At 43.9% G+C, this 101890-nt stretch overlaps 2 protein-coding genes and 1 long non-coding RNA gene across 14 annotated transcripts in view; 1 reads left to right on the top strand and 2 right to left on the bottom strand.

Annotated features, from left to right (window-relative positions):
- Positions 1 to 9431: 9431 nt before the first annotated feature.
- Positions 9432 to 74627, bottom strand: LOC101064407 (beta-1,3-galactosyltransferase 1-like). Of its 9 annotated transcripts, XM_029840896.1 has the most exons (5): positions 74517 to 74627; positions 41681 to 41736; positions 15003 to 15107; positions 14540 to 14646; positions 9432 to 11512 (listed from the first exon to the last, which is right to left on the bottom strand). In XM_029840896.1, the coding sequence occupies exon 5, from the start codon at positions 11261 to 11263 to the stop codon at positions 10277 to 10279; it is 987 nt and encodes a 328-aa protein (XP_029696756.1). In that variant the 5' UTR covers positions 11264 to 11512; positions 14540 to 14646; positions 15003 to 15107; positions 41681 to 41736; positions 74517 to 74627; the 3' UTR covers positions 9432 to 10276. The 9 variants fall into 9 exon arrangements, 7 of the variants coding, with proteins under 7 accessions (XP_029696756.1, XP_029696755.1, XP_029696759.1 ...); XM_029840895.1 differs by lacking the exon at positions 15003 to 15107; XM_029840899.1 differs by lacking the exons at positions 15003 to 15107; positions 74517 to 74627 and adding an exon at positions 61164 to 61949.
- LOC115250791 (uncharacterized) lies at positions 46942 to 49304 on the top strand. Its single transcript, XR_003889377.1, has 3 exons — positions 46942 to 47196; positions 48548 to 48581; positions 49110 to 49304. It is a non-coding gene; the product is annotated as an uncharacterized lncRNA (long non-coding RNA).
- A 5655-nt stretch (positions 74628 to 80282) lies between the features above and the next one.
- The window catches only part of xirp2a (xin actin binding repeat containing 2a), a 35232-nt gene continuing 13624 nt past the window's right edge, over positions 80283 to 101890 (bottom strand). For 3 of the 4 annotated variants that reach the window (XM_011606266.2, XM_029840494.1, XM_029840493.1), the window contains 9 exons: positions 101718 to 101820; positions 94989 to 95134; positions 92334 to 92471; positions 91573 to 91662; positions 91291 to 91360; positions 90837 to 90940; positions 81440 to 90500; positions 80518 to 80651; positions 80283 to 80424 (listed from right to left, as the gene is read on the bottom strand). In XM_011606266.2, the coding sequence (XP_011604568.2) occupies positions 80557 to 80651; positions 81440 to 90500; positions 90837 to 90940; positions 91291 to 91360; positions 91573 to 91662; positions 92334 to 92471; positions 94989 to 95134; positions 101718 to 101820 (9807 nt within the window). In that variant the 3' untranslated portion in view covers positions 80283 to 80424; positions 80518 to 80556. Of the gene's footprint in view, positions 80425 to 80517; positions 80652 to 81439; positions 90501 to 90836; positions 90941 to 91290; positions 91361 to 91572; positions 91663 to 92333; positions 92472 to 94988; positions 95135 to 97872; positions 98041 to 101717; positions 101821 to 101890 lie in introns of those variants that run through there. The other variant, XM_029840495.1, reaches the window with a different exon arrangement.

Raw genomic sequence — 101890 nt, 5'->3', positions numbered from 1 at the left:
GACCAGCCCAACCACCAGGCGACCTTCAAAGTCATTAAATCATCTTTTCTTCCCCATTCTCACGCTCAGTTTGAAGTTCAGCAACTTGTTTTGACCACGTCTACATGCCTAAAAGCGTTGGGTTACAGCTGTGATAAAGTGGCCAGTGAGTGTAGGTATTAATGTAGAATGAGGTATGGCCTCCTGATTTACCCCCCACCCAATGAAAAACCAAATCCTATTACCCAGATCTCAGATCAGTGGCCTGATCACCTCGTGTGTTTTATGATCGTGGAGAATCCAGCAAACCAAACAAACAAAAGAACGTTTTGATCTCCCAGTGTTCCTCCTGCAGGGTGCACTTGCACACTGTTATATTTGTCACTGTTCCGGAAAATAAAACATCTTCCAGAGCAAAGTCAGAACAGCAAGTGAGCCGAGACAGTTTGTTTCCTCTGCTGCACACCCGCAGCTCCCCTGCTGATCGGCAGCGTAAAATTCCAGCAAATTTGTTTCGCCAAGGTTTTCAACACCGAACACCTGGGAAAGAAGATGAGGCACTTCTTTAGGAGGACTAAAGTGAATAAAAATCCCTGAGTGGAACCTCACCGTCTCCTGCTGAGCATCACTGAGAGCGTCCCGACAGGCCGCATCATATTCCACTCTCCATGACAGTAAGGTCGTCGGCTGCTCGCTGTCATCCAACTGCAGACGTTTTCTCAAGAAACAGATGGAGGAACAAAGCCCTCCGACTCCTCATGGACACCATCTTGCAGGCGGTACCTCCACATAAAACCAACAACCACCAGGATGTGAAAAACCTTTACACGACCAGTGAAATCCATAAACATATAACTCACACAAGAGAAACCACACTTAAGACGTGTATCCATGTATTCTCTTTAAATGCCCTGAGTACATAAAGACCCTTTTGCTTGTAGATTTATCAAATTGCGTTTGTAATGCGTGTTCATTTAACATGTTTAACTTATTATTAATCTTTCTTTACATAAGGAGTGTGTTAATTCACTAAATTAACTAAGTTTAAAAAAAAAAAAAATTATATCAGTGGTCTTGATTAATATGACAGGCTGGGTTTGGGCAACTTGCCTTGGTGGGGACCCTGGTGTTAGCTTCAGGCTAGCAGGGTTGTTGCTCCAGGGCTTGTGTTTGCATCTACATGGAGGCATTCTGTCAGCTTTTGGGTGGATGGCTTCGGTGGCGGTCTCCTAATCCTATGAATTTTATTTAATTGTCTAAATGAAATGTTTTGCTAGTTGTTCAAATGTTAGCTAAACAGCTAGCGTCCGAGATGGAAACCTGCATCGACATCATAAGCCAAGTGGCGGCCTGAAACAATCTAAATTATAGAGACAATATCCTTTATTTATAACAAACATTTGATTGCTCACTGTTTTTCAAGATACACAACTGCACATAAGAAAAGAGATCCAGGAACTTTTGGTGTCGTTGATACACTACCATTATGATACCCTAGAGGCACTATACATATCATTCAGCACAGACGCACCACAGTCATCAGAGTCAATTTAAAGGAAATATATGATGTAAAACTCAACGTTTAACAAGCTGCTGGAGTACGAAAATGTGTCTCAAACTGCTCTGTTTGAATTTCCACCGGACTGTTACGTAACAACCAAAGCATTTCATTTAGACATCAAGGCAAGGTGTTAACTTGGGTTAAAGAGGCATAATGTGTCTCCTTTAACTTCTGACCCTGAACTCAACTACATTGGAACAGGTGAATAAACGCTACATCGCTCTTCAATACAAGTGATTCTGTTTGGTTACAGTTTTCCTCCCAGCAAATACTGGGTAATTTTTATATTACAGCAGGCAGATCCAAAAAAAATCACAAGCCTTAAAGGAGGGTAGATGCTAAGGCTGAAGGCTGACCTTGTGTAAATATATATATTATCAAAGCATGATGATTAAGGCTTTTACTTCATAAAAGTGGAGGCTTTAAGTAAAACCGTGTTTACAGTGTGGGCTGCATTAGGTAGAGACCTTTGCCACCATCAGTACTACCATTATAACAGGGATGTGTGTTAGAATCAAAGTCTCTGCTTTGCATGATGAGCCTGCTGTTTTATTCTTTTATTTCAGGTCAAAGAAGTGGACCTCTGAAGGTGCCATTCAGAATTTATGAATATAATTTGCAGAGCGTGCCTGAACCATTCGCAGCTGTTTGCTCAAATCAAATGTAGCTCTGCTTTCTGGCGACGGATGCAAGCCTGCTCTTCCATAAACATGCAGATGAGTCTGGATCCACGGCCGGACTGATGCCGGGCCACCCATGTACTGCAGTTTTATAACCCTGGAGTGGAGCAACTGCTGTGGAGCCTGCAATTAATCTGGGAATTAATCAGTAAAGCAGGGCGATACGGAGCAGAATCTATATACCAGGGTACAAGCACTTCAGGGGGTCTTTGCTCTCCTGACCACATGTGATAACAAAATGTCCCCACAGGGATGTATAAAGCTGTCTGGCATAAGCGATGTCACCACTTGGTGCTCATTGTGAATGCAATTCCTAAGAGCAAACATCTTCCAAACGCCCTCACGTGATTCCTTATTTGAGCCTCCTGAACGAGCCCCGTGTTCAATCCCCTTGGAATAACCTGAGATAACATTAGCATTCCTCTGTCTCAGAGCAAATTCTCAACCCAATTCAAACCCATTAGCAGGATTAGCAAATGGCCTTTCAGCAGACGAGGCGATGATTGACCTTGCGGTGATTGTTAGCTGAAAAAGCTGCATGGAACAAATTTGAAATCCTGCTAAGCTAAAAACAGATTTAAGTCTTTAAATGAGCTGAGACGGTAGCCACTAATACTCCAGCATACAGGAATATCTGTGGCCTTTTATTCCATAAACAGGACATAAAAATAAAGTAAAACCAAGAAGACCAAAGAGATTTTTAAAGTGATTTCTCCCAAACAGAAAAGCAAACACGGGTCCTCTTGTGAGATCTTCTCTTTAGATGCATCATTTTGCTCCAACGACCAACAGCCCCACAGAGAGGAATCCATCAGCAGAGGCAATATTTCATCTGACAGGGGTCCCCCAGCAGCCCACAATCCAATGCAGCAACGCAACCTAGCCTCTCTGACTAATGGGTGATTTGTTTTCCACAGTTTAAACAACACAGCTCCCTGCCCTGTTCCCAGCTGTTTTAAAAGAAATCCAATTTTCGGGGGGGGGGGGGGGGGGGTGGTTCTTTTTGTTTGCTACAGTCTTTAATCCTTTAAATTCTACATCATAGCACATCAATCTCCAGATAAAGACACTACTGAGCTTCCTTGGAGACCTGATGGAGCAACATTATAGCAACAAAGCAGGGGGACCTGGGGGGATATTTATAATACGTCCCTCCTAAATGTGTAGAAACAGTAGTAATATACACTGTAAAAGATATGGAAGGCTTTTCTTTTGACAAATTAGCTTCAAAATAGGTTATAAATATATTCACATTGTAATCATTATATTCATGACCTGCTGATGAAGTACTGTGAGACTGCCTGCATAGTAGTGACAGTATGCACCTTTGTGTGTGTGTGTGTGTGTGCGTGCGTGTGTGTGTGTGTGCATGTGTGTGTGGGTGTGGGGGGTGCCTCAACCCTGCTGGCTGCATTGACTTGCACGTGTGATTAGACCTCAGCGTGTGCAAGGACACTTGCAATATGCTGAACGTGAATACAGCAACAACAAAGCATCAAAGCTCTGAGCTGAGCTGCCACACATAAAGAATTGTGAGAAAGGTGCTTTCTGGCTCGACCTGAATCAAATAAATGCCAAATAAATCATCTCAGCGGTATGAGAGGCCCGTCACCTGGCTGTGTGTTGTCGAGTCCCCTCCTCTCTCATCTGAGCTGTAACCGGTGGTAAGAGGGATTTGTCATGATTGGGTAACTGTGTGCTCCTTACATGTGCTGGAGCCAAGACTGCACCCCGGAGCACACCTATGAGGTGACAGTGACAAAATTCACACACTTTAAGGACGTTACTGTCATTGTGTGTGCGTGTTTGTTCACACGGACCCAAATAACGAATTGTTTGTGATCCCGTTTGACTTGGCTCCCTTTTCCAGACCAGGTTACGGTTATTGTAACAGTAAAGGGAAGCTCCTGGGGACTGTGATTGTGTCCTGCGATTATCTCCCATCAGCCCCGCAGCAGCAGCATCCTCCACAGTTCCCCACTGATGACAGGGTCGCCTTCACTTAATTTCACCGGCGATTATCCTTCAGAGAGCAGAGGAGAGCACCTGAAAGTAAAATGCTCCTTTTGTTTCCAAACCTGCCGCCACATTGGAGCTGTCGCTTCATTTAAAAACATGCAAGCCTGGAAAAATATCAAGATTGTTAAGTGACGCTCTGTCTCCCAAATGAAACTAATAAATAAGATGTAGCAACGCCTCGATTCTACCAGCGTTCCAGCTGGTAACAAACCCTTTCAATTATAACATTCTGCAAAATCCAGATCAGCAGGAACCCTTTTTTCTGATGTCGATCCATCAACAGTGCATATATGCACCTCTGGATGGAAGCGCTCACCAACGACAGGCATCAAATCTCTGCATTTGCCTCCATGCTGTTCTCACAAAGCGCTGCCTGTTGACAAGTTTGGTGAAAAATGTCAAACAAGCGAATGTCTGCAAAGTTTTCTTCCTCGAGCGAACCGTGCCTAGAAATTTGCGCGTTCCAGCTCTGCAGAGCTCGCTCGAAATAGAGCCGTTTTCATGTTTAGAGTCACGTTGTCTGTCAACAGCGTGGAGGCAGCCAAGCGAGCTGGCGGACATCTGCTGAGGATTTCTCGGGCATCACGGAAATCAGCCAGGATTGAAGCAGCAGAGGATTAGACGGAGGTTCAACTTTGGTTTGTATTGTCTGGAAGAAGAGAATAAGAGATGGCTGTATTGGTGTGTCTGTGCTCGGACATTTGCAGGTCGGCTAAAGATAGAGGAGCTTGTGGCTCTAAATGAGATTGATTACAACTGAGGCGAGGGAACAAAGTCTCCACGGGCCCTCGGCGAAAACACCGGCGCTTAATCAACGACTGTGGAGGTAAAAAGAATAGTCGTAATAAAAGGATTTACCTCTACTTTCAGCTGCTTGTCAGCCATGGGAAATTAGCTTAGCAGGAAAACATGGTGATTTTAAAATCAATATTTGTACTTTAACTGGTACATTGAGCTTAGAGCGGGGCCCAGAGGTTCAATGGGCACGTAAAGGTTAAATGGACTGGTTATGGCTTAACAGTGTGGTTGAAGGGACTGGCTATACTGGGATATTTAACACACACTACTAACAGCAACAACAACAACAGGACCTTTAAAACAGAACGTTTATATTTTAAAATCTATCACTAGAATGAGACAAATACTGTCCATTATAATTGAGATAAAAATGTGTAAAATAGTGCAACTGAATGCAAAATTCAACCAGGCTATAATGCAAAGCACATGTCTGTAGTGTTGAAAGAACAGAGAGGAAATCTTGATTTGTCACGAGACCATTTGAAAAAGGACCTCACACTGGAGAAAGAGAAAGAAATTTGGCCTTAATGAAATTTTTAAAAAGGCTTTTGTATTCTGTGGTGCGCTTCAGCACACCAACAGTAAGCAATTAACTGGGAATTAACGTAGCTCCAGGTCTCAGAAGGTCTAATTAAGACAACAAGAGGCGCGTTTCCACTGCGGGAGTCCCTGGTAAATACAGGGGGCAGGAACATTACAGGAATCGCTCGATTCATTTTGTGGTTGTAGTTATGATCTCCTACAGCTCCGAGAAGTGTGCACTTACAAGAACTGAAGAAGCCTTCTGGATAGAAGTATCTGTGTACACATCAGGGTGTTACTAAATATTAAACAGCAAATGTTGAGATACTTATACCTAAATCTGAAACAAGACAGGCGGTCGCTGTGTTTCTGGATTGTGCATTCGTGTCCATGGTTGTGGATGCTGTGAACCTGAGGAGAAGCTGTGTCTGCTAGGCTAACATTCTTCTGCTGGGTCCTGCATCACATCCTGCTCTAAGTTTAGCCAATTGGCGCCGAGTAAACCTCAAGCACCACTCAAGAGTATTTCGAAAGCCAATCTAAGTGCCTACCCTGGAGCGGGCACTTGGTTAGGCCCCATAAAGTTCCCATAAATGGTTGTCCCAGGGAGGTTCTTGCAGAACAGACATGTACCAACGGCCTCAGCCCCGTAAAATTACCCTGAAGTTCCTGCAGTGAAAATGTGTAAATTGATTTGATATCACAATAAGAGCAGAATAAACAGCCACAACCACAGCTAATCATGCCCCTTCTTCTGTCAGAGATAAACGCCTCATTGACCAGTTCCTATACAACAAGAAATACAAATAACTTGTTGAAAATAAGTAGTTAGAATCATGAAAGGATGAGAGGTGGCATTATTGTTTACCTGATCACTCTTGATTGTTACTGCTGCTTCAGTATTGCTGCTCCTTGCTGTCCTGTGATGTCTAAGCAGATCACTATCAGGCAATGAATATAGTGAGACAGATGCTAAACCTTCTTCGGCGATGCTAAGTTATTGATGCTCTGCCGGGTTTGCAAACAATAGTGCTCAGTAAATACTTTAGGTCTGATCCAGAGTTGTCTGAAATGCTCACATTTGGTAAATGATGAAAAGTGATATTCAGCTAAAAATAGCCCAAAAAGTTGCCTTTCTCCTTCACCTGATCTTCTTTTTCCACAAGTCCATCAGGTATTTATGAGAGTCTTCCTGGAAATGTGCAAATATCCCTCCTCATCCTGCGGCCCGTCATAGATTCAAGCCTGCTGCTCTCCGAAGGTGAGGGTGAGCAGCACACCTCCATCAGTTCTGGAAGATCGGCTTCCGTCACCAGCATTAACAGTTAATTCATCTCTCATTCTGTTGGAATTGAGAGTGGCCGCCACACTTCTCTCTGTCAGGCTTCTGCCTGGTATCCTGATGGATTTACCACATTTCTGCCCAATCCATCTGCTGAGGATGACACAGAATGAGTCATCCGCAAGGACGGATATCAAAATCTGTATAATACGAAGTTTGTCTTGCGTATCAGCAGTGCGTGTGCATGTGTGTGAGCGATCGGGAGACGTGGCGATAAATCAAAAGACACGAGTTTATACAAAAGTGACGGGTCTGCAGCAGCCATTGATTTCTGCTGTTCTTGAATTTTAAAACCAATCCGAGGAGCGTTCGTCTTCTCCTGACTGAAACTGACTTTCACTGGAAGCCGAATTTTCAGGGCTTTGTCCTTTTTGAAACTGTTGAATGGCATCACGTTTTGACCTTTGATCGCTAATAAACCAAGTAAATATCAGGGAGATCTGCTGAGGATAAAAAAAAAATCACCTGATATCATAAAAATCACCTGAAAACGAAACCGCAATAAACAGAGAAATAAAAACACCAACCTCCAACTAGTTTTCCAACAGACTTTTTTTTCCCTCAAAAGTTCTCCAATGCTACGCCACAACTTTATATATTTTTTAGACCCCCCCCCCGCCCCTTTGAAGGAGAACACGTGATAGATAGTCCGCTTAAGAACAGGTTGCCCTTTTCAAACATCCCATAAAGCAATCAAGTGACAAAAGAACATCTGGCACCACTTGAGAGCCAAGTCACTCGTTTGTGAAATGGTTGTTATTGTCTGTGGGGAGGGGGGCGTTTTTCGGGTGTCATTTTTGCCCCCAGAACGAACAGGACAAAGACTACAGCAGTGACTCCCCCCTTCCCTCTCACCTCGGTGTAAACTGCAGTTGCACAGATGGCTGACTGCACACCACCAATTTATTCCTCTGCGGTTTCCTCGTAAACATCCTTTCTGCCTCAAAGGACAGGTCAGAGGGAGGTCGTGCTAACTGTAGGGCCAGGAAGGACGACTTTAAAAAACAATGCAGGAGAATCTGTGCATGCAGATGCTCTGTGGAGGAGCACGATGCAGCAATAAAGCCGCCTAGAGCCGTGACAGTCTTCCCTGTCCATCAAGTGCTTCCACACGCATGTCTCCTCCATGAACTGATTGATTTCTTTTATTTCATGCATGTAAAATGCGAGGGTCTGACACTCCTCCTCTCTCTTTATGGGGTTCATTTACCACCGGCCTCGGAACAATCACTCACGTTTCATTTTCCCTGAGCTTCACTCTTTTAAACGTCTCACTGCTGGGTCGTTTGGCCAATTACAGAGTGGAGTTTCTGTTACTCAGCATATTGCATCAAACTGCAGGTGCCATAGGGAGCCATCAGTGGAATTCAAAAGCAGCTCCGTGAGTAACAAAAGCTGGCCGTGTTTAGCGTTGGGTAGATGGTGCCTTCACTGTTCAGGGGGGAACAACAGTCATTAGCAGATAACACTGTGCCGATCGGGCTGGAATATTTTCCTCTTTTCAACAATCCATCAGGTCCAATGCTTCAATTATAATTCAGCAGAAGAAGTCTGGAGAAAGAACTCATGAGTATTTGATGTAAAGCTGCCAACTGGGAACATTTTTTTATGATTAAGGAATCTCAAAAAGCTATGCCATGTTTTCGCCCAACAAACTCCCACAAGATTTTTAGTTTTATTTTTTCTTGAAGAGGAAGAAAAGAGAAGGAAAGGAGAGCAGAAAGAGGCAGACTCACCACGAGCGCTAAACGCATTTTTATGTTTATCTTTGCAAGTGAAGAACAGAGGACATTTTTTTCTTTCTCCGGCACCGAATCCCACAGGAGCGCTGCAGCTCCTCTCGATGACCATGATGATGACGCAGATGATGATCTCTGGAACACAGAGTCCGCACAAATCCTCAGCACGTGCAGGTTTGCGCAGGAGCTGGGTTAACAGATGCAGCGAGGTAAATCATATGTCTTTGGATACGAAATGGAAAAGTAAATCTCTATAATGACTCTTCACATATCCCTTAATCACTGCAGAAGCCATCTTGACACTTTATACTCCTGCGAGACTGGCAAAGAAGGTTAGCATCCGTGACATCAAAACAGTTTCTGTCTTCTCAACTGTAAAAAACTAAAAGGGTTTGGATCTCTCTCTTTCTGTCAATGGATATAAACGTAGAAAACTGTTTGTCATTTGTAGATGAGACAGTAAAAGCAACTAATCTGCTGATTAAACATCCGCTGTCAACCTGTGGAGCACACAAGCAAGCAAATTATTCTTAATTCTGTAGAAGGTGTTGCTAACAGTCTTCCAGAGATGCTACATGCGGTCTAACCATGGTGGTGCTCATCTGCCACGTACACACAAATGCTTTTGCTGAAAAGAATCAAATGTGGAGCCCACTTCAAGCCGAGCACAGCTGCTGCTCGCCGAACATGGTGCTTTCATTTATACGACCAATGCTTACAAAAAAAAGCTCCTCAGAGGGGAATGTCTCAGAATTGCATTAACGCAGCATTTTTCTGTTAGAACAACAGTATCAACTCATAAAAGCAGTTTATTTGATCTCGAGTAAATGAAAAGATAACAGCACTCCAAAATGTACCCCCCCGATACAGCACATCTGTTCTTTTTCATCTTCTCCTAATAGAAAATATAATAGTCTGCAGCACACTCGCAGCACTGTCTGAGACAAGTAAATGCACGTTACACATTAACAGAAGCAACATTCATGGGGGAAAGCAGCATCAGCCTGCATCTCCACGCTGTCCAGATGATAGTGTGAAGTAATCTTTATCAAAGCACAACATAAAGACCTTACGCAAGCCGGTACATATAAGAAAATACGTCTGGTTCTGAAGCAAAAATACCACGTCCACTCATGGACATGTTTTCCTTTCTGAGAAGGACACACGTCTGTGAAATGTCTTCATGCTCCTCTCAGTGACGTCACGGGGGCCACACAGTCCATCCGGTCCATCCAACACTAACAGTGTGTTCAGAGAGTTAAACTGAAAACGCATGACAACGTTATTTTCGATTGCATCAATCAAAGAGGCGAATGTCTGCGATGAGAGTAGTGAACTAGCAGTTATGGGAAATGCATTTGAACTGAGTGATGAACATCGTTATCCTTTATAGTTTCCTATAAAAAAGTCTGCTGGCATTGGCTGAACATTTGGCTCTCATTCGGACCCGTGAGTCTCAGCTGTACACAGGCGCGTTTTCTCTGAGCTTGCTTTGATAATACTGGTGGCGCATCCATTCGTGGCTGAGCACTTTCAGGTGCTGCATCCTGTCCACAATTTGCCATGGATGCACAAGCTGGGGATAAGAGGCCGATCCTCAGTAACTCTCTCACTGGCGCTGGTGCTCACAGGTCAGCTAACATTTAAGGTGTTTCTTGCTGGTCATGTCGTTCCAGATGCGGTGCATCTCCTCGGGGGAGATCTGGTGGACGGTGACCACACGCCGGTAGCGACAAAGGCTGTAGGCCATCTTCCAGTGGTTGAATCCGCTGTTCTGGAATGGGTGGATGCCCAGCTTGCGAAGGCACACGCCCATATACACGTCCTCCAGGTGCAGCAGCCTGGTGTGTAAGGATGTATTAAATATAAGCTCCGCCACGTCTGCAGAGAAGACATAACCAGTGCCGGAACAAAAGGGCGGGTACTTGCTCTCTGGGTACAGATCTCTGGGCATGTACCACTTGCTGCGCATGTCTCTGATTGGCCCACCATTGATGACATAACCGGTGAAGTACCTCCTCCTGGGCTTGGTGGTGGGCTTCAAAAGGTTAAAGATGAGGTTTTCCATGTTGACGTAGATGTCGCTGTCCGTCTTTAGCACATACTGAGCCTTAGAGCAAAACGTAGCCACCCAGCGCATGCCCATCAGAGTCTTGAGCGTCAGGTTGTGGTACGAGTCAATAAAATCCTCCACTACGATGTCATGAAAGATCTGACTCTCCTGCTCCAGCATCTGGTTGAGGACATTGTCTGTGCTGCGGCCCAGCAAGAACAGCGTGACCACGCGGACGTCCTGAAACGTGCTCTCGTCCCCCCACGTCTCGCGAATCGCCTGGCGGGCATCGAATTCCTTGTGTGTGGTGCTGATTAGGATGACGAGAAAGGGCGGCTCCGCCTCGCACTTTTTGGCCTCGTTGATGAGGTATCCAAAGTCATGTGGGTTCAGGCAGCGCGTGCGGATATTACTGAAGGTGGCGTTCTTGTTCGGTTTGGGCAGTTTGCGTATCGGGATACTCAGCTGGCTCGTGTATGCAGTGGAGGAGCGGGACACACTCAGGTACCACAGAGCGCTGGCCCAGCAAACCACTGTCAGCAAGTATAAGTACGAGACCTTAGAAGGCATTGCTGTTCACTTGGCTGTCATCACCAGCGGCAGTAGCGTTGGAAACATTGAGGCCACGCCTCCATCTGTTGCTTCACACTTGGCGGTGCAGCGTGCGGCTGCCTCCGCAACACCATTTACATGAATTTCACCACGATGGACGTCTTGGTTTTCTACTAACGCTGTTGTCATTAAAAAGGAGGCCTGCGGAGATTCCTCCTCTCGCCCGTCCTGTGTTCCATCGCAGCGCGGAGGATGGCGTTCAGCTCTCTGCAAAAGAAGACAACAATGCGACGGTTACTGACAGCGCAAATCACAAATGAAACAAGTAGGAACTGCTGTCATTATTGAGAAAGTATGTGGATTTTTTTTTTTTTTTTTTTACAGTAGGAAGGCTCTTCAGTAGAGGTCGTAGCTTTACTTCACTGGCGGGGCAGAGGGGGCCCCACCGCGACCCCAGCGACTCCATCTTTGTTTTGCTCAGTGCTTCAATAATGGAACAAAGTGAACATCCCTGGAAAGTGCTGCTGCCTCTACCACTAACTCTACCCGTTGCAGGATCTTTATCTCCTTATTTTCAGGCAGCCTCAGTAGTGGAGGAAGATGAGGAGGAGGAGGAGGAGAAAGGTGAAAGTGTAACACTCTCACTCTGCTTTCCCCATCCTTTCCATACCTCCATGTCAAACTGGAAAAGTGGATTTTCTATATCTGACTATCTGATTAGCATCATTAGCGGGTAGGCAAGGCTGTGGACGTTTCAGAGCTCTAATTAGATGCACTCACGGATCTTCAGACTCCGAATAAGCTGGGAACCATCCCTGCATCCTCCCTTTGTTTTAAGCATGGCTCTGCATTTCACAGCACTGATGGATAGCAGAGTCGCAGCATGTTTGAACTAATCCTTCTTTACAGACGTCTCTGACATAATCCTTAGTTGTAGCTGCGGCCCTCCTCTTAATCTCATTTATAACTGACGATGAAGAGGAAAGTGCAACAGATCCTATTAGCGATACTGGAATGTGCAAAGATGCTTTAAATGAAACAGAAGAGTGGAGATAAGGCCAGTTTTTCAGCAGACCCCAGAGGTTTCTTTTTTTCCTCTTTGACTGCAACTTCTGTTTGCTCGTCCTCTGGTTTCTACCATCTCCCCTCTTGTCTTTTTTTCCCTCTAGAAAGAAGACAGTCAGACAGTCATCAGACTCAGGGTCGTGTAAAATCCATCTAATCACGGCTGCTTTTCCAAACCTCCTCCTCATCAATCACTCTCCCTTTCTCTACTTCATGGTGTTCTTGATCCATCTTTATACATCTCGCTACCTCCCTCATCATCATCCTTTGTCTCACTCCTTGTCCTTCTGACCTTTTTTGTTGTTGGTTTGTTGTCCTGCGCAACTACACACTTCAGGTTTCTGCTACCCCCTCTTTACCTGTTCCACCACCCTGACCTCCCATCACTGTCAGTAACTCAATCTTATCCAGTTCTCCGACTCTGCTCTGACGAAACCATTAAATCGCCATTTTCTACCCTTTTTTCTTGACCTCAATTGCTCCTTGCTCCTCTCTTCCTGTTTGCAGATTGGCTTGTGTTCACCTCCAGAGGAGATTGTGCCACGACCGTGAGCTTCTGTAACCGCTGTAGGGTTATTTTGTGGGAGCCAGCAATCACCTGCATCCTCATTTCTTGATGGACCTCATGGAATCCCGAGACCTGAGTTTCCCCCGGAGTAAATTGAAAGATGGCTGTATCATTTCCTGCCATCTTGTGAATTACATGAACTCTTCCCAGATGTCCACTTCTAAATACACCTCCTACAGAACATCAGGGCATCACATCGGGATTTTGAATTGCTGTGGTGCGGCTGAATGTGTGCCTGGCCTGCTAATTACAGCCGGTGAAACAGACCATCTGGTGTCGTGATCACTGCAGCCTGAATGCAAGATGCAGGATAGTAACAGACATGCAAGTGTGCAAGTTAGTCAGTGATCTACTTTAGTGCTGCCTGTTACCCTAAGACAGGCTCCACACTCCAGTATTTAGTGCTGACTTCCTTAAATTTTTTTCCCTAGAAAGAGACAGGAAGATAGCTTCCTTCCAAGACCTTAAAACCTTATCTTGTGCTCAAATTGTGTAGAAGCATAAGCTGGATTCAACAAGAGCATGTCTTTCTATAAAACCACACACAAAACCCCTACAGATGAGTAAAATACATGGAGACATTCTTCTTGCATTCGGTGCCTCCTGTTGTCAAGTCAGCAAGGTGCACCAACAGATGATGAGTAAAAATAGAACATCTGTCAAGGTTAATCCTGCACCAACCAACCGATGTGGTTACTGTGGTAACTGAATCCTACTGAACATCTGCATACTCAATGTAAAGCTGTCTGAACCTGTATATGTTTACACGGCGTTTTGGCTCCGGGTGGTTCACATTTACCAAACCACACAGTCTATTTGTTTGTCTCAAAGTGGCATTTGTATTAGTAGCAGGTCAAAGGTGCATCAATGCACTGTTAGCACTAACAATCAGCAAACCTGGGGCTGGTTGTCTTGACAGGCTGTGAAAACCTGTTGCTGTACGGCAGCTGTGAGCTTTAAAGTCATTTCAATGTTGCTCCCCTGGGAAGTCAATTTAGTACCTCACACGGAGCTCTGCTGCCTTTGTTGCTGCTCCATTAGGCCTCACGCCGACCGAAGACATTAAGATTACCAGTGTGTACGGGGGGAGATGACCCTGAAACATGTCTGCGCTGTAATCAAACATTTATTTAGCCAGCTGCAGATAGGAGTTGCAGGATTTGATCAAATCCACTGCCTCAACAGCTTCACTGGAATAGAACTGCAAGACATTGACGTGATTTGTTGCATTTTTATGTCTGACAGTGATGCTGAAGACAGCCAACGTGGGATTTCTGAGGTTTTGATGATGCCAAAGAGGTGAGCAATTACTTAATCCAGCTAATACCTCAGTTACCAGCCAAGCAGATAACTGAGTGGATATATTGACAGTGTATTGCTAGATTTCATCATCAAAACTGTATGTTTGGTAATAATGTTAACAGTGCACACAAGGAAGACAAAAGAAGAAAGGAAAAGAAGAGGAGATTTTTGAGAAGAGATGCTGATGTGTCAAATACCACTCTATATCAATATTGACTAAATCTTACTGGAAGCATTTTCTCATTAAGAATGATTAGTTGCATCTCTTGTACTGTTCGTATTCTGCCATTTTGATCGATGACACAGGGAGCAATAAATAAATAAATTGCAGCAATCAAAGAACATTAAGTGTGAATCACCTTCTGTGAAACGCCACAGAGTTACGCAGATGTGTGACTTCCTGGTTTGTCGATCGTTGCATGACCTAATTGATGGCCGCCGTGAAAGCAGTGCCAAGTGGGGTGACCTGTGGAGGAAAGGGGCAAGTTTATGACGTTGTGTCTGTGACTCAACGTGTGTTGGAGGCGGTGGGTAACGACCTATGAAGCAGCTTTTATGCACAGTTGTCTGCCGTAGCTGGACAAGGATGCGTTTGAAGCACAAACTTTGACAGACGCACACCTGTAGGTTAATAAATCACATCCTGCTGCCTGCTTCGATATTACAGAGTTTCGACAGAAAAGATGCCACCTGCGTCAAGATTTTTCTCACACTAGCATGATGATGTGCTAACCGCCCCCAAAGGTGAAGCACAATCTGTGAATAAGATCAATCAAGAGGTTCCTAAAAGCTTTTTGATGTTTGAATAAATGATTAAAATACCCCAGAGGAAATGATGTCCCTGAAACTCAACTGCCACTTGCAGGTGTGAGCCACTGCACTGTGGTCTTTCTGAGTGCCGGCACTGCGCTTCAGCTGCGCATGAAGCTGTAAAGTTGGAGATAAGATGGTGTAAATATGCTGCTGAAAGTTTTTAGCCAGAGGTTCATCTGTGTCTTGACTGTTTCTGGTTGGACACATCAAAGCCGACACCTTATCTCGAGGTCCTGCTGTTAAGGCGCGATAAACACAGCAGGAGGTTTCTGATTGTCTGCCACACATTAAATAAATAAAATCTTTGAAAAAAAATAGTTTGATCCTCTTTTTTTCACCAATGTTCTGCCAAGTCTAAAACCCATGATGTTGGTCTCTGAAGATTAAGAAGTAATTAATTAATTAATTAATTAATTAATTGGGATTTATGTGCAAAGGAAAATCTGGTTTAGGCTCGATCTGATATGACAGAGGCACAATTAAAATATCAGGAATGGAATGCTCCCAGTGCAACACAAGTTATGCTTTTGTTTCCTGGATAATAAAGGACTCGATGATGGTTCTGGAACAGGACAGCCGGCCTTGTATTCAGCCTTACGGGCCACAGAGTGGACACTCTGGGCTTAGAGCAAAGCCTCTGAATGCAAAGCAGCTTAGGAGTGACAGAGGAAATGGAATATCAGTAGCAGCCAACACATTTGGCTCCCAGACAGAGGCCTGATGCTTCCATTGCTTCACCTCAGACCAAACTCCACAGCCCCTACAGGAAATCCCTTCAATGTTCTGTGTTTCAACTCGCTTGGGCAGCTCGACTCAGAGGAGGGCATAATGATCGTCCAAAGTTTAAAGTCAATTTAGTCTCCGTAACTTCAGAAACAAAGCAACACCTGTTTGCGCTGAGCCTGGGCCCTCGGCGATGAAGCGAGGAAAATAAAAAACAAAGACATGGTGTTTGATGCCGAAACCCAGCTGCATTCCATAATGAAGGAGTTTTCTTTTGAAAATGACTACCTGCATGAAAGCAAGTGCATTTGGGCTGTAATGCAGTGCTAAGCCCATTAATGAGAAACAACACTGGCCCACTCTTGAGAGGTTTCAAAGACCCGGCTTTCTGATGCCAACCAGCCCTGTGCTCTGAATATCAAACTGCCCCATAAATTGAAAATGACAACTGGATTCATGCATGTAATACTTTTCACTGTCCTACAGGGTGACTGCTGCGAATCAACATTCAAGCGTGGGTAAAGTGGGGAAACTGAGGTGTACCTGCACCAAAACTTAACTATTTTGCCATAATGGCAGCTGGGAAGACGTGCACAAGCTAATGGGAAGCAAACGTAGCAGCGGCTGACAATTCTTACGGGCCGGGACAGTGGTAAAAACCCTCACATATCTGACTGAATAGAGCTCAGTTGTTCGGGGCACAGGGCTCAGGGCTTTCTTTAACGTTTGCATTATCCAGAACAGACACTCCCGTCTTCATCACACTCACACACCCACACACGAGAAACTCTTGGTGCAAAAATATAAGCACTGCTTTCCCATTGTTGAGTAAGAAAAGTCTGAAAGAATGCTAAGAGCCTCATCACAATCCTTGTTGCTTTCCAGACTGCTGAAACGATGCCTTCACATGCAGCTTACCGGCAAATGTCACACAGTAAGTGGACCCCATACCTGGGAGTTTTCTAAAGACCGTAAAAACACTTACGTGGTCTCCCTCACGCACAAACCTTCCAGGACTCTGTGAGGAAAAGGAGAGCATGTGCGCTTCCGGGACTGATTTGACATGACATTTGAGTCCTGATGCTATTCTCTCCTGCTCAACACAGCATTTACAACAATAAAAATGTACATTCATCCCTTTAAGACAGCTGGTCATGAACAAAAGTGTCTGATTGCAGACTGTCAATCTTGGCGTCTGACAAATACCGAAAGCAGGGAAAATAATATCCACGTTTTGAAGTATTAAACCATTTACGCACTCACTGAAGCATATCCATCAACCCGCTGGACTTAATCAATATCACCAACACAGCCGCTTACACCAGAACTCAGCATTCTCCTGCTGAGAGATCTATAGTGTTTAACAACCCTGCTCAATTAAAGTGCTTCAGTTTTAGTTATATTTTCAAGATTTGGCTCTATTTTCTATCCTTTAATATTCAACATCACTGAATTATTCATTTTTTAAAAATCATCTTAACCTCAAACATTTGACAATTTAGAACCTAATTTAGGAAGGTATTTTATTTAATAAAACGTGCAATCTTGAGATCACCCTCGCCCCCCAAATATGTGCAAGCTGACCTGCTAACGGCGTGCACTAGTTGTGTCTTTAAAGTGAGCAAAACAACATGCACTGTCCATTTAGCACCTCGGCCTTAATAAGGAAAAAGAGGCGTTTCTGCCCAGATGAGCCAAATACTGGGTGGAGAAAATTAGATTAGAACTAGTAGCACATGCAGTAGCATTTACTAACCCTGGTGGTATTTGTGGAGGCTGTGATTGCGTCTAAATGCAGTAGGTTGGGAGCTGCTGTCAGCTTCATCAGGAGGAGACACAGGAACAATGAACCGCAGAAAGCAGATTTTTGGAAGATCAGAGATCAGAATATTTGGAATGACAGAAGAAAACCTTATTTCCTAACCAGCCATGCCATCCTGGACCTGCTTGGAGGGTCTCAGATGTATTAAATGTTGTGATAGGCAGAACAGGCGGGTACAGAAAAGTTCCACCCACCCGGGGAGCACTGAAGGAACCAAACACAGGTTCTGTGCTGCTGCTGTCTTCCAAGACTAATGGGCACAGTTGACGAGGCCAGACATGGTGCTGATCAGCTGTGTGGTGGGTGCAGCAGTGTCCTCTGCACGAGCCAGATTTTTTTTGTTCAGCCAGCACCTTGGTGTCAGGGGAGGTTTTCTTTTGTTCTTTGCCTCACAGTCCTTCTTTTTACTTCCTGGACTTTTGTCTTTCTTTTCCTGATGCCCTTTAGCTTGGCAGAGATGTGGCTGTATATCAGATTTCTTCATGTGATATTTAGATTTCCTTGTTGGCAATCATTTTGGTGTTTATTAGCAGAAAGCATCACCAAAACTACTTTTTTTATCTCCTCATAGGGACAGACGGTAAGTACTGGGAGAAAATGTGCTCTCTATGAGGGACTAGCCTTGGCATCAAGTTAAAAATGTGCCACCCTCTCCTTTTTCAGGATAATCAGCCAGCCTTTGGGGCAAGAGACTGAGAAACACCTTCAAACTCGGAAGCTCTTTTGTGGCTTGGAATGAAAGAAAAAGACATTGCCAATAAATACTAGATTGTTTACATTCTGAACCAAATCCACGTATGTCAGTGATGAGTAATGCTCATTTAACCTTGAAAACCCACTTCTTTAAAAGCATCTCATGTTGCAGAAATGCACAACTCTCCGGCGGACAGTATGGATAGACGCTGGAACCAAACTATAGGCGCACATATGCGCAGCAGGAATCTCTCAGGACCTGTTTGTCATGACGGATCACGGCATGGCGGCGTTACAACAGCCATCTGCTCAGCAAAGGGACCTTTGAGCTGCAGGCATCAATTAGTAACAACACACAGCTCAACACACACACACACACACACGCACATTTTGAGTAGAAAAACTCCCAAGTTGAGCTCTAATACAATCTGACTAATTAAAGCACGGACTTTCACACAGCCACATTTCCACACATGCTCATTATTCACCGAGAATTAATTTAGCTGGGAAAACACCTGGAGGGATCTGATGGAGGAGAAGAAGCAGCAGCTAGTTTAAACATATGTGCTGTGCCGTTGCCCAGTGGTGGTGCTCCACTCCACTTAGCCCCCCCTGCAGAGCTCCAGCCTCTATCAGGAGTTATCAGAAACACCATCTCAGAGCTGGTGGACGGCGAGAACAGGCAGAAAACATCCCATTACACCACGGGGCGTGCACACAACTGCATCTGTCTTGGTTGCTGCACACCAGAGCATACACAGTTGTTTTAATCTCACACGTGGAGACGACATAAAATGGCCTATACACACACACACACACACACACACACACACACACACGCTGCTGTGCAGAGATGATGCCAGATGAAGGGTCCTGTGGCAAGTACCTTGTTGTCCAGCTACACACGCACACACACACACACACACACACACACACACACACACACGGACACACACACACACGCACACTCGTGCATGCGTGTGCGCTATCCCTGTTGCATTATCTTCCATTTATGTATCCCACAATAGTGTCTGAAATTATGTCATCATGCATTTTGGGAGTTCTGGTGCAGACAGGGTCAGTGTATCTGCCAGAACGTGGAACAAAAATGCAAACACACAAACACACTGGGGCAGCTGCACACACACAGCCCTGCCACTGTTGCTTGGAGCACGAGTTCACAAAGACATGCCACTTCAGCACTCTTTTCACAACACTAAAACACAGACTAACGCAAAAATGTGATTTAGCTGAGATTCCAGCGAAAAATGAGATCAGCCACATCATGAAGCAATCAGTTAAATATGTATAAAAAAATATTTTTACGGTATTTTGATACAGGCAATTAACATGTAACTTGTGTTAGTAAGGACATTAGCAGGGTCCCAGGACGTGCGCACTGGTGTGAGTGCGTATCCTGGCGCTGAAGCTTTTTATGTGACGGCGACACCCCCTCGTTCCAATGAATTTGATGATTTGAGATTAACCACCAGGCTGCTAGAGCAGATGAAAACTACCTGTGGAACAGTAATGTGGCCATTAACTGCAGCTGTTCTTTTATTCATAGCATAATAATGACTGCCTCATGAATCAATACATTCCCGTCACTGGCTTTCTTCAAAAGGCTCAACTATCTAAGCTTTTCCAAGGAATGAGACTGTTATAAGAAGTAATACATTTCAGATCCGTGGCCGTCAGAGCTCCTGCACTGTTACTGACGGCTATATTAGAGAAATGACACCTGTAGCATTTATAAAGCCTGGCTGTTATTATTCAGAGACTTTTTACTTCTCAGCCGCTCACTCAAATGCATCTTGTGGCATTTATATCAAATCTAACTCTTCCTCAAATCCCTTGTGGTTTGGACGTAAGTGAGCTACATCGAGGTGAAAACACCACCGAGGGTAAAAGCCTCACTGGAGAGCTGCCGTCAGCCTTTGTCTCGTCAGAGAAGTTTTAGAGGCAGCCTAATTAATGTTGACATCGAGGACAACTCGCTGTCACATCCTGTTTTTTTTATACTGAACTTGTTTATTCTGAATTTTTAAGTTGACAGCCATAAAATATTTAGATTACACCAGAAGCTAAACTTTAAAAGCCACTCCAAATCCCAAAAAGAAATAAAAAAACATACATGTTTTCATCTGTGAATTACAGAGGAGATATTTAGAGTTTTGCCTGTTTTCATCAGCTAAAACAAAAGAATCCAAAGTTTTAGCACCGTGAGTTATCTACATTATCCACACTCTAAATATGCCAGTCAGGGGGCCACACCATATTTGGATCAGACCCTTCCACGCTATTAGATGTGTGTTTCTAAGCAGATTTAAGATTTTCATAGCTGTGCACCGCAGCCAAAGGTTGGACAGTTACATTTTCATTTCAATTTTAAATAAAACACGCAACTCAATTCCTTTCCTCTTATTTGAGTCATTGATTCATCATTACTTGTAGCTACAAGTAAATGCACTCAGCTGTTCAGAGATGTTAGTAAGGAGTTATACTAGAAAAGTCAGGATGGGCAGCCAGGTGATGTCATGGGAGGTAGAGGTACGCCAGAATATTAATAGGTGCTCTCCTCTCACCACACACGCATGCACATATGCAGACGGCACACTAAACTCCCCATCCTGCATAAATCACATCCAGCACCTAAGTGTGCGTGCGTACGTGTGGATATGCATGATAACCTGTGGTCTGAATGCGCGCAGCTGCCTGTGGGCCCTCTGAGGTGAGGCTGCCATCTCCAGCCAGCATGAGGTGCAGTCAAAGGCCACGCTACCCAGCGTGCCCTCAGTAAATAAATGATTCCACCCGTCAGGCCCGCTGCACTCCAGCTTCACGTGGGTGACACACGATTGCAGCGTGTCTATGAGACCATTTGCAGTTTATAAGTCATGTCTGTCATTGTGTGTGCACTCAAATGAAAGGAAAGTATGAATACAGTCTTATTTAAACAGAAATACACCAGTGACAACCTGTAATATATGATTTACTTTACAGCAGAGAGAGAGAAGAAGAGTGAGAGCTGCAATACAGTGAAGCTTTCACCTCAATAAAACACAACCGTATTGGCTGGAGGACTCTGAGATGGTAATAACCTTAAACTATGTGTTTGTGTGTGTGTGTGTGTGTGTGTGTGTGTGAGCAGCCTCGAGAAAGGCTCTAAGATCACAGACTATGTGCATATGTAGATTCATCCTCCATAACCCAACAATCTATGCAATAATACAGTCCAGCTGACCACGTTACCATGACAACTGTATCACAGATGGAACTTCGAGTCATTTAAAGAACCCAAACACCACAATAAATTATAAAGTACATTTCCTGCAGCAGCAGGAGAAGGAAGGATTGAAGTCTTTGGAGAAGAACTGGTCAAGGTCAACTGGTGCAGCTGCTGGCTCCGTGCCTGGGTCTCGCATTAATGAGCCCTTTTCACGTGTTTTTACCTCAGGCACAGCTTTTTACCAAGGACCTAATGTCCATTGAGGAGGACACAAAGAAGAAGGTGTGGAGAAAAGCTCTAGGATGGGAAAATAAAAAGAAATACAGTAACTGCCATGACCTTATCCTTAGAAAATGGCTGTCATAAATCCACCATTAGATTAAAGGGCTTGATCAGAAACAATGACAGCAAGAAAATTATCTCTCCATGTCTGAGGCTTCAAGTTTTATACCTCGCATATAAAAAAACCCATCAGTTGACTTTACATTCCTTTAAAGTGTTTCTCTAATTAGGATTAAAGAGTCAGGCAGCAGAGAGGGTTGGAGTGATGCTCTGGGGAAGTGAATCTAGCCAGAGTCCTCACCCGCATGTTAAACAACTGCACAGTGTTGGGGGAGGAGGGCTCCCTCTCCTTCTTTAATTGATTTAAAAGAAACAGGAGCTGTCAATTTGATAATAGTCAAGATTAGCTGCTCCAAAGTATGCATCATGAGCCAAGCAGGAAGGGGACTTGTTTTGTTTTAGATTCCAGACTGAGACTTTATTCCGACTGGAAAGAAATTATTTTACTTGTGCAAAAATCCTTTGAAAATCTTGCTTTAGGTTTTGAATGGAAAAGGGGGAAACCGTCGGTGAGGGATGAGGCAAGATAAATGTGGGATGAGAAAAGGCTCACCCTCCCCTCTAAAACAACAGTAATATTCAGAGACTGTGAGAGAAGAGTGTGTGTGTGCTTTGCACGGTGTGATGTAATGCCAGCCTCACTGCTCCTGACGGCTTTGAGATGGGAGATCCATCTGTGTGATTAGCTGCTGGATGGCCTTACTTTCTTCTGGGAAGGATCGATCAGAGGCTGAACTCAGATGACAACCCCCCCGTGTCACTGTGTCACTGTACTCTAGACCCGCACGTCTGCAGGGGGGTGGGGTGGGGGGGTTGCATTGCACTAGCGTCCTGTAATTGACAGCCAGAGAAGGATGATGGAGTGATACAAGGAAAACATGTCAAAAGAGAGCACTTACTCAGAGTCTTCTAAAGCATTTCTTGAACGCATGAAAAGCACAATTGTGGTAACAAGGACAGCGACTATAGGCCACCATTTCTCGGTGTACACTCAAACAAGGTTTTTAAACAACTAACCATGGAAAGAGGGACAGACTCAAAACAGACCAACTCCAACTGTTACTGCTCGAGGAATCCTTTGTTCAGTTTTCTCTCTTCCTAGCTCAGTGTGGCTAATAAGGAAGTGTCTTTAGATCTCAGAATGGGATCGACCCGAAACTAATTTCTCAGTTTTCCTTATCTGCAATGACTCAGCCCAATTTCCCAAAACCTTTATCATCCAGGCAGCATCCCATCCTGACCCCATCTCAAAGTCAACCGGCACTTCTGATAATGTGCTTCGTACAGGAAGCACACGTATAATGTTGTACGCCATCTAACGGATCCTTCCTAGTAAGATGCTGAAAAATTAAAAAGCAACATGATAGTCTTTTATTTTTTGCCTCTTCAGAGAAGTAAGCGTGTAAATACAACAGTTAAAACTGACAACAAATGGCACACTGTTCTGACTTCTGCTCAAGGGGAGCTCACCTTGGAAAAGGAGTTAAGTGAGATGTTTAATTGAATACTCGAAAAAACCCAACTGACTCCATGATGAATTCAGGAGACAGGGCTGTCTGAAAAAACACTTTTCTCTCCAAATTCTTGACGAAGCGCTGTCAGCATGCCAGCCTGGAGACTAAGCGACCATGTGAAAGCACGGCCGGTCCAGCCTTGATCAGGTACTTTGTCTGACTGAGGTGTCTGCCAGGGTTTTAATAGCATAAACACAGAAAAGGCAAAGCAAGAGCAAAGAAAACAAGTGGACAAAACTCTGCCTCTTCCACCATGCAGACACTGGCTCACCAAAAAAACAAGACAAAGGCGGCATAATCGATAACTCCTAAATAAACACCAGTTTCACTCAGCGTAAGTGCTTTGTCAAGCGCCCGGTTTTAACAACCAACATGACTGGCATCACTTTTCTGTTTCATGCAAGTGTTTTGATCATGTGGTTCTGCCTGCAACTAATCACAGATGCAACAAAAAGCCAAAGCACAAATAAAAGAAGGGGTCTGCGTGCAGCAAAATGATGAAAACAGATGCTTTTCCTCCACAGAACACGCCTGGAGTGCAGCCGAAACACGTAAACAGTCGGGAAAAATTAGTGACGCCTCATTGTCTCCACATGATACGAGTGCATTAAATACCGAAGGCGCTAAAGAACCAAGGGTCCGTAATATGATCTGCAAGTTACCTTTGATTAAACAGGTACAAGTTGTTCTTCAAGGTGGTGGTAACTCAGTCTGATTGGAGGCGACTGGGCTGAAAAGCGAAGGGTTCTCTGTCGAGCCCTGGCACGCACAAACTCGGTAGCAGGGGGGAGGTGCCAGGACACCTTCATGGTACTGGCTGAGGTATCCTTGAACCAGGTGCTGAACCCCTAAATGCTCACATCCATATTCAGCTGGGACAGACTCCACCCCCATCACCCCAAAAGGGATAAGACGGTCAAGAAAAGACAAAAGAGAATCATTTAATTTAGTACTCTGGTTTGGTAGAAATGAATTAGAAACTCAAATCACATTTCACTGGTGTCACAGAGGAGACACGTCAACCACCCTGTTCTTACTGAACATCCCACAGGCCAGTTCTGACAAAAAAAACCCATACTTTTCAGGATGTAATTATTAGATTTTAGCTTCAAAATAGCTAACTGACGGTTGTTCTTGGCACTATACAGCCTAGAAGATGTGGATACTTGCATTAGTGAATTCATTTGAATCTGCAGCCAGGCTTTAAATATAGTCAAAGGTGGATTTACTGTATATCCGAGTGCAATGAAGAGGGGAGCTAAATGTGACTGCTATTTTATTAAATAAAAATGACACCTCTAGTGATAATGAAAATCTAATGAAATCCAGCTGAATGTCCCTGAGCTTAAAGAGGGCTACTTCACACAGAGCTAAGAGCAGTCCACGCTGTCAAGAAATGTCTTCAATGGATTCTTGGTTTAAAAAAATAAAAAAATAAAATAACATTCATAATTACACGAGTAATTAATCTAAACAGTTGCACCTCTCATGTAGGCACTTTCACCTTTGCAATAGCATTTATGCTAAGTTAAGACAGGCAGCTATAATTACATGTATATGTGCATTAAAATGAAAATGAGAGTGTCCACATCGTTGAACATCAGCCACTCCATGTTTCCATTTCTTATTTTAATGGATTTTTTTTAAAGGGTTCCTATTTTGAGGAAAAGTTCCGAGACACAGCGAGAACATTGCGTTTCACTTTATACTGCAGTAAAAGAAAAAGATATTTATACTGACCTGGTTGAGTGTACAATAAAAACCGAAGCTACATTTTTAGTATAAATTTAACATGGATAAGGAAGGAATTCCTTCTTTGGGAAGTTTATATGGAAAATGGTCTAAAACATTGGTTGAAAAGCTTTATTTCTTTCCAGTGTGAGTGAGCTGTAGCTGCGAGTGCAGACTGAAACCTGGGACTTCTGGCAGTTAATGTGATTCACGAGCGAATCCGCGTTGGAGGAGGAGGCAGATGGTACAAGTGCGCGTGTGTTGACTGCCGGCTTTTACTGCCGGGAGTTAAGGACCCGCTCTTTGTTTAAAGGTGACGGTTCTGGAGTGTCTATCTTGTTTTTTTTAGCGCCATCGGCCCGTGTCAAATGTTGCACCTGAGAGAGCTACCTGCATCCATCCATCTTCCCACTGTTGGGCAGAAAGGTTAGAAAAGTAACTGCTGTTATGTAAGGCAGTGGAAAAGATGTAGGATGACAACAGAAAGTGCTGTATTCTTAATTATTCAGAGAGTGTCTGGATTCTGATGTATTACATTCGACTCTACAGAGAGAAATAAAAGATCCCATCCCTCAAATCTGATGAGTAAGTGAGCAACAGCAGCAGACACTCAATATCTCCCAGCACAACATGTAATCCAATAAGATCTCTCACGAGGGAGGGAGCAGCTGCTGGCCTGAATCTACCCATCTGAAACATGCACATGTCCTTATCTTAAATTTAAGGTAAGTATGAGAAACCCAGCAGTGAGGTCACGCCCCCCATTTTGTGTCACCACGATGCATTTTCAGCTTCAGCTTGTTGCAAAGCAATGGATTCATTTTCATGTGAGTGTGTTGGGAGTTAAGGACCATAAATAACACCCTTTGTCCACCTTGATTACCAACAGCATTTATAGAATTGTATTCCTGTTTCTGCACACTCTGTGGCTCGTGCACGTGCACATGCACACACACACACACACCCTGGATTTACTAGGATACAGCAAACACCAATTGTGTTCCAACATTGCACCAAAAGAGAAACAGAGACAAATAGAGTGGTGAAGTCCAAGATTTTATATTAAACATTAAATTTACATGTTAAAAAAAGGGCTGAATTTACAGAAGCAGAGGTCATGTTGTTGGAGGGGTTGATTTTAACAGCCAAACAGCTTGTTTGTGGCGTCTGATGATGCATGCAGCCACAACAAGCAGAGTGTGATTAACACTTCTGACATCCACCACCGGCTCTCATTTCTGCTGTTTGGCCTCCTTGTCTTCCCTTCTTTGCTTTCTGATTTAAGATAAGATGAAAGTTTAATGATCCCCCTGTGGAAATTGGGTCGGTGGAGGCGTGAATGCTTGTAAGACAGTGAAAGAATGGAGAAGACAGACAGGCCATAAACAAATGGTGAGCATGTTATACAGCAGAAAATGAAAGATTTAGGTTTTGCTGAAAACTATGCTTGATGCACATTTCTGCTGAGTATTATAAATAATAATGTCTATATTAAGACACTAGAATTAGACATATTAATTCTGTGACAGTTTGCTCAAGGTACCACAAAGCAGAAAGCACCTGTTTGTTGTTGTGATCCTTATTTTTATAACCTCCCCTCAGGAAAGTGAACAATTCTGTCTCAGGTAATCAGACACACTTTTATACAGCAGATGAGATAAAGAACTTCTCTCCCACAGCAGGAGCAAAAATCGGGTCACATTGGACACCATAAAATACAGCATTAGCTCAACAATGTGTTAATGACAGAATTTGCCAGTTACAAACAACCTCTGCTTGAAGGAATTAACACTTTGGAAGCAGTAGAAACCTTAAATTGAGCCGTGCGGTGTGTTTAAATCTGTGGGCCGAGAGCAGTATCGATTGTCAGTAATTGTCATTTCCCCAAAGCAACAGCAAATCATCAGGACCAAATTGCCAAGCGTTTCAGTCACGCAATATGGAAAAAAAAAACATTCGAAGGAAGCTGTGAGCTTTATCTGAAAGCCAACTTGGTCTTGCTTTAAAATGCAACATATGAAGGAGCGATCGATCGTCTCAGTGACGTAAAGATGGACTTTTTGGAGCCAAGAACAATTAGACACAGTCAGACCTCACCTAGCTAACAAGGCGTTAGCACCGCCAGGAATTAACGTGGCAGAGAAAGAGCCTATCAGCAGAGGAAGCATTGGTGCATAGCTGAAGAGACACAGAGAATCTGTGTGAAGTGTGAATAAATCTAAAACAGTGACTGAAATTTGTAGATATAGCTGCTGTGTAGTGAATTCCACCTACAACCATTTATCATCAGCCGCAGCTCACAGTGTGTAGTCACAAGCTTTGCCTTATCACAGACCCCAGGCAGACGAGTCTGAGCACTGCAGCCCACTGCAGGCCGCCTCTATCTTCCTGCTGTTTCTCCCCAACACTTTCAGCAGTGCAGAAGTCCTTTTACACGTGGAGACAGTGGGATCAATGTGTGCTGAGGTATGAAATGAATGTGCAGATTTAAAAACAAACCGAATGCCTGTTTGCGTCTTAATCTGCAGGCCTCAATGTTAGCGCTGACTAAACTTGCAATCAAACAACTCAGCTGTAAAGGTATGAAGATGTCATGCAGCACATTAGCAGAACCACACAACCATAAAAACGAGCATCCAGGCACGTGTGCACACGTGTGAGGAAGAACAGTGTGCTGGACATTCACCATGAATACTCTGGTAGCCCAGAATGAGTGACAATGTAGATGCACAACACATTATCCTGTGGCTGGAGTGGTAATTATGGTCTCTAATGTGGGTCCAATTACCTACACTCATCAAGCTGCACAGTTGCAAATGTGCAATTAGGTTTAATTACATGATAGAAATATTGTTAATAGTATGAGAGGATGAGAAAAGAGTGCTGTGTTTTTCTCTCTAACAGCTTCCTTTTGGGTAAATATTTCATTTATTTAAAAATGACAAGTACAACAACAAGGAAACAAAATCAGACCGATACACTGCTGAGTTGTACTTATCCAGTACAGTAATTCTTTTTGAATGTAATTTTTTCCAGATACAAAATGCCCAAAGGGGGCCAGTTTGTGACCAAATGTAGCCTGTGTAGGCTGGCCAGATGGACTTCTGCACTTATAATTGTTTTTAACTCCACTTCCTCTACTTTTTCCCTCCATCCAAGCTTTTCAGACCTTTCCTGACTGTCATTACCAGCCATGGTTAGTGTTAGCTTAATGCAAGTTCTGCCATTTATCCAAACCTTTATATGGAACAATGTTGTCAAATGTACGCATTTTTTGTGCATCTCTCCATTATAGCAGCCCAAACCTAGACTGCAAAACATTTTTCAAGAAATGCCAGATACCCAGCTCGAATCTGTAGCAGATTCATGTGAGCCACACCGCCTGAGGTCAGAGTTCACTTCTGGTTTGACAGAGTAGTTAGCGAGGGATGTCGGCTCTGTTTTATTACTGCTACAGTAGCAGAGATACAGAGGGAAATAAAAACAGGTTTGCTGCCTCTATTCAATCAATATCACTCTTTATTTTCAAGAATACTGGTTCTTGTCCCAAGGTATCTAAAACTTTTTATTAATTGCCTCTGTCTTTTCAAATAACAGTACTTGAAGTCCTATAAAAGCTGTGCACGAACCCAAAAATGCTTGACTATCACTAAGTTGTGCACTTGGTGTTGCTCATTTGATTTCTATCTAGAATAACAATGAAGCTTTGATGGCCAGTTCATGCAAGCTGGCTAAACATATCCCTATATTAATAACTATTCTGTTAATGGTTGCTTTCACGCCTCTTTTCCTCATGAGAGGTCTCCCTCCAGCACGACTCGCTACAGCGTGTGAACGCGCATCGTTTTCCGTGCAGACACAGCGTTTGAAAAAAAAACAAACCCAAAAAACACTTTGCTGTTTCTGGTGACAACATTGTCGTGTAAATGTGGCTTCATTTGCGAGAGATGTCAACACAACCCGGCACAAAAAGGTTGTAGTGTTGCACTGCTTCGGAGACGCGTCACATCCTCATGGCTCGGCAAGCGATTTCCATTATGTAATTGCAGATAATTAATTGAACGACCTGGACTAGTTCTTTAACACCATTTACACGAGTGTTCTCACTAATGTTCATTAAAATTGTCAGGGTAAATAAAGATACTGCAGACGAGTGTGGTCGGACTGCAGTCTTCATCACTGACGTCTTAAAGGACGGAGGACGAACAGACCATCTAAACATGCCTCTATGCATGGCTGTTTGATCCCAATTCATTAGTATATTTAAGTTAATGACATCTTCTGCTGACTCCTGGTCTGACGCACTCGATAAAACCCAGGAGCCAAGAGCAGCAGTACCGGGCCAGCGTCTCATGAGAGACACCATAATGAGCAGCTTGCTGGCACCGCAGCAGGACAGCGTGAGGCCGTGACAGTAACCTGCTGTGTAATAATGACCTTGAACCCGCACGTGGAAATAAAGAGCTGCATACACATGTGCGGGGAAACTGATATTATTTTCGTTTACCTTAAACTCACTAATGGCCAATTAGTATTGATCTTTCGAAGGCACAAAACACAGCAAGTGTTTTAGCCGCGGCACGTGTTCTTTGAACCAAGTGTTGCTTTAAAATGGCCTCGTGTTGTGTTGTGTTGTGTGGACATCAGCGAGATGATAGCATTTCAGCCTCTGTAGAGCATGTGTTTGCCCTGGAGATTTACAAATGCACTGAAAAGATACCTGAAGCTCCAGTGAGACCACAAAGCAATAACTGAAATCTAATAGAAGGGAAACTGTTATAGCTAGTGCAAGTCAACTCTTTTAATCTTTCCAAAGAACTTATGTAAAAACAGACAGCAGCTGCAGAGCTGGAGCAACAACAGCTAAAATGGTTTCAGTTTGAAACTATATCCACCAAATGCTTCCCAGAATTACCGTAGAAACGCTGCTTGTGTGTGTTAGTGTCTTTTTTGGGATGTATTTCAGGAGCAGTTTCTCATCGCCCGACTAAAACCCGCCAGACAACTTTTTGCCAACTCACGCCGACCTCCACCTGCCCAAAATAGCAGATGAAAAAATATCACCTATATAAGGTGGTATTATTGAAGAATTGCTGCTGCTTTTGCGGCGTGTGGGGATCATTAGCTTCTGAGACGTTACACTAGGTGTTCCACGGCTCTTTGAACGTGTTGCTTCGTATCCGGGTTTGTACCTGCGTCAACATGTCGGTGACATCAAAGGGAATAGAAGAGAGGCTGTTGGTACCACATTCAGCTGCCACACTCACTGTCAGCACAACACGTGTGTTAAGAAAACCAAGTAGGAGAAAGGGCATTTTATGCATGAAAAATAGAGGTCATGCAAAAAAAAATTTCAACATCAAAACATTTTTTTTTAATATCTCTACCTAAATGCCCACAGTGGTCTTTTCTGAGGTTTAAAGAAAGGCGAGAAATTGCTTTTCGCTTTCATGCCACAAAAAAACAACAAATGACAGAAAATTGCATCTGTTCCTCTGTAATTTGTTCCCACTAGCTGCTGCTGCCACAACCTACATGTGTGTGTGTGTGTGTGTGTGTGTGTGTGTGTGTGTGTGTGTGTGTGTGTGTGTGTGTGTGCGTAACACAGGAGAACATCAAATGACCTTGCAGCTGAAGCGACCGCTGCCAGAGGAAGGCTGCTGATTCACAGGTGATGTTGCGTTAGGCCTAATGGAAGTTGCCCAGTACGTTACGCAAGGCAGAAACAGGAAATGTGCATTTTTCCTATAAATCTCACATTACCAGACCAGACCATCAGCCAATGATGTCCATAATAATCCTAAATGTTCCCTGTGACACAGTTCATGGGTCTAATTGTCTCCTCTTACAGCCTCCTGTCTCCGACAGTGATGTAGAAAAATTAAAATGAATCTTCCTACTGAGATGCAGTACTTGTCTGGAGTGACAGCTGCACTCTTAAACTCCATTGTTAGACTAAAATCAGTGTTCCTCCTTTGCTCTCGTGTGCACGCACCACGTGTGCACGCACCACGTGGGCACGCATGCCGTCTGGGAGTAGCGTATGCGTACAAGCAAACGTGCAGCATAAATGGTGCTGCTAATGGATGCAAACGGAGCCTGCGGGATATAGTGTGTAGGTGTGCCGACTCTGCTCTGAATAAAACAAGAAGCATAGAGTTTGGCAGACAACTGGTTACTTGTCTTCAGCTGTGAAATGCATCACAGAGAAATTGTTGCTTAGCAGAGAAATGAGTGAAGGAGCCAGTGTGTCCTTCTGTACCTTGTTACAACACATGAATGACAACGCTGACCCTAAACTGGAGGCGAAAAGAAACGGAAAATCAACCAAGCACTTGCAGAAAATGCCTTAGTAGATCTTACTGAGCCACAGTGAATAGTGACCAGTGTTCTACAACAAAGGACATTCTAATCCCCATTTTTATCCAAAGTACCTACAATAAGTACAATCTTCTTTTTTTGAGCAAGGTCTTTTAGTCTTGTTTTTACAATTTATGGTTTACCTTGGTCCCCAGTCCACCCACTCCCCACCCCCTTTCCCCCAAGTGCTTCTCTAATGCATCAGCTATGCTTGGGTCTGCAGATGGAACATGTAGAGTTAATTTTGAGGCTGTAGTCTTCAAACCCTCTTCATCATTGATTGCGGGCATGGTCTGATTAGCAGTTCTTTGTTGCAACGGATGAGCAAGAGTCCGGCCAATTTTCTCCACCATGTTCGTAGCATCCATGTTGAGAATTGGAGAAAGAGATTCAGCCTGTCACGTTGGCAGGATATCATATTCCATCTGCAAGGGAACATTGTCAGTATGCCAGCAGATGGTTGATGGCTGTATATGTAATAATAAGTAATAACTTTAACCACAACAGCTGCTGAAGCTAATAAGTGCTTCATAAACAGTGCTTCAATATATTTTTTGGAGTCTCGTTTTCTTCACCATTTTTTCCCTTTCAGGGTCACAGGGAGGGTACACAATGGGAGAAGGCAGCATCCTCCCCTGGATGAGTGGCCAGTTAATCACAGAGCCCTATATGAGCATTTGTGGGTTCGGTACCTTGCTCAAGGGTACCTCGGCAGTGCTCTGAAGGTGTTCTGGCACCTCTCCCACTACCAGAACACCTTCCAAGGTTTGTCTGTACTGGGGCTCAAACTGAGAACCCTCCGCTTCTCAGCCCAGCTCCCAACAGACTGAGAAACCACCGCCCATTTGTTGTGAAATTAATAAAAAGATTGTGTGTTGTGTTTAATTCTTTAATATTGGAGAAACCATTTCACCACTCCAGACAGATTTCTTTTCTTAGCCTCACAACAACTTTAATTGCATCTGTTATAACGCCAGCAATCATGAGCATCAATCACGAGTAGCAGGACCACCTCTAACTTCTATCCCTTTGTGCATGAATATTTGTGATTTGCGCCACTGGCGCGAACCTGTTTCTACAGTGACATTTTGTAATTCCTCACAAAAGTCAGGCTTTAATCAAAATGCAACTAGTCAAACACAACAGAGCCCCTGAACAAATCACATAATCTGCTGCTGAAGGCGCCTTATTTAATACACATGAAGGCATCGTGTTGAATACGCTATAAAAACATTCAACAGCGACACATGCAGTGGATATCTTATGGCTTCCAAGCTGATGAAACACAGTCTGGTTAGTGGGCTCTTGTGTGTGTGTGGGTGTGTGTGTCTGCTTCAGGTGACCCGCTGAGATGCAGCACACCACACCGTCACGTTGGAGTTAAAGTGGGTGCTATTAGTAACTCCTGTGATCCCACAAGTCCAAACACCTCTGCAAAGGATAATCTGACAAACATCATGTAGCACATTATAGGAGGAATTTACATGCACGTCATGGTGCATGGAGCTAAAAGAGGTGAAACCAAAGTCATGCTCATTAACACAAGAGGCTGAGGCTTCTTTCTCCCAGGAAAACATTTGAAACATCCTATCAAAGCAGATTTTGTCACCCCCTGTGTAAAGCGCTATACGTCAAATGTGGCGAGTCCTCTGGTGCCGCTGTTAAATTACTTCGGTGCAGGAAGGGAGGTCCTTACGCTGTGGGGCAGTTAATATTCTCTTCTCACCCTTGTTTTACTCCCTCCTCTCATTTCATGCACAATAACTCTTGGAGATGAAGGGCTCATATTTGGAGAAATGCAGCACATCAACAGAGTGGCATTCATGCGAAATATTTAATTACATTTGAAACAGAAGATGCAGAAAATCCTTTTCACTTTAAAAGGCACTAATATGATCACGCGTGTATTTACATCCAAATATCTTTCAGCAGGTTTGTTCAGACCTGCAGTCTCCTAAAGACATTCTAGTGGGTTTTTGGTGCTCTGTCACATTATAATTGAGTGGTTGTTACATCTAAATAGCTGGACATGTCTAAAGAGAAAGCTTTAAAAAGTATTGTGTTTGCCTGCCTGCTCTATGTAGTGCCAAGTTAGACATTGGTTACTATGGCTACACTTGCACCATGCATGAGCTTTCTGTCTCTGATGTGTGTTTTATGTTTAAATTAAGGTTCAATGGTGTGATGTGATCCTGCAGAAATAATAATAAAGCATTTCTTTTCTCATGAAACAGGGTGTCGTTACCGTCATCTAATTAAGATAATGAGTGAGTAATTTTTTTTTAATTATTTGGTATTGCCTTGTCAAGAAATAAAATAAATCATGTCCAAGTGGCCTGACACATATGAAATATGCAAACGTGGACACAACGGTAACTACCACATGTCAGCATAGTTATTTATGGGTGCGGGACATCGTCAATGGTGTCTCTTATGATTTCTAGATCGAACTTCTATTTCAGAGCGCCGCACAATCTGAACAAGCCCGAGTATAAACACTACTGTTTGACCAGGGAAACTGCAAGACCACTTCACACTGTCAGCAATCAGTTAGTGGAACATTTTTCAAACAAATACGAGATAACGCACAATTTTCTGAACTACCGTGATGACAGACTGTAGGCACCACACACAGAGGTAACATTGCATGTGATAATTTGCATGTCTGGAATGTTGAATCTCTTGAGGTTACAGAGGGGTCCTCCCATTGAGGAGACACGAACATCAGGTGGGGAAAGTGAGAGGAGTATACCAGGAACTCTGGCGGTGGGAATGTGCCTAATGTTGGAGTTCTAGCTGTTTGGTCTGCTATTCACTGTATCTGAAGGTCACCCACACCTCTATAGAGTTTGCACAAAAAAATCTGCCACCATCAGCAGCGTTATTTGCATTAAAAAGTAAGTGAAAGTGACAAAAAATGGTGAGAACAGTAAAAATCATGAACAGTAAAAAGGATGCCGAGCTGCTCCTCCTGTGTGCTGTGACATCAAAATATGTCCTTGAGCGTTCTTCCAGCAGAGGGTCCCTGGGTAACCTAAATCAGGAGGCAGCACAGAACCATCCACCAGCCATAGAACAGAAGAGCAATCCAGTGTAATATTTAGCAGTATGAAAAAGTCCTTGATATGATCTGTTACTCTACTGCTAACACCCACCTGCTGCAAAGAACACTGCTGTCACACTGCAGTCGCACACGCAAACACACAGACACACACATACAGACACAAACACACAAATTCTCTGTCTCACTACCTTTAGCAATTCGGAGTCTATCTGATCTGTTTCAACTGGGAATGTTCAACATCCCACGTAGAACCTTGCCGTTTCAAACCAAAGCAGGAAATCAAAAGGGGTGTAAATAACAGACGGACAAAGTTTGTAAGGCAAAATTAACGTGTTGTTAAAGTTTGGCTGGTGATTTTTGTTCCAGAGACCACTGTGAACCAATGTGCTGTGGACCAGCATCAGGGCATTGTTAGAGCTGACCTGGGGCTGTCAGAATTATTCACGTCAGGCCCATGGTTTCAAAATTGATGGGAGATTCTAAGTTCATGCACATAAAACATGTTTGCAATCATAAACATGAACTGCAGCTCATCTGCATTACAACAGCAACAGCCTACATTATGGTAATGAGTGCTGCTGATTTTGTCAGTGTTTGAGTTCACGTGTGTGCTTGTGTGTGTGTAAGGTGAAAATCAGCCACCCCGCTGTGCTCGGCTGTGCTCCTTGTCAGGTGGAGAACCTGTATTTCTAAAATGTCACCTTTTCACAGAGGGTAAGGTAAAATTGCAGCCTGAATCGCAAACTTTGATCACTTGTTTGATGCTATTTAAGCCCCTCTAATCCAAATAACCCATTTTTTAGTCATCTGTTTGTGAGCCAAGTTGGTGTTCCCTCAGGGGACACAGAAGAGAGAAATAGGAGATTAAAAATTAGACTTAAAAATCAGACTCTGACATTTTCTAAAAATGAAACCAAACTTAGAAAAAATGATGTTGCAAAACTGACATACATACAAAACTGACCAATTGACTATTACCTTGTGTGCTCCCTACGCCTCACTCGTCCCTGAACTCCAACCCCCTTCCTGGTACTGCAAACTCCAGAGTCCCTATTGTCAATTCCACTTCAATTACAGGAGCAGAAGCCACCCCCACCTCCCCCAGCACAGCACATTTCAGGTGTCCCTTGAAACACGAACATCTTTGACTGCAAGAGCATACCGAATTGGTTTCTCGGATGATCAAACAGTCCAAAAAGCTCTCTCTCCATGTCAGCGTCTTCCAAATCTTGCTGGACAAGCCACGAGTAATGACAATGGGGTCTGAGTCAACCCGTTTGGCTTTGTAATCTCGTCCATAATTCCCTTCGTCGAAGGGCCAGGGGTCATAAATAAACAAAACAGCGAATGGTGGTCAAACTAGACCACGGGGAGGGATGGAAGGTTACAGCACTGATGATTGAGAGGGACGCAGTGGCTGCCATGCAGCGATGCCTGCAATTACTTATTATGCTGAAGGTGTGATGGGTGAGGAGGCGGGAGGAGGGGTAAAGGGAGCACTCAATAGTGAGGCTGTCTAGAGGTTGGGTTGCTGCTGGACCCTGTGATCATGGGAGGTGGGGGAGGAAGGGAGCCAAACTGTGTGTGTGTGTGTGTGTGTGTGTGAGCAGCAGAGCTGGTCCATCAGCTGTGGGCACTCATCCTTGAGCCATGAGCACAGCAACTAGGTGCACATTTGCAAGCCTCAGCAAGGTCAGAGAGGCTTTGTTTGCAGTGTCAAAATGGAGGACAGGAAGCAGACAGTTTGTCGGGGTGGAGAGGTGGCGGGGAGTCGTCACTGTCCCGTGGGGGTGGGGACTGGGACTTTGATTGGACCTTGAACTCCTCTTTAATCTGCCTGCTCACAAAAACAAAATAAGCGCCCGCTGTTCTGAAACAGAGCTGCAGGTGCTCAGAGGAAAGGATGCCAGTAAATCGGGTTGTGATTTTATAAGCCACACCATGCCATCTCGACTGAAAGCTACCGCATCCCACAGATGTGCCAGAACAAAGTCCTTTTTAACATAAACACATTTTCATAACATACCACTAACTCAAGTATTTAGCATACGATGCGATACACACGGAGCCACCAGGGACGGACAGCAGCAGCAGTGTGGCGGAGTTCGTTAGTAAATCTTTGGTTTGTTCAAGATCAGTCAAAGCAGCAAAATAATGAAAACCTGAACATGAATGCAAAAATGTCTTTGTGAGACTGTAGCTTTGAATTTGTAGAGTTACAATCCCACTGGGTTAAAAGGTTAGGATGAAATGATTAAAAAAGATTATCCTGTCACTTTTCTCTCATTCCCTCCCTCCTCATCGTCTCCCCCTCACCTACTTGCTTTTAAAATTCTCAGTGGTGCTCCGTCTAAAAAAGGTGAAAAATAACCTAGTTGATCAAGTCAGACTTGATTAATGGCCTCACAAAGTTAGGCCTTTTGAAAGTAGTGTTAATTGTATGCAGCGGCAAAACACTATTGTGAAATTCCCTAGGTTAGAGCAAAAGCATTGCAGGCTATAAATGTCCCCTTTATGAAGTGTGCTGTGAGTGTGCAGAGGGAGGGCCTATTCATCTGCGCCGAGTTTAGCTTTATCAAAGTCACACGCGGCTGAAAATATGCAATCACACGCTGAATATACAAAAGGCTGGAAATGAATAAAGGATTTGGGCAGGAGGAAAGTCCACAAGCCCTGGCTCACCATCAAACAGCACCGTTCAAAGAGACAGACAAAACACCTCCAAGTGTAGCCAGTATTAAGGAGAAGCAGACATGGAAAGGTTAAAATAGAGGTGGGAGAAGGTGGGATTTAGCCTGCATCAGGTTTCGAGAGTGAAAGCATCTCCTTGCTCATTATAAAAGCACCAAACTTAAGAAAAACTGTACAGAAACTACCAAATCAGCATGCAAACACATGCTCCTCTCTGCCCTCTGCAGCTGCTGCTATTGGCACCGAAGATTGAACAAAACTGCAGTGGACTGAAAGTTATTTCCCAATAGAAGCAAAAATATACTTTAATTACAGCTCCAGCACATATCTTTGTTTTTAAAAAAAACCCTCATTGGACAGTTTTTGCCTGCTTGCTACTGCTCATTTAGAGCCCCCCCACATACAACGGCGGGGAGGGTCCAAACGGGCGCTGCACACGGGATGCAACAGATACAAACTGCGGGAAAGGATTACCCACACTAAAAACCACCATTGCAACGATCCCCCCGCAGGTGTGACCGCGGCCGTTTTCTTTGCAGAAAGACTTTTAGGGAAATTCAAAGAAATCCTTTCAAGAATTACAAAGTGAAATCTCTGACATCTCGGAAAGAGATGATACAATTAAAATGCAAATTACTGAGGCACAGAAGAAGAACTTCAAATTTTCCCTCTGCATCATCTAAACATGCCCAGACAATTGGTGCGAGAACTGCCTGTCCATGAACACATCGCTGTCTTCAGGCCAACAGAAGGACAAAAAACCCCTGAGAAACAACAAAAGCTTTGCTCTGTTCTATTGATCATAAACTGCGTACAAGCTGGAGAGGAGCAGTGAAGCAAATGCCGTTCAAAAAATGGTGCTGCTGATGGACAACTCGCCAACCCCGTGCCAGCCCAGAACTGTAAATTAGCAGTAAAGCAAACCCCCGCTGTAGTGGGTTCCAAGCGAGATCCAATCCAGCCATTTCCAAACAAAGGCAGCTTGAAAAGCTGACAACATCAAATGTGTGGTTGGCTCGAATGGTCAGGACCACCACGGGGTGGTTGCAATGTCTTTTTCCAATTTTAGTTTATGTAGATTCAATCCTGCGTGTTTTCACTTTCATACAAGTTGTGGGGCTTTTGGGTTTTGACAGCATTAATGTGCAAATATGTGTGTTTGTGTTATTCTCTATTCAAGCTGTAAATTTAAATTCTATCCAATGCTTTTCTTCCTCCAAGAGGCAAACACCATCAGACAGACATTAAGTGCAAAACCGAGCATTTTTACAAGTGCCTCAATTTGTTGATTAAAGATTGATATTTGCCCAAAGTAGAACGTTATAACCTAGTATGAGGACATTGTTCTGAAAGATGTATTTCATTATCTTGATGAGTTATTCTCACGCTGAAGTCAGAACACTGCATATTCTAACGCTCTCATCGCGCCATTATATTTCCTGGCTGAAGGAGCTCTGAAATAAAGCTGTTTTATTTTTTTAAACAAACGTTCAGACAAGTTACACGGGGCTACCAGCAGTTTACCTGATGCTAGCACAGCGGCCTCCACGCGCCAGTGCCCTCCATCCTCAACAACATGAAAGGCATCATTTGCTTTCACTCTTCACCCATGTCGAGGCTTGACACGACCAGAAGTCCGGTACGGCGTGGAGTGGGGAGCATGAACGTGGCAGGTTCTGGATAACCTTCAGCCTTTGGAACACTTCAACACTTTGGAACACTTTGGAACACTTCAACACTGAGACGCCATGAAAAATCAGTGGTATAAACCCTGGTTCATCTAGTTTTCTGGCTTCGCAATCATGAGAGAGTTTTACATGAAATCAGAGATTCTTGCTGCTCAACGGTTGAAACCCTCGCATAGTCTAATTTAAACTACCGTAATCTTCTGAGATGAGATTTCCCTTTCAAACTGTGATGGCTGGAAAGCCTGCTAAAGACTCACTTCTTTGATTGCTTACAAAAGACCTGTTGAATTGGAATAATGTCCAAAAATGCCAGGCACCGAGGGAGATAACCACCAAGTAAGCTTTAATAGTTTGATCATGACGTGGAGATTGTGCAGCTTGGCTGTGCCGATCTCTGCTGCTGTCTCTAAATCTGCCAGCAGGTCAAGTAGACCTAATTTCACATAAGCACAGCAGCTGCCATTCTGGAGCTAATATGCATTCAAATATGGGATGTTTCACGGGGGAAAACGATCCGCTCTTCTCTCCTTCGGGGATAAATTACCTTTTTCACTGACAACCAGAGTCATTAAGGGGAGTTCATACAGACTGAAGGATGCATGCACATTTCCTCTCCTGCTCATCACCTTCTCTACCGCCTGCTGTGCCAACCTAAATTCTCCCCTGAGGCTGGTGTTTAAGGTTTACAGTCCTAATGACCCACAATAATTCAGCTGTGATTGATCGGTAACGTCTACTAATGAGATAGAACCAGTGTTGGCAGGTCGGGCGCTTTAATCGTCTTTCCAGCCAGATCAAGGATCAAGCGGTGTTTCCTGATATCTTGCTGTGTGGTCAAATAGCTCAGCGCTGCTGGCTGGGGCCCAGCCTGCTGTTCACTCACTGCCTTTTCCCCCACACACCTGAGAAGCTGCACCCAGGTCGCACCTCTTCCAATGATCTTTCTGGGGGTGAAAGGAGATAAAGGAAGATGTACGAGTCGTTGGTGTAATGTATTCATTGGGAAGAAAATGGCAAAATCGGGCTTGAGAAGCAATGAAGGCTTTGGGGATTTTGATAAATTATTCAATTAGCTCCTCACAGACCAACACTCCGACTGCCTGAGAGATGAATCTGTCTGCAGAATTACTAGAATTTAAACTGGCTCCATAATCAGCATGATAATGAAATTATGGAGGAGAATTTTATGAATGTGACAAAGTGCAGTAGAATCCTTATAACCGCCAATGTGGATTTCTAAACTGATCTGATCGACTATATTGGATCAGCTGATATTCCGCATTCAATGATATTTGTGTGATTTGATGTCTTTGATGTCTTAATTCACAAATCTGATCAATGACTTCATTGTTGTTTCTACACTTTTTGCAGATCCTCCAGTTGCGTAGATTGTGGTTGGTCAACATGTTGGCGACAAGCTCAGAAAATGAACATTGCTAAGATGTAGCCCCCACTCCACATTTAAATCAATGAGACAGGATTGCGTTTGTCTCAAACAAAACAGACGTGACGGCCCAACCACAGCACATCGAGCACTTTTTTTCTAAATATTTTGCCCAAACCACACAGGCCTGAGTCGATACAGGGTCACTTGTGCAGCTGAATCAGCCAGTTTGTGATCAGATGCCGTTTTTAAGCCAGAGGTAACAAACATCAGTGACTGAAAACTGAAACAAGATGGGGGTCGGTCTTCACTGAGAATCCCATCTATTTCTATTATAGCAAGTGTATTCATACATCTCTGTCCTCATTGAAAAATACAAAACCTATTTTTTTTTTTCTCTTTATGCCCCAGAACATAGCTGGTGATTAACATGATTCATGTAATAATTTGGCATGTAGAGCAGTGATTAGGAGAGTGGGAGTTAGGAAGCACTCGCCAACGCGCAGTAATTGCTAAAAACATTATAGTGAGAGGAGGTGAACCCATGTCCTTTTCTCCATTTACTCAGCACGAGAGATGATCTTTTCACATGCTTCCTGCTCTTGGTGCAGAGGAAACGTGCACGCGTGGCTTGTATGGAGCACCTGCCATACACATCCATATCTCTGCAGGCTGTCAAAGATGCTGACAAGATGGGGAGAAGGAAAGACCCCAAATCATGCCACCTCTAATGGAGGAAAATGTCAGAGGAATCACAGCGTGCCTTCAATTATTCAGACTACCTTCAAAGGACTGCTTACTCTACATCTAAATCTGGCCCGCAGGAATCAAGATGATGTCATAGTGATGCCATCACAGGCAAGGGGCAGTTAAATAAGAGGTCATTTACCTGGCAAAGGACAAAATATGCAACGGTAAACTATTGGATTTTTACTCAAACTGGGGATTTTTTCATATATCGAACCTTGCCCAAGGTTTGGTATCGACGACGAATAAAGCCGAGACCCACAGCAGTACACGTGTTATCGTTATCGTTAGGAACTAAAATATAAAGTAGCTTTAATTGACGCCATATCCGAAATGTCCCTACGCTTGTGAAGGAGCTGTAATGAAACAGCAGGATGCACCACATTTTCTCTTCAATTATTAACTTAGCAATTCCCTTTGATGACAAAGGCAACCCAGAAGACACATGCAAGGGTGATAAGACCTCGGCTTCATTAAACAGCAGCAGTGAAGAAGGAACCTCAGAGGCAGGAACATTAACATATTCAAGGATACTGTGTCAGTTCCTGTTTTATTAAGCAGAGGAAGCTGTGTGCAATGCACGGCCAGCACGATGGCCTATCATGAAGCCCATTTGAAACCCAGTAATAAACTACATCCATGACTGAACAGCTATTTGAGAAACAGACATGAAGCTGAGGTAAGTGTAGCATAATATACCTGATACAGCTGGCTCCCCTCTAAGGCGATGTGAGCTCCTTTACTTCATCTTATCTCTGGGAAAAAAAAGAAAAAAAAAGGTTATTAGAGAAGGAAGAGGCACCTTATGGGATTTTACATTTCAAATGCAATAAACATCTTTCCAGAGGCTCTAAGCTGTATCTAATTTAGCAGAAAGTTGAACCTATTCCGTCAGAAATGTAAATAATAAATCAGAATCACAAAAAGGACCAGATGCCTGTACAGGATATTACACACAGATAGGCACAGATTGTTTGGTTGAAATTGCTCCTGATGCAGACTACTAGGGGACTTTAGGAGTTATCAGCCAATGGCTGATCAGTATGCTGCGGCACACAACCGCAACAAATAGGTGGGGGGTGGGTGGGGGGGGGGGTGTATTGATGTGCGCTCTTTTATGAGAACTTATCATTCAAGACCTACTTACAGCCCGAAAAAGGTCAAATGAAATTGTCAGTCATCAAATTGAGTTTTTTGGTTGAGTAATATGACAGCCGCTGCACCCACGTGCATCCAGTTCCTGAAGCTTTTCAGGTTTTCATTCACCTCGGGAGGTTGTCATTAAACACACACCTACAGAAATCATGTCAAAAGAAAGTGTTTCATTTCAGCATCCGAGGCTTGGCACCATTAACAACTGTGGGGAATAGTCGAGTGCGGTGGGAGTACTGAGACGGCTGCCACGTGGTCTCAATGTGGCGGGACTTCCTTTAGTTTAGTTCCCTGAGAAAACAAAGCCAAATGCGTTGATTCGAGTTAATGGTGTTGCTGATCCTTTAAAGCCGTCCAAAATGCCCTCTGAGGATTAAGGCGACGACGGTGATGTCCAAAATGTGTGTGGGCTGTGGTGAGTATCACATGAGAAATTAATGTGTTTTTGAATCTATATTATTCCTCAGTGGATTCAAAATTTTAGCAGACAGTCAGCAAAGCACCAAAACACTGGGCTAATGCTGCGTTATGAGTTTGATTACTTTTAAATCCTGTTGGAGCCCATTTATTTTAATATCATTTCATATCATGTATTTTACAAATCACTTTGAAAGCTCACTTGGGTTGTTTCCCCAGTTATTGAAGTTATCTTCAGACCATAATATAAATGCCCAATAGCTAAGGTCTCCTGGGTGACCAATAAAGCCTGAAAAAATACTGGTGAGCCTTAAAATCCAGCTGGAATGAGAAAAGCAAATAAACATACAGACCATTACGATGTGACTATCAAACTGCTGCGCAGGTGAAGACAGACAGCAGCAGCATCACATCAGGTCAGGATTGAGCCCTGTCACCTCTCGCTTTCAGGCAGAGAGCAGCGGGCGCCAGGTAATTGGGAAGAACTTCCCAGCCCCCGTTTTGAGTGGCATGCCTCAGCCGTGGCAGGGAGTCAGTTACCTGACCGACGGGGAGACGCGTCAGGTTGACAGCTCAGCGGAGTAATCACAGCCCTCCATTAACAAGCTGCCCACATGCCAAAAAGGTTTCTGAAGGATTCAGTATCAGGCAGCACCTTTTCAGTCAGAGGAAGGAGGCAGCTGTGGACCAATCAGCTCGTAGGAATACAGAGAATTACTCATTAGCGCAAACGTGTTTTAATGGCCTTGGCACAATTCTTTCTCGGTGCTATTTCAGACAATTCCTCACATATTTACATGATAACATGAGTCTTTTCACCAGTAAATAAAAACCCATTGCTTTTGGAATGCATTAGGCCACCCACCGCTGTCACCGTGCTAATTAGCATAATATGAATTATTGCCATCATTACAGCGTGTGGCCAAAAAATTACAATGGATCTTAATTATTCAACAATGGGCTATAACACAGGGAGAGAAAATCCAACTTCGGTTTGTGCTGCCAACAATCATTAGAGTTTGTATCTCTCTTCCCTTTGGGAAGAGAACCTGACTCAATTTCTCTGTTGTGGAAACCATCTCTGAGATTGTGATGAGCTGTGATCTTCCTTCCTGCCACCGGAGCACTCCTCGTATCATTCATCCATGAGTGCACATCTCAGAAATTACCCTAAGAGCCCACGAAAGCAGTTTATAAATACGAATTTAAGAGGTGATAATAATTAAAGTAAGACATCTACTGAATTACTTAATTGTTTTGGTTCCAGGATATATGCTAGCGGAGAATACAAAACCAGTCATAAATGGATATATTATCATTATGATTTCCACACCTTCATATGATGCCCCGTTGTGGGAACTATGGAAATGTGACCTTGAATGTTTCCTTTCTAAACTAATTGGATTACTAAGGAATTCATAAATTCTAGATTAGCATCACAAGTAAATTGCAAAAATAAGCCATCTAAAAAGAGACACTAATTTCTGCACCTAAATATCTATTCTTTTTCCATCCACCTGCTGTAAATCATTGTCATCATTGTAAAATGTGCACTCCACATTTATTTTTGTTCGCTTCAAACCTAAATTGTATCGGAGCATAATCCCAGGTCAGCGTGTACTGGCCTCATTAGAGTAGAATTTTGATGAAAGATATAGGCTTTAGCTGAGTCCCCAGCTCTGCTGGTACCGCAGGCTTTCTCTGACCTTTCTGAATAAGTTGCCTCTCAAATTTCAGTCCATCTAAAATGGAGACAGGGTGATTACAGCAAACATCAATTTCAGCTATAAACTGCTGCTGTTCAATGGTGAAATGAAGCAAGAGACCGAAATGGAGTTTCGTGGAAATGCCTTCCCCAAAATGGAGAAAATGGACCTCTTTACACTATAGTCATAATTGTCACATCTGTTGAAACTTTAATTCATCTCAGCATCCAACTGACTGATGTGGAGTGATATCTAGAATTCTGGAAACATTTTTCGGAGGATAAGATAATAACTCTTAGTATGAAGGAGCAGTTTCAAATGACAGCAGGTTGATAGTTGTGAGGTTTCCCTTATTTTGGTCAGTTTAGGAGACCTATCCAAAGAGCTAAATCATGCAAGATTACTTTTCCTGGCTTCTTCGTATAATATGTCTGACATGATGTCACAGGTGTCATCATGTCTTTTTTTGCTCTGCTGTTTGCTGAAATAGAGGTACATGGTTTTAATTATTTTTCGTTATTCCAAGAATAAGGAAACAGAGTAATTTTCCCCATATAAATTACATTTCATCACCTTAACAAGACACTTCAAGATAATCCCCTCACAAATTATACGTTTGTTAATGCTTCTGACATTTCATTTCAACTACCCAGATCTGATTCAAAATGACCTGGAACTTGATTAGTCTAATTACACACGGAGCAGACAACACACGGTGCACTTGTTTCCGTGCATTTCTGATATGACTGTAGCTTAAAGTGTTTGACCTTTTCAGTGCACAATTCCTCATGAAAGCTCTAATTAGGGGCCCATTACCATCCGAGTTTCCATCAATTAAGTCCTCAAAGATTTCGTTTTCCGTGCAGTTAAGGCAAATGTCAGCTTAGGTTGGTAAAAAAACCTAACCTGTCATTGTGGTGATGAATAAAAGGGAGTTGAACAAAGAGAGGCTGGTTTAGGGGAGGGAAGGCATCGACTAAACCAACTGATGTTCCATCAAGTGTCGTTTAAATGTGCACAACTGTGAACATTTTGATTAAGAGTTTTTTTAAATTCCTGTTACAGCCAAGGACAGAAAGAGTGTTTTTCTCTTCTTATCGAGTCCCTGCTGGTTCACATTATAGAGAAATGAATTTAACCAAAACGCATATCTACTCAACCTTCCTCGATGGCACTAATAGAACATCTTATTATTACAGGGACACAAAACACGACCATCATTCAGTTAGAATACAGGCTAACAGCTCCAAGGTTTTTGACGAAAGCCTCAATTACACGACAATGTTTTTGTTTAAAAATGCAAAACTTCACTTCCATTTTGGCTGTTGTTGCTGATGTTTTGAAGATGTGCACTCTTATGATCCCTCTCTTCTTTATAAGAGCATGTTTATCCGTCTCATTCCTGCCAACTACTGGCCTGGTATGTGTGATACATTGTATCGGTGGCCTGGGTGCATGGCCGTCTGCACAGGAAGTGTCTTACAACGAATTCTGAAAATGTTATTGTGTAAATGGAGCCTGCAACACGCCCTCTTTTTGTTTCCCTTCCTCCCCCTGAGCTCAGAGCTGAGAGGCCAGCTGCTCTCATCAGAGAGAAATGGGTCATATCTTCCTCATTTGTCTGGAGCCACTTGGTTCATCACCATCATATGAAATGAGTAAGACACTCTCAGGGCCTTTTTTTTAGCATTGCATTCTTCTCTACATGCGCTGGCCTTCAGCAGGATGAGGTCTGGCCGACTCTCCTTCTCTAGGAAACTAAAGAAATGATCTGATCACACGGGGCCAATCAAGGAATATGTGATGGCTGTGTGTCGCTGCAAGAGAGGTTCTTTCCTTTAGTTCAGACAAAGGGGGACCAACAGAGCCTGACCTGTTGTGACAGGGGAATGCACAAATGCGGTACTCGAGCTGCTCAAGTTAATTACACAAATGCTAGCAGTAAAATGTGAAAAAAATAACCTTCTATTGCTGTAGAAATGATTTTGCCACATATGCATAGGCCCTCTTTTATCCCATAGTCATGAGTAATTTCAGGTAGAAAACTATGCCCACATTAGCTGTTGTACTTCTTTAAAGCAGCAAAATATAAGATGCAGAATTAGCAGTCCGAAAAAGGAGGATTAAAGTTAAGCTTCCTAAGATTTGTGGGGATTTACCAAGCTAACATTGATTTGTGTTAAATAAAATCATTTGATATTTATGTTGTTGTGTTGTTGTGCACTCTCAGAATTTTCCACCACTTACATTCTAAAACATTTACATATGCAGCCATGCCCAAAATCGTACGCTGCTCTAGACCAGCTATTCTTTAATTTACATTGTGAGTTAATGTGCTGTAACTCTAAAACATCATTACTGAACAATTAACTGGAATACATGAATAAATCATGTTGTGCTAAATCTGCACTCTGCATGTAACATCATGATGCATGAGTGTCAAACATAAGTGATGCTACGACAGCGTGCTGCTGGACAAAGATGTCCTCCACAGGCTCACCATGCAGATGTCACTGCCATTGAGTATTCACTCAAGCCCCCTCCGTCCAGCACCTCTCTGCCCTGTCAAAGGGAAAGAAAAAAAAAGAGGAGACAAGCCCTTGATGCGTGCGCCTTTGATCTCACTTGGGCACCTCTGCTCCACCTCCTTTCTTCCTGCCATCATCCTCCTTCTGCTGAGGAGCTGTCAAAGGTTCAGAGGACTCCGTCTGTCTGCTCTGGTCCCTCATAGCACCCGACTGTGTCTCCTGGCCCTTTCATCCCTGCACCTAACGCTTTGTGATGGACGCCGCCACCACCCAAAGTCTAGCCTCAGCCAAGCAGCCACCATCCCTTCTCTCTGTGGCCGCCAGTGAATCAGAAATGGCTTTCTCTGCTCAAAGTGGAGCCATTTGTGGGCACTGAAGTTTCATTCCTCACCATGAACAGCTAATTCAGGAGGTAAAGTGTGATGGGGGGCATCAACAAGGCTGCCCTACATCGACATGCCTTCCCCATTAAATGCTCTTATCTGCTGCACTTTTATTTATTAAGCCATCGGCACCGACATGGACAACCCATTGACACCCTGTGGGAGGTGTGTGACCCTTTGATATAACAGTCATGCACTATGACCTTCCTGTCTATCATCACTCTTGGATCATGCAGCAATGTGTCAGCGTAGGAGAACAGTTGGTCTCGCAGTTCTCCGTGGGCTTTGTGTGCTCTCTACAGCCGAGTTTTTGTTATCTTCCCGTGAAGAGATCCAGCGGCCGACCCATGCTTCAGCAACGCAATGAGCCGCGCCTGACTTAAATCCCTCGTGCTATTACATATTCAATTAAATTTGTAGTCTCCTTGCTAGTAATTGTGATGAATGCACAGGGCGATAATTTCTTTGTGTCACAGTCTCACACGAAAGGAGATGGCGGGCGCTGACAAAGCGCACAAGTTGATTGGATCCCTTGTTGCCGCAGGGTGAAACGGTGGAGGTTAATGATGCAAGCAAGGACAAAAGTGTTCTGAATGAGACTAGAAACTAGCACACAATGCGTCACTGACAGGGGTCACAAAAATAGTGTGCAGCAGGACACTTTCCAAGAAAGGTGCCTTGAAAATGTAGTTTGGATGGGAACAATGGCCCATTGCACTTTTTCCTTTTCTTATAACAAGAACGGCCTCTTCCAAGTTTGAAGGCTGATTATGTCTAGAAAAATATCACGCAAGAAAAGAAAAAGAACCTTTTACTCTCCGCTCAGCCAGCAGATGAAGCCATGAAAGTAGTCCCAGTAGTAGAACCTGCAAATTCTTCTCGATGTTTTGTGTGTAAAGAGAAAGCATTTGGTTAGAAACAGCCATTGGAGCATAATTTTGGAGTGTGACTCTTGCATATTAACAGCATAAATTTAGCAGTATTTATATTTGGCTTTAGCCACCCCTCGATGTGGAAGCGCCCGTGTACCTCCAACTGTAGTGAACATACTGTCATAAACAATATAATCTCATAATAGTCTCAAACATGTTGGTTTGCACTGTTTGAAAATAACATTCAAGATGGGTTGAGTTCATTCAATTGAACCGAGGTGCCCATGTCTAATCTGCTCACTGTTTTCTGGAAGTTAACCGAAAGTGAACCTTCCCGAACAATGGTTGCCGTAGGAACCCTCTGAGCAGCAACACTTTTGGCACAAAAGAGATTTGTTCACACCTTTTCCAACGTCATCACACCTACTTCAGCAAAGCAATGGAGGGGTTTGAATTTGTGTTGCGCCTCTATCAAACACTGAGTGTGTATTGCTGCTTCTCTCGACAGGTGAATGATGTAGCAGCAATGGACTCAGATGGCAGTAAGTTGTATATTCAGTTAGCTTGTTCATGTGATGTACAGACACTGAATAAATGCACTCTCTTTCTAGGGTAAAAAAGTCTTAAGACATTTCCAGTAAAGCAAGTAACAAAGCAGTAAATGAGATCGATTATAATAGATTAAACTTGTTGCGGGATCAAGCTGAAGTCCTTCACTGAGCTAGGAGCTTACAATAAATAAGCTAGTGCTTATGTTAGAAAATAACACTTCTTTTAAACAAAGGAATAATAATGAAGCAAACAGCAGGCTTGAAAATAGACTAATAAATGTGTTGTTAGCATCTTGCTTTGCCTCAGAACATTGCACGAAAGCAACAAACTCAACCATATTCTATTTTGTCAGGTAAGACTGTCCCTAATTTGCCCCAAAATGTGTGGTCAATTAATAATTAGAAAAATAAAATTGTTTTACAACACATAATGGCATGAAACACACCTATAAGATGAAGTTTTAAGACTTATTTTTATCTCTCATGTCCTTCTGTCTCTGCAAATGTGATGTTGTGTAGGAGGCAGAAGCTGCCAGTCTGGTGTCATCTCAAACTTGCTGATGTTGCCTCCAGTGCACCCTGAACCAGGGAGGCTGCCAGAGTCCCTCCTGGACATAACTGCTGACTGAGACTGGCAGCCACGCCATTGCATCAAGTATCATCAACTGACAAGGACGAGCGCGGGCCATGACAGGGCACTGCCCCCCCCCCCGGTTAAGCCGATCCACAGAAAACAGATTGTGGATAATAAAGCTCGGCGAAAAATTTCATGTCAAAACTCTTTTGCAACTGTAATATTGGCTCCTTGAATGTTTTTTTTGACAGTGTGGTTTTCACTTTGCGTCTTCAAGAGAAGAGAAACTACACTGCATTTGAGTACAGTAACTGAGAACCTGTTAGATCCCCTAATGGGGTGTTGGCTTGAGCCAGGTGAGTTCTCAAGGAAGAGCGAGGGCATCCCAGGAGCAGAACTTCAGAGAGCCAAAGTGTAAAAACTCACAACGCAAAGGTGAGAAACTGAGCGGGAAGCAGACAGGGAGGAGAATGAGGGCAGCCTGACTCATTCCCCGAGGCCCAACTGAAAATGCTCTTTGGTCTTGTGTTCTCCGCGTCGACAACAACACTGCAATAAAGAGATGCACCAACATCCGCAGGAAGCGAATCACAGATTCACAAAGAAGAGTCTTTTGTGTGCCGTCCAGGACTTTCTCTGACTCTGAAGTATAGCTTTGAGGTGGAACGCCATCTGAAGCCTCGCCGTGTTGGCTACAAATTTTAAAGCCGCAGCTGCCGGCCATGCTGAACATCATCATTTGCCAACTTTAACAGTATGGGATTAACAGGGATCGGTTTTCCGGATCAATGGGATTACAGCTGTCGTTAACCCCTCTGTGATGAGGAATTCAGAGAGGAAACAAGTATCTCATAGATGTAGAAGCTGTCTTTGAGGGGTTGAAGGAGGACAGATCTGCAAACAAAGTTACTGCGAGAAGGAATAATCCAAACTTGGAAGCCGACAGAAACAAAACTGCCCACACCACCACACTATCAAAAGCACCCTGGAAAAGAAAGGAAAAGAAAGCTGTGATTGCTCCCCGGGTCCAAATAGAAAAATCGCTCAGGGTAATTGGCCTGCCTTTTCTTCCTGTTTCACTTGAGGAAGAGGAGCACGCTGGAATGTGCGCACAGACAGCCATGTCTTCTAGACCCATCCAATAATTGGCTGTGTGCTGGTGAACTCAAGTTAATACGTACGATCAGATCCACTGTGAGCTGCTTTCAGCCCATTACATCCATCCAGACTGAGGTTGTTTAAAATGTACACACTGCTTGTGGCTAAGTTACACAGAAGGACCCACAGTGCGACAGCCGCATGCACCGAAACAGAGGGGGCTAAGTTGCCACCCAAAAGTGGTTAAATTGGTGTGGCAAGGTGGTCGGAGGTGGATGTACAGCAGATGCATGTTCCCAGTTGGGACTGGTTTGTTCAATTGTGGTCTGAAATGACAACAAATCAAATCAGACGAAAAAAGTTAATGAACCGATCACAGAAAACTAACCTACAAGTATTCATTACTCAAAGCAGTTGAACGAACCGATTCACCAGACATGTATAAACAACATAAATAGAATTAGTTAATGTTAACGTTAACGTGAGCAGTTCAACTAAATATACGGTGTCAAACTCACTTTCTGGCGTCTACACAATTTATTAGACAGATGGATAAATGGTAAAAGGCAAAGAAATGGACAATTCATCGACCCTCTGTGGGTGCATGAAACTAAACTACGTAGCTTTCTATCGCATGGCTCACACTGGTGTGGTGCGTTATTATCGCCAGAAATCCATAATTCTAATGTGGAAAAAACCTACAGAAGACAACAAGAGGGGGAGGTCAGTGTGATGTGGGCAGGCCAAGGCTCATAATGGGCAGGAATATTCCGTGCTTCCTGTTTCAGTGAGGCTAATGTCGGAGATAAAGTGCGCTCCATTGCTGCACCATCTGCCTTGTTGGGCACTAGCTGGGGAGAAAATTAAGAACAACAGCTGTCAAATATTTCAGGAGAAGATGAAGAACAGGGAGATGAGCGGAGGAATTCCTGCAGTGGCAGCTCAGCCACAACGACAGCCAGCGAGCGGCTTATTAGGAATTTTCACAGGAGTCGGGAGGCGATTATTCTGAAGCTGTCAGCTGCAAACTGCATGTCAAAATGCCACCCAGGCATTCCCCATCCAGGTGGCGGATGCACGCTGCAATGACAACTAAATATGTATTCATGAGAACGACGGCTGACGAGTGACCAGAGGCCGAATATTACTCACACACACACACACATATGCGCACACATGGTGGATTCTAAACAAAACACACGCAGCGCATGAAGGTGAGGGCGATTTACCTCTGGGCTGATTTGGGGTTTGCAAAGCTGATAATAACGGGTGTGAATGAAAGAAAGCGCGTCATCAGTCCTCATCCTCTCCTTTAAAGTGTCACTCAGAGTCGTTTGATCATCTTGAATCATCCATTATGCATGTTCATCTACATGTGCGGAAGAATAAATGACAAGCTTTTTTTTTTTTTTTCAGAGCCAAACTTGTGTGGTGTTCATTTCCCACTGTCTGAGTGGGAGTTAAACATATTGGTGACGAGAGGAGCCGGTTTATCCATCGGACACGGCTTCTCCAGAATGACCTTTTGCTGTTACACAAGTCTGAGAAGCAAATGTCAAACTACACCAATGTGATATTTGGTGCCCAAAGTCACTTGAGGACGTGTCACAGTGCTGTAACATGTGTTTTAACCAATTCACATTTGTATTTAATGCAGCACCGCTATTCAGTAACGACAGTTACCAATCAACAACATGATCAACAACACGATCAACAACACAGACTCATATCATGACTATTTGGTTCAGCCCTGCACTCAGCTGCCTTCAGGCCAGACTGGCTTTAGGGACACCGCTGCATATTTGTGTTTAAAAAAAAAAAAACTAAACTAACCATCTTTTATTGAAGTCCTTGTATTACTATCACCTCTTGCGAGCAACTTGCCTTGGGTTTGATTTGACCTTCGTATTTAACAAATATGCCGCATTTCTTTTTTACCCAAATGGGATTTTTTGAGGTTTTTGTGTCGTGACTTAGACACAGATTTTGTGTAAATTATGTTCCAGCTTCAGATGTCACTCAGAACTCTTACAGAATTCCTTTTTTAAAAAGCTGCAATAAAGGCAGCTAAAAACCTCGAAAGCTGCAGATGTTTGACTACACTGTGTCAGTGCTGCATCAAAGGTGGAGGTTATTTGCTGTTTGCACAGGTTTTTTTGTTGTTTTTTTTTGGCTTACGCAAATATTTTTAAGGCTTACGCAAATATTTGAGAAAAGTCACAGGCGGATTTTACCAAAAGGTAGAGCTCAGCCAGTGATTAAGACTCGGTTTCCTGCAGCTGTGGAGAGGCTGAAGAGTCTGGATATGAGGAATTGGCAACAAGGAGTTGGAATGGGCGGGTGATTTTAAAATCTGAGTACTTGGCCGCTGCATGAGCGCTGGCTCCCAATTCAAGAGCATCTATGATCATCTAATGCAAAACTTGTTGAGAGGTACTCAAAAATTCCCTCTTCCTCATCTTTTTTAGCTTTTTACCTCCCGACTGACAAATGTTTCCAGCTGTGCAGTGGCGCTCAAACAACAGTGCACATATTTTTTTATCTACAGAGGCTTAACAGAAGGATTCTTCACGACTCATAACACTTAACGGCAAATTGAGCTCAACCGAATCCAAAACGGAAAGAAGCGTTCCAAATAGGACAAAAGACAGCTCTGCTGCCGCCCGTAAACACTTGGGGGATTCCGCACAACTGGACAAATTGTGACATTTTGACGCTGACTTTGAGTTAACTTTCTTTTCAAATGAGCGCTCAAGGGGCTTTTAAACTGGTTTTCTTTCCTGGCATCTTTCCTGGTGAAAAGCGAATGACATCATTTTTTAAAAGAATGTTTACAAGATTTTTCTTCTAAATCACTGTATCGCGGGTAAAAGTCAGAGCTTAATTAGCTTCTGATGTTACCCGCTATCCTGAGAGCCAGTGTGTCTGGTTGTCGCCCATCCTCGTTGTCATTGGTTACATTCTCTTCAGCACCGACAGGATTCAGTCTGCAGAAAAGACACCCTGAAATGAATCCGTTTACCTTTCAGTTCCTACAAGTGATGACACAGTGAATGCCAGGGAAAACCAGCAGGCCAACCCTGTCAACAATATCCCATGTCTGTGCTCTGTAATAACCTGAAGCGTGTGTTCCCTCCTAGAAATCGGTGGACATGGAACACAAAGCGGGAAGGGACTGTATAAGGAAATGTTAGTCGATGTTTGGATGGCTGTTTGTGTATCTGAGGGGGTTTTGCATGCACAGTTGTACAGGCCGAGGGGACCGATTAGTGCCATCTTCTAGCGCTGAGCTGCTCGTTCTCAGCTGTGCTGATTTCACCCAGCGATCTGCATTCATTTATGCATGGAGCGACCCAACATGAGCGGCCAGCAAAACAGAATAATTTCTATCTCTGTATTTACAACTGTTATTTTCTTTTCAATCTCCCCCACTTCTTGACTTGAGGTTTTGGAAGAATTGTTTCAAAACTCACAGTTTGCCTTTCGTTTATAGATCGCATAGACTTTTATACCCGATGTTATGTAGGGTACAATACAGCTACCCCATAACACCCAGTTCTGAGTGGACGCATCTCAAAGTGAAAGCAAAGTGCTCTGAATTGCATGTGATTGACAATCTTTCAGGCCCATTTTCAAAATTACACACACTTTTAAAGTTGAACTGGGAAGACGAAAAAAAAAACCCTATCATTCCACATGCTTCTTCCATTCAACATTTCATAGGGGTAATTTTCAGCCCTGAGGCTTTGTTTGGTGGTCTCTGTAAAACCTACAGTTGTATTAAACATAATCACGGTCGTATCATTTATTGCAGAAATAAAATAATCATTGTTTTGCTCAAGGCTCTTCCTGGGTTTTCAGACAAATGTTAAATTCTCACACGACTTTCCAAATGAGCGGTTGGGAAATGTGGTGTGTAGTTTTTTGCAAGTTCTCTTGATGCCTCTGTGTGGTTTCTGGCAGTATTTGGGTTTCCTAAAAATTCTGGGTTCTTTTTCCACACATTGTCCTAGACAATCTCAGGAACCAGACCTGGGCTACTGGCACTGCTGAGTTCTCAGTTTCACAGTTACTACTTGCTTTATTTTACTCCTCTGGATAGGGCTTGTCTATAATCAGAGCTCTGCAGGGCTGTGAATCTCATGTATGGAAAAAAAAACTCTATTAAGCAGACCTGCTGCACTCTGAGATAATTGCCGCAGGGCAGTCATCCATATATGCGGCACATGTATGCTATAATGGCCCTGACCCACACCTTAACGTGTTCGTGCTCACTGACACATTTGTTAGCTTAAAAAAACTTGAGCAGCTGAAACTGTCAGCGACTGCCGACTTGAAAAATGAACACACAAAGCCAGTTGCTACGCAAACTCAGCACAATGAGGCAAAACTGCTGCTGCAGCCCCGGGCAGGCTGGAGACACCTTGAAGACTTCTTCATCTACCAGCATCACTAATTGATTAATATCTACTTACTTAGGTATTGATTGATTGATTGATTGATTGATTGATTGATTGATTGATTGATTGATTGATTGATTCCTTTAGGGGGTGTCCATCAGGGAAATTAGCATCTCCAAAGAAACATACAGCACTGTACAAAATTACCCACCACCATTACACACCATTAAACCTATTAAAGATAATAAAAATAGAATAAAATAAGAAATAAAATAGAATAAATTAAAAATAGAATATAAATATAAAATATAAAATTATAAAAATGTAAATAAATGAATAGATGGATGAATGAATGGATGTCCCAGTATTATGTTATTGCAGTGTTATTCCAGTCCTTCTGTTGGCCCTCCTCCCCCCCAGTGAGGAGTTGAACAGTCTGATGGCTCGGGGGATGAATGAGTTCCCCAGTCTGTTTGTCCTGAACTTGGGGAGGCGCAGCCTCTGGCTGATCAGGCTTCTCTGGCTGTGGATGACAGTGTGCAGAGGGTGGCGGACATTGTCCATGATGCTCCGCAGCTTGTCAATAGCTTGTCCTCTCTGCCACTGTCGCCAGAGGTTCCAGCTTCATCCCAACCACCGAGCTGGCCCGCCTGATCAGCTTCTCCAGCCTGGAGACGTCTGCTTTTGTCACCCCCCCCCCCCCCCCCCCCCCCCAGCACACCACAGTGTAGGATGCTGGCGACCACAGACTGATAGAACATCCAGAGGAGTTTCCTGCAGATGTTGAAGGATCTGAGTCTCCTCAGGAAGTACATCCTGCTCTGGGTCTTCTTGTACAGCTGCCTCGTGTTGCTTGTCCAGTCCAGCCTATTGTCCAGCCACAGCCCAAGATATTTGTAGGTCTGCACGCCCTCCACCTCCTCCGTTCCTATCTGAACTGGTCTAGGTCTCGGTCGGTCCCTCCCAAAGTCAATGACCAGTTCTTTAGTTTTGGAGGTGTTGAGCTGCAGGCTGTTGTTGTGGCACCAGGCAACAAAGTCCCTCACCAGGCACCGGTACTCCTCCTCTTGGTCGTCTCTGATACATCCAACGATGGCTGTGTCATCTGCGAACTTCTGGATATGACACATTTCGGAGTTGTAACAGAAGTCCGAGGTGTACAGAGTGAAGAGGATGGGGGACAGCACAGTCCCCTGTGGAGCCCCGATGCTGCTGACCACAGTGTCAGACGTGATGTCCTTCATCCTGATGAACTGCGGCCTGTCGGTGAGGTAGCTGGAGATCCAAGCAACCAGGCAGGGGTCCACTCGCATCTGGAGAAGCTTGTCCTGTAGGACAAGGGGCTGGATCGTGTTGAAGGCACTCGAGAAATCCAAAAAGAGGATTCTCGCTGTGCCACTCCCCTTGTCCAGATGCGAGTGGACTCGGTGCAGCAGGTAGATGGCGTCCTCTACACCGACCTTGTCCCGGTAGGCGAACTGTAAGGAGTCCTCAGCGTGCTGCACCTGGGGCCTGAGGAGGTTGAGGAAGAGCCGCTCCAGAGTCTTCATCAGATGTGAGGTGAGTGCCACCGGCCGGAAGTCGTTCAGCTCACTCGGTCTGTTCTTCTTGGGGACAGGAATGATGCAGGACGTCTTCCATAAGGTGGGCACTTTCGCCAGCTCCAGGCTGAGGTTGAAGACCCGTTGTAGCGGCTCCCCGAGTTCAGCAGCGCAGGTCTTGAGGAGCCGGGGGCAGACTCTATCCGGTCCAGCTGCTTTTCGGGGCCGGCGCTTCCTCAGTTCTCCTCTCACCTGGTCAGCCGTGAAGCAGGGAGGATGTGGGGATGGTGAGAGCAGGGGGGTGGGGGTGGTAGAGGGTGGAAGGGTGGGAGGAGGGAGGTCAGTAGAGGGAGGGGAGGTGGGGGAGAGAGGAGGGGAGGCGGGGTTGGAGGAAGTTGTGCTTGGTGGCGGGTTGGAGGGAGGGGGTAGAGGGGAGCTCGGCTGCTGGGGAGGGGGGCAGAGGATTGGAGTGGAGTGGGCTGACTGAACCTGTTGAAGAGTTGGTTCAGGTCGTTTGCCCTCTCCACTCCTCCCCCTTCCGTGCTGGTCTTGGCTTTGTGACCAGTGATGGTCCTGACACCTTCCCAGACGTCCCGCATGTTGTTATCAGCCAGCTTCTTCTCCACCTTCTTCCTGTAGGTGTTCTTCGCCTCCTTCAAGCAGCGTTTCACCTCCCTCTGCGCTTCTTTCATCTCCTCCCTGTCTTTATTTCTAAAGGCCTTTTTCTTCTTAGGACATGAGGACATCCTTGACTTCCTGTGTTACCTGTGTATTAACTGGATAATTACCAATTCACCTGTTATTTCTTTCAGTGAATTCAATAAAATAAGCAAGAAAGACTGAAAACACACTCAATAATCATGATTTGCTTGTATTACCAAGAAAGTCCTCTCAGCCAACATATAAACTCAGCACACACATTGACTTTAGAGTAGGTAATTCAATACTGCGAAGGAGCAATTTAGAAAAATGTGTCTTGGACACCGAGTTATGCCAAGGGTCCCACTGCTCTCATTAGCAGCTAAATAATGATGACTGTAATGACACTAACAGTAAAACCCAGCCTGATGGACACAGTTTGCCAAGTTACTAATAGAAATAATAAATGAGGATAACGCATACGGACCCATTCATCCAGCTTTTTCACTTGTGGCTTCATTCGGTTCATTTGATTAACCGTGTCCAGTAATATTTTACGCCATGTGACTCATAAATATGACCAACAAAAGCCAGATTTTCAAATGAGTATGAAAAGCAGTAAATGGCAGCCCTACATGAACCCGGCTCCGAGTCGAACAAAGAACAAAATCCACATGAATGCGGCCTATTCATGCTATTCTGTTACTGCCATGTGCCGAGCTGCAAGCCCACACTGCTGAACACACAGCTCAGAGGCATCGCTGCAGTCCTGTTCTTCGAGCGTGGTGTTTGGAACAGGGTGATAAAATGATCCAAAGCTGGCTTTCTGCACGCCCGGAGGGAGAATATAAAAAGTAACAGCATTAGCAGTCTCAGACTTTGTATTTATAAAATAAGACGCAGACTTCAGACATCTGAATGGAGTCGCGAACAACACGTGCCACTGAAGAACGAGCCGTGATGCCACCCATCCCTGGTGCAACAGAGTCTGGATTTATCACCAGCCTAAACTCAGTGTGGAATGAAGCTGCCGTGCCGATATATCCCTGGAGAGGCGTTGCAATAAAATGAACTACCATTGTTTTCTTGCAGAACTGTACAAATTGCCTCATCAAAGCAGCAACATGGGTCCTCCACCTCCAGCCATTAATCAGCATGAGAGTCATAAGCGCCACGAGACGTGATAGCATTCTCCAGGGCTGCAAAACACGCCAGGCTACGCGTTTCCACGTTTTCCTGGTAGAGACAGAAAAGCTGAGCAGGAGACGAGGTGATGCACACACCATCGGAGGGGAACCTGTGGGTCTCGGGATTCCTGCAGGGTCCAAAACATCTCCACATCCTTTCTTTGAGCAGAAAGACCGTTACTTCCTCATGTTTAACCTGCTGAAAACTCAGCTTTTGTAAAAAAAAAAAAAATAGGCTGGTTGTTTAGGCTGGTTGTTTTCACTTTTTCAGTCGTTTTTACTTTTCTTGCTGTTGTTCAATTGTTTATTATAAACTTTAATACCAAAAGGTAGAAGATCAATACTGCACATTAAGCATATTCATTGGGGTGTAAACTAGAGCTAAAGACTTTCCTTACAATCCATTAAGTCACAAACAAACTCCACTAATATGCCCTGCACTGCTGTTTAAACGGATAAACAGAGACCGCAATGCAAAATCTTCCCACTGACAGAGAGTAATGAACGCAATCAGCCCAAAACCAAACACACACCAGAGAATATGGTGTGTGTATGAATAGAGCCTGGACAGGGGGTCAGCCTTTTTTACATTAAAGGCCATAGATTCAACTTCAGGGGGTGAACATGTCACAGCCTGGCCTGCAACGCCAAGACAAAGAGCTAAGTGTCTCCTCTTGGACACGCTGCCGTTTCACGCGACATTCCGCCATGGAAATCTGGCCTCAATATGGAGTAGATCCATAAATGAGCAACACTTTGGGAATAAATTAGAGGAGCTGTGGGCTGAATTCTAATCACCGTTTTAACCTTTGCTTTCAAAGTTCCATTGACATTCATTTTTCAAAGAGGAGCAAAGGAAGGCCCTCCCCCCACCTCACCGTAAATTGCACTTCCAGTGGTGCTTTTGATAATTTTCCCTCTTTGTGTTTCTAATTGGCATAAGAGATGCGAGGATGAGACACTTGAATCTCATCAAATGACCAAAGATTGCAATTCTACACGCATTTTTGTGCTGTGTATTTCGGTGGTCATGTGTGACATTAATAACGTGTGTGCAAGTGTCTTTCATCGGGCCACTTTTTTCATCTGATGACCCCTTTGAAACCTCACTACAGCTGTGCTGTAAAAGCTAACTGAGACTAGTTCAACATTTTTATTTATTTATCTTATAAAAATCGCCGGACAGCGACGCAGCAGGTCGACAGAGACGTCTGCGACAAGATTTGCTTCGAATCCTCTTTTCTTAAAACTCCGCATCAGATAAATAAGAACTCCCAGCTGTCCCAGTCTGCTCCTGAGCTTCACCTGGAATCTACACATCCGGGACAGGAGGCATGCAGAGGAAACTGTCCAGAAAGTCTCCCCTGTATAATCATTAGCATATGATGGCCTTTCATTTGGACTCTATAGAAAACCTCAACAACCTCCAACCATGTTTTTCAGCGCATTTGATGAAGAAACATCCAGAAGCATCCAAAAGGGGAGGACCTCACCACCAATCCTATGAGAATCTTTAGAGGTTTTTTTATATATCTTATCATAACGAGCATGTAAAAAGCACACTTAGAAAACTGGGTTATGAGATGTAAGTACAGCATTAGAGCGAAGCAGATATAAATAAATAAACGTATGAATAAATAACATTTCAAAAGCCCTCAGCCTCTAAATCCCTGCTGCCAATCCTGACACAATGGCTCCCACTGAGAGCTGCTCATATAAAGAGCCGCTTCCTACCGTTTGTCTAAATATAAGCTGTGAAGTAACGCAGTGTGGGCTCTGAAGAGCTATGTCCAGGCTCGAGCGCTGTCCGTTTCTTGTAATTACTGAGATGCACTTGTTGCCCACAGCGTGCGGCTCATCATCCATCGCTGCTTTCGCTGCCTCACCTCTATCGAGCTGTAACGAGGCTGGGAAATCAGCCAGGGATGGGAGGAATGATGCTTACGCGCCAACAGCCCAATAGGAGAGAACAAGAGGGTCAAACTCTGATGGGAAGATGCCGGGTGGTGAGGAAGTTAACGTTAGTCTTTATGTCACGTACATTACAGCCGGGAGTCCACGCAGCCTTGGGAGCCCGGCCGTCAAACAACCTATTTTAATAACATCAGCTTGAAAACATCAACCTCAGATGTAAAAATCACCAAAACAAAAGCCTGACAGCAATGGGATGGAACGGCACGTAATAAAACCACTCAACGAAGAAGAATATGGTGGCAACCACGGGCCGCAGACGCTCTAATCTGGGCCTTTTATTGCTCCTGAGAGATGTACAGTAAAGAGCATCATGGAGGCACACATCGAAGATTATCCCGCTAATCTGCTCTGACAACCACCCTGTCATTGATTATTAAAAGACCAATCTATAATCCGAAAGCGCACAGAAGGGAGGCTGCTTCTGTCAGCTTCACTTCGCTGTCAGGGTTCTCCCAAAGAATGACGGCTGGGAGTTCTGAGGATAGGTCTGTTGCGGTATGTTAGCAGAATATAGCGCAGTTGTTTTGAAATAAACGTAAACAGCAAAATGTAGCCTCAAAAGCTGTCTGAGGAAAAAAAAGACAATGTCTACAGCTTGAGGCCTTATGTGATTGGAGCTGATGAGAATGAGAAAAAACAACAACCTGAAAGGCAGGATGTGTTGTCAATTCAAGAGGAACACACAGAAAAAGAGGCCATTTTACTGTTCCTGAAGGAAACACCTTGTTTTCTTTCATGTTCATACACAGAAAGAACATTACGAAGGACTCCAGTTACATCGCATGACCCTTTTTCGGAAGCTGCATTTGTACCTGCATTTGGTGTTGTGATTCAAAATGATCAACCAACAGTCTATGAACAGCATCTGTTGCACTCCTGCTGGGGGAAAGCTGGCTGCCATATGCTAGGCTGGCTACTTATTTCAAGCTAACTACTGCAGAGATGAATGTGATTGGAGTGAAGCCTCTGGCTCACTACAGACCTTATATCACTGGCCTCACACTAACAGATGTGCAAACCAGAATCTAAATTTAACTGGTTATATGGAAACTAAATGGTGACAAAGAGGCTACATTGACTATATTTGCTGAGATGAAGATGTTAATTGGACTGGGCTTTATAGGATAGACAAAAAAAACTCAAATTACAAACCAACTAACCTCTCTCTCTCATGTCAGAAAAATGCAGAATGGATTTCCGTCTTTCAGTAGCTCAGGCTTTTTTCATGACACATTGTAAAGAAAGTGAACTCTTCCAGGCTGGATTCTCTCAGTGGATGTTGATGAAGGAGGGGGGCCTTGTCTGTTGCAATTACCATCGCACAATCTTCCAGCAGTCCATTTAATTTTGACACGAGCCCATCTTTTGTTGGAACATCAGCAGCTTGCGAGTGCCAAAGTCTGAAACTGGCATCCGTCGTTGCTTCCCAGGACACCTGTAGCTGCGCCGGCGCTGTATCCTCCCATCCATCCTGTTTCATCTTTTCCATTAAATTCCCGGCGTAGTGATTCGATTTTCATTTGTTCCTCATCGTGAAGGCTGGTGAATGCCAATCCTTGTGCCAGACGACTGCGCAGCTCTGCTTTTTTGTTGTTTGTTTGGTTTTTCCCACAGACGGGAAAGCCGGGGGGACAGATTAGGCTAACAGCAATTACGGGAGTACAGAGAAGAGGAGGATTCAGCGAACCCGCTGCAATATTTGCACCTGTGCTGCTCCTGATCTTCCCTCAATTAGCGAAGATCTTTTATTGCACCTGCACCTCCTATTTACCGGTTGCTTATCCCGCCTCTCCATGAACGAGGTGCAAAACAACGTGCGATTTTATGATAGTCTTCGTTCTTGCCTGGCTTCCTGGTTGTTTGGACTGAAAACAGCAGAAACTGATATTGTGAATGATTGCTGCAACATCTGAAAACCACATCTCTGTTGTCTGCGACGTTTGTAATCTAAAAGACAACCGAGAGATTCAGCCGTCGTGATTTTGTTAAAAAAAGTGAAATCCTTCTGCTGAATCACGGCGCCTAACCCTTGATGAAGCGACTCCTTATCAGCAAACACACGCCTGAGAAAAATGGGGAAAAAATGACAGATAACATCCAGATAACAGGAGAGCGTTCACAGCACAGCCTGCAGCCCAAAGCCAGCAGGGATTTATGGACAAGCCAGATGACTCGTAATTACTCTTTCGTGTGTGCAACAGAAAATGCCGCGCTCTCTCCACTAAGTCGGCACTTCTATAGTCTTTTCAGGGATGTTTGTGGCCATGATCCAGGTATTATGAAATGTCTCAGTCCTGCTGACAATAAACGATGCCTTCTTCAATTTTCTCCCTCAATTCGTCTGTAATTGCGCACTTTTTTTTGCACAATCGTCAGTCATTTTATACAACTTCAACATTCGTCATAAAAGAGTCAATAATAAACATTTATCAAATGGTATCAGATTAATCTGAGGCTAAGGATGCTGCATTCATTTGGTTTTGCAGCTCAGTGTGTCTGATCTAAATCCAAATCTTGTGGCTACGAATAATATGACCTAGATTATTAAGCAGATGAGATTATGGGGTTTGGAACTGACCTCAAATGAATGCCACAAATACACCATGAAAAGAATAAGAAAACTGGGATTAACGCCCCAATCTGTTTACGGGATTATGGCCTGTGTGTGAAATCAAGAAGCCTGCTTTAAGATTCACATCAATAAAAGAATCACAGAACAACACTAAGTAACTATCACAACCTAATTACTGAGCAGCTTCCCTACATAATTGGCATTCACATTTCATTCTTTTTAACTTTTTAAATGGAGAGAAAAAAATGTGTCAGCGGATCATCTTTATACTGGGATGCTGAATAAACACTGGTTAAGCAAGAATTGCATTCACTAGTCTCAATGTCAGGATTAATTGGTTGGTTAGCACAAAAGTCGCAGGAAACCCCATGCGTTAAAGTTTGACACCGACATTCAAAGTGGTTATAAGTCGACAGCAGGTGTGGACCACTGGCAGGTCGAGGCTTTTGGGAGGCAGCCGGCTGTTAGCAAACACCGGCTGGCCTGTTATTAAGGAGTTCTGCCTGTTCTCATCAGCATTCACTCTGGGGAGCACCTGCTGCTGAGGTGGATGCTCCACCAGTTATTGGATTGCTAATCTCTTCCTGGGAGGCCTTTTTCAGCCGGGCGGACAGATGAGGGTGGAAAAGGCAATAAGGGATCTACGTAGAGCAGAAGATGATAAACTTGAGTGAGGCGACGGTAACACAGAGACGGCGTGGGGTGCAGCAGGAGCAATGAGGAAGAGTATTTTTGCACAGATGGATGTCTGGCATTGCTGAAACAGCCGCCTCCTGATTTCCTTCTCTGTATCCATGGAAGTGTCGCCTTTATTTCCAAGGTCCGTGTGCCTTTCTCCTTCATTAGATCATAGGGCTTCATAAAGTGATGGAATAGGGGGTGAAGCGCAATCTGGCGTTTACATCACACATTTCCTGTAGTCTAAACTGAGATGATCCGCAGGCCTCTCGTGTGGATGCAGTGATGGAAGACAGCAATAATGTCATATATGATTGGAGAGGGTGAGCCTGCTGTCGAACAGAAAGAGATCGACCTATTCAGGAGGTAAAGAAGCAACAAATACGATTTTTTTCTGCCTACGATTTTCTGCCCTGGGAGAAAAATGTATGCGTATATGTTGCTATTAGCACAGGAATACAGATGCTTGAATAAAAATGGTGCTTTTTATTCTCAGCTGGCCAGGATAAAGTTGGAAATCACATTTAAAACCAAGCTTGAAACAGAGAGACAGGAAAGAGCCTCTACATCCTCACAAGTCTCATTTTAGTATTCAGCCCCGGACTGCCAGGCTGTTTACCAAACAGAGCCACAAATACGGGCAACTTGTCAGGAATTATGGCAGAGTCGGCTCTTGTAATAATAATATTTACGACTCTGTCTAACATGTAGCTGCTGTGAACGATCATGTTACTTCCAGACCTCCACCAAGATCTCCTGTCCTGTTACCAGTAATTTACAACCCCTGCACGATCGCCTGCTGGATCCACACTAAAGTTAATAGCTTCTTTTTTCTTGCTTCATTCACAGTCTAATCAACCTCTGAACAAATCCAACTGAAAATACAACATCCCGAGCTATTAATAACAGAAAAAAAAGGGATGAATAATTAATAGGATGGCATAGAATTCACAGGCTGAATGATATATAAGATGGCTTCACTTGGAGTCACTGAAGTCGTTGGTAATATAAATAGGTAGATAATCACTTCTTCCATTTTCGTAGGGTTGCTAACAGGTTTTATAGTGCGTCTCATTACTGAATGTACAACCTGGGAAATGGTACATACATTCGAGATGATATATATCGGTATTTCTGGGCATCACCTCCACAGTTTTCCCTGTCCAGTCACTTGTCCAGTCTGATTCCCTTTTCCCAGCAGCAGGCGGACACAACTGTTATTAATGAGGAAGAGGTCACATGTCACTTGCTACATTTTTCTCATTTTGTTTTAAATGTCATTTCTGTCATTGATTCTGCCGGGAGTCGCTGCCCTAACGCTTTCGCTCTCTCTTCAAGTTGTTGATTTCAGCGCAGTGTAATTTCCGGAAGAGCAAAATACAGGAATAATAATAAACAACAGGCATCATCGCGCCGCACCGACCAAATTTAACCAGAAACTCGGATTTGAATGCGGTGGCTTCTTGACTGATGGTTTTATTATCTGACATTTAGAAACTCGCTGCAGTCAATGAATCTTTATTTAACATGACACATTAGCGGCCACACTTTTTATCCGGGGGGTTGAACCAAATGGCATCGAAAGCTGCAGCCCGCCGCTGCAGCACAGTTCTTTGCGTCCTATTTGGTATGCGTGGGGACAGCTGTGTGCTCGGCTTTGAACCTGCACGACTGTTGCTGCATCTTTAGGCGTCACAGCACATCAAACACATCTCAGAGGCTGCGGGGAGTCAGAGCGGCAATCCCACAAACAGCAACGCGAGACTATCATCCGTTGGTTCATTAAGCACGACTGAATACAGTCAGGATGGGAGGGCTGTCACAGCTGCAGCAGACAGATGACAAACATAAGCTGTCCTGCTTTATCCAAGCGTCAATTCCCTTTTTTTATCCAATGTTAGACGAGAATGGAGAAGCAACAAACCCATGCCTGACAGACGCCGGCACCCGATTAAACGGCTCTGCGTCAAACTTTGCCCCACAGCGCGGCACCTGATGGAAAGGTCACCAGGCGTCCGTGGTTGAGTCAACATTTCCACCCCCCCCCCCCCTTAGGTCAGATGGATCGTGAAAGCAATGGAAGAAAAATATCAAAATCACATGCACAGCTGCCACGCAGAAAAAATATCCAGGCTGAAGGGGTGAGAGAGCCCGGGGAGAGGTGATAGAAGGGAAAACAGCACAGAGCTCGTAAACACATCATTTCCTCGGAGTCAGTGGCAGAGAGCTTCTGTCTGCACCCCCACTCCAAACTCTAGAGGACACATAATTCAGACAGTCCTGACAGTAAATTAGTAAACTATTTTTCTTAATTTTGACATGGGACTATTTTCCAAGCTACAATCCAGACTTAACTGGAAATTAAAAAGAAAATTAAATGATCCCGTCCAATGATATTTACCTGGCTAAAGTTGCAAAACAGTGAACTGTTTTATCAGGCCAAAGAACAACCCGATCTGTCTAAATACTGAGGCAAAATCTCCAACATTTTACATGCAGATTTCATATTCAGGCGAGCACATGAAACAGCTAAATCTAGTCTTTAAAAGCATGAAATAAAAAAAATAGTGAAATGCAAACAAAGTGAACGCCGCTGATGTGAATACATTGGATATTAATGCCCACTTTCTGAGAGTAAAAACCCACAGTGCCTGCAGCTGATTAAATATGAAAAACCATCCAGAAAATGTAATCAACCGCAATGTGAAATACATGAGGCCTCACATATTAGGACACAGTGAGCATAGCAGCAGAACACACATTAGTGTTACGCTGTTTCCTGTCTTCTTTTTTTTTTTTTCTCCTGTGACGGCAACTTGATAAGACAGACATTCCTGAAGCAATCTAAGCAGATAAAAGGATCTTTAGTGGTGCAGCTTCACACAAGTCATTTATCACTGTCACATTATCGTAGTCGTGTTACAAAGCATCCATGCAAAGTGCAGTGGCTAATGCGTTGCAACATACAATATTCAAATACACACAGTGCACAGAGTGGGTTTTTCTGGAAGGATAAGCGTGCACTGTTTGCCTGGAGTGCAAATATAATAAAGATGTGCCCTGAATGCCTGAGAATAAACACACCCCAAGAAAGGATTATACCACACAAATCCCGCGTGTTCTTTGCCCCTGTGGGAACACAGTCAAAACAACGAAATAAACTGCATCTGGTGTGATAAATAAAAAAGGAAAACACTCGTGTGCTCAGGTGCACTCCTGATATTGTTTTCCATTTGTCTCCATTTCAACAACACAGGGCTCACTGCGATCGCACATCTCTGGTGGGTTTTAACTTAAATGTGCATTTGGAAATGCTCCAACTCGATTGTTTTGCCTCCCTTAAGTAAACAAACTTAAATATAAAGATATTTGTCTGGCAGTCCAGCCTCTCATGTTAATGTTTAAGCCTTTTTGGAGTTTCTATTGCATCTTCTTCTTGTGACCAGAGGCGTGAAGGTTTAAGAAGATCAGCCATGACTGTGCCAATCCACCAATCTGACATTTATGGCACAGTGGCTCTCCACAGTAAAGGGCTCCTAACCAGAAATGAAAGGTTTTGCTCTTAAAACCAACCCCGCTGTGACGCTTCACCCTGAACACGTCTGTCCCGGGAAGACAACAGAACATGCAGGAAAACCTACTGGGATGAACATTTCCCACTAATGTCGTCTGTGACAAATTAACTGTAATTTCTTGGGATCACTGGCTGATCATCTCGACTATATTTAGAGTGTAAAAAAAGAAAAAGCCAGACTGCGTCAGACGATGATGATGATGATGATGATCTCCGAGTAGGTGAAGTGGGCTGTGAAATCCGCATTTCTCACAGATTTTCAGGCTGTGCAAATCAGTTTTATTGCCTGCTGCAAGAAGCAGGTATGACTGTTTTGGAAAACTGAAGGCTTTTAATTTGATGGAAATCAATTTGATGTGGTGGCCGTGGAAGAAGAAAAGAGCTGTTGAAGCCCGAACACTTCAGGGGTTTGCTTTCTAAGTGTGCCTACAAGAAATTGAAGGTCCGATGGAAGGAAACTGACACTTCAAATCAAATCAAATCAAATCAAATTAAATCAAATCAAATCAAATCAAATCAATCTTTATTTATATAGCGTCTTATACAATCAAAATTGTTTCAAGGCGCTTTCCAGAATCCCAGGGCCTGACCCCAGACAAGCAGCAGTGGCAGGAAAAACTTCCCTTTAACAGGAAGAAACCTTGAGCAGGACCAGGCTCATGTAGGGGGACCCTCCTGCTGATGGGGGGGCTGGGTAGAGAGAGAGGAGAGGAGAGGAGAGGAGAGGAGAGGAGAGGAGAGGAGAGGAGAGGAGAGGAGAGGAGAGGAGAGGAGAGGAGATTTGAGCAGCCATTTGAACTAAAAGAGCACAGACAATAGGTGACGCTTCCAAACCTACACCGACCTTACAAGCAGGAGGAGCTGACATTCTTATGTTGAGATTAAACAGCATAATCTGATGACAATCAAATATCACCAAGGACACCAGAAACCAGGAGTAACTGGAGAAGGTGAGGCACAATACAACAGCAATTTAGTCAAAATATGGGGTGAAATGGTCTCCAGATCCTGCCAAACTGCCCAATCTCTGCAAAAATTGAAAGTGGAGTTAAATGCCCCCTGAATATGGGGCAGAAAACAATCCATCGTGTTGAAGAAAGGTGTGTTATTTACAAACTATCAAGGGCAAATTTCCTGACCCACTGCAGTAAAACAGCCATTAGACATCCAGGGACTCGAGGATAATAAGCAGGTCGGCATTTGCTGAACTATAAAGAATTCCTATTTTTCGGCAGTGTTTTGCGACTGAAGAACGAAGATAATGTGTCCTGAGGAAATGCAAACTAAGTGATGAAAGCAGCATCCACTTGGAGCTTTATCCAGTTTAGCCCTCATAAAATTTCATTTTATATATCTGCAGGTCTGGATAAATACAATAAAACACAAGAGGGTTGTTTTCACAGACCAAACGTAAACCCAGTGAATATAAAATAAGCAATAAAGGGAGTTAGGTCAAAAATAACCTTTGTGACTCAATATCAAACCCCCTCTCTGAGAGCCCTGGGATTAGCACATCCCTTTCGCTGTCCTCTCACCTCATCATACATCCTGCGTCTTTGGCTGCTTGACTGGAAACACCTGTTGGGTCCAGCTTCGCCCGGTAACTTTATTATGTGTCAGTCTGATGTAAACATATTCCTCTGCTGAGGGCAGAGCTGGTTAACAAGACCAACTGGGAAGGGATAAGATTGCTCTGCATTTAATTTTCCTGCCCTCAAAATCAATTTGCCAGACATCATTCTGAAAGGGAAATGTCAAATTTACATATAGCCCTCGAAAGATAAAGTCACTTAGACATGCATCAGGTGTATCAAACACACCTGAAGTAATGCTGCTTATAATAAACCTAGGATTAACAATCTGATGATGTTTGTGCAAATTCAGTAATTGCATTTAATGAGACACCCTACCCCGAGTTATCTGAAGCGTGCGCGACATAAAGAACTGTGCGACTGCAGTTCTGTGTTTGATTAATTCATCTCATCCCGATAAGACACATAGATATAAATACCAGCCTGAAAACACGTGAGGCCCCTAAAGAGGATTAGCAAATGGAGGGGGCACATGCATAGCCTCCAATATCTGTTGTGACAAAGGAAAAGCACAATGCAAAATAGTATTTCTTTTCTCTAAGAATAACCCTCTGATGCACGAGATTTGGTATCATTTAGTTACATGTGCCAAAGGGCTTCCAGATGTGCTCGCCAGGATGGCATACGTCAACTTGAAGCTCACGGCCTCAAAATCACAGTGACAAGGTGCCCATGTGGCTTCAGAGATAAGGCACAATCGTACCCACAACACAAAGCTTCCTATGGAAGGAAATCAGACTTTAAATTAGAATTTTAAAGACCCTTTTTTTTTGGCAATGAAGTCTGATACCGTTTTGAAAAGCCATCACATTTCTTGCACAGACTATTTTCAGTATTGAAAAACAACAACAACAACAATAATAATAAAAAGCGGGGAACTCAACAGTTAAGGATACTGGCCAGCCGATTGCTAAGCCATGACAATTAACAGTAAAGATTTATGTGTGTGCATTTACTCTTAATTTGCCATTGTTTTTGTAAAAGTTTGTACAGCTGCTCATTGCTGGTGTTATTACACGTCATCCGAATTTCACGGGATAATAAAATGCTGTAAAGTGCTAGCTGCTGTAGCTAATTCACAACTGTTGCTAACGTTAAGTTCGTCAATAACCATCGTTTTGCACCTCATTTGAATATTCTGTCATCCCGGTCGGTTTGAACTGTTTACAGTTTTTCCAGAAGCGATTCGACTCGTCCCCGTTCGGCCCAGTAAGGCTTAGGAGTGTTTTGACATGTGGTTTTGAATTATTAAACTTTAATGTGGTCTGTGTTTACAAATGTGTATAATTCAAGCCGTGCTTTTGCGTGCACGCAGACTATAAGAGCGTGTTCAAAATGATATTATAAGAGATGAGCAGATGCATTAACCCACACATCAGGATGAACTGTTTCACAAAACATTTTCTTTCTTTTTCGCTGAGGCCCAGATCGCAATTTATGAGACACCGGAAAGAAGAAGTGAGAATTTGCAAGTTCATTTTGCAGTGCTGCCGTATTTGCTCTGGAGGCACATGTTAAATGAGTGAAGGAGTGGATATCATTCCTTTAATCAATTTTAAATAAATCAGCCATCATTGTTGCGTTGTTGTCTTGGGGCGCTGGTGAAGTAAGTACACAAAACCTTGTCATATTGTCAAAGCCCAATTTAAAGAAAAGAAGAAAACCAAAGGCAAGAACACTCAGTGCCGCATTCATTTCATGCCAACTTATGCAGCAAAGCCCTTACTGCTGGTAATGGGATGGCAACATTACATCCAACTACAGCTGGAGGGAGATGGGTGGCAGGAAATGGAGGCAGGTGCAAATCACACCTCAAAGTGTGAAGTGTGCGTGAATTACCAAAGCAAAGTAGAGCTGGTCATTAAATATAGGGAGCTCGACGCTCAGGCTGCTCATCCGTCTGAATCGGTCATCTGTGCCTATGGAAGCAGAACTGGAGACACATGTGGTGAAGCTGCGGACAATGAGATTATCAAATGGTCCAGCAAACTTTCGGCTTTCACAGAAACGATCGCATTGGATGAAACGTGCGGCCGCCCGTGAAGCTTTCCAAAGCTCCCTCAGTAGAGACCTGCAGAGCTGCGCTGAAAAACACGGAGAGAAGGAGCACATCAATGTGAGACCAGTGAGCGCCCTCTGTGAAGGAGGCAAATCAGAGAAAAATGCTGCGCGGCGGCACCAAACCTCATGGAACAAGACACTCTGTGAGTCACAGCCTCCTCCCACCAGTAATCAGTGGGAACATAAAATCATGTGCAGTATATGAAGGTCCACAGCGGGCCGTCACTTTACTGCCGTCACTTTACTGCCGTATTTATCAAGCATTTCAGAATGCCATTTCAGTCTTACGTGCTGAGAATTTCAGAGATTAACTCTCAGACTTAAGTATAAAAGCTTTTTATCGACTTTCTCAAATCAAAGAAGCACTCTTACTCCCCCCTTAGATATTTACGAGACCACCAGAGATGTCCTAATTGGTTAGGAGCTGCCAATGGAACTTTTATCTTAGTGAGGAGGCGTGGTTTTACTCCGTTGCTGGGTATGGCACAGTCTTCTGAAAGCTATGAATGGCTGCTACAAAGTCTTAAATTTGTTCTGTGCTGCTGCTGACACAGCTCATGGACAACAAAGGTCCTGGAGATCACAGCACAAGGGAAGAGGCAGAGTTTAGATCCCATCGCCTGACAAATCAGTGCGACGTTCCCTCTCCTTTTATGCACAAGGGATGAGGGTGAGAAGTGCTGGTATGTGCTGCCATCCAAAGCGAGAGCGGAAATTGTTTCGTTTATTTGATTAGCATTTAACCCCCCCAACAGATGATATTTTATATCAATATAAACGAAAAAACAATGAGGAACGGAGCTAATTGAAAAGGTGTAGGCCGAGGCTGCCTATTACGCCGACCCTTTTCACCAAAAAAGACAAAAAACAAACAGACCACCAAACATTATCCCCGCACGAGCTTGTAGCATCTTATTAAATCACTGTTGTTGTTTAATATATGGGGAATATCTCTTCGTTACGCTCTGTTTTTCCATCATCTTCTCTGTTTAAGATACTCTGAGGCTTCTTAAAAGTCCTCCTCCCTCCTCTTAACAGCTGTTCCCCTGAGGAGCTCTCTTAAGGCCAAAGATGCTTTGCGAATGGTTTGTTTTTATCTTATTAAGGGAAAATTCTCATTTCTCATTTCCACTCATAATACCACTGCACTAAACTCACTCCTAGACAAAGAGTCCGACATGTTTGTTGACTCACGCCGATGTTGCCAGCTAATGATTTAAGTCTCAAAAACCTTTACAGTCAAAAGGCTACACAGATGTAAAAAAAAAAACACAAACATTTAACCCAAAAAGACGTGATAATATAAAAAGCAAACTAATTATTTTACGTCTTTGCCTTTGTTTTAAGCTCTAAGCGAGTGTTGTGGTATCAGCACTCCGTATCATGGGTACTCAAGAGTGAAAACAAAATCTGATAAAAGTCTGATAAAAGTGGTATCAACCGTCGCTAAAAAACGGTTTTATAACAGTGAAAACCTAATTATAGTGGTGTGTTCATTGCGATGCTCAGCTTACATTTCGACCAAAAGGGGAACATTCAGACTGATGGGCAGAGGCTTTAATATTTCTGAAGAATCTGCAGACAGTCCTCCTCAATACCTTTGACAGTCACGGTTGGCGAGGTTAAAGGTCACGTCCACTCGGGTTTTGTCCTGAAGGATTTAGCTTCGGTCAAGCTTTACGGTTTTTACAGCACAATGTTGAACCTTTCATTCATCAGAAGAAATTTTTTTTTATATCACATATGCAAAGCCGGATGCCTTTAAATTAGTCCAACATGCTGCCGCATCAAGACCAACGAACATCCGCCTGTGCATCTCAGTTCCCTCAGCGTTCCTGCATATTTCCACGAGGACCAAGAGCGTTTGAGCCTGATGTGATGTCAATCACCATCTGCCAGTGTCTCATTTTCCAATGAGCCCATAAACATGTCGGTATCTGCGATTGGGCCTCTGCCTCTTACTCTGCAGGGAAACTGATGTCCCTGGGAAGCTCTTGATGGATTTGTCTGAGGACGGTTGAGTGTTGATACCAAAGAAAGGCAATGAATTCTGAATGGCTCAGAATGAAGCAAGGGCACCGACGTGGGAGCACAAAAAGCAAGAGATGGTTTAAATAGTGGTTTTCAAAAGGTCTGAATTTGCAATCGAGAGAAAGTCAGCTATGAAAAGGGTGAATGACCTAATAAGCTGATCTGTAATGCGCATTTTTCCCCATTGCGGTCGGTGCAGGCGTCATTCATCACTGTCACATGCAGTTTATCTCATCCGGCAGCACGCTGTAAATCGAATTCCGATCACTTCCAGGACTAAAATATGATGTAATTAAGAGAAGCTGGTCTCGCCTTGGGGCTCCTCACAGATTCATTTCAGCCCTAAAAAAGGTTTCAATTTCCGATGTTGCGCTGTGAGTGAGAAGGGCATCAAATTATTTATTCCAAAAGATCAATTCTATAACTCTCAAAGGACCAGTAACTCTGACAGGCAACATGGCTTCACGCATTAAAGCCCAGCACCAGGGTTAAATGAGATGAAACCACCTATTGGATGCACGCCCCGCCCCCTCCCTCTCGCAGCATATTGATAACGTGCACCCCTCAACACACTGAAGTGAGCAGTCAAGTTAAAGACGCAGAGCGGTCCGCCAGCAGCCGGAGCAACTTCTGCAGGACTCTTTGTAGGAGCTATTGGATCATCATAATATAACAGCTGCAGTGATGATGGGGTTCTAAATTTGGAGGCTTGCTGGAACTTTGGAGGCAGGAAATAACTTCCGTGGCATTCAGAAAAATGGACATGATTCATTCTATTGAGAGAAAAAGAGGCAACCAAAATTAATTAATATCTCTCAGGATTCAAAAATGCCTTTTTTTTGTCAAGCCCAGCGCCCAGAACCTCCTCTGACTCATGTTCATCCGAGCTTGACCATGTGTGGCCCATTTTTATATAAAGTCACAGCCTAATTGAGATTAAACCACAGTATTTTTTTTTCATCACAGGAGAGATGAATGCAGAGCTGAGGGACATTTCCGAAATTAAATGAAAAATCCCTCAATCCCTTTTTTATTCTCACACACTACCCGGTTCAGGCGCCGCAGCACACATGCTTAAAATGAGCCAATTTGGCGGAGCTGCTGGTAGTAGAAGACTGTGGCGCTGCGAGATGCTTTGCCGATATGACCTTAAAGTAAACTGTGAGGAGTATTGACGCTACAGCTTCATGAGCCATTGTACTTCCAAAAAAGAGGATCAGGTCTTCAGGTGGGAGATGACTTTGAGATCCCCGGCATGTGCTTCAAAGCAACTGTCAAACTAAATCACTCAGAGGGATTTTTGAAGGCTTACAGACCCGGTTCACAGCCAGAAGAGACACCGCACTGTGAATTGTGTTGTGACCCTTTGACAACAAGCTCCGTGAGGCTTAGATCCTCACCTTTCTGCTTTACTTTCCCTTCCACGGAGCACGGTGACGGCAATAAAGCGCAACATGGTGACACTGGTCTCGTCATACAGTCAAACAGGGATAGCGGATTTCACTTGTTACATGTCAGATTAGCAGGCATATAAAACAGTGTCTAAACATTAGGGCACAAAGTGCACAGATTTATGAAAAACACAATCTTGTCATCTGTTAATCTGGATTTGCTCCTTTTTTTAAAACCACACTCTTTAAGCAATAATCCCCATCAAACAGATCCTGCTCCTCGTTTAGATGATACTCCCACATCTGTCAGTCAAGGCTCAACTCTCGAGCAGGGGCTCCACAACATGCGACAAACAACACAATTCAAACGCAAATCAATATAGCAAGTTTTCCCCTGTCCCCGTTGGACTCAGGGTGTGTTTTGGTCCTCCTTGTCTACATCCACCACCTTTATCAGCATCGACAGGGTCGGACTCAGTTCGCACAGGAGCAGATGATACACTTCAAGCGTTCGGTCACAATTATACTCCCATAAACAAAAACAAAACCTGCGGACAGTCTGGGATGCGCGCAGACGACGCGCACGCCAGTTTTCAGCATTTGTCAGCACCTACCGTAGTCTCGATCCGTGCCGCCGTCCTCAAAACTTGTCCCCGGACTTGTCCTTCGGTCGCCGGTTTGAGTCCGCTCCGCTCAGCCCCGCGCGGATCCCTCATCTGCCGCTCACCGCGTCTGGCCGCACGCTCGTGGAAGAGGCGGGGCTTTGCCGGCGGAGGAGAGGCTCCGACCAATCAGAGGCCGCCCTGATGCAGCCAATGAAGGGCGAGGAGGCTGCAGCTGCGTTGAGCGGATCTGATGGAATCCGGCCGAAAGTAACATAAACGGCAAGATTACAAATTTAACCTGAAACAGATCTGATGGGAAAGTGGATGGAAGCTAGTTAACGAGAAAAAATACTAATACTAGATACTAAAGTGGAAATAAGCTGAAATAAAACGTACTAATTATGACACAGGGGACCAGGAATTACCATATAGGAAATCTCAATGACGTGAAACAAAGTCAAAATTATGAGCCAGTTCCCACAGATTTTTTTACATCATCCACTGGAAGATGGTGTCGTAGTTGGGGAGTTAGAGAAACAGACAAAATTGCCCCGCTACAATTTTACTTGAAACAACAGAGAAGAGTCGCTGGATCGGTTTGATCTCCACTTCCATCCCGCAGACACGACTGCAGCGAATGGAATTGATGTTGACAAGTTAGATGTAATTCATTTTGGAGGCGCCACAGATTTTGTAAATGCAGTCTTTGAAAGTGATTCCAGTCTTTATGCCAGGGTCAACGCAGAACGATGCTGAACAGGAAACATGACTTCACATGGATGCCTTAGGAGATGGTGGCATTGCAACATCACACAGAAAGAACAATGTTCTCCTTGCGGTGTTCAGACTTACCAAGCCAAGCTTGACGGCTGCCTCACCCCGATCTGGGGGAGGAGAACAAAAACCAGTTGGCGCTGGGCCTATTGGGCTTCAATCATCTACTGTGAACAGGGCATAAGAGGGATTGAAGCTGTCTGTGAATCAACAGCAGCAAGATCATAAGATCACTTGGCTCTTGTTCACGCTGCACTTTCAGAGTCATCAGGTCACCGTGCGGTTCACACTACGTGACCCTCTGTCCTCTGGTCGGGAGTCTTGAGGTCTGTGGGGTGTAGCCGGCTGTAGCTCTTTTTTTCTGTCCTCCTGACCTGACTGGATATTTAACATGCTCAATATTCAGTTTGAGTTGAGTAAAATAACCGAAGCAGAAAATCTAGGTCCTTGTTCCAGGTCCATAATTGCTTTTATAGCAAAAGAGCTCCGAACAGGTTGAGTGTTTGCTGTGTAGGCTGGTTCTGGTTTGAGGTTGAATGACATTAAAATTGAATTGAAAAGAAAATCTGTTCCTTTTATTCTCCTTTCGTGAGCACTTGACTTAATGGAAGTGTACATGTTGGATGTTAGATGTTGAGCAGTCCACAACGTATTTACATTTTCCCTTAACTTACACTATTTAGAACATGTTTAATCACATAATGACTACCATGGACATTAAGGATTTAAAGGGGTAATGTCTAGGATCGTGGCGCCCAGCTGGCGATCCTGCAGCGAGGCATTTCATGGCCACCGGAGGAGGTGCGTCAGGCAATAACGCCACAGCAGGGTAACACCCGTCTGTATTCTTAAAGCTCAGTGGCCATCAGCTCTATTAGTTTAAGACAGAGGTTTATACACCCGTGCACGTCATCTGGGAAATTCAGATAAAACTTTCACGTTCAGTCAGCACAGATATCTAACATGTCTTTTTCACATGGGCGGGCTACGAACACACATTCGTTAAGACAGAGGGTAGCTTTGTCCAGGTCCACAGGGCGCAAAGGTCCTCTGCCTCCCTTCAGATATGAGACTATGTACAAAATGGAGGGTCGCCCGTGAGATGAGCTTGAGTTGTGGACGTGACGGACTCTGTGGTTGTTCGCGCGACCTCATTAAGTTCTTTCAAGGAGGCAAATAGGAACTTTAGTGAGAGTGTATAAAATGTGGAATGTGATGAGCGATTACATAAACCGTAACATTCTAATTTAATTTGACTATAACATCTTGATGACCATTTGCTACTCCTTAGTTACTGTCACTGATGTTTTGGTGCACTTTTTCTATATTTTCATGTTGCCGTTCAATGGGTAAACTAGCATAACTCACCTTTATCTAGAATGTGTGCCTGCCACACGATCAAATTTATTACCTAGTCTGACGGCAGGTTAACATCAGCCTCAGGGATGAATGAAATCCACCCATCTGAGGGTTTGGATGAGTAATCACTTAACTGAAAATAGAATGTGCTCAGACTGATGAGGGAACAGTAGTTCTGGACACTCACAGTGTCCTGTTTTACATGTCACTGCACGTGTGTGAGCAGCAATAAAATCTTATTGCGCTGGAATAATCAGCTTTTGTGTAACATCTCTGTATTGTCTGAAGAAAAAAAAACAGGATTAAGGACCCAGTCCTGTCCTGTCCACTAGTTCTGGGTGTGATGGTTTCCAGGCCTTGGACCCAAGGTTGCAGTCTCTGATCCAGTTTCATTCTCTGACAAATGCAAATAAGGCCGGACATCTGCCATATGGCCATTTTCTGTTCCCAAATGAAGTCTCAGTCTGGCAGGGCCCCACTGGCAGTGTTCACAGCAGCCATGAAACAGCCAACAAGATCTTTGGATCATTGCTTGTTTTGCAAGCTTGAGGCAAAATCTTCTTTTTTGGAAAATATGGCACTGCATCAACTGATCGTGACGCCAAATGTCAAGTTTAAACTAGTCATGTGCATTGATGGGCTGGCCTTGGTTCATTTGAACAACAGCTGTGGTAAACGCGCCTAACTCGAACCCTAAAACCCTTAAACCCTAAAACCTTAGAACCACGGTACTGAGCAGAGATCTCACTTTGCTGTTCAAGGAACGCTGCCGCTTCAGCCAAATCAGTTTGATTTTTCCGGCTGAGCCTCTTTGTTCTCAGAATCATTTCCAGGAAGTTCTTGCTCAATATAATTGCATGGGAATTTATGACCAGATCCAGTTATTGATTGCTTGTAAAGTTATGTATAGAGTGGAAAATTTACAATCCATCTCTGTTTTGAGCTTCTGTGCTCCAGTTGTTGTGCTTCTTAACTGATAATCAAAATTTTTTTGGTTTCATAATTATGACTTTTTTATGTCTTAATCGTGAGTTTTTAATGTCATGATTTCAACTTTTAGATCACATAATTATGACTTATCTCAAAAGCGTTTATTTTTGTTTACTGGCAGGAATGGGCTTCCATAGGGAGAGACGCCGGTGAAAAAACTTACATTTTTTTGTTTTTCTCACAGTTGTGTTAATTTCTTTGATAATACATTGCTCTTTAATCTTTATGAAGATGATTTAATCAGTGGATTCATCTAAAAATAATCTTTTTCCAAGTAGTAGTAGAATGTAAAACACAGTATTGTGTGGATATACAATGTGGTGTAGTTTAGTATTTTAATACTTTTCAATGACTTTCAAATGTCACTATAGAGATTCTGTATTCATTTTGTAAACCTGCTTTTCATTGTTTTGACCCATTTTGGAGACAATTACCTGAAAGACTCCTTATTAGTGTGCAGCATGTCCAAATAGTCGATAGTCTTCTGAAGCTACTGACTTGTTCTGAAGTTCCCCAGTTCTGCTGGTTGAAGTGAAGCCTGACAAAACTGTCACGGACGCCAGTAGTAGATGTGATGTTTTATGGACGTCTTGAGAGCCAAAAAGCAGCCTCAACGGCAGCTGTCTGAGTGTGTGACTGGTGGGTAAAGCCATTACAAATTAAAGAAACTGCAACCACTTTGGACTGTCAATGTAGACGTACCATCATAGGAAAAATAAGCCAGTGACAGAAAGATGCACAACGGCACTCCAGGAAAGACGGAGCTGTCCACAAAAGGTGCATTAGTGAAATGCAGCAAGACCCGTCACTTAGTTGTATCTGGTGTAATTAACATGGCAGCATGGCCTCTTCGCAGTCAATTATTGTAAGTGTCGAACTGTAACTGGGAAAAAAAAACAATTTGTCAGAAGTGACAAAGAGACTCTGATTAGAAAATATGTTGCTCCTGCAACCGGCCGTTCAGAGGAGATCAATACAGCGATCGAGAACTCTCAGCTGGGCTGTCCTATTACAGACCCTGCTTACTGATTAAAAAGTCATATTGTGTGATGTTTAAAAGCTTTATTTCAACCACAGCAGTGAGATAATGAACGAGGGAAACCTCTTTATCCGGAAACAATAGAAAGTTGGCTTCTGCTCAGTCAAACAAAAGAAATTGGCTGTTAAAGCACATAGCTGAGTTATATGAAAATATTTCCTTTATTTCTGCACACCAGGTGCATTCAAAGACATCAAACCGATGCGTACTGATTATAGCAGAAACGTTCAACCGGAGCAGCTTGTCTCTCCATGGACATAGATCTGAAGGTATTGGCTGATTATGATGTAAATGGGATAAATTCATTTGTGGTCACTGTCGTCATCATCGTAGCATCTGTTCCTCTTGATCTGCTCCTCTGCCGTCAGCTCCTCGTCATCTGCCCACGTAAAAGCTCCGTCTCCAGCGTTTACGCTGCCTCCTCTCGCCACTGTCTCAAAATCTAAAAGGTCACCCAGCGCCGACCCCCGAGGCGTCTCCTCTGCAGATGGACCGAAGATGTCGGATTTCAGATCAGATAGCAGGCTGGAGCTGCTGGTGCTCAAGCCTGCAAAAATGTCTTCGAGGAAGCTGGATGTGCAGATCTTTGGCTCGCCTGCCTCACAGCTGAAAGCTCCCTCTTCCATCGCTGGAAAGAAATGGCAGTCTGAGTGGCAGTCTGTGTCTTCTGTACATTTGGCACCCGATGGCATGCAAGCATCATGACTCTGTGTCAGTGGCAGCACTTCGCTTGGCATCCTTCTCGTTTCGTTACTGTGAGCAGCTGGTGAGAGAGCTGCTGCGGGCGTCACGACGACGGGCTGCTTTTCCTTCCTCTCATCGTTACTAAACCCTAAGCAGATTCGATTGCTATGCATGGTCCAACCATTATTACTGTCATCATCCTTATTATTACTGTTGTTATTATTATTGGAATTTGGGTTCTCTGTCAGCTCTGTATCATCTCTTACTGTGACCTTTACCACCTCCTCTTTGTCTGCCCTACCATTACCTTCTTCATCAACATTCTCTTGACTCTTCTTATCTGCTGCAATCTCTATTTTCCTGTCATCTCCATTTATTCCTTCTTCCAGCCTTCCTACGTTGTCCTCTCCTTCATCTTTCATACATTCTTTCACTCCAGGCTGCACGTCAGAGTCCATTTCACGGCCAGCTTGTGTCCCCTCCTCAGCGCCGCTGTGTGACTCCTCAGGTTCCGGAGTGACAGTCGCCGCCTCCCCGCTGACCTCTTCAGGTTTTCTCTCCGTCTCTGTTAAACGTGCATTCTGGTGTGCTTCATGAGCCTCCTGCAGTCTGTTTTGCGCTTGTGCAACAGGGATGTCAGCACCCTTTATTGGAGGTTTCACAGGTTGGTTTAGGGATTCGCTTTCGTCGGCTAAGCCCTCTATAGGGGGCCATGATGGCTTAACCACCTTCAGCTCCTCTTCAATAGTGAAAGATTTCTTTGGGGAATCCGACTGAGGAGGCCACACAATGGAAATCTTGCTACAGGGCTTTCTGTTGTCATCCACAGATTTGTTTATGTCCTTATCTGGAGATGGTAATGTACTCCGAGCGACACTGGAATAACTGGAATCTGTGACTTTCTTTTCAAATGATTTGACTTGTGTCTTTTCAGATGAATTTTTATTACCCCATTGTTCTTTGTGTGGCTTCTGTCCAAATGCTTCATCATAATTTCCTTTGGACTTGAATAGTTGCTTATAGTGTGGCTTGCAGTACATCCGTCCATGGAGAGAGGCATAGTTGCCAAGGCTGTTTCAAAAAAGGAAACAAAAAAGCTTAATTTGTGCTAAGAAAAAGCGCGGGAAAAAAATGCTGACGCTCTGTAAACCAGTAAAGCTTCACCTTAGCTTGCCTCTGCAGTGTTCGCAGCGGAAGCAGCTTTTATGGAAGCTTTGTTTGTCTGCAATCAGCGACTCCATGGGGTAGACCCTCTTCCGACATGCCCTGCACAGTTCGGACTCTGGAACTCGAATTCTCTGAAAGATAAAAATAGCAAGCCACAATTTACATTGCTGGTCTGGAACGGGCTAAGAAATCCTTTCTAAATTCCCTGAACAGTGCTACTTGGAACAATTGAGATTTGGTCTAAGACTCAAAATCACATGGTTCCTTCCAGATAACTTGATTAGAAAATGACCAATCGCAACTAACAACACAAATGATTAGTCGTGTTATGCAGTGTGTGATAGAAAAAACCTTTCTGTGCAAACTCGGAACAATCGTATCAGCGATTTAAGGAAACATCTGAAATGGCAACGACAAGTAAGCATTGTTATTTCTCAATTTGCTACTACCGGTAATTTCTCTTTTAGGTCTCGTAACGTCAGACATTTGTCCTTTGTGATCTCATTTGTGTTTGCAAACACATGTGAACTGGCAACCCGGATGCCGAGACACCACTGACTTGATGATTGGCGGAGGGCGGAGCAACAGACCAACACACCAAACGAAAACATCAACATTATTTACAGGCTGACACTAGAAAAACGAGAACATTTTGGCTAAGCTACAGCTGTCAGCGGTCTGTTGACATTCAGGGCCATTCAACTTTTTGCCACGCCGCATGAGTATCACACAAACAGCAAGAATCCATGAACATGTTAACATCATTGCCAGTTTAGTGCAACTGTAGGTATCCGGACATGAATAAACAGTGTTAATGCTTTTCTTTCCACAAGAGGCAGCTGGTGTCTTCAAATACACAAAGCACGTCAAACACACCATCTCATCTGTTTAGTATCCTCATGCCGTGCAGCTCGGTTACCCGTCACAACAGTCTCCTGTTGATGTGTTAGGATCTGTGAAGTCCGCTGCTCCGTGACGCTGAAGCCTAGGTTCTGGAAAACTCCTTGGCTCTGTGCCCACGACTGCTGGAAGTTTCTCAACAGTTCCTCGGTGGAGGCATCTGCAGGCACGGCTTCCACGTTGCCCCTCACCACATCAGCATAGGACGGAGGGTTAACGTGGGTCAGGGAGGTCCCCGAATGCACCGCATTCCTCGCCCCCCTCGTGATGTTTCCGAAATCGTCGATGCTGCAGAAATGCTCGTTGACCGCTGTTGTTTCAGAGTGACCGGCCGGCTCGGAATATACGGACTCGGATTCTCTTCTCTCTATCTGTTCTCTAAGGTCTCTAGCTGCCTGGGAGCTGTGCTCACCCGTCTCAAATACATCCTTTATTGCTTTAACTGTGAACATCGGGACGTCTTCTGTTCTGGGAGTTTGCGGGTTGGTCTCTGCATCTTCTGTGTCACTTCCCAGCCTCTCTGAAATCACAATAGGCTCTTTTCTGGTGTAGACTTGAGGCTGTGGGGATTCAAACCGATTAACCAGCTTAGACAAGTCAACTCTGGGGAGGTCCTCTTTTAGAAGGTCTATCGGCACATTTCCTTCCTCAATGTCAGGCGCCAAACGCTCGGGAATATCAATGGGGTCCTTTCGGATGTACACCTTGTTGACCTCAGCCTTTTGTGCCTCCTCAAAGAAAGACTTTTTGTCCTTCACGGTGGCCATGGAGTCCACCATTTCTGAAACATCGGTCCGTTCTTGCTCATTTTCTTCTGCGTGAGTCTCCCTGTGGCCGAATGTCATTGACTGCTCTGTGTCTGCTACAAAAGGCTCCAGAACCACCACGGGAGGTGGAGGAGTCACACCGTGGCTGACATTTGCAGCGCTATCTTTCGGTTTCATCGGCTTCTCTGATCGGCTGAGGGTGGGAGAAGGGGTGGCTCTGCTGAAGGAGGGCGTGGGCGTGAATGATTTACGAGGAGGAGGCGTCCCAACTGATTTGTAGGGTGGCGGAGTCGACCGGACCGGTGAGTCCACTTTCCTCGACTCGATGCTGATAAAAGTGGGTGACGGAGAGCGAATGCTCATTAACGGGGAGGACACTGTTGGATCCGCCTGCTGGTGCACTCTGCACTGCTGAAGGGACTGTTTCTCCTCCAAGACCTTTATTTCAGTTTTAGAGGATCCAATGCTGCTCTTTGATAGTGTCGCTCCACTGAGAACTTTCTTTTCCAGGGTTAGAGGAGCTGGTGGGGGTGGCAGTGGTTTTTCCTGTTCCGTTTCCTGATTTTCCATGGCCGTCAGGTTGTCAGCTAAAACTGGAAGCTTCGCCTGCACGATTCTTTTCACATAGCCCATCATTTCTTTCAGCTTTTTATTACTTTGCTTTTTAGCAATTTCACTTAAGTTCTTTTTTTCCTCCAGGCCCATCACCCAGTCAGGGATTTGAGTTATAATCATCATGACAGTGCTGGGGTCTACTTTGCCTGGCGTGCCCTCGAGCTCTTCAATGTGTTTGAGCAGATTCTGTATCACGTTATATTTCTCTAAATCTGTGATTTCTTCTGAATTAACCCTGTCTTTACGGACAATTTTCCCCTTTCCTTTCAGAGACATTTCCTTAGGCCCATCTTTGGACTTTGCTGCCTTTATTTGCATTTTGTTTGATTCTGCTGCTTGTAGCGTTATTTGCCGCGTGTGCATCTGCACAGCTTCCTGCCGCTGATGTTCCTGCTGCACCACTCTCTCAGTCACCGCCACCTCCTTGTGTTCCGTCTTCATGCTCTGCTGGCTGTGAGAGACAGATACATGGCTGTGTCCTTGATGAGCTGCTGCATTTGTTATCTTTGCCATCTTAGGAATTAAAGCGGTAACGGATGGTGACGGGTTTGCCTTGGTCTCATTCTTGGACACCTGCATTCCCTTTTTCACGTGAAGTTCCAACTCAGCTTCTTTTATGGGAAGTGTCATCTGACTTTTCTTGTTTAGTTTCATTTCAGGTTTCAACTCGGCACTCGCTGATGTCACCTGACTGTTCTCCACATTCACCTTTGTGTCAGTTCTCTGTGTCACACTGCATTTCCCTTGCTGTAAATGTATTAAACTCTTCACTGATTCCTTTTGTCCCAAAATGCCACATTTATCTTCCTTTTTTTCAGTTGGCACCTTGAAGGTTTTGACCTTAAAGCTTGGAGTTACTTTGGGAATTTTACTGGGTTGGGACTGGGAGGAACTGATTTTTCCCTGGTGTGTGAGGGGCAGGTTTGTGTTCTGTGTGTCTTCAGATTTCTGTGCCTGGCTCTGAAACAGCCCATTTTCCAGGACGGTGCTCTGTGCAGCAGTGATGGACTTTGTGCTAGATTTCTTAATAAACCGCTGCTGTTCTGAGACTGAGGAAGTGACAACACTTGAGCTGGAGTGCACATCGTTGTTTGAAACCTCATAATGGGGGGAAAGCACAGGCTGATTCTCTGGTGTAGTCTGACACTTTTTGACATCGGCTGAGGTCAGCGTTTTTTCACAGGATTGCTCGCTTGAAATATGCTTTTTATCTACAGACACACTGGAAGATGCGGGGACTGATTTCTTATTTGCCGGTGCAGTTAAAGGCTTGCTCATAGGGATCTGGGAGGCAGCTTTCTTTGTAAGCATTTCTTGAGCTGATATAGCCCCTCTGGAAACTGTTTTTGTTTCTTCCATTGCAGCTTTTGTCACTTCAGTGACCACATCTTTCTCTGTGTTCTGTGCTGCACAAAGATCAGCACTTGCAGCGCAGGGAAGTATATTAATTGGAGGGGAAATGGGAGTTGTGACAGTGCTTGTTTCTGTTTTTTCTTTCTCCATTTTCTGCTGGCGGTACCTTTCCTCTGCCAGCATGAGGGGTGTTTTAAATTTGCACGCGTACGGTCTCGGCTTTGATGCAGGTACCGGTTCGGGAGTTGGGGGAAGTTTTATGGGAGGCACAAATACTTTTTTGGGAGGTTTTGGGCTTTTCCCCTGCACTGGTTTTGCAACTGGGGTGTTTTTCGTCACAACCTCAGATTCGGTTTGATTTACGGTTTCAATCTGCTGTACTGACTCCTTTTTCTCTTCAACTTTAGTTTCCTTTTTGCAGACTGTTGATGTGGTAGATGCCTGATCAGAGCGGAGCTGTGACAGTGCAGGAGTTGGCTGCTTTCTCTGCCATTTGGGTGTGCAGTGCACAGGCTGCTTCTGTGTCTCCGGTGGTTGAGGCACTTTAAATAAAGGCCTACTGGCGGGCTTTGTAGGAGTGAGTCGAGGCATTGCATTAAGTTCTTGCTGTGAGGGAGGCGGAGGGAGAAAATCTTCAGACAGTGTAGGAGGTGGTGGTGGGAAGAATTCTACCTCACCCTCCATGGGAAGAGGAGGTGGCGGAGGGGGCAGGTCGATGTCCTGCCTCATAGTAGAAGGCTGAGAGGACGTTGGGCTCTCGAGCATGGGCGGTGGTGGTGGAGGGAGGGAGAGCTCGGACTCAGAGGGCGGAGGTGGTGAAGATGGAGGCGGGGGGAAATTAATCTCTGGCTTTGGCTCTGTAATCACACCTTTCCTCATCATATCAAGATTACGGTACTCGCTCTTCATATTTTTGAAACTTTGTTTTTGAGTGAAAGCTTTCTTTTCTGTGTGTTTTTGAGACATTTGCTCTGACACCGTGACATTTTCCTTATGCCTGACACTTTTCTCAATCACTGTCGTCTGCACCTGCTTCACTGTCTTTGTCTCGCATATTTGCTTGTTTGAAATATTCATCTGTGATGTATTTTGAACCTCTTGAACCAAATTCCCATCAGTGCTTTTAGACTGCATTTGATCGTGGATGGGAATTGGCTTATTTTTTCCCGCGATGCGTTTAGCAACTTGAATTTTCTGTGGAGGTGGTGCTTTCAGTTGCTCTTCTTTTATGCTCTTTTTTTGTGAAACCCCAGTTGTATTGTGTGCTTTGGCTATAGTGACAGCGCAATCCTCTTGGGTTGTTACTTGTGTTTTCACCGATTTCCTTTCGTTGTGCCTCTGCGTGTGCTCGTGTGACTCACTGCTCTGAGAAAGGTTTTTCACAGCGGGGGCTGGATTGCCTGCCACACTCTCACTCTTTGCTTCATGTAAGTATTCATGCCCCACTTGCTTTACAGTTGATGGATTTCTCACAGGCACTTTTGCTTTCTTTGGGGGATGCATGCGTTTTGGATTTGAGTGCTGTTTTCTTTGCATTAGGCATTTTATGGCCCCTTGAACATCGCCTTTAACTACTTCCTCTTTTTCCACTTGTGTTGTTTCCCCCCCGTCTGTTGTGGTTGGTTCTAACAGGAGCTGGATGGTGCCTTTAACATCCCCTTGTTCGCTAACTTGATGTTGATACAGCTTTTTCTCGCTAGATAGCTCATGTAAACTTTGCATGGCAGTGAGGATATCACCTTTGACTATGTCCTCTTTTTCAACCTCTTTCACAACTTTCTTTGCCTCCTCAAGGGATTTCAGTGTCCCTTTGACATCGCCTGCCACTAAATCCTCAATAGTAGCTTCCACACTGCTGCTCACAGATTTCTCTAGTGACTGAAGAGCACCTCTGATGTCTCCCCTGACAATTTCTGGCTTTTCCATTTCTTTGGCCTGATGTTGAGCCTCTTCCAGACACTTCAAAGTGCTCGGTATGTCTCCTTTCACCACCTGCTCTTTCTCTATTACTACTTTCTGGTTGATAGCTTGGGTCAGTGAATCCAGGGCTGCACATAGGTCACCTTTAACAATATCCTGTTTCTCTAAGTTTTTGTAGGTAACAGCAGGCTCAGTTATAAAGACTTTGACAGTGTTGTGTACATCACCAGGAACAATGTCATCCTCTGCTACGGTGCGACCAATCTCCTGCTGATTCTTCCGCAGCAATATTTTAGTCCCTTCTATATCACCGCCAATAATGCACTCCTTTTCCACCTTTTCCTGGGACTCATCGGGTTCACACTGAAGCTGCTTCAAGTAATCCAAAGCTCCAGACTCAATGCACGTCGAATAAAAGCTGACGTTACCCCTTTCCATGTCTCCCACCCTTATTTTTTTACATTCATCTTCCGCTGTGCTGGATAGCAGACGGTGCAGTGTTCTGCTGACATTGCCGTGAATGATATCCTCCTTTTCCACGCAAGTGGTCTCTCCTTTATTTAAAAGTGAATAGACAGTCATTTTAACGTCTCCTTTCTCATCCTCTTGAATTAAAATGCCATGCTTGGAGGAACCCTCGTTCCTGAGAAGACTACTTATGGCCTCTTGAATGTCACCGGCAATAATTTCCTCTTTCTCTATATTGATCCCCCTTTCCTGGTTGAGAAGTTGCTTCACTGTATTGTTGACGTTCCCCCGCTCCTCCTTGTCAATAGTTATCCCCTTTTCAGAGATCTCCCTGCGGGTCAGGAGGTTCATCATTATGTTGCTCAGATCTCCTCTAATAATCTCTTCTTTCTGGATTTGCGGAGCCTCCTGGTTCATTAGTTTATACTTTGCCATGCGAACATCGCCGATCTCATCGGCCTCAATTAGGATGCCCTGTGAGTCGACCATTTTCTGACAGTAAAGCTCCTCAAGTGTCTCTTTGATGCTTTTGCCAATTATTTCTTTCTGTTCCGCCTTGGTCTCATTGAAATCGTGGAAAGGAGTAGTTTCAAATAGCCACGTTGTTGTCTTAACGTCGGCCTGTGGGATTTCCTCTTTTGTGACGACGATTTCTGTGCCATCACTGTCTTTGATACTGTCAAGGGGCTGCTTCTCAAAGAGCCACACAGACTGTTTGACATCCCCTTTCATTACCTCTTCTTTTGTCACTGTCTCCATGCCATCATACTCCACTCCTTTGCCATGGATCTCGTCAATTGTGCGGGTTTCAAACATCCAAGTGGCAGATCTTACGTCTCCTTTATGGATTTCGCTCACACTTACAGTTCTAATGTACTTTTGAGACATTTCGTCACTCTCAAAACGCTCTTTGTTGGACTTCACGTCACCACCCTGGATGTCTGCGACCGTTTTTGATCTGACTTTGATTTCATCTGTAATTTCGTCGAGTGGTTGCGTTTCAAACTTCCACCTTGCAGAGCTGACGTCTCCTTTATTTATGCCTTCCTCAGTCACAGAATTAATTACATAAACCTCCTCTGAATCTCTGATTGAATCCAGCGGTTTGGTCTCAAACAGCCACCGGGCCCCCACCACATCTCCTCTCATTATTTCCTCCTTGGTAACCGTAGTTACTTCATGGTAGTGGCCTTCTTTGTCCCTGATGGCATACAGCGGCTGATTTTCAAACATCATCGTATAGTTTTTCACGTCTCCTTTCTCTCTCTCATCCCTAAATATACTGGTGAGTTTAGACATATCAGAGGATTCCTCTTTAATCTGATCCAGTGAATATGTCTCAAAAATGAAGCGGCCTTTGTCGACGTCGCCCCCTTGTACGTCGGTGACGGTGCGAACATCCCTCGCCTCTTCCCGGATTTCATCCATTGGCTGATTCTCAAACATCCAGGTGCAGTTGACCACGTTTCCCCTCTGGATGTCCTCCGCCTGCTGCAGCTTTAATCGTTGCATCGTTTCCTCAGAAGTGGAGCTCATGATATCAGAGGAGCGATTCTCAAAGATGTACTTCATCCTAGAAACGTCGCCCGACTGGATATTAATTTCCGTAACCTTCCTAAAGGAACTGCTGTCCTCGCCCGTAATGTTTTCAAGATTCTCTGTCTCAAACAGAAAGCGAGCCAGTCTCACATCTTTCCCTTGGATATCTTCCTCCTTTACAGTGCAGGTTTTGAGGATGGTCTCAGACTCTGTATGATCCCGTATGTTGTCGAGTGTTTGCGTCTCAAAGAGCCAGGTGCAGGTTTTGACGTCACCTTTTGCCACTTCCTCGATGTCAGCCTCATTCTTTTCCACCTTGTCATACAACCCATCCAATGGGCGGGTCTCAAATAGCCACCTACAAGTCTTCACATCCCCTTTCTCAATTTCAGTGCCTTCCTTAATTTCATGTTCTTCATCCTCAAAATTATTAAAATATTTAATAGCATCCAGCTGTTGTGTTTCAAACAACCACTTTGCAGTTTTGACGTCCCCCGACTGGACTTCCTGCTTAGATATTCCTTTTATGATTTGGAATTTATCGATGCTTTCATCAAACTCATCAATGGGACGAGTTTCAAACATCCATCTGCAACTGTGCACATCTCCCTTCACAATCTCCTCACGCCTCACTGTCTTTAACTCATGGTAACGGCCAGAGCTGTCCTGCATAGCGTACATCGGGGTGGATTCAAAAAGCTCTCTGTTGGATTTGACAGAACCACTCGTGACACCTTCAACATGGATTCTTTGTGTTCCTTCGCACTTGCTTAAATCCATACCTTCAAACCTTTCTTTATAATTGGTCACATCTCCTTTGTCCAGAGCTTCGACATTCACAGTCCTGATGATCTCTTTCTTCTCCTCCCGTATATTCTCAAGTGGCTGGCTTTCAAATACCCATTTTTGATGCCTCACATCACCCTTTTCTTCTTCAGATGTCACCATTTTCTTGAGCTTTCCCACTTCTAAAAGGTCTTTCAGGTTTTCCGCAGGTGCAGATTCAAACAAATGTTTTGCTGATCGAACATCCCCCCCTACAATCTCCTCTGTAGTTACAGGCCTCGCGTTGGCATTGTCCTTCAAAGTATCCATAGGCTGCGTCTCAAATACCTGACAGTGCTTCTTCACATCGGCACCAATTATCTCTTCCTTTTGTTTCCTGGAACTCTCCCACTCCTCATCATTGATCGTGTCAAGAGTCTTTGTCTCAAAAAGCCACGTACCTCTGTTTACGCCACATTCGACGCTGTCCTCCATTGAAATCCCACATATAAGTTTTACCTTTGCAGGGTCTTTGTTTATCATATCAAGGGGCTGTGTTTCAAACATCCAGCGCGATGTCTTAACGTCTCCCTTCTCAGTCTCTTCCCTGCGGACAGTGGTGACCTCCAACATCTCTCCTGAGTCACCCCTGATCACACACATTGGCTGTGTCTCAAACTTGCGCGTGGTGGTTTTCACGTCCCCCTTGATTTCCTCAAGCTCAGACTTCAGGTTCAGAAAGTGGCTCTCCTTGATTGTTTCAGTTTTGCCTAAAGAATCCAGATGCTGGGTTTCAAAGAGGTATCTAGCGGTCTTCACATCTCCACCGGCAATGTCTCGGGTGACAACAACATCTGCTTCCTGCTCGTCCTCATGATAGATCTTATTCAGACAATCAAGTGGCTGTGTTTCAAAAAGCCACGTTGCGGTGCGCACATCTCCTCTGGCCATAGCAGCTGACTTTTGCGACTCCTCGGCCTCGCCAGCCGTGTCCGTCCCCAGGGCATCCATAGGCTGAGTTTCAAAGATCCACGCTGTGTACTTCACATCTTTACCAGCGATGATTTCCTGATGTGCAATGCTCTTCCCCTCGCTCTCATCTGGACTTTCATCCTTGATTGTATCCAGAGGCTTGTTTTCAAACATCCAGCGCACAGACTGAACTTCACCTTTGAGAATTTCCTCCCATTCCACAGAGTCTCTGTCAGGACTCGAACATGGACTATTGCAATCGTTTTCAAACATGTAACAAGCCTGCTGAACGTCCCCCATTTCCTCGCATTCCATTTCTGCTTCGCCGAGCTCACTCAGGTAATCGGCTTCCAGATTCTTGCGGACCTCTGGATGAATATGTTTGTAGAGGCGCTTTAGTTCAGCCTTACCCTTGCTTTTAAAGTGCTGCTCCCTATTAATTGCTTGCCTGTGCTGAGAGGCTGGTTCCTGGGACCTAGAAGCACTGGATTGCAGAGTCTCCTGCAATACGTGTGCAGGTGGGGGTGGGAAATGTTCTACCTCTTCATGAGCCGCTGCTGATCCAGATGTAAATGAGGAGGCCATGGTTGTCTTTGAGGCAGCAGAAGTTTCATAGTTTGTGACTGAAGATTTTGAGGTGTTCAATGGAACCCATTGAAACTGGTCGAAATCCAAATCAACCTAAGGTTTGTAAGCAATTTAGGTTAATTTCACATTGATAAAATGGGGGGGGGGATTAACAAAGTTAATTATATAATTATGAACACATTTTCTGTCAAACCAGGATGATTTTCTAATTACAAGTTAGATTCCAGCTCAGATGCTGTCATTAAGAGCAGTCTGGCACATATGAGTTCTGTTTCAATCTGCCATTTTCTTTTTCACCCTGGAAAAACCAAACCAGTTTATTCTTGGTCCACCTGCTGCATTTGCATTTTGCATTTAATGCCATCATGATGTGTCCTCACCATCTAAAAAACCCAAACTAGCATCTAGTTTCCCAGACAGCATTATTACCTTGATTTCCTTGGCTGATGCAGCTTCCTCAATCGTTTTCTCATATTGCTGCTTCAAAGCCTGAGCAGAGACATTTGGTAGGTCCTCTCCTCCAACGAGCATAACTGAATTAGACACAAAAACAAGGCTGCCTCATTAAGTCATTCACAGTGAGGAAGCTCAGGGGGATTGCAGAGGGAAATAAATCATTTCATTAAAAAAAAAAAATCTGAGTAGTTTTCATTTTCGCAAACCACGCAGCAGTGATTGCCCACTTTCCATTATCTGAGATTTTACCTTCCTGACATTTCCCTGACTAGATCTGTTACTGTGCATAGAAGAGGAAATCATCTGAAGTCATTTCCATAGCTCATCCTTTATTCATCAGTCGTTAAAATAATCATTAATATACGGAACATAAGAGGACTGTGATAAAGTGAGCAAATTACAATATAAAAGGAACGAGCGGAATTACCTGTTTCATTGCAATGGTTCCCGTAAGTGGCGGCCACATTGTTATGATGTACTCGTTCATCTTGGATCATCTGTTAGTAGACAGTAGAAACCCATTATTTCACTGGCAATTGCAGTACAGTTTCCAACTGTTTTCAATCAGTGCAAAAGTTAAGACCTAGCATGAGGCTAATTTCCTATATAGGGCACATTATGTGCATGAAAACTGGAGATTTGAGATGACGTTCATTAGCAAGATGACACCATACTGATGAAGACCCGCAGTGACTGGAAGAGCCGGTACCTCTTGTTGGTCGTGAAAGAGCGCTGTGGTGGGGACAGCATCTCTGGCACAACTTCTCACCGTCACCTGTGAAGAGGAGCTCCTCTTCTCCTGACGAACACAGAGAAATGATTGTGGGCAGTGAGAAAATCTTATCTCAAAGGGTGAAATGAAACCCTGACATGTTTCCAAACAAATGTCTCTTTCTGGCAGAGCTGCTGTTTTCGATATTGATTCTGAGATCCAGCCAAAATTTCAGAGCTGAAGACAAAAATGCTATACACAAAACAGCCCAAAAAGAAAGCCCAAAATTGGATGCAGTAATATCTGAGCCTTTTTCAATACTCACCATCATGAAAGATATGAAGCAGGCTGTAAGTGTCCAGTCTTTATAGCAGAGCAATGTATTTTATAATGTATAAGCTTTTTTAATGTAAAATCAGCACTGCTGGACCTGATGTGACATCAACTTCCCCTCTCAAATCTCCATGTAAAATTTAGTATTCAGCAGGGCCCTTGTGCACCCAATGAATCCACTCCGCCTGAATGAGCAGAGGCGAAGAATTCATGGCAGGCCAGCGCTGACCTTCCGTTGCTGAGTCCCTGCCCCATCCTGGACCCTTAACTCATTCTGGCATTTTGTTCACGCTCTGGATGACAGTGCAACATTCATCGTGCCCTCTTTGGATTGACCCACGCGAATGCCTCGAGTCAAAGATTTGCTGATGAGGAAGATGTTTTCAAATCACTTTTTAGCAGATGCGAGGCCCTGTGGTTCTCACCTGGAAGGATCTCTGCTCGAATTGCAACTGGGAGACGCTGGAATGAGATGAGGACGAGGCAAACTCCTGGTTTTCAAACTGTCTCTTCACACTAGCCAGGCCTCCAGGCAGTGAACACGCCTCTGACTCATCCATCATCTACGAGCAGAGAACAGATCACATGACATTTGCCAACACAAAACCTCTGACCTCAGTTAATCGTCTGGCTCAAACTGATTGCTAATGTTTCAATCCTCCAAAAACAGGATGATTCCATAAAAAAGCACATTTGTGATTACATCATAATCATTTATCAAGTATTTTGGGTGTATTAGTTATTGGGAAGGTAATAAATAGATAATAGCTTTTTAAAAAAAGTCAACGCGATGTATCTAAGGAGAAAAAAGACCAACGGACCTTATTTGTATGAATGTCAGGAAGACATTTCATGGCAGGCACCCAGTTCCGATAGATTTATTTTTTACGGTTGGCCAAGAACAAAATGCAAAACATCAATAGGTAATGAATTCTTTCAGATTTGCCACTTTAGATTTGCCACAGAGAGCTTTCTGATGCATTTTGCTGAACCGCACCAAGACTTATGGCTTAAAACTGGGAAATACAAAAGCAGAAAATAAGAACAGAAGGATTCCTTCTGCATTCACCTCAGGCATGCAGGACTCATCCTGCGAGATCTTACCATGAAAGCCACTAATGCTATTTCATACTGTAATCTTCTTTTGGGATTTCTACTTGCTTCCCTTGTTAAACATACAGGAGCCTATACAGTATACTGTATGTCTGCGAGACTGAAAAATGATTTTTGATGCAGCACAATTTGTGAGGTGTTGCAGAGGAGTTCAGGTCGACGACCGTTATGTTATTAATGAGGTAATAATTCATCCTACAACATCCACCCGCTATGACACCAACGTCTTTCAATAATGCTTAAGGATACAAACATATAGTACTTTGTACTAATAATTGCAATCAATACAGAGCTGAGGGATTCTTTTCTCTTCAGGTTTACACACTGCTGATTTGATTTGTCAACTACATTTGACAGGAGGGACCTCATTGGGGTTTGCATTGAAAGCTAAACATGCTTGATTTAAGATTCACCGATTTTTGGAAATATGCAGTTCAACTGAATGTGGCTGGACGAAAGGAGGAGGGACGAGCGATGGCCATCAAGACTACAGCTATCGCCAAGCACTCTCACTCCAGCATGGACGTACAGACGACAGCTGCAAATATACACAGAGGAAAAACAAGATTCCTAAGCTGACTCCCTCTGGCCACCCCCCCCCCCCCCCCACACACACACACACACACACACACACCACCACCACCACACGACCGCTACCACCGCAGAAACCTCCCTTTCCCTATGAAACATTCAGCTGTCAGCCGCTTGACCAGGCATCCACACTCTCAGCAGGGCCAAGGATGTTTGTAGTCTGGCTCCTGCAGCAAGGGGACAACTTTGCACCACAAAATTATTAATAAAAACACTAAGACTGACTGGTTTGTTCTGTGGTTGTTACTTCAGACATAAGTGTGTGTGTGTGTGCATGTGTTACTGAGCCATTTATGTAAAGCAACCAGGAGCCCAAGGCAAGGCTTTACCAAAGTGCACTGAGCCGAAACAGCTGCAACATTAAAAACTTTCATCTGTTTTAGTAATTATATTATTAATTCATTACTGAATATTTGCATTTCTAATCAGGTCTGTATTTCTTCTGTATCGTTTGGGTTCCACATTTATTATTCGTCACTGCCCACATCCACAGCTATGAAGCTGAGATTTTTAGGCTTAAACTGGCTTCAGGTTTTTAATCATGCAATGCAACCATAGATCAGGGTTTAGAACTGAATAAAACTCACTTGCTGATAGGTGCAGCTGCATAATTTCCATGAAAAGAATCAGGGCTTTGGAGTAGAACTACTGAGTTGATAAATAAACTTCGGTCTCATAAATTCTACTAAAGCCTTGGGTCTCCGAGTCTGGCTAACAAATCTATGTGCACATATTTTTGTTTTTAATAAAATGTGGAATACCGTGTAAAAGCCTGTGGATGTTGTCTGTCGCTCAAAGAGGTAAATGTGAAGGCCTTTGGTCAAGTGCTTGTCTCTCTCTGACGTGCTCTGAAGCAACAACTCATCTACGTATTCCCACAAGCTCTCATCATCCATAGTCTGTGTAGTGCCACTTCTTTGGGCTGGGAGGTCGACACTCTTTATACACTGACTACTTATACATGGATGTTCTCATGATAACACCTTCTGATAGTGACGGCATGGACATGCTATTATGAATCTTCTGCCCAGATGATGGTTGCAATAAGCTAAAACTATTTTACAAGTGTTACCTATCAAAAGGATTCAGATATGTTTCTTATTTCCACCTGAATCGAAGCCAACAGATTTTGGCTTTTGTTGTGCAGAGGAAATGGCCTCATCGCAGATATAGAACTGTTTCTGTTTTCTTGTACAACAAAATAGAGAGATGATAAAACCAAACAATGAAAAGGTTTAGAAGGGAGAAATGAAATCATAAATACTGGCAGCACCACACTGTTAATGCCATATTTTAAATCTAAGCACTTCCCAAATGGCCACCATCCCGCTTTAAATGGCATCTCCCATCAAAACCATGTGGAAGCCTCGTCTCACCGTAGCAGAGGTAGAACTATTGCTCTCGTTCTTGCTCACTGCTGCCTGATACATGGCCAAGCGCTCCTTCACTGACACTGGCTCGGGCTGCTGGTGGTCAACGCTCCAGTCCTGGGGACGTCCTGATCTTCCTGTACTGCCGACCGCTGCAAATATAAGAAATAAGCCTTTAAGGGGTCAGTGGTCTTATGATGCATCATAGCTAGTGAGCGCGTAGCCTTTAGCTTTTGGAAGTTGTTTTCTCCCCCGAACAAGCTGCTTTAGGCAGATTCAGCCAAATGGATTTTCTGACGTTTTCTTAAATGAAATATGATCATGATGAACAGACACCATATTCATTCAGAAAATGCCAGATGGTGCCTTCATGTCTGAAATATGAAGGCTGCAGTTTAATTTTTTTTCCCCCCAGATCAAAGTCCTTGTAATCCCAGCCTGACTTTATTAAAGTTATCTGCATAGTTCTGTGCACAGTTGGCACAATCGCTAAGGAATGGCTGGAAGCAAATGATCTGTAACGAGTATCGACATGAAACCGAAGCTGCACTCTCATCAATCAACAGGCACTATTTCGCGATTCTCGCTGCTCGGCACATCCCCGTGGATAGCCAATTAAATGGGAAAACTGATTTTGCATTTGACTTTTCAGAACTACAAAGCACGATTAAGAAACAGAGCTGGATCCATTAAGGCTCAGCGCACGCCCACACTGGACCTTTCAGCTCCTGGCATGTTTTCCCTCTCTGAGCAACAACACCGTGGGATGAAAGAGAAACCTAAATAGAAATTATTTTCTGCTGTTATGAGCTAACACTGTGACCTTTTGACATTTTGAAATCCTACTCATTGTTGTGTTTTTCCCGGAGTCATGTACATTTAGTATGATATAGAGCTGGGGGGTCAATTTAATTCCTACTTTAGAGTGGATTCAAATAATGGCATTTGCTTTGTAAATACACATATAAGTGCAGTCAGCGTTTCCTTGGTGCAAAAGCATTGGTGGTCATCGTCATCATCATACTTCTGAGGCCACTTAGAGTTTAGCTATGGCTCCACTGGCTCAAAACACCCGTCTGTTTTCTAACAATTTGAAGTTATATTTGAATCATTGGTGTGATGTGGTCTGTAATCCCACCAATTTTCGATCGGTGCTATGTCTGACGTGTTAGACTAACCTCCAGCCCCTCAGGCAGAGGCAGAGTGTCCTGGAGACAGCAGGATCTGAAAATAAACTGAATTTTGTCCACTGTATGGGGCCAGCGATACAGGTCAGATATCCTATACCTTGGGCTGCGGTGTACTGTGATGACAGAAACACAATAATGCTCTCATATATCACCCAAGAGAAATGCTGTTGTCCTGCTCTGCAGAGCCAGACATGTCGGGGCTTTAATGGCTGAGAGTGATGAGGGCAACACTTTAGATATCTCTGACTTCTGAGAGAGGCATGTCATATGCAACGCCGCCATGACACGCGGATGAGGTAACACGGACTGACTGGGGGAAAAAATAAAGCCATCCTTTTTATAAACCGGCTCGGTCTCTCTGCCAAGTCATGTTCCCCCGTGTCAGGGAGATTTATGGACTGGAAGTCGGGGCGATAGAAATAAAGGGAAGGACAAAACAAAAACGAAGAGGCGAATCAATGAATAACTTTAAATGAGACCATTTGAGACGATGCCAGTAATCAAATCGTGACACCAGCAGATGTTTAATCAGCATTAACAATAACGTTGAAATGGTTTCATTGTGTGAGAACATAACAAAGCCAGAGCCTGTGCTATAGTTTGATACCACATTATAATTATTACAGCCTATTTTCAGCTTTATGGCGTGCAAACAGGAGCGCCTAGAGATATATATTTTTTCCCTTTTAGCTCCATATCTCTTCAATACCATGTGATGAAACCGGTTGGGGGGGTGATGGAAAAGAAACTGCAAGATGTCAAGGGAGCAGGCCATTTTACTGCTGCTGTGCCTGTCACGGAGGCTATATGAAGCCAAGCCGAGGGCCATCGACACCTCCCCACTGCTGTCTGCCCCAAAATGATCAGAAATCTGGCAAATGGCGGCTGAGGGGTGGAGTAGGGTGATGGGGCAAAAGACGCACAGGCAAATATGAAAACAGAAAGGGTCATTTCCAAATGTGAGTGTGTAGTTTTGCAGGTCGAAGCTAAATGGATGCACAAGAATCTGTATCTGGCAAAGGCCATCTGATAATCAAAGAGGTGACACCCTCTTTCAGCACAAGCCTTTAACACCCAATTTTCTGTTCATTACTTACCGACCAAAGCTTTTGGTTAGCAAGGTTTGACAGCGGCACCAAATGGGGCTACATTAATTGAAATGTCAGCCATACGGGGCAATTTCTTCCCGACAGACAAAAGCAAAACGGCCACGATAATTGAGCTGTCAGATCTATCAAAGTAAGGCTATACTGACACTGGATTACCCTCCGGCGCTTCGTTATGCTAGGCTAAGTGCTTTGTCTCCTGATTTGCTATACTTTGAGATTATTTTAGATCGGATTGCTGGTGGTTGTGTCAATTGGAAGGAAACAGGAAGAGCTCACGCATGTTTTATGACAATGCACAAATCCTAGTGGAATGGCAAAACACGCACTATAATGTCACGGCTCATTTTATTTTTGCACCTGATCTTTCAGCACACTACAGCTTTGCTTCAAAGGGCTGTCATATATGCACAGCCGAGGCACATCAACCCTATTCATTACCGGCTAAACTGCCATCTACCGTTCCTAATCTGGCTCCTTCCACTTAACGCTTCAGCACAAAAAAAACACTTTCGAAGCGCTGGGGTGACGTTGAGGCTTATGTTGATGCAAGATGCGGCCTTAAACTGCCTATAGTCCACATAAATCACTTACCTTATGTAAGTGTGTAGGCTGTACAAGTGACAATATAATCCAAAAGAAGCAAAATGTCCCTTGGATCCAGAGAGAATTCTATTTAATCTGGTGTCTGGTCTTCACATGAGCAAATCCGGGGCAGACACAGACAGCGTGGCCTGGAGACCAGCTCCAGCAGAGTGCAGCTTAAATGAGACCCAGGCATCCAGTGACAGCTGATTTTATTTTAGAAGTCCCCCTTGGTTAAAAAAAAAAATAGGATGGACTTGGGGGGTGGGGGTGGGGGGGGCTAGGTGGATGAGGGTGGTCTTTTTTTAGTTTGGAGGTAGTCAACATGCCCTTAACCTTATGTCACGGCAGTCTTATGGATGCCGTCGGGGACACAGTGTGAGCTGGAAAACACCAGCAAGTTCTCCAGTCAATAGCCCAGTGTGAAGGCTCCCGCATAGGTGACAAAAATACAGATTTGTACACCCTTACGTCAGGGTCAGAATACATGAATTTAGCCCAAAGACGAGTGATCTGATATTTAGGACGTGCGTAGTCCCATCCAGACATTAGACTTACTCACCATGAAAAGTACCTAGTTTGCAAAGCAACAGTCATTTATGGTGCACTTTAAACATCAAATGCTTAATGGTCCAGCCCTAAAGATTATCCAGGAATATCCTAAAGAACTGTAAATGAATCTTTGAATGTGTTTAAATGTGCATTAAATTGATCCTTTTGATGGAAAAACAAAAAAGGAAGAAGATTCTCTTCATGTTGAATTAGGGAATTCTTAAGTAAATCATTCATAAGGTGTTGAGTCTCACTCCCAGGACGCTCACTAGTGTTCCAATAGATCACCTTTGGTCTTTCACTATGCTGGGATAAACAAAGAATCTGCTGATTATAACTCCATGTTAGTTACAATCGATCCAAAGATTAACCTCTCAGCAGAAAATAAATACCATTATTCCAGAAAATGCCAAAGAAAATCAATAAAAATAAATTATTGGAATAATACTGACTTGGCCGGGTCAAACTAATATACCCATTAGTCCCAGCTGACAATGCTTCATATGCTCAGAATACTGAGCTCAATTATTTCAATGATCAATGCTTATCAGTAAGTGTTTTAGCAGAAAAATGTGTTGAAAGCTCGGCCTCCCATCCTGGGGGGATCGTGTGTTTTATTAGATGCATTTATTCCTTTCTTTCCTCATTGTGCTTACTTCTTGAAGGCTGGTTGGCCTGAAGCAATAGCAAAGGTCCTCTTTCAAACCTGTGACCTGTTTGTGGCTGATCAGCCTGAGGCTTTTTCATCCACTCACTCTCAACCTACCTCCACACTTGATAGTACAAGAGAGAAGCTGGCCTGACAAAGTCTGGAATAATTTATCTGTGCGCTCAACATATTCTTTGTGTGTTTTACCGTCCTGGTGTTCGGTGTTCAGCCCACCCCGCGAGGCAAAGCTGGCAGCGCATCGGCGAGAGAAAAAGGTGGTTATCAGACTTGTGGAGGAGCTGCTCTCAGCTGATAATCCCGCTGAAAGAGCACATGGATTTCCTGTTCCTCATGGAAAATAAACATACCCCTCTAGAATACCCAATGAAGTTCTGAACACACAGTCGGAGCCGAGACCACGTCCCACGAGTTTTAGCTCACGGCAACTTTCTGTAAATAGAGCCCCGAATTCCATTAGTTTAATTTGTGTAAGCAAACTGCCAGTATACAAACTCAATTCCCAGGTTCTATATCAGTCGGTCTAGATAGAACATCTGCTCTGGAACGAGGTGTTCTGATCAATACAAATGCATATTTCACTGTGAGAAAACCATGTGGATACATTCCCGTGCGGTTTAATTTCCAGTCAATAAGATAGGGTCTTTCTATTCTGAGGTCAAATGCAATTTTCGACACACACACGCCTGCACTAATGGTGATATGCTGTTTTATAATCAGGCACTTAATAAAATGAGAAAATCCACAATAACACAGTGTGGCTTATTTTTAGAACACACACAAACACACACACATACATACATATATATATACATACATATATATATATGAGAGGGAGGAAGAGAGGGTGGGACGGACGGACGGACGGAGACAGACAGACAGACAGACAGACAGACAGACAGACAGACAGACAGACAGACAGACAGACAGACAGACAGACAGACAGACAGATAGATAGATAGATAGATAGATAGATAGATAGATAGATAGATAGATAGATAGATAGATAGATAGATAGATACGCCTTTAATTTGCATCTTTTTTGCCAAGAGTCGATACTGTGCATGGTTTCCAAAAGCGCTTTGGCAGGAACAACAAGGTAAACGCTGGGAAAAAATGGTCATAATTTTCATTTTTGTAAGGTTGTTTTGCCTGTGTCTGTTTCCAAGTCTCATTCTTTCACTGTGTTTAAAAGACAAGGTAAAGGCTGGTCAAACTTTAACAGGAAGTTAATGACCTCAGGAACCCCTCAAGCCTGTACTGTGTACAGATATTGAGTTGACACGCCCAGAGCCACCCCTGGCCAGATTCCAATCAATAGACATCTTGGCCCGACTTCAATTTTCTATTTATGCAAATAGGAATGGTCTTAAAAGTCACTTGTGTTGCAGAATAATCGCACATTGATAATACCGGAGGAGGCCACTGATACTTTTGGGTGGAAACCCAAAAGTTTTCAGAGGGTATTACAGAGTCATCACTGTCATCCTAAAATCCAGCTGCTTCCTGTGGTAAATCCAACTGGTGGGATTAACTCTTTTAAAGGAAAATGCGGGAGCATCTGTGAAGTTTAAACAATCTCCAACTCGTGCAAAAAATATATAGGCACAAGCTCTACAGAATAAAAGCCCAAGTGTTCCTGTGCTGTCCTCACAAGCATAAGTGCCGACTGTGTGTGGTGACTCTGATCGAACATAAGAAGAAACAATTAGACAAGGAGACAGCAGCAGCATGGAGATTTAGACCACAGCTTTGCATCCATTTAAAGCGTCTGCCCCCCCCCCAAATGTGGTGTCTGTCCTGTGTCCCGGTAGATTATGGAGCATTTGCTTGTCAACAAAGACTGAGGCTGTCGATCACTTGGGGCAACAAGAGCAGTTTGGCAAGAAGTGGTAAATGTAGATGTGTAACAGAAGAGACAGCACACAGTCACATACGAAGTGTTTGTCTGTGTGTGTGCTTGCAACCTCATTTTTTGACACTTTAATGCTTCTTCTGCCCCCTTAAATGATTTTAATAATTTTCCATTTTGACTTTCAAAAGCTTGTAAATACACAGTGCGTGCATAGTGCCGTGAGCATGTGCATTATCTACACATGTTGTTACGCCTAATGCCATAAAAGCCACAATAGATTGTCCTTGCTTTCCTTTCAAATCAAATTCTAAGTCTGCATTACCGACCAGCTCCGGGACTATCTGTCTTTGACTGGTCAAATTAACGCAACATTTTTGCTGCTGCTGCACTTAAGAAAGATGATTTCCTTTCAACCTTTAGAAAAGCTCCGATACAATTAGGCCCTAAAGCACATACAATACACCAGAGAGGTCAGAGTATTACTACTGGGTTTATTGGACTGGAGTTAAAAAGTATACCCTGCCCTATAACCTTTATCTCTACCATCTAGATCACTTAGAAAACAAACTGGAAGCATCACCTCAGTGCTATCGCACAAATGGGAACCCGATTTTGACTTCCCATTAAAAACCTGCCATGGAGGCACTCTTATCTGGCCATGAACAATCTAGTATTCCAAACCCATTTCTGTCAAATCATTATCTTAAAGAACAGATGGGATTAGCTGTAATGTTGCTGCATGAAAGACAGATCCGCCTGGCGACAGAGCCACATACTCACAGGAAGTGGTATCCACACAGAAGGCCATGGTGGGATCTGCCGGTGGATCGGCCTGGATGCGACTGCTGGACGTCGTTGTTCTGGACAGGAGGGCTGTTACTTCCTTGTCAGGAGAAACGAGAGAGGAATCAATGAAAACACCTGCGCTCATTCCCAGGAGAGGGGGAGAATAC

Source organism: Takifugu rubripes, chromosome 8, assembly GCF_901000725.2.
Source record: "Takifugu rubripes chromosome 8, fTakRub1.2, whole genome shotgun sequence".
NCBI lineage: Eukaryota > Metazoa > Chordata > Actinopteri > Tetraodontiformes > Tetraodontidae > Takifugu > Takifugu rubripes.
This window is presented reverse-complemented; position numbering and strand designations above follow the sequence as displayed.

Bases quoted from the DNA above. Each gene is read 5' to 3' on its own strand.
- LOC101064407 (XM_029840896.1), bottom strand. From the start codon at position 11,263: ATGCCTTCTAAGGTCTCGTACTTATACTTGCTGACAGTGGTTTGCTGG.